The sequence below is a fragment of the Capra hircus genome, chromosome 17 (assembly GCF_001704415.2).
Source record: "Capra hircus breed San Clemente chromosome 17, ASM170441v1, whole genome shotgun sequence".
NCBI classification, from domain to species: Eukaryota; Metazoa; Chordata; class Mammalia; order Artiodactyla; family Bovidae; genus Capra; species Capra hircus.
The window spans coordinates 1,426,905-1,529,874 of record NC_030824.1 but is presented as its reverse complement, the minus strand read 5'-3'; the positions used below and the strand labels follow the sequence as shown (position 1 = coordinate 1,529,874).

General features: G+C 45.9%; 1 protein-coding gene and 2 long non-coding RNA genes across 18 annotated transcripts; 1 reads left to right on the top strand and 2 right to left on the bottom strand.

Moving 5' to 3' along the window:
* MORC2 (MORC family CW-type zinc finger 2) lies at positions 449-43,497 on the bottom strand. Of its 15 annotated transcripts, none has more exons than XR_001919349.1 (27): positions 42,753-43,497; positions 42,252-42,352; positions 35,503-35,556; positions 33,392-33,426; positions 25,014-25,082; positions 24,437-24,527; positions 20,840-20,948; positions 14,319-14,478; positions 14,095-14,206; positions 13,584-13,709; positions 13,070-13,149; positions 12,374-12,456; positions 11,800-11,885; positions 10,359-10,499; positions 10,112-10,266; positions 9,879-10,007; positions 9,289-9,394; positions 8,862-8,994; positions 7,740-7,814; positions 7,281-7,661; positions 6,652-6,786; positions 6,222-6,276; positions 5,674-5,815; positions 5,330-5,569; positions 5,146-5,239; positions 2,355-3,429; positions 449-2,280 (listed from the first exon to the last, which is right to left on the bottom strand). XR_001919349.1 is itself a non-coding variant. In XM_018060968.1 (27 exons), the coding sequence occupies exons 1-27, from the start codon at positions 42,317-42,319 to the stop codon at positions 2,048-2,050; spliced, it is 3,171 nt and encodes a 1,056-aa protein (XP_017916457.1). In that variant the 5' UTR covers positions 42,320-43,496; the 3' UTR covers positions 449-2,047. The 15 variants fall into 15 exon arrangements, 10 of the variants coding, with proteins under 10 accessions (XP_017916457.1, XP_017916458.1, XP_017916453.1 ...); XR_001919350.1 differs by having other exon boundaries at positions 42,252-42,906; positions 43,314-43,497; XR_001919353.1 differs by having other exon boundaries at positions 2,355-3,147; positions 3,241-3,429; positions 42,252-43,496.
* On the top strand, positions 43,708-56,298 carry LOC102169320. Of its 2 annotated transcripts, none has more exons than XR_310645.3 (3): positions 43,708-46,139; positions 47,246-47,962; positions 49,585-53,237. It is a non-coding gene; the product is annotated as an uncharacterized LOC102169320 (long non-coding RNA). The 2 variants fall into 2 exon arrangements; XR_001919354.1 differs by adding an exon at positions 56,221-56,298 and having other exon boundaries at positions 43,710-46,139; positions 47,246-55,484.
* Positions 52,095-73,156, bottom strand: LOC106503045. The gene is made up of 2 exons (XR_001296723.2): positions 72,682-73,156; positions 52,095-57,050 (listed from the first exon to the last, which is right to left on the bottom strand). It is a non-coding gene; the product is annotated as an uncharacterized LOC106503045 (long non-coding RNA).

The following is a 102,970-nucleotide window of genomic DNA, read 5'->3' as shown; positions in this document are numbered from 1 at the left end:
TGTGTCACCTGAAAAAGGACAAAAAACCAAAACTAGTCCTCCTCCTCCAGAAACACAGGCTTCTGCATGCATTCACCTTCTTGCAACAGACCTTCCAGACCATCCTCTTCTTCCCAAGTTGTTAGACAATTCCAGGCAGCTCAGTCACCCAGTTTAGAAGGGGAGTTCCTTCATCTTACCTTCCTGCCCAGCATGGCAACAGCTCTGCCTGGAAGCAGGCTGTATTCAGCACCGCTGCTGTTGGATTTCAACAGCAAAGAAGGAACACCTGGAAGTTGAGGCTAAAATATTTACGAAATTCAGTATGTCAGTTTCTGTGGGTGTCAAAGACAGTGAAGACGGAAGACAGTGAAGGTGGAGATGAGGAAGAGCCTGAAGACAGCTTAAAGCCACAGTGGTGGGAAGAATGAGGGAGGTGCTGGGTTTTACTAGAAGAAAACAGACTGAGTTCAGGAGTCTCGCCAGTAAAAGTTTATAGTATTGCATTTTGATTACAGGTGTGTAAATAAAAAACCTTGAGTATTACCCTCTGGTAAAAATGCAGAATCAGCTTCTATCTAAATGAAAACAGGAAGTTTGGGGACAAAAAATGGATCATACGCTGCCTGTGATGAGAACGAGCCGGACAGGATAGGAACTACCAGCTCAAGAAACCCCAAGACTCTGGGAGAATCTTCCGAGGAAGAGGTCAGGGCCTCCCTGGTATTTCTCTGGAACAGCCCTTGCCCAGGGGTGTGGTTTTGAGAAGTCCCAAGCCCACACATCATAGGCACTTCCGGCACGTGCACAAGTGGGCAGAGACCTTAACTCCCCTGTGGCCTGCCTCCCTCGCCATCGCTTCCCCGTCTCCTGCAGTCTTCACAGGGCGGCACATGGCCCCTGCTGAGCAGAGGTGGGCGGACGCTGGAAACACACTGAGAGGTCAGAATTGCGGGCCAGTGGGGCAAGATCATGGTTCTTGTGCCTTCAGAAAACCCAAAGTCCCCAAATAAAAGGGGATAAGGAGTGAGTTGGGGGAAATCGAACCAGAACTTTTCCAACGGCCATTACAGAAAACTCAGCGACTCTGGCCTTGGTCTTTGACCCTGAGTTGTTTGAGGACCACAGCAGTATGAGGCTGTGACCAGGCAGAGGAAGGCATGGCATGCCCAGGGGCTCGGTGACCCCCTCCTCCCATCTGCCCCAAACCGGAGACCCTGACAGGGCGTGGTAGGGCGAACAGAGGGGAAGCAGGAAGAGCAGCAGTCCTCCCCAGGACCCTGCCACAGTGGCGGCCGAGGCCACCACCAGACCAGCACGGCGCTCCTCACGCACAGGACTCCTAAGGGGACTCCTCTGGAACGCAAACGATGTGCTACCCAGGTCAGCAGGCTGCCCAGTCAGATCTGTCCACGCCTTAACCTGGACTCGAGTTTTTGTGGCAGGAAACCTCACCGTCTACTGCTAGCTAAGGAAACATCCAGCAGGGAGAATTTAGGTGGTGGATGGGGACGCTGAACAGGAGGATCTTTCTCCCCCGAGCTGACTGACAGTGCCACAGCCAAGAAGACTGGCCGCTCAGACCACCACTCACCTCCCTGACCTGAGGCAGGGAGCTCCTCAGCGCCAAGCCGCCTGCTGATGGCAGCCCCATGGAGATGCCCTGGATTGGAGTTCCTGGGGGAGCACCAGCCTGGGAAGGGTCCTGTCTGCCCCCCAGCCCTGCCCCTGGAGCCCCTCCAACTTCCACACGGTGCTGGAATTCACCACATCTTGAGAAGCCAGGAACCGAGAGAAGCAACTCAAGACTTGGCATCCTGGTTCTGTCCTTTGCCCAAGAGTCACCAAAAAAAAGTATGGTCTCACAGCAGGCACAGCATGTTGTTTCTTTCAAAAAATAAATATTTATCAACTTAGGGTGGAAGAGTCAAAGAATCAGTCTCTCTCCCACCAAAAGCACAGATATCCCGTGAATCAAACCAAGGTAAGTCCATCAACCCATAAATGAAACGCCACCCTCAGGAGCTCTGCCTTGAGGGGCAGAGGAGCTGATCTCTGGCTCCGGGCCCTAGTCCCCCTTGGTGATCAGGTCCTCGATGTAGGCATCCAGCTCGTCGTCTGTGTTAATGTCTAAGTCCTGGAACAGAGCAGGGCAGGGTCAGCCAGGGCTCACAGGGTGGTGGGAGGCCCGCCTCCCCAGCCTTCTTGCAGCCCAGGCCATGCCCTCTACTCTTCCCCCCTCCACCCTGTTGGGCCACCCTTAATCATCCATCCCCTCTCCGTCCTCCCACTCCTGCCCACCTCCCCCCACCCAGGCCGCCTGCCCCAGCCTCACTCTCAGACTCAGTACATCCACGGCTCGTCCCACCACCCACCCCGGGTTGTTCCCGTCTCAGTACAGGTGCCCTCTTCCCTCTACTCAGGGACTCAGACTCGAACAGTTGCCCTTGTTCCCTGTCCTCCCCCAGACGCTTCTCTCCCTCCTCACTGGCACCATCCAAGGCTCAGGCCTCCAGAATCTCTCACCCAGATAACTGGGAACCTCCTCAGTGGAGTCCTGGACTCTAACCTCGGCCTCTCCTACAACCAACCAAAGTAAGTGTCTTAGGCTGCACACGTCTCAGCACCACAAGGTCCAGGGACCTCCCACCTGGCCCAGGGCCCTGCCGTGGGCCCTGCTCTTCTCTGCCTACAGCTCACACCCCCCCAGCACGTCTGGCTCTGCCTTGGGCCCAACCTCCTCCTCAGAGGCTCTCCTGACACTCTAGTACAGCGGCTTCCTGTCGCGCTCTCCTGTTTTTTTTTCATGGCACTTCCCACCATCAACAGTTCTGTCTCCTCCCCTGCTGTGGTCCGAGAGCAGGGCCCCTGTTGGTCACCAGGGGTCACAGGACAGGGATCCCCAGATTCCTGCCCAGAAGAAGGGCTGAGACCACAGGACATTCCCGGCTTGTGGGCTACCCACTCCCACCCAGGCGTCATCTGGAAAACCAAGAATGTCTTTGTTTCATGACTCCAAGGTGTCTCAAACCAGGTTGCAGGTCACCGTGTCTACACAAGGGCAAAAGTCTGATACCGTGGGTGTGGCTGGGACGGGGCCCAGCAGCCGCACCACCTCCAGCCCGCCTGGTCAGGATGCTGTGCCGCCAGGGTTGGAACCACACATTCCTGTGAGTGGGGAGAAGGGAGCACGAGGTACCCAGGCCCCCCGCCCCCGAGACACCAGGTGGGCCGCTGCAACGAGAGGGTGGCCTGGCTCACCTCCTGCACCTTTTGCAGGAGTGCCACGATGTTGGTCCTCAGCTTCTGCAGCTTCTCCTCGGTCTCACGCAGCTTTCTCTCGGAGGTGCGCAGGCTCTCCTCAGAAGCCTTGGCCCGCGAGTCGGCACGGCTCTGGTAGGAATGGCACAGGTTCTGGAGCCCAACTTCATACTGCTTGAAGTACTCTTTCTGTTGGAAGAGAAGCCAGCGGTAAGTGCATGGGCCCACAAGGGTCCCCAGGGCCCTTCCAGACAGGCACTGGTGTCCCCAGCTGGCTCGGCACCAGGAAGCTCGGTCTGAATGGATATCAAACCCAGGAGCCAGTGGCCCTGCAGCTCCAGAGAGGAAAGACCTTGAGGCCAACCTCACAGGGCTGCCTCGAGGGTGGAGACGGGCTCACACACGGAAAGCAGTTGGCAAAGAGCTCTGCAAACTGCAAGCTGTGAGTAAACATGAGGCATGATCCTCAACCATTCTCCTTTTAACTCTACAACAGCACTAATGAGCGACCCACATCCAGGTCACAGCCAACAAGTATGTGTCGCGCTCCTACCAACAGCAGACAGCCTCATGTTTGTGTAGTGTATTTACACAGCATAGAACTTTTCACCATCTTCTCCAAGCACCTGAAACCCCAGCGGTGGGGTAGTAGTGTTAACCAGCAGCTTGCTTCTCTAGACAGGAGCTTTTTCAAAGTAGCAGAACACTTGTTTTGAGTGAAAGTTACATGGTATCTCAATATGAAAAACAATTTAGGTGTATCTCTTTATGTTTAGTTTATTTTCAAAGTTATTAGGATTTACTCATGAATCAGGAGTGAGAATGAAAGGGCCATTGTGATGAACACAAACTTAGAACCAGCAGTGGCTGACCACCACAGTCTCGCCAACTATAGCATTTACTTACTTCTGTGACGACCTATGAGCTACCCAGCACTGAGTGACTCCTCACTGCTGTTCTTAAAACGTGTGAGAATGATTTATTTACAATCTAGAATACTAGTAAACCAAGATGGCAACAGAAACCTCAAGTTCTGCACAGAAAATAATCACCACGTGGCAGCTCAAAATAAATGTTCAAGCAGGTGCCAAGAGCATTGAAATTTAACATGCAATGTCATGAGCCTAACTATGAGCCCGTATTAAAGTCATTACAGATTCACATGCAGTTATGGTACTTTTACAGTACATATTTGAATCTAGTATTTGCAGGGCACCTGAGGATTTCATGGAGCTCTTTCGCAGCATGATGAGAAGTAGGATGGTCATTTACAAACTGACACAGACACAATGAACATTAGAGTTCTGGTGTGTCCCGAACGTGAAAGAATTGAAAGTTTGAGTTATTTTAGGCATTTCTCTCAGGAGGCTATTAGGTTGGTGCATTAGTGGCACCTCCTTTCACAAGCGTGAGCCGAAGGACTATTTCAGGCTCAGACACTCCTGCTGACCATGCTTTGGCCTGGGTCATGCTCACTGTAGAAATCCCACTGCACCCAGGCTTTGCTCGTTTTGGCAACAGCCTGAAGCCAAAAGCAACAAAGCTGACAAGAGGAGGGCAGGCCAACCCAGCTGGCCTATCAGCAGTTTGTTCCGAGGAACTGCAGAGGACGCCTGCAGCCTAAACAAGGGCGAGCACTGAGGTGGAGCAGCTGCCTGGGAACCCTGGGAACTCGTCACCCTGGAGAGCAAGACCCTTGTCCTCTCAAAGTGTCCTGGGTTCAAATCTTGGCTCTATCACAGCAGGCTGTTAACCTCTCTGAGCCTGAGTATCTTCAACTCCTAGCCTCATTTCCTTGAAGTGGAATGGAGATAAAACTCCATGCTTTTCTCTCTGACAGACTTTATGGAGCACACAACAGGCCTGGCAGTCACAAGAAGCACCAAGGTGGGTGGGCAGACTCACCAGAGGAAACGATATCAGCTCATCTGAATTCATAGCACTCAGCTCCTTCTTAGAGATGGGGAAACTCGGAGGCAGGAAGTACCGTAAACAATTCCTGAACAAGAAGGAAGGTGGGACAGGAAATCAGAACGGCAAAGAGGTGGTCGGGAGCCACCACTGGTGCCGGAGCAGGACAATGACACACCGAAGAATCTGGACGAGGAGGTCAATGGTCTCGTGGTTGGTGCTGGGGGCGGTGGTGTCAGGCTCGATAGGGATGCAGTCAGAGGTGGAGGGCTCCGCCGAGGCTACAGCTTGCTGGGCCACCGAACCCCCCGCTGGGGCCGCCGCTGCCTCTTCTCTGCCCTCCTGGCGTGTGTCTGGGCTCTGATACTCTGGGGACGGGGGCTTCATCAACCGCACATCGTCGCTGCCTTTCTCCACCCTAGGGAGAACCCAGTGTTCGTCACACAAGTTCCAGGCTCCCAGGCGGGCTGCCTGCCCCTGCCCTGGCCAACTGTCAACCCATCTTCCTGGAAGGGGTGTTACCAGCGGTCTCTTGGTGTTGTGTCCGTGGGCACATAGTCAAATTTCACCTTCCACCGCACCGCATTCTTGCCCACCTCCACAGCTGTGACACGGCCTGTGTACCACTCCCTATTCACACGCACCTCCACGTGCAGCCCCTTATCTGAGAGTGGGAGCAGGGCTGGAGTCAGAAAAGTGGAAGCACTAGAGCCCCCCACCCAGCCAGGGCCACCCAGGCTCACAGGGACAAGAACCCCGAGAAGCTTGATCCCACTACGCCAGGGATGTGGAGCCCAGCCACCCTGGCCGCCTTCCCCCCTTCCCCCCAATGAGGGTGCCGCAGAGCAGCAGGATGAGTGACGGCCAGAGGCGAACACCAAGGAACTGACGCTAAAAATAAACATGAGGGTGTGCTCTCCTCAGGAGGCTTCTCCGAATTAATACTTGAAACCACTGTTGAATGAGCACCCAGAGCCAAGAAAGCCTCCAAGAGCCTTCGCAATGAGGTGCCGCTGACCAAGGGACCCTTTCCCACTGCCCCAGAGGCTCCAGGCACCTCCTAAACTTACCTCTCTGAGCGCTCTTGAGGTCAGCCGAGTCCTCTTCCCCAGAGCTGTCTGAGAGCTGCAAGGACAGTCTGTTAGAGACTCCGCCAGTGCCCCTGCAGAGCAGACCGTCTGCCCGGGGTCATCGCATGCCACCTCAGGCAGCCTTTTAAATGCCCGAGCTTCGTGGAGAGCCCCTCTCTCAACCACCATCTCAGTATCTACACACCTGCCTCCAAAAACCTCGATGAACCAGAGGAGGCAAGGGGCAGAGTGGCACAGATCTGCGTGGCCGTCAGCTCAGGCCTGCGAGCAGAGGCGGAGTCCATCTCAAGACCCTCCCTAGGCACTGGGCTTCTAGTCGGGAGTACGACTGCGAGTCCCTCAGAGAGGGCCTGGGCTTCTGGTCAGCTCGTGTCAGGCTGCAGAGATGGGTAGGAGGCTGAGGACCTACCTCACTCAAGTCCTTCTTTTCCTCCTTCACAGCCAGCTTGCCCCGCTTGGACCTCTCCTTCCTCTTCTCAGCCTCTTCCTCTGCGTCTTCCTCATCAGAGACCCCGAGGCTCCGCTTCCGACTGGGAGTGGCCTGCTGCAAAAGCAGCAGGAATGTGAGGGACTCTTTCAGCCCCTCAGGTGCTGGAAGAGCCCATGTGGCCTAAAGGAGCCATTCAGAGAGGGGCCTGTGGGTCTCCGTGCCCACCAGAGCTGGGCACCCAACACTACGAGGGACATGGCAACCCCCAGGCCCAACACCCACGAGGACCTCCGCTCAAAGCAGGGGCCTCTCGTCCACACCTCACGGAGCCACACCCACCACTGCTGTGCACCCTCTGCCCACAGCAGGAGAAGCCAGGGGAGGTGACTCGAGTCTGTGGGGTACCAAACCTCGGAGGGGTACCAGAGAACTTCCTGGACAGGGGACCAACAAGCTCTGTGCCCCCCACCCAGTGCCTTCACATCCCTCTCCTTTGCAGGGGCAACAGGGAAGCCGATTTCCACCAAGCACCACCCCCATGCAACCAACACTGCCCCTCCACCCCTGTACCACTGTGGACGGCGCTGGGGGGCGTCGCAGCAGCTCACCGGGGAGAGTTTAGTGGGCAGCTCTGGCTTCTTGACCACTGGAGTCTTCAGAGCTCGGGGGGAAGGGACCTCCCGAGGGCTCCTGGAGTTGGACTGGGGAGATGGTAACGGTGGCTGTACTGCTGGGGTGGGCCGGGACGCAGGCCTGACCAGAGCGTTGGCAGGCTTCCGGGGTGCCTCGGGAGGCTGGAGCAGCCGGGAAGTGCTGGCCTCCTCCCGGGCAGCCGGGGCAGCAGGCTTTGGGGCGTTACTGATGACAGGAGCCTTCCTGGGCTGGCTGGCTGGCCTGGGAGCTTGCAGGGAAGGGGGTCTGCTCGGGGCATTCTTGATCACAGCAGGTAAAGGAGGTGACCGAGGGCGCTGAGGTCTACGTGCAGGTTCCTGAAAGAGGCAGAGAGTGAGAATACCAATCCCAGCATGAGACACCCAAGAAGAGCCCCCACCACCCCAGGGATTCACCTCAGAGGAAGGTCTGGTGGTCACTTCCAAAGGCAGTTTCTTCAGGTCAGCCTGGGAGCGAATGGGTGTGGTTTTCTGCAGGGTAAACAGGATGAGGAGGTTGTCTGGTGCTTGGAAGTCAATTCTTTTTGGAGCCCTCTCTATCTGGGACAGTGGGCAAATAAAGACGGTCTGGACCACGGTCCTACTCTTACAAGCCTTCCATTCTCACTGAGAAGACAGAAACTCGCAGAGAGTAAACCACCAGCAAATTACAAGATTCTACATGATTATTCCAGCAATCGAGAGACTGGGGAAAAGTATCAATGGACTAAATTCCTACAAAACAAGTCAAAAAAGATGGGAGATCCCTGATGGACAAAGCCAGAAAGGACCCATGGGATTCGGCAGACGGAGGAACACACACAATACAATGAGAGCACCTGCCTGACCAGAAGCCAGAAAGGAAAATGCTTTTGTAATAAACATGATAAAAGGTTGAAGCCACGCAAGTATCTTAAAAACCCTGACTAATCAATTAAGGAAAAAACAATAAGCAGTTTTGAAAAGGAAAACATGAAAAAAGTGGTTCAGTTTTAGAAATATGAAATTCAAATTATAAGATGTTTATCTTTTTTCAAATTTTCAAAAACATTTAAAAAGTACTTGTAAAAAAGAAAACCTAAGATATAATACGTCTTCTGGAAGATACCTTGGAAATAAATCCACAGAATTTTTAAAATCCTTTTACTCTTTCAAATTCACTTCTGGAAAACTATCCTAAAAAAATAATTAGGCATTAAAAAAAAAAAGTATGGCTATGTGATTTGACACAAAAGTCATGATCTCCATATTTCTAATAAAAAATACATGTATTTATGCTAGTGGTCATAAAAAGCTGGATATGAAGTTAATGGTTACCTCTCAAATAGGATATTTCCTGAAGTTTCAAAACATCCCAAATGAATTGGACCTCTTTGTCCTATACAATTTTTTTTCAGAATAATCAAGGCATAGGAGAAGGGGGTCTTGGGAAGCTCGGGAAGTGCTTATGGGTTCAAAAGGAGAGTGAAACTAGCCTGGGGGACAGAGGAGCTACTGAGAGGCCCCACCCATCTGCCCACCTGCCCACTGCCCACTCACTTGCAGGGCCTCCAGCTTCTCCTGCTGCTGGCGAATTTTTTCTGTCAGTTGCTTCTGCTTCTCTTCCTGTGTCTTCAGGTCCTTTTTCAATGTCCCCAAGGGAAACTTCTGCTTCTGCTCTGAAGCCTCACACCTGTGGGGAGAGAGTGCTAGAGCAGGCATGGCAAGACGGTTCCAGGTAGGGCAGGGTCCTTCCTCCTCAGCCAGCCCGTGCTCTTTCTCATCAGAGCAACCTCAGACCTCCCAAAAGCACAGAATTAATACTCACTGCAGGACACGCTTCTGTTTCTATTTCCAGGCACTTAGTATGCACGGCAAGACAGAGATGTAAGGACAGAGCAGTGACCTCAAGAAGCACAGTGGAAGGGTGGAGGAAGCTCAGGGGGTGCGGGAGGATGCCCAGAAACTCGTTAGAAAAAGCACTCACCGGTCCTGCTCAGGATCAGGGTTCATGGAGCAAACCCAAGTGTCAGGGTAATCTCTCTCCACAGAATTCAGCTGAAAGGGGAGTGTCCGCCACTTCAGACACAGATCTGTGACACAAAAAACACCCCCAAGTGTCAGCCATGCCCACCGATAACAGTCAGGCTCCTCCCAGCCAGGCCCAAGGCAGAGATGCCCCTGACTGTCCATGCAAAGATCCTCAACCTGGCTCCACCACTGCCTTCCTAACAGAACAGTCACTCTTCCCAGGGACAGTGATTCCAGCAAGGATGGAAACTTTATTCATACACCCTCAGCGGCCCCAGCCCTCTCCCACTTCCAGCAGGATCGTGGCTCAGTCATCACTCACACTTCTACCCATGTGGTACCAAACTGGGTTAGATGACCGCCTGCCTCATTCAGAGGGACACATGGGCAAGGCACAGTCCCAAGACTGAGCTCCCAGGGCCATCACCAGACAGACTGATATACCCGGGGAGACAGAAGTCCCTGACTGTCAGCACAGTGCTGAGACCAGCACAGGGCCACGACGGAGAGGAGCTGGGGAGAGGGGCTGCGTGACACCCAGCTCACCACACTGGATGGTGGTCGGGATCTCCATGGATCGCCGCCGCTTGTAGCGCAGGTCACTGGATGGGGGCTGGTTCCAGTTGGCAGAGAGGTAGCCAAACTCATCCCAGAACTTGATGATTCCCCGCTGGGCTGGAAGGCAAACAGCCAGTTGTCGAGTGAGGAGTCAAGTGAGGCGTCAGGCCCCCGGATGGGGAGGGCCCCGGCTGGTGGGGGGCGGCGGGGCGCGGCGCTACCAATGGCGATGTCCTTCCAGTACTGCGCCAGGTGCTCCCCCATGGCCCGCAGGAGGTGCCGGTACTCCTTGGCGTCCGCAAAGTCCTGCTTGTTGTGTGTGGGCTCCAGGACCAGGTAGGGCACATCGACGACCCCGACAACTCCGCCGCACGCCCTGCAGGAGACGGAGGGAGGCACCGTGCTCAGCCGCTGGCCAAAGCCCACCCACCACCTGTCCACAGCGGAGCCCGCCCCGGCAGCACTCACATGCCACCTTCCAGCTGCGGGCCCACTTTCTCGTACATCTTGATCAGGCGGCTACAGTTGTAGATGAACATTCCATCCAGGCCCCGGTGCTCAATGTTCACCCCAAAAACAAAGTTCAGCTCCTTGGGTTCCTTAAGTGCTCTGAGAAGGCGAAAGATAGACTGAAGCAGATCAACCCCTTAACACACACCTCAGTGTTTACAATTAAGCTGAAACTCGAGACACTCCGAAGTTTTGCCTTTGCATTCAACGTGCAGCCTGTTAAGACTCAGTAAGGATACGCACTCTGCAAGTCACCCTTAGTTCCCCCTAATTAAAAGCAAATGACTTTGGCTTTTGGTATCAAACAGGAATGGATTTAAGAATGAAGTAGATTCTGTGAAGCTGCTGCAAATCTCTGCAAAGATAGCTGTACTTAGGAATAAACAAAGGTAATCTGCAGACAGAGAATCCGCCTGCAGTGTAGGAGACTCAAGTTCAATCCTCAATCTTCGGGGTTGGGAAGATCCCCTGGAGAAGGGAATGGCAACCCACTCCAGTATTCTTGCCTGGAGAATCCCATGGACAGAGAAGCCTGGTGAGCTACCGTTCATGGGATCACAGAGAGTCAGACACAACTGAGCGACTAACACTTTCACTACAGTCTGCGTAAACGCTCCACCAACGTGACAGTGATTAACTTTAGACAAAAATCCACAAGAACAGTGAACATGTGAGAGAACAAACATCTCTCGTGGGATGTTAACAAAATCATGGAAACTGAAAAGCAGATAGACAACCAGTGGACGGACTCACAAGACAGAAACTGGACACCTAGGCCTGTGGCGAGGAGGTCAAGAAGCAAGCAGGACTCACATCCAGAGCCTGCAGAGGCTCCAGACGCGCAGGCAGACACGGAAATCATGCGATGAGCACGACAAATGCCCAGTTTAGATGAAAAGGAACAAACTCAACCTACAGCATTATTCCATATCTGTAACCAGGGATAAAAATTAAGAGTCGGGATCACCAAGCGGGAGACGTATAAGGAACTTTACAACTCTTTCTTACACATTCTGTATTTTACAAGCTGTATATGATGAGCACTTTATCCATGCTTTCAATGAAAAGAAAAAGGAAAAAGGAAAAGAAGAGGGCAAGGACAGGGAAGGTGGGGAGAGAGCAGAGGTGAGAGAGGGAAGGGGAGGGACGGCGAGACAGTGCCTGTGAGGACAGGCTGGTGCTCCACTCACGGTGCTGGTTCTGCCCGCTGAGTCCTGGCTCAGGAGGGAGCTGAGCCAGGAACCCCTCCTTGGAATCACAGCATTAAAGGCTTTCTCAAGGGAACCATGTGTGACAGAAGGCAACCGAGCAGGGTGGGGAGGGAGTCCTCGAGCTCTTTGTCAATCATCCACACAAAAGTACATGGTTATACCAGACCCGCGGGCAGCCGGGCACTCACCGCTGCTTGGCTTCCTTGATCCGCTTCTTGACATCGGCTTCCCTGCGCAGGGTAATGGCTGTGTTCTGGACCTGTCGCAACATCACCTGGAGACACATGCCAGCACCAGATAAGGAGAGGAAGGCCTCTGGGCCACAGCTGGGAATGCCACAACAACAGGCCTGAACTGCTCACTTTGAATCATGTGGACGCCAAGACCAGACCTGGAAATTTAGCTTTCTGCAAAAAAGGGCCCTCACTAGGGACAAGTTCAAAAGCTTGGCTTCATGTGACTAGACTTGCTGACATTAAGGAAACAACCCCAACCAAAGCCACAGTCTACAGAGGCGCATATGGCAGAGGAGAGGCAGAGACTGCTTCGACCATTACTACTGTGTGTGACCTGGGCAACTGACCTTTTTCTGTTTCCTTCTATGAACTGAGGATACTATAACAGTGTCCTCCTCGTTTGGCGAGGTGCCATGAGTGTGCCAACAGTGACTATAGAAACATCAACATATCCCATTTTACAGCTTTAACGCAAGGGTTCGTGATTGACAGGACATGGAGCCAGGTCAGCAACGCTGAGTCTCACCCTGGAGTCCCGCGTGAGGTCTCCGCCCAGGCGCACTTCCAACGTCCGAGCTTTGCTCTCTGCCTCCCGTGCCTTCTCTTCAGCTGAAATCCAGAAGAAACCATGATAAGGACGCAAAAGGTCAAAACTCTCAGTCAATTCCCCCTTAGTGTGCAGTCCCCATGGGACAAGATGTTCAACACTGTCCAGGAACACGGGAGTGCTGGAGCGCAGACTTGCTTGGAAAGTCAAGGAGGCTGCGAGGAAAACAGACACGTTTTCCCAACTCTACAAATAAATCAGACAAATAAAAAACCGCCTGAGGCAGCAAAAATTAAACCCTCAGTAGGAGCTGCAAGTTTCCAAGGTCCTCAGCAAATCACTCTCTGCATGCGGCCAAGAAGCTCCGCCAGCATGAGAGACCTTGAGATTTTCGCTCTAGAGTCAAGAAAACCAATTTCATGAGTATCTGCGCCAGAGGCCAGCATGGGATTCTTCACTTTGGGCAGATAAGCTCAGGAGTTAATACTGCTTTAGGTAAGTGCAGGAGTGAAGGAGTAGCCTGGGGAGAAAAACTGCTGAGGCGACTGGAACGCGGAGGGAGGGTGCAAGAGGAGCCGGAGCAGAGGTTCAGGACAGCCCACCCCTGGATCCCGCTTTTGCCACAAGTAAGTCCCCAGACAATCCTGCCAACCCTCCTGCCCAGGGGTTCATTACCAATCCTCGCCACGTGCTCAGCTTTCTTCACCTCCTGCTCCGCGCGGGTCTTGAACCGGCTTGATGTGTACTTGTACATCCTGGGGGACAGGTGGGTAACCTCAGGGCCCAATTACCAGGGATCCAGGGCAGCAAGGGTCCTGGTTGCCCAACCCATGAGTCAAAGCCGGGTTTCTTTTAGCAAAAAGACTCAATTCCCTACTCCACTTGCCCTCTGCCTCCTGCTTCATCTCAGAAAAGCAGCCTCCCTGTACTGACTGAGACAGCCCCCTGTGCCCAGCTGAGCACCCTCCACCTCAGGAGGCACACTCAGCGAGCCCCCCCAGCCAGCTCCATCCCTCCCTCAGGACCCAACAAGTTTCTCCACAGTAAATCGCAAGCAGTTTAAAGGCCCAAATGCAGTCAACACCGGCAGCCGCTCATCCACCATGTCTCCAGTGGTGCCCCAGAAACACTTGGTCAGGCCCCATCCTAGGCCTGAGGGAGCATCAGGCCCAGGTGGGCAGGCCCCTACCTGGGCTTGTACAGGCAGCAGGAGAGCCGCTTGGTCTGCACCTTGTGCCCGTGGATGAAGATCCGCATCCGGGGATCAATGTAGAGCACGGCAGCGTAGGCACGGAAGGAGCGGCGCTCTGGCTTCCTGAGATTCGGGAAAGGAGTGTCTGTCCCCGCCCCACTCCCGGCCACTCCAGGGCTGGCTGCACAGCTTCCCCTGAGGCTCTCCACCTTGCCACTTCCCTCCTCAGCTTCTCCTTCCCTGTGTGGGCACGTGCTCACGACGTCCCCACTACAGACTCGGCAATTCCGTGCCCCTCTAAGGCCTCTGTCTCCTCCTCAGTTAAGGAGCTGGGGCAGGGATCTGGATGAGCTGAGGAGCCGTTGTCATCCTATTCATCCCTTCTGCCTTAAGGCAGGAAGACGAGGCATTCTCAGATTGACCAGCTCTAAAGCTGGGGAATTCAAGGCACATGCTCACCCCCTCCCCCACAGGTCACCTCCCCTTTCCTCCCTCCAGGCACACTCACGTGCCCTCCGGTGAAGTCTCTGCCATCTGGATATCCCTTGGATTTGAGATTATGTCCAGCTCTGGCTCTCCGTTATCCATAAGTTTGAGGTTGAAGATGATTACCAGAGTTCCTAGGAAACAGAAATCCTCCTAAGGTTCTGCCAGGCAACCCCAGCCAAGCCCACACCACTCGGGGGTCTGGCACACTCCGATGCTAGAGCTGCAGGTGCAAAGCTTCCTTACCGCTGTCCCCAAGAATCTTCATGAACTGAGTCATCACCTCCTCTTCATTGTGGAAGGGAGAATATTTGTAGATGAGTTCTGTCTCAATGGCAAACTTCTCCACATTGTCTGTGACAGGTTCCCGGGTCCGAGCGTTCCAAGTGGGCAACGGGACTATCACCTTTGGAGTAAGCACAGCAGATGCTTTGAAGGAAGCCCCAGAACAGCCTTCCCCTCAAATATACATCCATCTTGTCCTTCCCCACAGTGGCTCCACATTGGCCCAGAGTCCCCAGCCAGGTGACAGAGGCTCTAGCTTCTGCCCCTTCCGAAGGCTCAGCCTCAGTTACTAGGTCCTCTGGGTACACATGCTGGTTGATGGCCCGGGGGCCTCTCCATGAGCAGTTCCCTGCTTGGGATGTCCTTGGTCACTCCCCCAATTTGGTAATAATTCGACTTTTTCCCCTAAGCAAAATATATCTCCAACTATCTAGTGAAACTCCAATACTTTGGCCACTTCATGCGAAGAACTAGCTCATTTGAAAAGACCCTGATGCTGGGAAAGATTGAAGGCAGGAGGAGAAGGGGACGACAGAGGATGAGATGGTTGGAAGGCATCACCGCCTCAGTGGACATGAATTTGAGTGAACTCTAGGAGCTGGTGATGGACAGGGAGGCCTGGCGCGCTGCAGTCCATGGGGCCACAGAGAGTCGGACACAACTGAGCGACTGAACTGAAGTGAATCCAAAGGTACACACAGACACAACTTACAACTCAGCAATTTTACCCCAGCATCTACCCTAGGAGGAATTCCTGTATATGCTTACTGACATATGTGTAAGAAAAACAGAAAGAACCACGGAATGGATAAGCTAAACTATAGCACATTCATAGAACGGAATTCTGGGCAGTGATGAAAATGAACCACCTACAGCTACTAGCAGCAACAGGGATGGATCTCACAAACACAACAATACTTGAAAGCAGCAGAATACAGAATCACAAACAAACCCTAGGGAGGGAGGTCTGGGAGGGAGGGGACATGGGTGTACCTATGGCTGATTCTTATTGATGTATGACAGAAAACCACAAAATTCTGTAAAGCAATTATCCTTCTGTTAAATTAAAAAAAAAAACAATCCTACAGTATGGGTCCATTTATAGAAAATTCATAACTAGGAAACTAAACTACTATTCGAGAATGCATACACAGGTGACAAAATTATAAAACAAGGAAACGATCATCACCAAACCAGCTTCTTCGGAGGTGAAGTCAGGAATGTGGTGGGTGGGGGGCACACAGGGACCTCCAGCCTCAGTCTATGACGGTGGCTATGTGAGTACCTGCTTTATGATTTACAGTGTTAATTGCTGCTGTATAGCAAAGTGATTTGGAGAAGGCAGTGGCACCCCACTCCATCGCTCTTGCCTGGGAAATCCCATGGACGGAGGAGCCTGGTGGGCTGCAGACCATGGGGTCTCAAAGAATCGGACACGACTGAGCGACTTCACTTTCATTTTTCACTTTCATGTGTTGGAGAAGGAAATGGCAACCCACTCAAGTGTTCTTGCCTGGAGAATCCCAGGGACAGAGGAGCCTGGTGGGCTGCCGTCTATGGGGTCGCACAGGGTCGGACATGACTGACGCGACTTAGCAGCAGCAGCAAAGTGATTCAGTTACATATCAGTTCAGCTCAGTCGCTCAGTCGTGTCCGACTCTTTGCGACCCCAGGAATCGCAGCACGCCAGGCCTCCCTGTCCATCACCAACTTCCGGAGTTCACTCAGACTCACGTCCATTGAGTCCGTGATGCCATCCAGCCATCTCATCCTCGGTCGTCCCCTTCTCCTCCTGCCCCCAATCCCTCCCAGCATCAGTCTTTTCCAATGAGTCAACTCTTCGCATGAGGTGGCCAAAGTACTGGAGTTTCAGCTTTGTCATCATTCCTTCCAAAGAAATCCCAGGGCTGATCCCCTTCAGAATGGACTGGTTGGATCTCCTTGCAGTCCAAGGGACTCTCAAGAGGCTTCTCCAACACCACAGGTCAAACGCATCAATTCTTCGGCTCTCAGCCTTCTTCACAGTCCAACTCTCACATCCATACATGACCACAGGAAAAACCATAGCCTTGACTAGATGGACCTTTGTTGGCAAAGTAATGTCTCTGCTTTTGAATACACTATCTAGGTTGGTCATAACTTTTCTTCCAAGCAGTAAGCATCTTTTAATTTCATGGCTGCAGTCACCATCTGCAGTGATTTTGGAGCCCCAAAAAATAAAGTCTGACACTGTTTCCACTGTTTCCCCATCTATTTCCCATGAAGTGATGGGACCAGATGCCATGATCTTAGTTTTCTGAATGTTGAGCTTTAAGCCAACTTTTTCACTCTCCTCTTTCACTTTCATCAAGAGGCTTTTTAGTTCCTCTTCACTTTCTGCCATAAGGGTGGTGTCATCTGCATATCTGAGGTTATTGATACTTCTCCCAGCAATCTTGATTCCACTTCTGTTTCTTCCAAGCCAGCATTTCTCATGAGGTACTCTGCATATAAGTTAAATAAGCAGGGTGACAATATACAGCCTTGACGGAGCCCTTTTCCTATTGAGAACCAGTCTGTTGTTCCATGTCCAGTTCTAACTGTTGCTTCCTGACCTGCATACAGATTTCTCAAGAGGCAGGCCAGGTGGTCTGGTATTCCCATCTCTCTCAGAATTTTCCACAGTTTATTGTGATCCACACAGTCAAAGGCTTTGGCATAGTCAATAAAGCAGAAATAGACGTTTTTTCTGGAGCTCTCTTGCTTTTTCCATGATCCAGCGGATATTGGCAATTTGATCTCTGGTTCCTCTGCCTTTTCTAAAACCAGCTTGAATATCAGGAAGTTCTCATATTGCTGAAGCCTGGCTTGGAGAATTTTGAGCATTACTTTACTAGCATGTGAGATGAGTGCAATTGTGCAGTAGTTTGAGCATTCTTTGGCATTGCCGTTCTTTGGGATTGGAATGAAAACTGATCTTTTCCAGTCCTGTGGCCACCGCTGCGTCTTCCAAATTTGCTGGCATATTGAGTGCAGCACTTTCACAGCATCATCTTCCAGGATTTGAAATGGCTCAACTGGAATTCCATCACCTCCACTAGCTTTGTTCATAGTGATGCTTTCTAAGGCCCAGTTGACTTCACATTCCAGAATGTCTGGCTCTAGATGAGTGATCACACCATCGTGATTATCCGGGTCGTGAAGCTCTTTTTTGTACAGTTCTTCTGTGTATTCTTGCCACCTCTTCTTAATATCTTCTGCTTCTGTTAGGTCCATACCATTTCTGTCCTTTATTGAGCCCATCTTTTCATGAAATGTTCCCTTGGTATCTCTAATTTTCTTGAAGAGATCTCTAGTCGTTCCCATTCTGTTGTTTTCCTCTATTTCTTTGCACTGATCACTGAAGAAGGCTTTCTTATCTCTTCTTGCTATCCTTTGGAACTCTACATTCAGATTCTCATATCTTTCCTTTTCTCTTTTGCTTTTCACTTTTCTTTTCACAGCTATTTGTAAGGCCTCCCCAGAGAGCCATTTTGCTTTTTTGCATTTCTTTTCCATGGGAATGGTCTTGATCCCTGTCTCCTGTACAATGTCATGAACCTCATTTCATAGTTCATCAGGCACTTTTATCTAGGCTTAGAGCTGAAATAGATCTTAAATCTATTTCTCACTTCCACTGTATAATCATAAGGGATGTGATTTAGGTCATACCTAAATGGTCCAGCGGTTTTCCCTACTTTCTTCAATTTGAGTCTGAATTTGGTAATAAGGAGTTCATGATCTGAGCCACAGTCAGCTCCTGGTCTTGTTTTTGTTGACTGTATAGAGCTTCTCCATCTTTGGGTGCAAAGAATATAATCAATCTGATTTCAGTGTTGACCATCTGGTGATATCCATGTGTAGAGTCTTCTCTTGTGTTGTTGGAAGAGGGGGTTTGCTATGACCAGTGCATTTTCTTGGCAAAACTCCTTTAGTCTTTGCCCTTCTTCATTCTGCATTCCAAGGCCAAATTTGCCTGTTACTCCAGGTGTTTCTTGACTTCCTACTTTTGCATTCCAGTCCCCTATAATGAAAAGGACATCTTTTTTGGGTGTTAGTTCTAAAAGGTCTTATAGGTCTTCATAGAACCGTTCAACTTCAGCTTCTTCAGCATTACCGGTTGGGGTAACTTGGATTACCGTGATATTGAATGGTTTGCCTTGGAAATGAACAGAGATCATTCTGTCGTTTTTGAGATTGTATCCAAGTGCTGCATTTCGGACTCTTTTGTTGACCATGATGACATATCAGTTACATATACCCAGATTGTAATATGCCCTGTCATATGTGTAAGCTTTAATCTTACATCTAAGTCATCTAAAAGATCCTACTCTTGTCAATTACACCTCAATAAAGCTAGGGGGGAAAAGTCCTACTCGTTCTTCAGAAACCCTGCAGCAAATGCCACTTCTCCAGAGGCATCAGCTGAACCTCCCGCAGCTGCCGGGGAGCCCTGTGGCCTGGGATTCCCTCTCCAGAGGGAACAAGTTCAGGCACCCCAGCAGGGTCGAAACTGATGCCCACCCTGTGGAGAAGGGGACTCTGTGTCTTAACAAGCTCTGTGGTGATAAACTGTTAAAGAGTTCTGAGGCACTTCACTGGTTTCTAAGAACCAACCCTGGGGCTGGTTTGGACACATTTCCTACCCAGCTGAAAATGATCTTATTTTAAAATCTTGGCTGAGTTCACACTAGGGTACAATCCAAAACAGTGACCTTCTAGCACCAAGTAAGGAAAAAATTTCAACCTAGCTTTTTGGCCAGGGGAATTGAGCTCCATTTGTGTTCTGAATCTGTGCCTCTCGCCACACCTCCCATCCTTTTCGGCCTTCCCAGGTGACAACCGCGTCGCTTTAACCTGTGGGCACTTCACCACTTCTGGCATCGCCTGCGGTGGGAACACAAGCTCCTTTTCTTTCGGTGTTGCCACTCTCTTGGTTTCCCCTGCACACCAGGACCTCAGCCATACACGACCCCTCCTCCTTCCCCTTCCCCTCTCCAACCGACTGACCACCAAATATGAGGCCCCGAGAGATGACGACCAACTCCTATTGATCCAACCTCCTGCTGGAGTCCCGCCAGGCTACAGACAGCCACGGCCTCTCAACACCAGTACCCTGATCTTTCCAATCCAGCCACCAAATAGCCAAACTGATCTTTCCAAAGAGAATCTGACACTGTCACACCCTTGCTTAGATTCCCTTTAGTGGCTGCTTTTAATAGTCTCACACACTTCCCAAGGCCGGGGGGGTCAAGTCCAACTTGCCCTGTCTGTTCTCCAGAGGCTTCTACCATCTGCCAAGCCCCGAACCCACTCTCAGGACCAGGACCACTAACGTGCACCCCTCCTCCTGTCACCCACAGTCATTCACGAAAAGACCTGAAGAGCCCAGCAGGGGCTGCATCCTCCCGCCCCTCCTTCCCAAGAATGCTCTCCTGCTGCGGCACCTGATTCACTGAAAAGGCAAACACGCCCTCTGGCTCACCAAGAAAACACACACGAGCTCACACGAGCTCATCTACTGCAATTCAGCCTCACATCTAAACAAGGCCAGGGCCCGTCTAAGCACAGCCAGACAACATAGATGAGAGCCACTGAAACTCTGACCGAATCCACCTGCTTACATGACAGACATGTTCTCTGCAGACCCTCTCGGCCCCCGTTCTCAACCTCTCGCCTCCATTTCTCACAGCAAAGGAGGTGAGAGTCCAGCCTGAGGCTGGGCAGGCCATGGCTTTCCGTGATCCTTCAGTGAGCGGGTGTGGACCTCACCAGACAGCTCTGCAGATATCTGAGCCACCAGGCCCAGAATCAGCTGGGTAACGTATGTTTTTAATTACCAAAAGGTTTCAAAATCAGAATACTCTAGAGTTATTAGGCCTTCCTTTTAGCATAACAATAATCAGCTGGGGCTGAGTGTCAGCTGCCACTTACCAAAGAACTTATACTGAATTCCATGTGTTCACCTGCTTCACCCAGGCCCCTGCGGGTAATCAGACTGTCTCTCTGATACCGACGGTGAGCAGAAAATGCACTCAGGGCACATGCCACAAAATCACCATCACACCGGAAAGACAGCGCTCCTCCTATTATTATCACCAGCTGTGGTCTCCACACGTAGTGGGGGAGGCCCCAAACACTCCCCTTGATGAAACAGCTCACTGGAGGGACACCCCCGCCCCACACCCCAGGACCAAACTCAAGCTGCAGATCTAGGAGAGAGAGAAATGCACTTCTTGGCTCCTGCCACGTGCAGCCTCATTCTTAGAACAACTGTTCTCTGAAGCTGTGAGATGACACCTGCCTTAACCCCTTAACCAATTCATCCAACTAATCCCCTAACTGGGGGTGTGGCTGCAATCCTGAAACCCCAACAAGCCCAGCATACAAGTGACCTGCGAGAACAGCCTGGACAGAACCGGGAGACATGGAATGGTGCCTGGGAATGTGAGGAGGGGACCCACCTCATCAATGCCTTCCTCCTCATGAAAGGTGCGTGACAGGAAGAGGCAGGTCATGGTGTCTTCCTTCTTGGTGAAGAGGATGAAATCCTTCCCGATGCGCATCGAGCCCCTGAAAGGGAAGCAGACAAGGATTACTTTCCCAGGGAATCAAAAGCTCAACTGAAAAAAGAGCAAATCCCTGCTCTGGATGTGATGAACTGCCTTTGGAGGATTCCCCCGAAGGCATCCCTGGGGCCCAGAGCCCCCCGCTGAGCACCACAGCCTCAAGCCCCTTCCTCCCCTGTGACACCCCTCCTCCTGCCCTTCACGGGCCCAGCTCACCTTACCACCTTCTCCACAAGGCCCCACCCCACTAGGCTCTCTCCTCTCTCACCACCGAGCACCAGCGCCAGCCTGTCGCTTCTGTGCTCTGGGCACCTCCCAGCCACACAGGCTTCACTCCAGTAACACCTTCAACACGTCAACTTCCATGCTGAGCATATCCAGCTCTCACCCTGTCCTTGCTCCGCTGACACTAACTCCCCCATCCACTCGTCTAAGGACAGCACTGTCAGGAGAAAGGAACGGCCCACAATGCCTGTGCTCACAAGTCCTCCAAAAACCAGGGTGACCTCGAGGCTCAGCCGAATACAGGGCTAACCAGGCAAAGCATCATTGCTAAAGAGTTTCAAGGCGGCCTACCACTGGCTCATGGCCTATAACCACAGCCAACCTGGGTCTTGAATTGTTATGTCTACTTATTAAGCCACAGGTCCCTGCTGTAGGACCCAAGTGGTTTCTGAGAAATATGCCTCGAGGCTGCCTTCCAAAAGGCAGAAGTCTGAACGGAATCAACTGCTCCTTCCTCAACTTGGCCAAGTTAATCCTTCTGAAGAGGAGGCAAGGACACACCTTTCCCAACAATATGGAACAGGGTAAAAGCGTGAAACACTGGCGGAGGGGTGCCCACCGAACAATGGCCATGCAGTTCCTATCTCCTGAGCAGCTTCCCCATTAGTCCTCTAAGACCCCAGGGCGGTGATGGTGGTGGGAAGCCTTATTACTCTCTTCTGTGTACAAACACAAGCTGGGCTGGCATGCCAAGCACACGAGTGAATGCCACGACCCATTTCCCCAAACATTCGGGAAAACTCCAGGACACTACCCAGAGACACCCTGGGGGCCGCCAAGTTCTGTCTCTCCTCGGTTTTCCGAGGCGCTGGCAATGCTCCCTCCCCCAGACAATCCCTCGGTCCTCCTCCTGCCTCCCTGCTGCTGCTGCTAAGTCACTCCAGTCGTGTCTGACTCTGTGCGACCTCACAGACGCCCTCCTACCAGGTTCCTCTGTCCTTGGGATTCTCCAGGCAAGAACACTGGAGTGGGTTGCCATTTCCCTCTCCAATGCATGAAAGTGGAAAGTGAAAGTGAAGTTGCTCAGTCGTGTCCGACTCTTAGCGACCCCACGGACTGCAGCCTACCAGGCTCCTCTGTCCATGGGATTTTCCAGGCAAGAGTCCTGGAGTGGGGTGCCTTTGCCTTCTCCTCCCTGAAGCCTACTGGAGGCAAAATGCAGCCCGCTCCAGTGTTCTTGCCTGGAGAGTCCCAGGGACGGAGGAGCCCGGTGGGCAGCCATCTATGGTCACACAGAGTCGGACACGACTGAAGTGACTTAGCAGCAGCAGCAGCAGCAGCTTGCCTTCTGTCAAAGCCTGCCCATGCCCTAATTTGGCAAAACCTCACTTTTGTACCTCTTCCCTCTATCTTTGATCCTGACCTTGGAGGGGAAATAAATAGCAACCACTCAAAAATGCCACTTCTCTGCCGACTTCTCTGCTTCTTAGCCCTCTTCTCACCACAAATCACTTCCTCCTGAAACTCTCAATTTCTAAATTCATCTCAAAATGAATTCAGTCTGAACACTAGATGGCCCCATCTCAATGACTCCTCCCCAAAACACATTCTACTAAAATATGCTGATGACAACACTCCCAACTTCTGTGTGTTTTCCTTCCTGGTCTTCTAAGTACTTTCAGACTCACATTTCATCTGCTCCTGAAACTTGCTCAGCAAGGAAGAATGTCAGAGATTAGAAACCCATACTCTACAGCAGGAAACAGACATTCAGAGAGGTGAAAGGGCTTGTCTGCAGCCCCAGAGCTGAAGGAACCACATAGGGGGAGGCTGCCTACCATCAGAAGGGAAATCAGGGCTTCTTACATCTGACATATCAGTGGTTGGAAGCTTAGATGACCACACCAGAATCACCTAGGGAACACATCGGGGGAAAAAAAAGTTTCCCAGACCCTACCCCAGGTCCACCAAATCAGGCCAAAAATTTAGCATGGAAAGATTAAAGGAGGAGAGAGAAAATCAGAAGTGAGAAACCAGGCTAGGGCACCCACAGCCCTGAGCGACAGCACGTAGTTCTTAACCCACTCACATGTGTTACACCCCAAGTTACAAAGGAAGACACTGAGCCTCAGAAGGGTAAGTGACTGATGCCACATCTGAACCCCGGCTCGTCTGACTGAAGCGAGGCAGACAGCAGCTCCGGCCTTGCCATCAGAAAGACGTGGTGCACGCCTCAGCTCTACACCTGGGCATTTTCACACCTTTGGGCAAGTCACTTCATCCAGATAAACCTTGCTTCTCACATTTGAAGCTGAAAATCATGGTACTTACACCTCACAGGGCGTGGGTAAGGACTGAACTAAATCACCCAGGTGAAGTTTTCAGCAGTGTCCAGCACGTGCTAAGTGCCTGACACTGAGAGACGAGTGGGAAGTCCAGGTATTAGGTCTGTGTTGTCGGGGGAGGCATCGTCTCTCTTCCGCACAAGCCCGAGCCTGCTGCACAGATGCACAACCGATGTGCTGCCCGGCCGAACACAACACGTTTCCACAGCAAGACCAGAACCATGACTCAGAATTCCCTCTGCACAAACTCTAATCCCAATAAATCTTATTCCATCCAAAGGTATGTACAGCTGGAAGTGAGCATTTCAGAAATAGAAACCTTTCTCTTGGGGCTTCGCTCAAAACCAGAACAACACATTCCACACGCCAAACAAGTGGGAACCAAGGGGCTGAGAAAGAAGTCTCAAGGGATCTGAAGACATTAGGTAAGTTCCTGCTACAGGGCCTGGCAGGACATGTGAGCAGCAACCAGGCCCTCCATGTGGGGGAGGCTTTGGGTCTCTCTCTCACCCTGGATCCCCAGTGCCTGGCACAAAGCATGACAGGTGCTCTGGAAACAACGCTGCACCGGGGGACCCTCTCCATCTCAGATGCATCCCCAGCACACAAAACCATGAGCATCCTCAATCACAGGTACAAACGAGAATTTCCAACCAGAGGGGAGGCACCGTTCCAGAACACAGTGCTAAAAGAAGCCTACAGATTCTCCTTCCTCGACAGTTCTGGAAATTCACACTCTTTCATCTGTGGCGTAAAGCAGACTGAAAGTTGGCTTAATTCACGTTTCTGGCCATCAGTTGCTAAGTCCCTAACCATCACCCCTTCCTGACTGTTCTCCTGTTCCAGAATTAAGGTGATGGAGTGACAAGGAGAGCAACACTTGATTTTGTTGAGTCCTGTGACGGGCTTCTGGTATACTTACGACTTTAACCCATTCCCGTACTGCCCGATCTGGGTGGACTCAGGCGTTCGCTTGGCCGACTTCCCGAACTGGATCACGCTGGCAGCATCACCTGAAGTGGCAGGCGAGAGAGAAAGGGCAAAGTGTGTTCTCTTTCCCAGGCTCTCAAAAATCAATCCAAGCGGGGCTGTCTGTCTACTGAAAACCTCTGCCAGGAAGTTCACAACTGGGAGGCAAATGGAGGAAACCTCGCCTGGCCTGTCAGTACCCCCATCACGAGGTCCTAGTTCTATTACCACGACGCGGTAACTCGGCCGGGGCAGGCCACCACAGTTCCAGCTCCAGGATGTTATGCAAGCCAATGTCAACAGACAGGTAGACTGACGGACTTAAGGCTGCCATTCAGATCCCATCTCCCACATTAGGACAAGACCTGGCAAATCCGTGAGTGGAATTAAGCCTGAGATGTTGCAAGAGACTGCCCTCGCCCTTCTAGTCACAAGAGTGAGGCAACAGAAAAACAAATTAACACAATAAGCATTTTATAAAAACGCTTAGTTACATCCTCCCCAAAAGAAGCAATCAGCCCATCACTTACTTGGATCCATTCCCGCTCCATCATCCAAAAAACAAAGCATAAACCCTCCTCGAAGGTCCTCTCGCCTTTCTGTAAAAGAAGGAGCTGCCATTACTAGGCGGTTACCCACCAGAGGGGAGCAACCTGGGTATGACTGGAAGGTGGGATCACTGTGGAGCTAGGTTCAAAAAGGTCTTCTCCTTCTAGCAATGCCAGCAGGGGAAAGGGAAACGGGAAAGTTTGCTTTTCTTTCCCAGGCTCTCAAACATCAAAGGTCTGAGCCTCATTCAACCCAAGATCCCCCACCCCAGGAGCAAGACCACACGGCATGCAGTGAGAGCCACCTGGTGTCCCCCTGCACCTGCTCAAAGGGCCTGGGAGGAGGGGCAGTCACTGGACAGTGAGATACGGCACAGCTGCGGCCAGGTGTCCTGGCTGACGGGAAGGAAACCCCACAGACTAAGGTCACCAATCCAAGGGAAAAAAGAACCCCCCCGCAGCGGCCGTAGCTACAGCAGCAAGTGGTCCCTCAGAGTGGTCCGGGTCCAAGTACACCACGAATGCCATAGAAGAGTCTCCTAAATAGGGAAAGGGCTGCTAAACCAGAGTTTCCAAGGTGCCCTTCGCCTCCAGTGATGAGGCTGACATGGGCAAAAGAGGAACAGTGCAGGTCTTGGAATCAGGAGACCATGTGCACTGAAAGGAGGAAGGCCAGTTTATGGTGCTACAGGGATAAGTCCAAAGTGGCTTTGGAGTCTAGTTCCTAACTGAGGACATTTCTGTCTCCACCAAGCTACAGTTTACCAACTTTATACAACTACCTAAGCAAGGGAATCTCAGTCTAAAATGCTCTCTGTCCTCCCCTCAGGCTAAAGATTCAAGTAAATTATAATTGCCTCTTAAATGGGTTAATGTAATTTGAAATGCTATTTCAAAAGTACAACAAGCCACAGAGATTTTCAAGTATCACTTGCTGTTCAGCAAGCTGAACTTCCAGTTCAGTTCAGTCACTTAGTCGTGTCCAACTCTTTGTAACCCCATGGACTGCAGCATGCCAGGCTTCCCTGTCCATCACCGACTCCAGGAGCTTACTCAAACTCATGTCCATCAAGTCAGTGATGCCATCCAACTATCTCATCCTCTGTCATCCCCTTCTCCTCCCGCCTTCAATCTTTCCCAGCATCAGGGTCTTTTCAAATGAGTCAGTTCTTCACTTCATGTGGCCAAAGTATTGGAGCTTCAGCTTCAGCATCAGTCCTTCCAATGAATATTTAGGACTGATTTCCTTTAGGATTGACTGGTTTGATCTCCTTGCAGTACAAGGGAGTCTCAAGAGTCTTCTCCAACACCACAGCTCAAAAGCATCAATTCTTCGGCACTCAGCTTTCTTTATAGTCCAGCTCTCACATCTATACATGACTACTGGAGAAAGCATAGCTCTGGCTAGACTAGCTTTGAATTTGTTGGCAAAGTAATGTCTCTGCTTTTTAACATGCTGTCTAGGTTGGTCACAACTTTTCTTCCAAGGAGCAAGCATCTTTTAATTTCATGGCTGAACTTTGCTAAAACATTAACAAATGCTTCTTGATAGTTCAAGCATAAGGACCTTCCTGGAAGCCTGATTGGTAGATAAGAAAATTCCTCCTTGTGGCAGAGCCTTTTATCAGTCTGGAGAATCCAAATGAGATCTAGTAAGCAGAAGCAAGTGCAGAAAAGGGACAAAAGTCTCCAAAGTTTTCTTCTGGAGGAAGCAAAGTGTCAGATGGAGACTCAGCTGGGTCAGGGACAGAGCATGGTAGAGCAAGTGTTCTAAATGTAGCCAAGAGCCATTTGCTGGATGATTTAGCCTAAGATGCACATGAAGACTCTGCTTTGGGAGCTAGAAAGTGGTTCAAGCCAAGTGCATCGGAAAAATCTCCAAGGATTACTGGTATTTCTTGAACACACCTAGGAAGTTGCTTCCAGGCTCTTGCGTTTGGTAGAATAGGACTCACAAGCTGTTTTAACACACAGTCATCTCTTAACACTGGGTCTGAGATCCCTTTCTTGCTCAAAGACTTCATTTTAAATCTTTCTCATACCGTTTAAGACAACACCTATGGAGGGTCCTCCTGGCCGTATGAACGACCCACAGCCTGTAAGCGTCTAGCAGTGTTCAGGTCCACGGTCATATGCAGCCAAGACAGACTAGCTGGCACAGCAGTAACTCCTCCAGCTTCGTAAAAACAAAAGGGCAGGCAGCATGGCATCTTCACGGCGCTTCACAATCACTCACCTATTTGCTGTGCTTGGCCCTGTAATAGAGGTTATAGCCAAGAACAATGCCACTATGACCACTGCCTTCAGGGAGCCTCCAGTCCAGTGGACACTATCCCTTGCAGCACATGGCTAAGGAGAAGAGTTTAAGCAGAAGACGACAGAGAAGAGGGCCAGCTCGAGCAAAAGCAGCGTGCATTTAAGAATCACCTGAAGAGCTTGTTACAACAAATTCTGGGCTCCACCCTGGAGGGCCTGAGGTCTCCATTTGCATTTCTAAACTGCTCCCAGGCGATGCCAACACTGTCCACAACTGGGCCACTCTTGGTGAAGCAGAGCTAGAGTTAGCAAGAACTAGAGGCGCCCCTGCCTGCAGCAAAGCCCCCAGACATTCCAGCAGTTAGGACGTGCATTCCTCACACCATCTACTCACTTTAATCAATCAACTGAATGACATCCGAAGCCTCAAGGAAAGGATTTTATGAAGCTGGTGGGAGTTCTGGACAGAGGAGGGGGTCTGGGCAGCCGGGGACTGTCTGCTCCCCCCTCTCAGCATACATCCTGGAGGATGACAGAGCCAAACTGCCTTCTGTGCAGTTGTGCCTCAGGCCCTGGGGGCAGCTTAGGACGATCACAGAACCGTGTGGGAGGCTGCTCATCTAAGCTTCCCCTATATGACCAAGTCTGGCTCCTCCCAATTACCTCAACATTCCTCCCTCCAGCTCCCACTGGGGAGAACAGGAAGAAGCTGGAGGAGATATAAAATGGAGCTTTCAGTCAACCGTCAGAGGTGACAAGATAACGCTGTCCTCAGCAGAGGCTATAACAGAATGACGGTCAAGTTCTTCATCATACTCTGCAATCTGTTTGAACAGTATTCACTTCAGCTGCATTTGCTCTTAAGTTTTCATTTACTAACCACTGACCTGGCATCACAAAAGGAATCTTTCTTTGAGGCACAGCAGTCCCTTTCGAAGGAAGTCCAGAAAGTCAATAAAAACAGTCTGACAGGCGTGTTCTAGTCTGGCCCCATCTAACAGGAATGCGTTGGGTACCAGAGTCTGGTTTCTTTCTCATCCTTCTTTAAGCTATAATGTGAATTTGTGGCAAATTCAAACTACATTTGATGTTTGGGAAGATTTCTAAGTTCAGGATCAAGCTACTTTCAGAAAGGGAGAGAGGAAAATACTTTCCCTGATATTTTAACAACAAAAACTTCATAGTATATTGTAATTCTATTATCCTCTATACAGTTTCTGTCCTTTATGGACTAAACTAAAGAGCCTCTTGATGAACGTGAAAGAGCAGAGTGAAAAAGCTGGCTTAAAACTCAGCATTAAAAAAAAAAAAAAAAAAAACGAAGATCATGGCATGCGGTCCTATCACTTCATGGCAAATAGACGGAGAAACAATGGAAACAGGGACAGACTTTATTTTCTTGGGCTCCAAAATCACTGCAGATGGTGACTACAGCCATCAAATTAAAAGACACTTGCTCTTTGTAAAACTAGAAAGCATATTAAAAAGCAGAGACATCACTTTAGTGACATAGGTCCGTAGAGTGAAAGCTATGGTTTTTCCAGAAGTCAATGTGAGAGTTGGACCATAAAGAAGGCTGAGCGCCAACAACTGATGTTTTTGAACTGTCGTGTTGGAGAAGACTCTTGAGAGTCCCCTGGACTGCAAGATCAAACCAGTCAATCCTACAGGAAATCAGTCCTGAATATTCATTGGAAGGACTGGATGCTGAAACTGAAGCTCCAATACTTTGGTCACTTGATGCGAAGAACTGACTCCTTAGAAAAGACCCTGATGCTAGGAAAGACTGAAGGCAAGAGGAGAAGGGGATGACTGAGGATGAGATGATGGGATGGCATCAGCAACTTGATGCACATGAGTTTGAGCAAGCTCCGGGAGTTGGTGATGGACAGGGAGGCCTGGCCTGCTGCAGTCCAGGGGGTCACAAAGAGTCAGACACAACTGAGCAACTGAACAACAACAAATTCTATTATCCTACTTGTAAAGTGAGGTTGCTTTTATTTCTATTGAATGTGTGAATATAACACTGAGGTGTAAGAGTGTGAAGTTGGGGCACCTCAGTCAAGATTCCCAATCTTAAGGTACTTTGAGTAAATTAAGTCTTTTCCTAAAATGCTACAGTGCTTAGTGCTTATCATACCATTTAATCCTTAACTACCTTGACAGTTCCCTCAAGATCAACTGATTGTTCCCTAATCATTTGTGGAGTGCTAACTGTCTCCCATTAACGACTGAATTCTCCAATGGCAATTTAGCAAAGGCCCCACCTCATCCTCTCTGGACTCCTCCCAAAGTCCTCCCAAAGCACAACAGTTAACACTGAGCACACAATAAAAGTACACTGGGCCATTTTCATTTAAATTGAAATCCAACTGCCCTGTTGCATTCCAAGTGAAAGTACTGCATTTCTTTGCTGAAATCCACCCACCAAAGGTGGTAAACGACTTAAAAGACTGAACTGAAAGGTGAAAGGCGGTAAACAGGAGCAGAGATATCTCTTTTAAAAAGCTTTTTCCATGAATTCCCTGGCTATGCAGTGGCTAGGATTCCTCGCTCTCACGCTGTGACCCTAGGTTCAATCCCTGGTCAGGGATTCTTCCAAAATAGGATGATATTTTCCCTTCCACATCACTTGCAGTGGAGGCCTATTCTCTGCTTTGCCATCTGTGTGATGATTTAAACAGCTTTGACTTCTTCCAGAGGTGGTAGTTCCTGCTCCTCACTGAAGCACTCTGGGGTGGAAGACCTGCTGTGGTGCAGGAATGATACCTCCATCTGGCCTAAGGGTTATTAAAAACCATCTTCTAACTTTCTTATGCCATGACCCATTCTCCTGTTATTCTCTTCTAAAAAGAAAAGAAGTCTTATCTTCACCACTTGGCAGAGACTTTTGAATAGAGGTTTTTAGACCTTAAGCAGGATAGCTGATTTTTAACTGTTCTGAGTATTTTCTTTGCTCCAAAGTGTATCAGGCAGAAGGAAATAGTATCTGGGAATATTCTTTACAATTATATGACCCTGGAAGTTCTAAGAATTTCTTTCTATTGAGGGCTAATTCCCATTGATCAAAATGGGTCAGTAAAGTGAAAGAGGGATTATATGATAACCATATATTCCCATAAAAACTCAAGTTTTTCAAAAGTGAGGCAATGCCAGCCAAATTGGATTTAAAAGCCATCTTTCTCTGTTCCACTTCCAAGTTTCTAGCACTCAAATGAGAAAACATGTGCTGGTACGAACACTGAGCAGACAGAAAGCAAGCTGTTCATTAAAGGGGGGGGGGGGGGGTAGGGCAATGACATGACTGAGATTCCTATCACTGCTGTACACACTCCGTAACAAGGAGAGGACCGTGCTGCCAAAGAGCAGAGCCAATCAGGCGAAACCAATAGACGTCGTCAGTATTTCTAAATTCTAAGCAAAGCAGCCCTATTTCCTACTTGACTCCTCTGCTGAGAACATCTCTGCAAATCTCAGTGCCAATCCAGTTACACAACTGTTTTGTACGACTGACACCAGCAGCTCTTCAAGTTGGGATTTGTCCTCACCAAGATTGCAGAGGGCTAAGATGGCCTTCAACAAGATCTTTCTTTGGCTGCAGAAACCACCAACTCCACAACCCCTGGCCACCTGCTAACTCCAATCAAGAAAATCAGTGGTACTTGCTCATCTCACTCCGCATCAACCCAAGTAATCTCCTACTGGCTTTCTTTAAATAGATACATAGATCTGGAAAAGCTCTATACAGTCAGCAAAAACAAGATGAGGAGCTGACTATGGTTCAGGTCATGAACTCCTTATTGCCAAATTCAGACTTAAATTGAAGAAAGTAGGGAAAACCACTAGGCCATTCATGTATGACCTAAATCAAATCCCTTATGATTATACAGTGAGAAATAGACTCAAGGGATTAGATCTGATAGACAGAGTGCCTCAAGAACTATGGGTGGAGGTTCGTGACATTGTACACAAGGCAGGGATCAAGACCATCCTCAAGAAACAGAAATGCAAAAAGGCAAAATGGTTGTCTGAGGAGGCCTTATAAATAGCTATGAAAAGAAGAGAAGCAAAAAGCAAAGTAGAAAAGGAAAGATCTACCCATTTGAATGCAGAGTTCCAAAGAATAGCAAAGAGAGATAAGAAAGCCTTCCTCAGTGATCAATGCAAAGAAATAGAAAACAGTAGAATGGGAAAGACTAGAGATCTCTTCAAGAAAATTAGAGATACCAAGGGAACATTTCATGCAAAGATGGGCACAATAAAGGACAGAAATGGTATGGACCTAACAGAAGCAGAAGATATTAAGAAGAGGTGGCAAGAATACACAGAAAAACTATGCAAAAAAGATCTTCAAGACCCAGATAACCACAATGGTGTGATCACTCACCTAGAGCCAGACATCCTAGAATGGGAAGCCAAGAGGGCCTTAGGAAGCATCACTACAAACAAAGCTAGTGGAGGTGATGGAATTCTGAAATCCTGAAAGATGATGCTATGAAAGTACTGCACTCAATATGACAGCAAATCTGGAAAACTCAGCAGTGGCCACAGGACTAGAAAAGGTCAGTTTTCATTCCAATCCCAAAGAACGGCAATGCCAAAGAATGCTCAAACTACTGCACAACAGTACTCATCTCACACGCTAGCAAAGTAAAGCTTAAAACTCTCCAAGCCAGGCTTCAACAGTGCATGAACCATGAACTTCCAGATGTTCAAGCTGGATTTAGAAAAGGCACAGGAACCAGAGATCAAATTGCCAATATCTGGATCATAGAAAGAGCAAGAGAGTTCCAGAAAAACATCTGCTTTATTGACTATGCCAAAGTCTTTGACTGTGTGGATCACAACAAACTGTGGAAAATTCTACAAGAGATGGGAATACCAGACCACCTGACCTGCCTCTTGAGAAATCTGTATGCAGGTCAAGAAATAACAGTTAGAATTGGACATGGAACAACAGACTGGTTCCAACTCAGAAAAGGAGTATAGGTCAAGGCTATATACTGTCACCCTGCTTATTTAACTTATATGCAGAGTATATCATGAGAAACGCTGGACTCAGTGAAGCACAAGCTGGAATCAAGATTGCTGGGAGAAATATCAATAACCTCAGATATGCAAATGACACCACACTTATGGCAGAAAGTGAAGAACTAAAGAGCCTCTTGATAAAAGTGAAAGAGTAGAGTGAAAAAGTTGGCTTAAAACTCAACATTCAGAAAACTAAGATCATGGATGGCATCCAGTCCCATCACTTCATGGGAAATAGATGGGGAAACAGTGGAAACAGTGAGAGACTTTATTTTGGGGGGCTCCAAAATCACTGCAGATGGGTGACTGCAGCCATGAAATTAAAAGACGCTTGCTCCTTATAGAAGAAAAGTTATGACCAACCTAGACAGCATAAAGCAGAGACATTACTTTACCAACAAAGGTCCATCTAGTCAAAACTATGGTTTTTCCAGTAGCCATGTATGGATGTGAGAGCTGGACTATAAAGGAAGCTGAGCGTCGAAGAACTGATGCTTTTGAACTGTGGTGTTGGAGAAGACTCTTGAGAGTCCCTTCGACTGCAAAGAGATCTAACCAGTCCATCCTAAAGGAAATCAGTCCTGAATATTCATTGGAAGGACTGATGACAAAGCTGAAACTCCAATACTTTGGCCACCTGATGTGAAGAGCTGATTCATTTGAAAAGACCCTGATGCTGGGAAAGACTGAAGGTGGGAGGAGAAGGGGGCGACAAAGCATAAGATGGCTGGATGTCATCACCAACTCAATGGACATGAGTTTGAGTAAACTCCAGGAGTTGGTGATGGAAAGGGAGGCCTGGTGTGCAGGTTGCAAAGAGTCAGACATGACTGAGCAACTGAACTGAACTGACTGATAGATCTGGGCACCTCGTAGTAGTTCCCTTAGTCCCGATATTCTTGATTTCTATTTCATACCTCATCAGGGCTACCCTGTTCTGCCTAATACCTGGAGTAATCAGGTTGTCTACCCAGACTCCAGAAACCAGTTATCTCCCACTCATTTATTTTTAGGCACAACAGTAAATTCTTCTGGGAACTGGGCATGAGAAGGAAGACTGGTATCTGTCTTACCTGCATAAATATCAATTCTTGTGGCATCAGCATCTCTGCAAAGTTGGGGAAAAAATCAATATTCAAATGAGAATATGAAGTATAACCATCAAGATGCACAGTATTGAGTGGGATACATACTATTTTGAATCTATTTTCAGGAAATCATAAAAGAAATTCTATATACATTAAAGATATACTTTTACATTTGGTAACACACTTTTCCTTATATGTCTGTGAAACACCTCTGGAGCTTCGAATTATTTAAAACCACCACAAGATACACAGGGTCTGCATACACTTTTTTAAATAAAAATTTCACAGTGAAAACAGCTAGAGGATAAATAAGAACATTCCTTTACACACTAATTGACTCCAATCACTCGTTTGACTGCAATCATAAACAATGTTCCAATATCTCATCCACTGTTCTTCCTTACCAAGATTTGAGAAAAAAAGGAAAATAATACTCTGCCACAAAGCCTAAGAAAATCAGGTCTTATAGTATACACACTACAGTCAGTACACTGACTCATGAGCCCGTAATTTTATCCTCCCTAAACCTGAAAGAAGTTTGGGGCACCCCATTAGGCTTCAGTTATCAGCTGAAATGAAGGCTCAGTCATCAGTGAAGTCTTCCATAAAGGCTTGAAAGTCATCTAGCCCAATTCTGCCAACTGCAGGCAAAGAAAATGAGGCGCTGAGTTTCACTGCTTTTAAACGCAAAATCCACTCAAATCCATACAACTCTACAGGTACTTATTCCCCAAAACATAAAAAAACATTTCAAAAATAGAAGAGATTGGCAAAGTATGTGTCTGAGCAGGAACATACACTCCCAGGCAATCTCCAGTTCACCATATAATATATAAAAAAGCAGCCTGCCAAAACCCACTGCAGTAATCACTAAACAAGTGGCAAATTCAAACACAGTTCCATCAAGCTACAACATTTTTAAATATAAAAATTATGAGTCAACCAGGATTGAAACAATTGAAAAACACTGAAAATGGGACTTTTCAGGTTAAACAAGTTGTTAACTAGTAAATAATAACAATAAAAGTATAACGGTATAGATCTACAGTATAGACATAGGTAGACACAATTACCATTACGTCATTAACTGGAGATCTGTTTAGAAAGTACTTTTGTCAACTCTTATCTTCTTCTTCATTAGTCATATCAGTCAATAAACACCATGTCTGAATTTTACATTTGCATTCAGAAATCTGTGATATAATTACAGGCAGGTTTTTGATTAGGGACTTCACTATCCCTGAACCAACCCAAACTTCTTCTCAGTCTTGCACAGTAACATTTAGAGGCTTGTATCACTAAGAACTCATTATAACACTGTGCTGAAGAAGGATTTCTTCCAAGCACAGTTGTTAACAATGGAAGATGCTCTGATCAACTAGTCTCATCTGACAACAAAATACCCTCACTCCTTAGTATCCGCAGGGGACTGGTTTTAAGACCACCAAGGACCACAGTATCTGCAGATGCTCAACTGCCTTCTATAAAATTGTGTAGTACTTGCATATAATCTATGCACATCCTCCTGTTTACTCCAAATCATCTCTATGTTACTTATGATAACTAACACTATGTAAATGCTATGTAAATAGTTGCAAGCAAACAGCAAACTCAAGTTTTGCCTTTGGAACCTTCTGGAACTTTCCCAATACTTTCAATCTGTGGTTCCTTGAATCCACAGATGCAGAACCTGCAGATACAGAGGGCTGACTGGACATTTTGGGAAGACACAGAACTCTGAAATAATTTTAAAGACATTAGATGGTTTACTGTCCTGGTAGCACAAACTAAAACACAGTTTGTCCTAGTAATTAGATCCCTAAGTTTTTATCTTAATTCCCTGTGTTTCACAACAATCATCTTGTTCTAATACACAGGGAAGGTAGCTTCGGAGGTTGTAAGTTCACTATTTTTAGTCTGCAACATAGAAATGAATGGATTATCAACCAATGTGCTATTTAAAGTGCTTTTTTGGGTAAGATGCCTCCTAGGAGTGAGTCACATATGCAAAAGAACTGCCTTCCTCCCAAGTCTTCAGAGATCACAAAAACCCAAACAGTTTTCAAGAACAGACTGCACACCTGAAGACTACATACCTTGCATTATCAACTAGTTCAGCAAGAGCACCAAACAAGAACTCATGAGTGGTTCTGAAATGATAAATATTAAGAATCAGCAAAAGAAATTATGAAGTAAGCTATAGTTCCTAATAAAATGTTAAGGTTATAAAATATTTAAACGGTTTTTTGGAGAAAAAACTAAAATTGCTACTTGCATCAATTTACACTATTCAAGTTTTAAACTTCTCCACAATTCAAGTCTTTCTAGAGCTCAGATGTACTGGTGCTAAAGCAATGTTTTTCACTATTCATATTCTACCTGGAAAAATATCTATATTTTATTTATCATTGCCTTTACCGGCTGTCAGTTTCTGCATATCTCCAAGAACACTCAATGGAGAACTCATTACCATTTAGCTTTACCAATACCTTTTGTGATGATTTACTGGTGAAAAACCATTCAGTCTTGTGCAATTTATATGCAAAAATGCTCCACTTGAAGGTGGGGAGAAAGGAGAAAATAATCCAGTTTTTGATGCTCCCTGATTTTGGCCAAAACCAAAACTTTCTCCACATAAAGGAATCCATAATACTCTTGAACAACCCCTTCCTAAGAAGAAAAAGGTTTGGTGTAGTCTCCTAGGATCCTTGCTCAAGTCAGTCCCTTCCAGAAGGATAGCCAATGGTCATCTTCTCCTCTAGGAGGCTGCTCAAAATTTAGGTAGGATAAATTCCCAATTACCATATTCACAGCACAATAAAGATGGTATTTATGCATGTTTTCCTCTATTTACACCTTTAATTTGTGCTATTTCCCATAATAGTCCTCATTAGATATAAAACTAGATGCATTAACCTAGAACCACCTAGAAATTTTTTTTTTTCTGGCCCTGTGGTGCAAACATGGATCTTAGTTCCCTGACAAGGATCAGACCCGTGCCCTCTCCAATGGAAGAGCAGTCTTAACCACTGGACTGCCAGGGAAATAATGAAACTCTTATTTTGTAAGCATTAATCCACATAATATATTACTATCATAATGTAAAAAAGAACATATTATTCCAGTTAATTTTTTTGTATACAAAGTTTCAGTCAATAAAGTGAAAATTTCTATATATATTTAGAATATACCAATATTAAATAGCCAGCATCTAGGATTTGTGAGTACTTACTGTATTGTTCAAAACAAATTGTAAAACACTTGTTTATAAAATAAATACCCAAAACTCAACTGTCCAGGAACAGTTTTTTCCTCAAATAAATCTTCAAATTTTTATAAATGCAATTTTTTAAATCAAAACTACTAGTCCTTGGAATTTTAGGAAGAACTTTTTCCCATGAGAACAGTGAATATATCTGTTGCTGATCCAAATGAAGAACCATGCTTTAACAAAAAGTAGAAATTTAATCTCCAATTTCCCTGAAAAGACCTCAAATTCCTCTAATTCTTAATTATTTTACATGAAATAAAAAAATTTTAGCAAGGAAAAAAACCTGCATAAAAATCCATATCTTTAATTATTCAAAAAATTGTCTCCAAAATTATCACCCTAAATTCTTCAAATTATCTACTGAAGAAACAAAAAATTTTCTGCATATTACTCCATGTATTAAATTGGGAGAAATGAGCTGGAAGATTAAATAAACTGATTTGCTGAAAGTAATACAAGTTAATAATAAAAACTAGTATTTGCTCTAAAGCTTTCAACTAATCATTTTCCTGTCTTTGTAGTGACTAAGTAACTTATGAAGTGAATTAGTTTTCTGTACATTTAAAAAATTTCTGAAGGTTAAAATGTAAAATAACAAATTCCACTGCAATACTTCTCATTTCCTTGAATTCAAGCAATCTCAGAAATAAGCTCCTAGGGTAGGGGTGGAGGACACGAGAATACAATCTGAAACTACAATTTGTGTGTAGAAATAAAGGAAGAATGAAGTATCTGGCCTATGGTAGTGACACTGGTGAATATGAATAATCTGGAAAACTAATTCTGATACTTCTGCCATCCAGGCAAAGAAAAAAAAAAAAAAAAACAGATATAGCAATGGCTTCTCACAAAACCTATTTTTTGGCACTTCGCATGAAAATTAAAGGCATTCAGAATCCAGTAAGATCTCAAAAAGGGAAGGACAAAGCACTTCTGGCTAAGTTTTCACTGTTTTCTACACAATTAGAAAACTGCTTTGTATATTTAGAATCTAAAAACATTCCAAATGTCTTTGTTGTTCCACACAGTATCAATGCTGTTCCACAAAACGGATTTCAATGTATCTTTAAACGTAGCTAAGTGAAATGAAGTGAAGTCACTCAGTCGCGACGACTCTTTGCGACCCCATGGACAGGAGCCTGCACCAAGCTCCTCCATCCATGGGGTTTTCAAGGCAAGAGGACTGGAGTGGGTTGCCATTTCCTTCTCCAGGGAATCTTCCCAACCCAGGGATCGAACCCAGGTCTCTCACATTGTAGACAGACGCTTTACCGTCTGAACCACCAGGGAAGAGTCTTAAGTGTAGCTAAGCGGTGCTTTTATGATGGGCACTGACACATCATAAAAGGGGCCTTTTGCAACAACTGTTGCTGAGGTCAGAGACACTCAGAATCTTCTCCAAACGATCCTACTAATAAGTGCTAAAGTTCAAAATATCTCTCAAATCAAATCATAACAAAAAAAAATAACAACTATAAAAGACCTTCCCTTTTTTTCAAGTAATATTCAAAGAGATGCACTCATTGCTAGCGAGCAGTTTAGAGTTATTTATATAAGGATCAAAAGAGATCCTTTTCTTCACAGACCTAAAGATTCTTTACATGTAATCCAAGAAAGATCAACCATCTGGAAAAAGACAAAGATTTTTAACGAACTCTCACTCTCAACTGATTGTGGCTTTTATACCAACTGTGCCACAATCAAAATAGCTTTGCCTCTCAGCATTTCCAATGACAAATTCAAGTGTAAATCTACTCATTATGTAAGGAAAACGGTCTGTTTATATTCAGTCTGAATTTAAAGCAAGAGAATATTTATAACCCCATCACACAGTGATAGATTCTACTGAGTTCTTAGATATGCAGTCCAGAGTTAATTGCCTTAACTGCTAGAAAATAAAGCTGAAAAATTCCAGGGCAACCATTTTACATTCAAAGGCTTTAATATATTTAGTGTGAACCCATAGTTCAACAGGATTATAAATCACAAGAAATGTAAAGTTGAAAGCTTCCTCTACCTTCACTTCCGATATCAATAAAACAACTCTAATATATCAAATGGCCGAGACAATAAGCTTTTAAATATGCCGACAGTAGACATACACAGCAGGCATCTTACACATAAGCATCCTGCTCAATCCAACCACTTAGCAATACTGCAAACAGAATGACTTAAGATATGTACCTTCTGCCAAAGGAAGAAGGTACCACTATTACTCCATCTTGAATCTGGCACCTAGACTGCTCATGGACTTTTCAGCAGCAGTCACAAAACCTACCACACCAAACAGCAGTAAAAGCATAAGCTATTTTTATTCAAATATCCTAATTTCAATCATCTCGTATCACCAATTTGCAGTTAAAAGAAATTCACCTAAGACTTCCATGTTAGAATTTCCCAGACCTGCCTCAAATCCTAATGCTGATATAATAATCAAGCTAATGTAGAACAATACCAAAACAATTCCAATCAGGTGTTTATTATCTTCAACAGATGCTCCAGAATTTATTAAAAATTAATCTGCCTAGCAAACATCAAGCTGCTATCACACTGACCAACTTTCGGTTTATGTAACCTAGTATTATAACTAGAACAAATAACTGTCACTATCTATTTGATATTTACTATGAACTATGTGCAATCTAATTATCTTATAAACTTATTGCATACAATCCTCATAAACATTGTCAGATTAGTCCTGTTTTGTAAATGATGAAACTGAGGCTCAGATAAGTAGACCTACCCACGAGCACAGCCAGGAAGCAGACAGAAGCCTGGCTGGCTCCCAAGCCCATGCTGTTTTTACTGCATCACGCTGACTTCCACCCTTCTATCCTGGATTCTGCTAAATGGGTGCTAAGGAGTCATTTCTTTCACAATATACACCATGGCAATTTATAGATATCAGACACCCTAAAATGGTCTTGTGTTTTTTTAATTATAAAAAGGGAGAAGGAAAACCCTCCCTTCTCTGAAGGTTAACACCATACCACTTAACCCAGTGGACACATCTACCATCACTACCATTAACAAGTCATATTTTCTGAAAATTTTAAATTTTGTTTCCTCTAGAAATGAACTTCCAGTCAGGTCACAATAAAGGTCTTGAAACTGGTTACAGACCAAAAACTTATCTAGGTGTTCTGGGCTTCATATTTTCTTCTGGTAGAACTGGATACATTCAAAACAAACAATTTCTAAGGTCTGATCCAGATAATAAATTCCAGCGCTTCCAAAATGATACATCCAACTCTCAAAAACATTTATGCAAGCAAGTGGTTCCAGTTCAACACAGTAAGTCAAATTCCCAGAAAATTCTCCAATTTCAAACAAGAGACTTAACTGAGGTTCAATTCTTTCCCTTTGCTCTGTTCTATTTTCAATAAGCCATAAAATAGCAACAGAAATGAAATACCCCAGAATTCTCAATTTAAGAGGTTCACTGAGATAAACTAAAATTTATCTCCGAGCCAGAATACTGGAGTGGGTAGGGAGGGGGTAGACTTTCTCTTCTCCAGGGGATCTTCACAACCCAGGGAGTGGGTAGGGAGGGGGTAGACTTTCTCTTCTCCAGGGGATCTTCACAACCCAGGGATCAAACCCAGGTCTCCCCAAATTGAAGGCGGATTCATTACCACAAGGGAAACCCAATCCAAGATTGAAGACTTTCAAAATGGAAAGTAAACCTTCTGGCATATATACAAGGAAACAACTCTTTAAAGGTAAAACTGACTACAGCTGGTGTTGCCTAATTGTTAAAAGCACTAATTATGTGGCCAGATAAATCTTACCGCTTTGAAGCGGTGCCTTGGTGCCTTGAAGCTGTGTAACCTCTGGCATGTAATAATCTTTGAACTTCAGTCCTCTCAAATGCAAAACAGGAATAATCCTTACTCTAGTAGGATTGCTAAAAAGATGATTTTTGACCATGTTTAAATGTGACTGGCAGAAGCCACAGTCCCTGGTAGCTCAGATGGTATGGCTCAGAAATGGTGAAGAATCTGCCTACAATGCAGGAGACCCAGGTTCCATCCCTGGGTTAGGAACATCCCCAGAAAAGGGAATGGCTACTACCCACTCCAGTATTCTTGCCTGGAGAATTCCAACGACAGAAGAGCCTGGTAGGCTACAAACCATTAACACTTTCACTTTTCACTATCATTTTATTATCAAGTACAATCTTTGGGTAAGCTAAAACAAGAACCCAGAATCAAAAGTCTCCTTCAATGGTCTTCCAAGATCATCACATAGTCTGTCACTCCCAATTTGCCCCTCACTCCAAAACTCAGAACTCAATTTATCAAACACAACCTGTGAACATCTAAGTGGCCTTCAACTGCTTGTTCTTAATGTGGCAGCTCAAATACAAACAAGGATACTAAAGGTTCTGCTCATGGCTATGCTACAAGCAAGATGGGTATAACTTTTGATCGGAGGCCTTATCTAGTAGGATTTCAGATTCATCAGGCTGCAACATGAAACTACACCTAGGTGACCTCTACAATCCCTACTCTAATACTCTAGTTCAGTAAGAACCTTCCTAAACAAAACCAGGCTCTCATTTGGCAATTCACTACTCAGCAAAATTTTATTTCCTTCATAGTTAAAACAGCAAAACAAAAAATTACAGACATTATCACAAGTACGTGGTTCTCTTTTGTAAATGGTTGTTGTATTATTGTACTATTACTTGACAACTAAAGTTACTGTACCATTACTTGAAAACTAGAGTCTATACTCTCAATCCTGAAGGTGGTTCTTCTGATCTCTGGACCATTCATTAAGCTGCTCACCACTTCTCCAGTACTATAATGAGAAACTTACCTTCATCTCAAAAATGCCAAATCAATGTACTAAAAGACTAAACAAGGATGCCCTCATTGCATCAACTCCAAGAAAGTGGGAGTAAGGATTAACCTTGAAATAGTCCAGATCAGTGGAGTGATGGCAATCTCTTCACAAACTCAAAGAACTATGGACACAGCATTTATTTAATGATTTGTGAAACTTTGGGGGAAAGGCTATTTAAATCATGGATTTAATCAAGTTATCACTTCCTGCTTAATATTAAAAACTATATTGGATGAGGACAAATTTCCCAGAAAAATAAAGCAAACTGTTTTCTAGGGGGAAAACTAACTTCTTCTTACAAGTTGTTATTTAAATGTCTTCATTCTTTTTTCCTTCTTAGAAAAAAAAAGACTTGTTATTACCCAACTGTATTGGCTGTTGACACCAAAGACAAGAAGTTGAATAGAATAGTCCAATTTTTGGCGATCCAAGAAGAGTACTTGTTGGATTCCTATCAAACACTTGAATGAAACTCAATACACAGACTCCAAGGAATTAGTTTGCCTTCTATCAAATAAATTTTGATCCAGTAAAGGAAGATCATATTCTTCTGGATTAGCAACAAACATTTCACTGATCTCAGTTCTTCCATACAGAGCTCAAGACTCCTCCAGTGACACATCCCAAAAAGTAAAAATGCGAGACTTCCTGGGAAAAAGACTTCCATATGAATATCGAGCAATGAGTTATCAGTGACCTCAGAGGCACCTACAGAATACTTACGAATTCGTGTGTAGATATTCAAAGGTTAGCTGAGCTCGATTCAGACTGCTGTAATTCGTGAAAGCCATGAGTGCGGCGATGTCTCTCCAGTTCTTTAACCACTAATTGGGAAATACAAGCTTACAATGGAATAGATTTTTCAGGACTCCTTCCAGTAAAGAGTTGGTGAATCTGTGCTCCTCAGTTAACAAAATTACCTAGTTATCCACCTAAAATATATTCGAAAAGACGTCTAAAACAAAAACTGATTTCTTCCTTAAATTTTTTTATCCTCTCAATGACTACGATGTAATACTTTGGAATAAACTGTCATAAATCTGTAGTCTTAAGGAACATTAGCATGAATTTGCGATAATTCACTGAGTGGAACGTGGTTCGTCCTAGAGTAGCTGATACTGGAGTTGGCGATTTAATTACTGCTCCATCTTCACGTTCTTCCGAGTTGTTTGTTGTTGTTTCTCTAAATTTCCTATGAGGAGATTCACCAATCCGGAAACTTACCAATCCGGAAGTCTAGCAACTTCAGTCATAAAGCTGGATAGCCACGCATGTCTTCGCCATCAATGATCCCAGGATCCTTAAATAAGCCCCAGAGTGGCGATCACGATGTTGCTCAAGTGCATATGGCGTTAGTTCCGGCTTCACCACCTACCAACTGAAAGATTTCCTAAGCGCTGAAGACCGATTTCCGTTTTCAAAGCCCAGATCAAACCTAGCTTGCTGTGCGCCCCAATTTCCTCAGGGTAGTGAGTCAAATTACCTCACAGTGGCCCACTACGTCGCCACAGAATTGACCCACCCAATCAACTCAGGCGGGCCGCGCCCCTCCCCCTTTCCCTCAGACAGCGGCCTCAGCCTCTCAGGCCCTCCCTGGGCCTCGGTCCCGTGGTCTCCTCCTCACGGAGACAAGTTAGTCCCAGTTTTCAAGGCCCGGATCGAGGGCAGTGGCGAGAGCACCACCCGACCGGGCGTTGCCCGGCGCTCACAGCTGCCTTTGTCCCTCCCCACGGAATTGGAACCCAATAACCGCAGGGCGCTCTTGGAACCATGTGCTGCCGCCACCTCCGCGTCCGCCGCCGCCGCCGCGAGACCAGCCGCCCTCGCGCCGCGCTAGATGAGATGGTGACAGGACTCAGCACTACAAAATTCGGCGTCTAACGCTGCTCCGCCACTGCCGCCACCGCCACCTCTTTGTCTCCGCCAGTGCACACAACCCGGGCCGCCTCGCGCACTCCCCGACGCCCCAAGTCCCCGAGGCCTCCGCGGCGCATTCCGCCAATCACAGAGCCGCAGCTCCTCCCGCCCCCGCCCTGATGCGACGCCTCCTGATTGGTGGGTAGCGTGTCTCCACGTGACCGGATTTTGTTGCCGGGCCCGCCCCTGTCACGTGAGTGCGCGGGCCTCTCTTCCTGCTTTCTTGACCCTCTCCGCCATTTAAAGAAACAGTACCGGGGGCGGGCCGAGCGACGCAGCCGGGACGGCAGCTGCAGCGCGGACCGGAGGAGCCATCTTGTCTCGTCGCCGGGGAGTCAGGCCCCTAACTCAAAGAAGCCCTGGCGCGCCCTCCCCCCCTTCCCGGTCTGGTAGGGCGAAGGAGCGGGCGCGCGGTCGATCGAGCGATCGGTTGGCGGCTCTTTCTCCTGCTCTGGCATCCAGCTCTTGGGGCGCAGGCCCGGCCGCCGCGGCGCGCGCCCGGTGGCCGTTGGCGCTCGCGCCGCGTCTTTCTTCTCGTACGCAGAACTCGGGCGGCGGCCTATGCGTTTGCGATTCGACGAGGAGTCGTCCGGGTGGTTGGCGGCGGCGGGCAGCTGCTCCGCCCCGCTCCCGGGGAGGCGGCGGCGGCGGGATTTGGCGCGGCCGGGGAAGCTGGGGTGGCCGGGGCCGGCCTGGAGGCCTGGCGCCACCCTTCGGGGCCTGCAAGGACCCAGTTGGGGGGGCAGGAGGGAGCCGGGGGATGGTTGGTGGTGGGCTTTCTACTTTGCCTTTTCCTCCTTATGCCGCCTTAGTGAGGGGCGGGAGCTCTGGCGGCAGCTCCGGGGTGGAGAAGCGAGCTCCGGAGTCGGAAGAGCTGTGTTTGCTTCCGGGCCTCGCCACCAGCTGGCCGAGTGACCTTAGGCAAGTCACTCAGTAATTTGTCTGCGCCTCAGTTTCCTCCTCTATCAACGTTTGTGGGATTGAAAGCGCTTTGTAAACCATAAAGCGTCGGTGGATGAAAGGAATGATTATTGTTCGTTATGGTTGGCTTTTTTTTTTTTTTTTTGGAGTTGTAAGAAAACTTAGAAATCCCCAGTCCTTGGATATTGAACCTGGAAACATTGGATTGGAGATGGAGATCCCCAAACTCCCTGAAATTGTGTGCAGAAGTTAGTGGGAATATGCAATTTAGGGAAATGAGAATCCATCGCCAGCAAGTTTTCAGAGGGGGCTGTGACCCGGAAGAGTTAAGAACCACAGTTCCTTTGCCACAAGGAGGAAACTGAGGCTTAGATGTCATTTGGGACCCGTCACAACCAAGCTGAAGCCCCTGTTGAATCCCTGGGATATGTGAGCTGTTCTATGCATAGTGGATATTCGGGGTAACAACACTCCACTGCTTGGCTTCTGTTCTGAGTCCTTTCACTGTGGGTTGCCTGAAGGGCGGCTGATGCTTATGGTACAGTAACACCCAGTATAAAGCAGCTGAAACTAGGAGTGGATGTGTTCTCTAATGTCAAGAAGCCTATTCAATCTTTGGCCCAACAACTTTTTTATTTTCTGGTGCCTGACTACCTTTCTGACTCTTTCACTGATTATTTTCCATGACCATGGTTGCCATCCGTTACTTGCTCTTGTTTTATATTCTTAGCTCCGTGTGGTTGGTAGTGAGCAGGCTTATTTTTAAATGGTGCTGCCAAGTCCAGCTAATTAATGGTGCAGGTGGGTTTTTAGCAAGCTGTCTCACATGGAATTCCTGAAGATGTTTGGTTTTATTAATTGAAATTGACATTCTCTGAAAAGTTTGGTTAGAACTTTTTCTGAACCTCAAAGTCAGTAGTTTGGGAGTGTTTCAAACCTTAACTTTCCTCCCCGCCTGCTTTGTATTCTCTTTGCTTGCAAGTGTGTTAGTAAGATGGCCAAAATGCCAGTTTTTGCTTCTTTGTTAATCGTCAGCTGCTTTTTATCAGATTCCAGGCCATTGTCCAGCAAACACTATAGAAATGTTTGAACACTTGGATTTCAAACATTTTCGTTTTGTGGAGTGGTGCTTACCGTGGTACAGCTCTAAGTAAGCCAATGCAAACACACCTAAGTGTTTGTCTGTTAGGTGTTAGCCGGTTCTGCTATTTCTTATAAATGTCTGGAAAAAATCAATTGACTGTTCCGTTTACCTGGAGGGCAGAGACAAATGATCTCAATTCCAGAGAAATGACTGTTTTGGAGACAAATGTGTTGGTCTTTTAGCTCTTTTGTAATTAAATCTGGATGTACCTCAAAAGAATCTTGAGACTGTGGTGATAAGATGCTTTCCTCAGGAGAAAGGAGGAGAAAACCAACTGGAACTCAAAGCTTGAAATTCTGTGACAAAACATGAACTGTCCAGAATAGGAGGTTGAAAGGGTTTCACTACAGCGTTCTGCACTCGCTGGAACCGATGTCTTTCAGTGTAATCACCGCACGGGCTCCAGATTTCCAGAATTTCAAGAACTGGATCTGGGACCTGGAAGAAACTACCAGGGTGTGACAGGAACTCGGAAGCTGGACGTTTTTGTTTTCAAATTTGAGGAGTGTTGTCCTTGTTTTGAAAGAGACAATGACTGAGCAAGCACTGCCACCAGCGCTGTTACTGGAAATTCGGAGACCTGAGTTTTCACCAAACCCTCAGTGCAAACTCTGGCGAAGTGAACTACGGTACTTGCCATTTTCCAAAACGCCTGTTTCTTTACCATCTCTGCACTTTGGCTCATGCTCTCTTCTCTATCCTGGAGTACCTTCCTCTGCTTCTTCATCTGTCAAAACTGCCATTTCCTCAATATCCAACTCAGATGCTGTCTTCTCCATGAATCTCTTAACCTTAGGCAGAAATTAACCTTTTTTAAGTTTTTTTTACTTTTTTGTGTGCATCTTTTATGTATCTTTATATACAGTAGCTTATAAAGTACTTTTTTGTGTGCATTGCATTAGTCCTCTTTACAGGTAACAGCTCCTTGAAAGCAAGGGAACTCTTGCCCAGACATGTTAACTACATAGGTAAAGCTTTAGTAGAAAGGAGAAATTTAAATGAGACCAGGCTGTTGCCAAATAAGCAGTCAATAAATATTTGCTTAGTTGCTGTGTGATAACCTAATTATTATTGAAAAAGTCACTAATTATGGGCCATGTCTGTTCCTTTACTTCATGTTTTATTATTTTTTGATTCTAACTTTAAAAAGATTTTAGGAACCCCTCAAATGTGAAGAGAAACAGCCATATTGCATAGGGTATAATAGAGGGGGGCAAGGGTTTTATTCCCTGTATACCTTACTGTCTCCTGCTCAAGATGGAAGCATTAAAGTTAAGGATAAGTTCTGCAAGTATTGATATGAGGTTATAAGACAGTTTGTGAAAGGCATTGGAAAAGGAAGAACAGCAGTGTCTCCTTTGCTTTGGTGTTTGTATATCAACTTAAATCCAGTTCTCAGACCACCTGGGAGATACTTTGTTCTCCCCCACCAACCACTGCCCAGGAATCTGAATACAGATAAATTGCTCCCCCAGAGTATGAGAATTGGAGCCATTCCTATTTGCTGCTTCCCTGAAACAGTTTGTCCTCAAGAGTCCAAAAACAGTCTTTGCCTGAGAACTCTCTGTTCTTATCATCACTGATTATTAATCATAAGCTCCCCCGCCCCGCCCCAGCATTTGTCAAGAACAGTATCCATTAGGCAGTGGTTGTGCTGACAGCAGCCCCAGCCCAGGGTCCTGTGTTTCTAATTCCAAGCATTTGTTATCTCATGTTTTGTCACTCTTCTCTCCAGTCCTGTGCCTCCTGGTTGCCGAGTGTTCACCTGGATCTTCTGATCACCTTTGTGCTATTCCATCAGCCTGCAGATCTGGTACCTGGATTTTTGCCCATGGTGATGGATTCTGCCACCTCAGTACTGAAGAAGACATCATTCCAGTGGACCACTGTGATCTAGGAGGCGTATCCAGCGAATCATCATGATGTGGCCTTCACCTCCACTCCTGTCCTGTTCTACCCAGATTCAACACAGCCTTTTGAAGTTCAACTTCTCAAGCCAAATAGCTGAAGCCATTTTATCACAACAAAGGTTCAGCTTGTTCCATAAGTGTGCATTTCGTTTCTCCAGTTAAAGCTTTCAGAGACACATAATAAATTTGGACCAGGGGATTTTTAGTTATCAGCACTGTCTGAAGAATGGCAGCATCTTTTTGAGAACCATATCGGACCACGCCCCACTGTCTCAAATGATTGAAATTCAGGAATTGTCTGATCTGGACCCCATTCTTTTTCCATTTCAAATCTGTAGTAGCCTACTGAATGAGCAAGCAGATATTCTGACCCGTTGGGATTAAAACAAAGGCACAGTGAACTCACAGCATCTTCTTTGGGATTACTCAGGAACCAGAACTTTTCACACAAATGTAAGAAATTCTACCAAGGAATCCCTTTACCTAACAGCATCTCACAAAGCTCCAATCAGATTCCAGAAAAGGCCTCTTGATACATCCAGGTAGAACCTATATGGTAATCCCTTATATTTATATAGCACTTTACAGTTTCAAAGCACTTTCACTGGCATTAATCTTAGTTACCAAATAACACAAATTGTAATCCCTTTTTTCAGATAAGGAAATGGAAATTTAAAAGTTATCCAAGGTTACACAGCTGCAAAATGGTAGAAGCCAGGCCTTCTGACTCCCAGTCCAGTTCTCTCTTTGGAATTAACTTAGCCTCTATTTTATGTGCTGTGTTAAAATAACTGGAGATTGGGAACCCCAGAAAAGTTTCCAACTTCCCGGTCTCAGTCAGTGCCCTCAGTCAGTTAGGATGTCAGAGATGTGATCTTGCGATAGTTGTACCTGGACCTGAAGTCATCTCTGGGGTTTGGCAGTAGTAGACTGTCTACCCATTAGAAAACACAAAGCTACTTTTAGATCTTTCATCCATCTTTGTGGTCTTCCCAAAGATGGCCTAGTTGATTGGGGATCCCTGTTGATTCCATGTCTTCCTTTTTCTTATTTTTTTAATTCTAATTAATATTCCCAGACACAACTCTGTGGTCCTCTATCCCCAAATTAATATTTACATAGAATGAGCCATCATTTTTTTTAGAATAGTACTGTTCATATGTATGTGTGTGTATGTATATATTTGATATACACATGTAATATGTATCATATATAAAGAGCTTCTGTAGTCCAATAATGTGATAAAATACTGTAAAATGTGTCCCCTTCCCTGATTGTTAATGCAGTGTAGTGTATTAAAGGATCTCAAAAGGCTTACAGTAAAGAGCCTCATTTAGTTGTTTGGCCCAGTGTGTCCTAATTTAATCAAATACATAATGTTATTTTTGTAGCATTTCTTTTAATGGAATGGGAAAACTTCTTTAAAGCAATACAGCCAGTGTTTCCTGATTGCCAACATAATTGCCCTGGAGACCTAGGAATAAACAGTATCTTTGAAATTCTTCCCCCCTCCCCCCTTTTTTTCTTACCTTGGCAATAACTTCTTGAATTAGTATGTCTTCATCATCTGAGAACCCTACATCTTGACAGTTAGCTTTATTTTTTGTCAAAGAAACCTCTAGAAGATTTGTGGGGATACATGGGAGAGGAGTGTGGAGAAGTTAATTCTGCCAGAAAGATAGATTAATTTTATGATGTTTAGCAATATACTTCTCTCATAGAATTGTGCTGTAAGTCTAGTTTAAGGGAACTACATCTCAGGTGAGTGAGGAGGGAAAAGGAGAAAAATAGAGTAAAAGGGAATGGGTGAGAAGGAGATACTTTCTTAGGATTTAAGTTGTGGCCCATTGAAATCTTACAATACTTGAAGTCATCCAGGCAAGGGCTTCTTGAAATAATATTTACAAAGAAACTAATGCATTTTGCAGCCATTTGCTGACTGCAGAAAAACCCAGCGCTATTGTCACTTAAAACCAATAGCCTTGCCCTGATAGTCACTTAAAGCCCAATCAGGCAGTCTTGAGTTTGTAGCAGACTGGAATGTTAACTTTTTCATTTTGTAATGTGGCCCACATTAGAGAAAGAATAAATAGAAGAACGCTTTGGCTTACCACAGGCTTTGCTCACAGTTTCTGGTTTCTGTGACCTATTTTTTTTATTTCAGCATTTTGTGAACAACTTACTCTTAGATCATTGGTTTTCCAAAGGCTTTGTGGCCGTGAAGCCCTTTGAATGAAAACTTTATGGAAGCCCAGAGTAAGAGTGAAGCTGCTCTGGAGGAAGCAGAAGTGGGGGGCCTGAAACCTGCCACAAGCATCTTACTTTATCATCATGGTGACACCTAAGGAGACTTCTTTACAACAACTAGAATTCTTCAGAACACAGGTTGGAAACCACTGCCCTAGACAACAGTATATTCGACCTGAATCGCATTCTGTTCTGTACGTCTACTCAACATGTCGGTGTTCAGTTGATAATGAGCATTCTTAGGAATACTCAGAGAAGTGCAAGAAGATGGACATACCTTTGCCCCCAAGATTAGTCGTGTCGGCTGAAAGTGACATCAAATGGACCTAGAATAATAGCCCTCTAACCACAAATAGACTTCCAGTGATTCCTGAATGATACAGCCAGAGAACAGTTTGTGCATTACACTGACAAACCCCCTTATTCAACTTCTTCCACCAACACCGGATGCTCTAGTGGTACTTAAAATGCATGACCTTGAAGTCTTGATCCTCCTTGAATACAGTAAACACCAAGTATTGAAGCTGATGTTAAAGTTGATGCCTCATTGAGACAGTATTAGACCAGCTATTCATTGGACCTCCCATCCTCAGCCATGGTACTCTACTTCGTGTGCAAGAGATAACCATAAACTATGAAAGCAGAATTCAGAGACTGGCAACATTACCTGAAAGGGCACCGGATGATTATTCATCTTCTCAAACTACATCACTATCACTCAGCCATTGGCAGTTACACTACTACTTGGTTTTTATTCAGTTTAACTGCTGTTTCCAGAATAAAGAAGCAAATAACCTTTGAAAAACTGCTAAAACAATTCCTTCATCACTGGCATATCTGCCTGTTCTGCTCAAAAATTAGGAGTACTCAGCTCTACATGTAATACCTGATCCACAAGAGACAGTCTCTGAACACCCTTTTCTTGTGTGTGTAATTTAAAATGTGGCCATTGTAAAAATTTTCTTCCAGCCAATGAGAGAGTTTAAGATGAATCTTTTGATGTCTGATACCATCAGTTGTTGATGTTAAATGATATTTAGAGGTAGGCCTTTGGATCAGGCCTCGATAGCTTACTTGGTGGGCATCTCAAATTGCATATCTATCTTTCTCCTGGAAATGTAGACTAACGTGGAGGGAAATCTACAAAGCCTGCAGCTAAAGAGTTTTATCAGTAGACAAGCTTCTTGAGTCTTCCTAATGTCACAAGACCACAGTCCCTTATCCTTGTGGATGTTTCCATGGAATTTCATCTGTTGTTTTAGCTGAATCACAGTGGCTGACTTCATTCCTTGTCATGAAATACTCTCAGGCATTAAGACAAATTGTCTGTTCAGGAGGGATTTGATACATGAACTCCCAGACCAGATTACGGAGATCAAGTAGACTTTAATCCATGCCCTGAGAAAAAACCTTATTCAGAATCGACTTTAGGGCCAGCTGTCCTCAACTACTTTAATGAATGCACTGCTTAAAAGTTGGGAATGTTTCTTTATATCTTTGTCTCTTATCCTCTACACTAATTGTGATTATGTGACTCAGTATACAAATCATCAAACAAAGCCTAAGTCTGGTTATTCTATACTGCTCATCTTCAACAAAATCTGATGACTAGCCTGCTTGTGTATATACAACTATTATTTGTAAAGAAGAAATTGTCTACAAACTCGGTTTTTTCACTACCTTCATAATGTCAACTCGATTTTCTTTTTCTCCTGGACTTGACCGGAAGATACGTTGATCTATCACTGCCAGTCATTCCCTTTAACCCTGTTAAAATGAGAGACTTAAAAGGTAAAGATGATTATCTGTTCAAGAGTCTAATGTATGCTGTGTATAAGAATTGATGATGGAAAAAGCCTAAAACTCAAACCTAGTAACTTACTATCTCCATGCCTCAGATCTCATCTTGCAGCAGTACCATTCAACCAGTCTGAGGCCTTGACTTGTTAATAAGATGATTCTCAGATGAGCTGAATTACAGAAGATGGAGACTTGATTACCAAAGAAAATAGGGCCAACCTTGATGAACCTGGCTCTCCCAACCCTGTCACTCCCAGATGTAGCATAGACTCCTAGACAGAACCTCAAGTCTGGATTTAAGAGATACCCTTCTCCTGAGCTGAAAGTTCTTGGGCAGATCAGCAGGAAAGTGAAAGTTGCTATACCTGACTGGCCCTTTAAGATCATAAAATTGTATCTAGAGTAAATGGTATGGATTAACCCTGGAATACTCAGGGTTAAAGCTAATTTACAGAACTTCAACATTAAACTGCCTGTTTTTCCAGATCTTAGCCTGGCTACTGACTGGCCCTGCTGAAGGTACCTTACTTCCTGTCTATTGACCTGACTCAGCCATTGCCTGCCTTTCTGACATGTTGCTGCAATCAGACATTGTCCTTCAGAAGACTACAGCTGATCTCGGCTATCTTATATGCAGTTCCACCAAGAAGTTTTGAACAGAAGCAACCTGTACTTCTGTACTCTACAGGACTTAATGTTCACAACAGGAAGGAGCATGCTACATACTCCTTGACCAGCAGCTTTTTTTTTTTTTTAACTGCAGAGTAAGCCTCTATGCCTGTATATATTAGATCATCATTTTCAGCACTTGGGACCCTTTCTGCCAGATCTGAAGGAGCAGAGCAGATTGAAAGCACTGTCCATTCCTCCATTCTGTGGTCATACAGAGATGAATCTGATTTACCAGTATTCACAGAAATGTACCAGTTCAACTTGGCAAAAGACTTAAAGGAACATAAAACTTTCCCACTGAACTTAAAATCCACCACTGACTTGAGGAAGTCTCACAGAACTATTTGCCAGCGGGAGGCTGGTTGTCCTGTTTCATGTCAGCAAGACAGTTGGGCTCTCAGACTCGTGACGACTGAGTTTACTTACATTGAAACCCTTGTATCATCCAGATATGCTGTTGGACAGGATTATTCCATTCAGATGGATTACAAGCCTCCTGAGTAGAGGACAAACTTAACTACTCATGATTTGTTTTGAGAATACTTTTATCATCAAGGAAGGAACAATGCCAGTGATTACCATTCAACTTTATGAGCAGAGATTAAACTTCTTCAGTATCTGGTCTTACCACTGACATGGGTTGGTTTTGATTGACCAGCCTCCATTCCATTCCTTTGTAATGACTCCCTGATGTTTCTTTGAACTTCCTCTCCCTTTCTTCAGTCCACATGGTTCAATCTGACCTGATCAATCAACACAGTCCATCTCCTTGACCATAGTGATGGGTTCAGGATTGGTCGTGTGATTCAAGTTGGTCCAGTGATTCTCAACCCTAAGAGTTTTAGTGAACTACGAAAGAGAAGCTCTTTACTGAGATTGCTTAGCTCTGTAGGATGAAAAGCTCAAACCAACAGGGCCCAACATTTCAAATGAGCCAGTCGGAGAATGAAGCCAGTACAGAGGAAAATGGAGCCAAATGATGGAGAGACTTGAGTCCTGATGACAATGTTTGTGCCCCTGGATCAAACCGTGCCTGAAGCTAGTATATCCCCTGGACTTTTCAGTTATGTGAATCAATAAATACCCTTCTTTGCTTAAGTTACTTTGAGTTGGGTTTCAGTTACTTGAAATTGAGTCCTAAGATACCTGTCTACCAATATCAGAATCTTTAAGTATTAAACTAGAGGTCAAAGCTACACTGATATTATTTTCCAGTCCAGAAGATAGAATGGAACAAGAGCTGACATATTTAAGTTACTACAGAAGCATAAAAATTAATTACATGGTAGAAGAATATAGTAAAAAATCTAAATGTTTATCAGCAAAGAATTCGTTATAACCACTATAAAACACCTGGTTCAACCATATAAGAACATTTACATGTCTGTCGTAAAGAACAAAATACATTTATTACATACTGGCATGGAAAAATGGCCATAATTTATTAAGTGAAACAAACCATTGCTAGAAATATGTGTAGTATGAACTCATCTAAAAATTTGTTTATGTTCATAATGCATAGAAAAGTCTTAAACAGTGTAGATTACATGACTTTCAACTTTACATTTCTGTATTTTAATATTTTACACTGCTCACATTTAAACTCATTTTAAAATAAAGAACTTTTAAAATACACTGCTTACTGTTCGACCTTGACAAGTTACTTAACACTGAGCCTGTTTTGTCAAATAATTTAAAAGACCTGCCTTTATATTAGTGAATATTTAGATAAATATATTCATCCATTACTCAATCTGATTACTCTTGAACCTTTCTGAGCTCAGTAACTTCCTTAATTTTTAATGTCTGAGTGTATTTGGCTTATAAACTTTATAATTTCGGTGTTCATCAAAGATTATTCCAGTTCTCAACCAACATTAATCTATTTAAGACCTCTTGCAGTGTTCACACTAGGCAGAGAGAAGGATAAAGTCACATTTTCCTTGAAGTCTTTGAGTATTCTGATCTTCCTGCAAAGTCAAAGTCAATAATGGCCTTCTACTGCCAAATCCATTACATAAACATCTGAATGTTCAGCAGCACAAACACCTCCCACCAGCATCCTGACTCTTGAAGTGTCATTTTCTTCCTTCCCTGCCGGCTGTTGCTCCTTTGTAGGTTCAGTTCTCAGTATTGGTATAGCAGATACCCATTGCTTTTTGTCTCCTACCCCCACCTTTTTCTTAGTGATAGATATCCATTTTTCCTTCGGAATACTACTCTTTGCCATTCTGTGGGGATGCTGTAAATGACAGTATTTTTGTGTCGTGCCCCCTGTCTGACAGGTTGGACTGTGTGATCCACGCTTGTACAATCTAAATTCCCCTCCCACCAAGACTTTGAGTCTTAAGAGAGGTGACACAAAATTACAGGAACTGAGTCCTGATTGTGGTGTCCCAAGGAAATCATAGGAGTTAGGTGAAGACATCCCCAAAGATGCCCTGGTTTCTGTTGTCAAACCTGATTATCCAGATTTTCCATTGTTTCTGAGACCACCATATATCTTCACTGTTTTTGTCAAACAAAGTGGGGGTTTTTTTGCTTGTAACCAAATGACTGGTTACAGAAATTGGTAACAGTTAAATAGTAGGCTTCAAACCCTCAGAAGCATGGGGGATCTGGAATTGATTATTGCACTGATTGAATTAAAGGCAGCAGGAACACTTGCTGTCTATGGACTGGGGTGGGGGTGGAGGGCAATGAGCCATTTACAATGGCGAAGAAGCTAGTAGAGATCCTCCCCGTGTCATTGGAATCTTGTACCTCTTGAGAAAACATCTGGATGACCAGGTAGCTATTGATAGTAGAACAATCTGAAGTGGATAAGGAAGGTTAAGACCACTTGAGTTAGGCATGCTTAATTATAAACTAAAACTTGGAGATTGATTCTACAAGTTGCAGAATTATGAGGGTAGTTTGCCATATTACTTAGATCTTTCGTGAGAAGACAGTTTGAATAGAGACTGACTTATGTAATATTGGTATCTGGGAAGATTCAAAAGACTTGGAAATTTTCAACCCACGTATATCTCAGGAATAAAAATGTAGGTCTTCCCATTAGTCAAAAACTCCTGACTGAAGGAAAAATACAGTGTATAGGCAAGGAAAAACAGAATGCGCAGTTGGCTGTCCACAACCACAAGTTCTGCACCTGGATTCAACCAACATGGATCAAACTTGACAGTTAAATATGGGGATGTGGTACCCATGGGTGCAGAGAGCCAGCTGTAGAATGCCATTTACCTAGGAGACTTGAGCATCCTGAGATGTCGGTGTCCACTGGGCTCCTGGAACCAGCCACCTGTGCATACCTTAGGAGAACTACCGGCTCTAGCTCTGTGACCTGTGGAAATAAGTCTGTATAATTTCTACCCATATTTCCTACCTTGTCTTTTTATCCCTCTCCTCCATTTCAGTACTTTGCCCCTCACATTTCCTGGCTGAAGTTTGAGCCTGACCCAAGTTACCCCAGTCAAACTTTCCTCCGTTGGAACTGAGCTATTCTGCTGGCAGTGTTCCCCCAAAGTACTACATATGGGTGTGCTGGTGATGATTATATACCAGTAACTCCATAGATTGTAGACTGTCAAGATGGGGTTAAGATCTAGGGGAGAATGACTGTCACGCAGAAATCTAGATTTGACACTGAATGTGATAACTAGAAATCATTTTAGATTAGTTCCCCTGGGAAGATGGAATTCATTTTCTCCAGTGTGTTGAATGGAGTCATTTATAAAACTGTCCTAAAGAATGCATGTACTGAAAAGCCAAGGGTAGACAGCTGCGTTTGCCTACTCTGTACTTTTCCCCCCCTTTTCTGAGAAGAGCACCTCACCTTTCCTTTGGGAAGCTAGCCAGCAGATGATATGTAAGAGGCGTTAAGTTCCTGTTACTGAGATTTCCTCAGTTCAGGTTCTTGATTTTCTTGAATGTTAAGCTGCTCTGATTCTTGAGAGCTGCCTCATATCCCTCCAATAAATTACACTGCCTGAGAAGACTGTTAACCTATCACTGTACAAGGTACCTCCTGTACAGCCATATGCAGAGGCTCAGTTGCCAGAGTTGAGTTCTGTCCTTACAGTCCAAGAGCGCAGCCAGAGCAGTGGCCTTCCTGTGCCTTAGGTCTTCTCGCCCTGTAGACGGTCTGAGAAAGCTCCTCCAGTTTCACGGCTCTGTGGTTTCTGACTGTATGTTGATAAATTCCAGGCACCTTCCCTGAGCTCCATGTCTGAATGACCACCTGTCATCTGGATATTCCCCCACTTGTTTAGCATCCAGATACCTTGCAGAGTAGGAAATGGCAACCCACTCCAGTATCCTTGCCCGGAAAATCTCATGGACCGAGGGGCCTGTCGGTCTACAGTCCATGGGGTCACAAAGACTCCACATTAAGCATGCGCACGGGCACACGGGGCAGCGCCAGCCCTGCTGTTTCCCTTCAACCTGCTGTTCTTGCGCTGTGTCCTTTTCTTGATAAATGGCACCCTCCTCCACTGCTTCTCAAACCACAACACAGACAGGATTCTTGACGCTTTCTTCTCTCTCACCCCAGATATCCTAGTCAGCCATTAAATCCCGTGATGTGTCGTTGCAGTACACCCTGCCACCGTCTCCATGCCATCGCGTGTGTCCACGGGAAGCGTCTGTTGCTGGGACTTGGTGTCTTTCTAGCGGTGTCACTCCCAAACACTTGTCTTCCTTCAGCCCGTTCTTGGAAGAGCTGATTGTGTCACTCCTCTGCCTAAAATCCTTTAGTCATTTCCCCCATTATTTCACAATAAAATCTAAACTTTTATTATAAAACTTTATCCTTGTTTACAAGGCTCTTGATTCTCTTACTCTTCCACTTTGTAACTTCATTATCTTTCACCATGTCGAACAGTAACAGCCAGTTTTGTATGTTGGAGTTTCCTATAATATTTCATGTGAAAAAAGAGAGAAGGGGAAGAGTCCATTAAGAGAAAAAATCAAATTCCATTAAAACTCAGAACTACCCAACTAATTACTTACTGCCGCAAATACTGTAATTTATTTTCTTCCAAATTTCTCTTTTCATGAAGTTTCTCAATTAAATGTGATATGTGGAACTACTATACAAACAGAACTCCAGTAAGGTGCCAAGAGAACAACCAGATCCATACATCATACACAAAATACTGAAGGACTACAGATTTAAATGCTGAAATGAAAATTATTGGAAGAATTTTTAGGAGACTATAATTTTATAATGGGAGATCATAAGCAAAACAACAAGCCTAGAAACCCTAAAGGAAATTACATATTTGACTGTATAAGCAGAAATTTGGGGAACCCTTCTGTAAAAGATGCATGATAGACTGGGGAAATGTTCCCCACATAAATGACAGATGAAGATTAATATAGCTAATATACAAAGAGTCACCACAAATTCATCCCTACAAAACAATCACACCAGTAGAGAACACCCAATAGGCAACCCAACAGTAATAGTCACCGACCATTTATTTAGTACTTGCTGTGGACTAGCTAGAGTTTTGGATACTTTACAAGTATATCTCTGAATTCTCATATAACTTACCCTAGGAAATAAATAATATCCCTGTTTTTCAGCTAAGGAAATAGGCTCAGAGAAATGAAGTAACTTGCCCAAGTCATACAGTGGGTAGTCACACATCTTAAACCAGGACACAGACTTGGGTGGAATGACTCCAGAATCCTTGAACCATTATGCTTGTCTGCATTTCAGTAAGCTTATGAAAGAGGATCAAGTGTACATGTAGTCAGTAAGATGTAAAGCAAAGCAACAAGGTACCATAAGTCACTGTCAGTCAGATGGCAACAATCTGTCAATCAGAAGAGCAGTGACCTCTGGTACTGGCAAGAATTAGGGTCAGTGAAAACTTCCATACATTATGGATTAAATCATATGATGATTTAATCAATCATCATATTGATTAAAAAATTTTAAATGCATCTTGTGGCTCAGCTGGTAAAGAATCCACCTGCAATGCAGGAGACCTGGGTTTGATCCCTGGGTTTGATGCCTGGGTTGGGAAGATCCCCTGGAGAAGGGAAAGGCCACCCACTCCAGTATTCTGGCCTGGAGAATTCCATGGACTGTATAGTCCATGGGGTCGTAAAGAGTCAGACACGACTGAGTGGCTTTTCTTTTTTCTTTAACCCAACAGTGCTACTTCAAAGACCCCATCTCAAAGAACTAAGAGCACTGAGATATAAATAAGGACATCCATACAACAGGTTTACTGCAACATGCCGATGGTAACAGAAGAATGGAAATAGCCCATCAAAAGGAATGCTTGAATCACTTACAGAAGAGCTATATTCTGGAGCATTATGCAACTGTTAAAATGAGTGAGATATCTAGCTCTTAACCTCTGGCATGTCGATGATGTATTTCTTAAGCAAAAAGAAATTTTCAGAGTTATGTATATCAGGAGAACCCATTTTTGTGAAAGTGAAACGTACAGATGTGTTTAAATGATCATGAAAGAAAGGGAAGGACATGCAGCAGGCTGAACAGTGAAAGTCACTCAGTAGTGTCCAACTCTTTGTGAACCCCTTGGACAATACAGTCCATGGAACTCTCCAGGCCACAAGACTGGAATGGGTAGCCTTTCCTTTCTCCAAGGGATCTTCCCAACCCAGGAATCAAACCCAGGTCTGCACTGCAGGAGGATGCTTTACCAGCTGAGCTACAAGGGAAGCCCAAGAATACTGGAGTGGTAGCCTATCCCGTCTCCAGGGGAACTTCCTGACCCAGGAATCGAACCAGAGTCTCTTGCACTGCAGGCGGATTCTTTACCAACTGAGCCATCAGGGAAGCCCTGCAGCAGGCTGCTATGGTTTAAAATAAAGGGTTTGGAGAAAGTTAGTACTTATACATATTGGCATTGTTTTAGTACTTATTGAAAACACATTTTTTTAAAATTTAGGAACATACTCATTTCTAAGAAAAACAATGTATAATTTTAAGAAGCAACTAGAACTTCCCTAGTGGTCCAGTGGTTAAGAATCTGCTGCCAATGCAGGAAACATGGGTTTGATCCTTGGTCTTGGAAGATTGCAGATGTTGCAAGGCAACTAAACCTGTGAGCTGCAACTCCTGAAGCCCATGCTCCCTAGAGCCTGTGCTATGCTAGTGAATCCACTGCGGTGAGAAGCCCACACTGACCACAGGTAGAGAAAGCCTGTGCGTAGCAACGAAGACCCAGTACAGCTAAAGATAACATTTTTTTTAGAAAAAGAAGAAGCAGTTGGATTGCAACTGGACTTTTTCATATTAGAATATGCTAATGGAGTGACGATCAAAAAAGAGAGCAGCAAAGAGTGCCGGTTGCTTGTGTCCTACATGTTGAGGGTTGCCCTTGGAAGGTGCTTGGCTTCCAGGTGACTAGTCTTCAGCCATTGGTTAGGCCACTGTCTGTAACAGAAAAGGGGCTATCCGATGCGGTGCCCTTCTGACAAAGACCTGTTGTCTCCCTGTATCTGCTCTTCCCAGAGTAAACACCACATTTCCCAGCCTTCCTTGAAGATAGAACCCATTGATTCAATTTTTGCTTGTGAGGTGTGAGCAACTTCTGGGATCGTCCTTGAAAGAGTATGTGCCCATCTCCTCCCTTCATTCTGCAGGGTAGAATGTGGGCTCGATGGCTGGAACTTGAACACATTACTTGATCCATGAAGGAGAAGGCGCTATGTGTGAGTGGTGATGGAGCCACAAGTGAGAAGGAGCCTGGGTGAATGATGAACATGGAGCCGCCATACCAGGCCTAACCTGTTTACCTCTGGACTTGCTTTAACTAGAAATAAACGTACATCCTCTTTAAATAATTGGTATTTCAGGTTTTCTTTTCCTCACAACTGAACCAACTTGCCCACAAATGCTTTGATGGACATATTTCTTGCTCCTCGGAAGTAAGGCTATGACAAACCTAGACAGCAGATTATAAAGCTGGGGCATCACTTTGCTGACAAAGGTCCATATAGTCAAAAGCTAGATTTTTCCAGTAGTCATGTACAGATCTGAGAGTTGGACATTAAGAAGGCTGAGCACTGAAGAATTGATGCTGTTGAACTGTGGTGCTAAAGACTCTTTCTTGAGAGTCCCTTGGATTGCAAGGAGATCAAACCAGTCAATCTTAAGGAAATGAACCCTGAATATTCACTGGGGGGACTGATGCTGAAGCTGAAGCTCCAATACTTTGGCCACCTGATGCGAAGAGTTGACTCATTGGAAAAGACCTTGATGCTGGGAAAGATCGAAGGCAAAGAGAGAAGAGGGCAGCAGAGGATGGGATTGTTAGAAAGCATCGCCAACTCAATGGACATGAATTTAAGCAAACTCTGGGAGATAGTGGAGGACAGAGAAGCCTGGTGTGCTGTAGTCCATGGGGTCACAATAAGTCGGACTTGACTTAGTGACTAAACAACAACAAATTTCTTAGAAACACAGAATTCCGTTTGTTGTGATTTTATACTACTAAAACAGCGTGCTCCTAGCTGGACTGATGGCGGGCAGTGCTCTAGGTGGATGTCTGGTTGGGTCATGAACCAGGCATATATCTCCCATCATAAATTAAGAATTTGGCCCCTTGCTTTGTTAGTTAGGTGCCCCTTCTTTATATTCTCAGAGCTCCCCACTGTTGCTTTTGCCTCCCCAATATCCATCCCCACTTCTTTTGATAACTGCACATCAATTGCCTGCTGGGTTTTCAGCCCTCCTCCACTTTTATCCCGCTGCTGACTACCCATGGCTCCAGGGTGAACACACGATGCAGATGAACCTACCAGAGCCCTGCAGCCCCTTGGCCAGGGTGGTCAGAAAAGAATGAGTATATGATCCAAGCCACAGCAGTCTTAACAAACCGAATTTTGGCGGGGTGGTGAGCGAATGTGTTTTAAACAACAGCAAAAGGCATTTCCTTTTGCTCTTAACTTGCTGAACTTAGAACTGTAAGGTTGCAAGCCTGGCACTGTTGGCAACCATCTTGCTACCACAAGATTGCCTCTCTGAGATGGAACCTACATGGCAACTAAGGAACAGAATCCCAAAGACATTTTTGTTTGCTGGATCCAGCCATGCCTGAAGCAAAACCAACCCTGGACATTTTTTGTAAGTCAACAAATCCACTTTCTGCCTATTCAGGTTGAGCTGTCATCTCTTCACGAAGTGGACAGAGTCCTGACTAAACCATTCCAATTCACCTTATTGCCAGCACCTGCCACACAGAACATATTTAGGAAATATGAGATCACCTTGTAAAAGGCAAGCTAGAACCTGTTAAGTCTAGCAGACTGAGCCGCGGAGTTTCTGCACTGGCAAAGCTGAGGATGCTGGCGAGCCACTTAACCTCTCTAAGCCTGCTTCTTTATAAAAAGAGGGATAGCAACAGTCCGTACCTCAAAGATGGAGTGTTAGGAGAGAATGATGTGCACACAGCACTGAACAGAGGGCGAGGTACCTGGTAAGTTCTCAGTAAATGCCAATAATGGTGTTACTAAGGCAACAATTCCCTGAAAGCCTCAACTCGGCTAGACAACCATTCTCTTGCTATCTTTTTAACCTCAATGTGCCAATGTTCACAGAATGCACTATTACTCCGACTCTTTTATAAGGAAAATCAATTCCTTATTTGCCCCACCACCATTGGAGTGCTGGTATCAGCAAAACATGTCACATTCCATTCCTCTCATGGGCTGAGGTCCGTGGACGACACCTGGGCCAGTTGGCCTGTTAGCAGATGTGGTAGGAAGCCTGGATGAAGGAGGTCCAATTCCTGGTCATAGAAATATGTCCTCCTTCATCTGTATCAGATCAGACAGACGGCTTGGGAGCCTGGGCACATTCCAGAGGGTTGGTCAGATCAAGAAGCAGCACTCCCACTGCTCCTTGTGTTTAAAATATGTATATTTAATATACAGAGTTAAGACCCTGATCCTTAACATAAATAAAAATACAAGACGTTTTCCTATTCAGGTCTAATTCTGAATCTCTCAGAAGCCCTTGCATCTCCTGCATTGGTAGGTGGATTCTTGGCCACTAGCAATGCCTGGGAAGCCCAGGAGATGCAACAGACCCGGGTTCAATCCTGAAGATCCCCTGGAGGAGGAAATGGCAGCCCACTCCAGTATTCTTGCCTGGAAAACCCCATGGAGAGAGCAGCCTGGCAGGCTATAGTCCATGAGGTCGCAAAGAGTCGAACTTGACTGAGCATACACCCTGAAGACCTTATGACTTTATCCCCTTGCCATGCTTAACTACCTTTAAGTCTTAGGGAAAGTAGGTGATATCAGACCTACTTGTTAGGCCTGGGAAATAGGCCGAAGCTGACTGCATCAATTGGCTAGCTCTGTGGGCCTTGGGGCACCCCAGGCTCATCCTCATCACTCGCTGAGGCAACCGCAGCAGAACAGAAACACCCCAGTCATTGACTCAGCGTCTGGCCTCGCCCCTCTGGACAGGAGCTCTGACTTCCCGGGTTTGGAAGGAGCCTGGGACTGTTTGGAGCCGGGAAGAAGACAGTTCACCCAGAGAAAGTATTCAAGTGCAGACACTGTTTTAGGTGGTCTAGGACTTCAGGCATACACAGATCAGGGTTTCAAAGCCTTCACAGGTTGGTAGGGAGGGAAGGTGGGACAGGGTGACCAAGGAGCCCAGACTTTGCTGACATGCTCAGAAGACAGCGGCAACAGTCCTCACCCAGGTGGCGCTGTGGTACAGAATCCGCCTGCCAATCCAGGAGATGCAAGGGATGCAGGTTCAATCCCTGAGTCGGGAAGATCCCCTGGAGAGGGAAATGGCAGCCCACTCCAGTATGCTTGCCTGGGAAACCCCACGGACAGAAGAGCCTGATGAGCTACAGTCCATGGGGTCACAGAGAGTCAGACACGACTGAGCACACAAAAAGAGCAACAACAGTCCTCGAAACATCCCTTCTTCAGAACACGTTGTTCATAGTGCACTATGAGTTGACTTTTTAAAATAAATACTCCATCTGCTTCTCCACAACCAGCACAATTATACCACAGTATATTCTGTGTATTTTACAGCATTTGTTTTCCAGTGTGATCATTTGTGTTATACCACAAGTTTTGAAGAGACTATGACAAAGCAAGCATGAAATCAGAGTCCAGGGACACACACACACACACACACACACCCCACCACTGCGCTGATAGCCCAGGGAGCCAGCCCCAGAGGCAGGGCCTCGCTGGGGTCTCCATGGCAATGGGAGGGGATGGCCCTCTTCAAGAGTCCTACAAAGGAAGTAGGTAGTTACATATCTTCTTCCCATCACTTCCTGACCCAGAACAAGCCCTTCAACCACTTTAGGCGGTTTCATTCTCTCTAACTATAGGAAAACCTGCAATAATCAAAAGTTGAAGAATTTCAAGAAACCTCAAGTCTTTAACAGGCATCCTTGGCTTGGGCTGAAAAGCAAATCGATACCAAATTGTTCTTAGCACTTTGCCAAATGGGATGCAGTTTCCTTGTGCCTGGGGCACCCAAAAAGCGAACGAGCGCTCAGGCTGTGTTTATGGCTCTCTGCCTGGATACCTCTCTGAGTTCCCTCTTTGAAGGCGAAGAGCTCTGCTCTAATAGCATTCTGTCCCCCAGAGCCTGGCCTCGCCTGCGTGAACCTGTTTCATGGTAACTGGATACTGTTGGCTTCACTTTCTGTACTTGGCCTTGGCCCTACCAGCCTAAGAAGGAGAAGCGGAACCTGCTTTTGCCCCTCCTCCCCTGCTGCTCTTATTCCGTGCTCTACCTTCCACTCAAAATTCGAGTCAAGCCTCCACGTGCCCCATACATGGGTCTTAACAGGAAACCACGTCCTTTCATGCATCTGCACGTGTCAGGACTACGCTGAGGGTATCTTGAACACTGTCTCCAGCCCCGGCTCCTTCCCCCTTCTCTAGTCCTCGAGTGTCCACCTTCTCCTAACCCCTGCCTTCTGAAACTTCATATTCAAGGAGGCACTGAAGATATATCAAGACTCATACAAGATAATGACTTCCCTGGCAGTCCAGTAGCTAAGACTCCTCACTCCCAGGGGGCCCAGGTTCGATCCCTGTTCAGGGAACTAGCTCCCACACAGCGCAATTAAGAATTCGCATGCCACAGTGAAAATCAAAGATCCTGCGTGCCACAACTAAGGCCTAAAATAGCCAATTTTTTAAAAAAAATTTTAAGTAAAAGACTGCTACAAGATAAAGGGATATAAGAAATTTGGAAACTTCACATGAAGATGGCTCCTAAGAACCTGAGTCAAGATGTAATATGACAGGACGAGTTACATAATTATGGTGCCCAGTGCAAAACAAAAATTAAGGGGCCTTTGTCAAACCTTAGGAGGAATTTCAAGATGGCGACACCAGAGCATTGAGCCAAACTTGAGGGCCTCCTGAGCGTGGGGCTCTTTGAAGTATGGGGCCCCGTGACTGCACAGGCCACATGCCCAGGAATCTGGACCTGGTGATATATTTCACCCAAATGCCCTTTGGTTCCCAGACTAAAACACATCCATGCCGCCCAGTCTGCCACCATTTGGGGTCCTTATTACAACACATGGTAATAACACTTACTAGAGCTGGGAATGGAGCTAAGCCCTCTGCCTTTAAAGCTCAGTTAATACTCAGAGTACTCCAGCCATCACAAAGGAGGAAAACCAGGGTCCCTCAGTTTGTAGAGACCAAACCTCATCCTTCAAACCCCAGATCTCTTAGCCTCAAAAGGAATGGGGCCCCTGACAGTAGACAGTATGAACAGAGGTGTGATAGGCACCCAAACGCTCCAGGAGATTCTGATATAATAGAAAAATAACTTCGTTTAGCAAACACGTAGTACACACCAGGCACTGGGCCCTGCGGTTTACAGGCACCTTCTCATTTGACAAGATTCTGGTGTGAATTATATTCTATAAACCTAGTACAAGAAGCTTCCCATACTTTATTTCTGTAGGTCACTTAATACTCTCTTGAGTCAACTAGCCCATACACAGCCCTACGCCCAGCCATGCTGTCCTTGTGATGCCAGAAAAAGGAGGCCCCTGCTTGGCAGGCACCACATGGAGGCCACTCCACCTGCTCATGGACAGCCTGGCCAGAGACCGCTTTTCCTCCTGGTGTCCAGGAGCACTGGTCCTCACCTCAGATCTATATCTGGACCTTCACCTTCTCCAGGGCCCCATGGTATAGTTCAGCATTCCCCAAAAGGAAACATGAGAACAAGCAAGACCTAAGTCCCCTCCATGTTTGAACAGCCCCCAAACCTTGTACCCCTTCTGATTTTGAACTTCTCCATGACCTAGACAGGTGGGCAGAGGGATATAAGGCATTCTAGCCTCCTTTTGCTGAGGCTGGACTGGGAAGAGGAGCTGCTAACACCAGGGGGTGGGTTGGTTTGTTTTTTGTTTCAGGGGTAGTTTTGGCCACTCTATGTGGCTTACAGGATCTTAGTTCCCCAACCAGGGATCAAACCTAAGCCCATGGCAGTGCAAGTGCTGAGTCCTAACCACCAGACCACCAGGGGAATTCCCCAGAGGGTGTTTTTTATTTTTTATTTTTTTGATAACTTGACAGGTTTCAGCAGATAAAGGAACATTAGCTGGAAGGAGGAGCCCCTGATCTACGGTCCCATAGCCAGCAAGTGGGCTGGAATTTGAAGCTGCTGGACTCGAACCATCAAACGTGGATGACATGCTTCAGCATTGGAATCACCTTGGAAGGGATCATGGAACGTTCTCAGGCCCCACACTGGATGATCTCTGAGAAGAATCTGTATTTTTACAAAAATATCCACGTTACTAGAAGCTTCTGGAATTTCTGCTTGGAATTCCAGCCATCCTCACAATGTTAAGTGTAGCTGATGGACTCTAAGCTGCCCTTACCGTGGTCAGTGGCCCCTGGCATTGGCACGAAGTCCAAGTCGGCTCAGGCAGCCATAACAATACCACAGACTGGACTCTAACACCGCAATGTATTCTCTCAAAGTGCTGGAGGCTGAACGTCCCGGATCAGGGCACCAGCCCGTGTGGCTTCTAGGGAGGCTCTCTTCCTGACTTACAGGTGGCTGCCTTCTCGCTCTGTCCTCTGTGTGTGTGAAAGGAGAGAAATCTCTGGAGCTTTTTCTTATAAGGACACTAATCCTATTAGATAAGGACCCCACCTTTATGACCCCATGTAACCTTAACTGCTTCCTTTGAGAATTCATCTCCAAACACAGCCACTCTGGAGGTTAGGTCTTCAACATGAATTGGGGGGGCGGGATACAGACATTCATCTCATAACACCACCTTCAGGTAATCCTTTTCCCTGAAGTCAGACATCCCCCTGAGGTGGGACTTGCAATTTACTTCTAACCATTGGCATCTGGCCAAGAGGATGGGACATCATTCTGTGACTGTATTACATTGTATAAGACACAGTCCCCCATCTTGGGGACTTGCCTGGTGGTCCAGCAGTTAGGACTCCACCCTCCCAATGCAGGGAACACAGGTTCTATCCCTAGTCAGGGAACTAAGATCCTACATTCAGTGCAGTGTGGCAAAAAAAAAAAATAATAATAACACCTTGCTTGCTTCCCTGGTGGCTCAGATGATAAAGAATCCGCCTGCAATGCAGCAGAGCCAGGTTTGATCCCTGGGTTGGGAACATCCCCTGGAGAAGGAAATGGTAACCCACTCCAGTATTCTTGCCTTGAGAATCCCATGGATAGAGCAGTCCATGGAGTTGCAAAGAGTCAGACATGACTGAGCAACTAACGCACACAACATCCTGCTAGCAAACTTGCTCTAGAGGCTCTTCTTGCTGGTTTGTTGAAGGAAGTGGCCATATTGGGAAAGCCCATGTGGCAAGAAACTACACTTGGCCTCTAGAAGCTGAGGGCAGTTTTGAACCAAAGAAAGAGCGAGAGACTGGGGCCCTCAGTCCTACAGACCTAGGAATTGAAATCTGCCAACTCCCTGAGTGACCTTGGAAACAGGTTCTTCCCCAGTCTAGCCTCCAGATGAGAAAGCAGCCTAGTCAACACCTTGATTGTAGCCTTGTGGGCCCAGAGAAGGGGAGTTATTTAAGCCATGCCTGGACTGCCAACCCACAGAAACTAAGATCATAAATATATGCTGCTCTAAGGCATCCAGTCCCATCACTTCATGGGAAATAGATGGGGAAACAGTGTCAGACTTTATTTTGGGGGGGCTCCAAAATCACTGCTGATGGTCACTGCACCCATGAAATTAAAAGACACTTACTCCTTGGAAGAAAAGTTATGATCGACCTAGATAGCATATTCTAAAGCAGAGACATTACTTTGCCGACTAAGGTCCGTCTAGTCAAGGCTATGGCTTTTCCAGTAGTCATGTATGGATGTGAGAGTTGGACTATGAAGAAAGCTGAGCACCAAAGAACTGATGCTTTTGAACTATGGTGTTGGAGAAGACTCTTGAGAGTCCCGTGGACTGCAAGGATATCCAACCAATCCATTCTGAAGGAGATCAGCCCTGGGATTTCTTTGGAGGGAATGATGCTAACGCTGAAACTCCAGTACTCTGGCCACCCCATATGAAGAGTTGACTCATTGGAAAAGACTTTGATGCTGGGAGGGATTGGGGGCAGGAGGCAAAGGCGATGGCAGAGGATGAGATGGCTGGATGGCATCACTGACTCGATGGACGTGAATCTGAGTGAACTCCGGGAGATGGTGATGGACAGGGAGGCCTGGCGTGCTGCGATTCATGAGGTCGCAAAGAGTCGGATGACTGAGCGACTGAACTGAACTGAAGCCACTCACTCAGTGGTCTTTTGTTACACAGCAATGGAAAACGAATGAATGCGTCAGACAGTCCCACAATCTCCCATAACAAGGCTGCTGGATTGTTCCTCTTCTTACTAATTCTGTCTAGAAGCAAGTCCTAAACTTACCAAGCAGGACAAAGGACATGTATCAAACCGCCTGGGTTTTTTTTTTTCATTTTTTAAAGATTTCTTGATTATGAAAAGTGATAGATGTTCACTGTAGAAGTTTTGGAGGCACACCAAAAAGAAAATAAAAATTACTGGGAATAATTTCCTCCCGCCCCCTGAGATAACCACAGATAACACACTGCCAAACAGCCTTCCTTCCCCAACTTGGTTCTATCCAGAGAAGCTGAATAAAGTTACAGAGAAAGCTCTGTACTCTCTGTACAGACTGTTTTGTAACTTGCCCTTTCCACAGCGTCAGCCCATGTTTTCTAAAGAATCTGAAGCATCAGAAGGGTGAATTTGTTCCTGGTATTTTGGGATGTTGCCAGATCCCAATTCTAATGACTTCAGGTTTTTCCCAGGCTGGGCTTTGGCAAAAGAGACTCATAAAGGAAACTGAGGCTACACAGCCTGTTGTCACCCAGAAATTTCTGCCCCTCCAACCTCCTCAGAACATTGAAGTTTTCCCTAAGCTGTTACCTTTGGAATTATTGCCAGAGTTCAGTTCACGTAAGCCACAGTCTCACTCATGATGAAAGGGGCCTAGAATAGGGGAAACACAGCACCCCTCTGCCTGAGACCTGGGCAGCCCACCACCATGGAGCCTGATTCTCCCTGGCTCCCACAGCAGCTGAAACTCGATTCCTGGAGCAACATTCTAGAACTTTAAGGGTTTGACTTCTTTTAAATGTGAATAGGAAGATAGCGAGATGGGAAAAGGAAGGCAGGAATCATTCATTCATTCAGTGAACTTTATCAAACCTCTGAAATCCAGGCCTGTGGAAATAAGTACAACGTGGTCCCAATCCTAAACCATACTTCTGTATTTGAGTGTGATACAATGAACAGGTGTTACTTCTGTAATGGAAAAATAATGTTTAATGAAGATTTTTTAAAAAGGATGTCTGAGTTAGTTAAACATTTATAAACTGTGTTATTGTTCCGCTGCTCAGAATGGCCATTATCAAAAAGGTCTACAAACAATAAATGCTGGAGAGAGTGTGGAGAAATGGGAACCTTCCTCCATTGTTGATGGGAATGTAAACTGGAGAACCTATGGAGAACAGGATGAAGGTCCTTTAGAAAACTAAAAATAGAGCTGCCATGTGATCCAGCAATCCCACTCCTGGGCATTTACCCAGAAAAAAACATGACCTGAAAGGATACGTATACCCGTGTTCACTGCAGCACTATTTACAATAGCCAAGACATGAGTTCAGTTCAGCTGCTCAGTCGTGTCCGACTCTTTGCGACCCCATGGACCGCAGCGCGCCAGGCCTCCCTGTCCATCACCAGCTCCTGGAGTTTACTCAAACTCATGTCCATTGAGTCGGTAATGCCATCCAACCATCTCATCTGTCGTCCCCTTCTCCTCCCACCTTCAATCTTTCCCAGTATCAGGGTCTTTTCCAAGGAGTCAGCTCTTTGTATCAGGTGGACAAAGTATAGGAGTTTCAGCTTTAGCATCAGTCCTTCCAATGAATATTCAGGGCTGATGTCCTTTAGGATGGACTGGTTGGATCTCCTTGCTGTCCAAGGGACTCTCAAGAGTCTTCTCCAACACCACAGTTCAAAAGCATCAATTCTTTGGCGCTCAGCTTTCTTTATAGTCCAGCTCTCACATCCATACATGACTACTGGAAAAACCATAGCTTTGACTAGACGGACCTTTGTTAGCAAAGTAATGTCTCTGCTTTTTAATATGCTGTCTAGGTTGGTCATAGCTTTTCTTCCAAGGAGCAAGTGTCTTTAAATTTCATGGCTGCAATCACCATCTGCAGTGATTCTGGAGCCCCCCCAAAATAAAATCTGCCACTGTTTCCATTGTTTCCCCACCTATTTCCCATAAAATGATGGGACCAGATGCCATGATCTTAGTTTTCTGAATGCTGAGATTGAAGCCAACTTTTTCACTCTCCTCTTTCACTTTCATCAAGAGGCTCTTTAGCTCTTCTTCACTTTCTGCCATAAGGGTGGTTGTCATCTGCATATCTTAGGTTATTGATATTTCTCCCAGAAATCTTCATTCCAGCTTGTGCTTCATCCAGCCCAGCGTTTCTTATGATGTACGCTGCATATAAATTAAATAAGCGGAGTGACAACATACAGCCGTGACGTATTCCTTTTCCTATTTGGAACAAGTCTGTTGTTCCATGTCCAGTTCTAACTGTTGCTTCCTGACCTGCATACAGATTTCTCAGGAGGCAGGTCAGGTGGTCTGGTATTCCCATGTCTTTAAGAATTTTCCACAGTTTGTTGTGATCCACATAGTCAAAGGCTTTGGCATAGTCGATAAAGCAAAAATAGATGTTTTTCTGGAACTCTCTTGCTTTTTTGATGATCCAGAGGATGTTGGCGATTTGCTCTCTGATCTCGCCTTTTCTAAATCCAGCTTGAACATCTGAAAGTTCACCATTTACGTATTGTTGAAGCCTGGCTTGGAGAATTTTGAGCATTACTTTACTAGTGTGTGAGATGAGTGCAACTGTGAAGTAGCTTGAGCATTCTTTGGCGTTGCCTTTCTTAGAGACCGGAATGAAAACTGACCTTTTCCACTCTTGTGGCCACTGCTGAGTTTTCCAAAATTCTGGTTAGAATGGCTATCATCAAAAAATCTACGAAAAATAAAAGCTGGAGGCAATGCGGAGAAAAGGGAACCTTCTTGCACTGCTGGTGGTAATGCAAATTAATACAGCCACTATGGAGAACAATATGGAGATTCTTTTAAAACTAGGAATAAAACTACCATATGACCCAGCAACCTCATTACTGGGCATATATCCTGAGAAAGCCATAAATGAAAAAGACATGTACCCCCAGTGTTCACTGCAGCACTATTTACAATAGCTAGGACACGGAAGCAACCTAGACGTCCACTGGAAGATGAATGGATAAATAAGATATGATACCTATATACAATGGAATATTACTCAGCCATAAAAAGGAATGTTTTTGAGTCAGTTCTAGTGAGGTGGATGAACCTAGAGTTTACACATGAACCTAGAGCTTCATGCTTGTACAGCACAAAGTAAGTCAGAAAGAGAAACACAAATTTCATATATTAATGCAAATATATGGAATCTAGAAAAATAGTACTGATGAACCTATTTGCAGGGCAGCAATGAGATGCAGACATAGAGAACGGACTTTGGACACAGAGGGGGAAGGGGAGGGTGGGACAAACTGAGAGAGTTGCATTGATATAATACACTATCATTTGTGAAACAGATAGCCAGTGAGAGGTGCTGTATGGGCACAGGGAACTCATCTTGGTGCTCAGTGACAACCGAGAGGGGTGAGACAGGCTGGGGAGTGGGGCAGATTTGGGAGGGAGGGGACATACGTGTACTTGTAGCTGATGCACACTGCTGTACGGCAGAAGCCAACACAATATTGTAAAGCAATTATCCTCTAACTAAAGATTTTTTAAAAGACACACGCACAAAATAATAGATAACAGGTGTGTTTTCCTCAGATGTCTTTTTTTCTTTTCCTACACGTAATTAGCACTTTGATTGAATATTAGAGACCAGGTTTTCTCAATTACTTTCTTCTAGAGGGTTTGGGTCTTTTTTTAAGTATTTATTTTTATTCACTTATTTGGCTGCACCAGGATTTAGTTGCAGCATGGGGGATCTAGTTCCCTGACCAGGGATTGAACCTGGGCCTTCTGCATTGGGAGCATGGAGTCTGAGCCACAAGACCACCAGGGAAGTGCTGAGGATTCAGGTTTTAAACTCTGTTCAGTAAATTTTTTAAATGTATATTGTGTGTTTACTGTCTATTTAGCCATCATACTTGTTTTCTGATTTTTATTCCACAAGTGACAAAATTTTATTACATGGAAATTTAAAGTTATACCAACTAAGAAAAAGTTCAACCAAATACAGAATGTTCCCATCTCTTACTATTTCACAATCACTTTATAAATATAGAGCAATTGGGAGAGTGTTGGAGGAAGATTTTGGTTTTACTTCCATTCTTTTTATTCTATTAAGTTCTAGGAAAAGAAATTAAAATATTTTGAGAAACTGAGATTCAGTATCTCATGTTGCTGACTTAAGGATGACTTTAAAATTTTCACCTTTAGGCATTACACTTTTTTATACATTTCTTTAAGAACTTAACCATGCATATGCATTATTTTTAAATCGGAAAAACATTTTATAAAAGAAAGCCAACTATATATGTAAAAGGATATTTATGATATTGTTCATATAATAAGAAACAACGACAGACGACTAAAATGTCTGTCAACAAGGGAATGGAATAAATTATGATACTCCTTTAAATGATGTAGCCATTTGAAAAAAATCAAGGTAGACGTGTGAAAGGACTTGGAAAAATATTAAAGAAAGCAAATGGCAGAAAAATAAGTTATCATTTTTGGGGGGGGGGGAAGAGTTTATTATTATTATTTTTTTTTTTGGAGTGTAATTGCTTTACAATGTTGTGTACCAGAAGTTCTAAGAGGAAGAAAGTGTCACCAGCAAAGCCCATTAATAAATGGAAATAAGACTAGAATCTGGGTAATAAAGCCGAACCTTTTCTTTTTCCTCTGTACTTGGTCTAGTTTTACCTGCTCACAGCAGGGCGGCCCGCAGCAGCCGGCTCCCACACAGCACTGCAGACGAGTCCCGATGCGAAATGGCTGCCTCACCCTCTCAGCGCAGCACTAGGGCCGCGCGCCCCCGCAGTGCAAGATGGCGGCGGCGCCCGCCTCTCTGCGCCCTGAGCCCCCGCTTCCCACAGACAAGAGCCCCAGGAAGCATCCCGCTCACAGCCTGAGAGGAGAGGGAGCTGCGTGCTCTTGAGTCCAAGCTCCTAGCTCTCAATTCTCTGACGGAATTATAAAGCTTTCCTTTGCTTCTGAAGGGAATTCGATCTCTTTTTGGCTCCGAAGACATCAGGCCTCCGAGGACAAGTACCCCTGTTGGGGATGACTCAGAAGAATCAGTGAGAAAAGCCCATCAGTTAACAGATGCTGGGGAACAGACTGTTACTTTTAATGCTTACCAACGTAATTCTGTGTTGCTTGAATTTGTTAAAAAAATTTTTTTGTGAGTTCTATGTATTTTTGAAATACACGAATGGTATCCACATGTGACTAATAATGGATAGACACACTTCTCATACGCAAAGAATTTTCTCATGTCATCATAAAACAATACAAGCGTTACATAATTTTACCAGTGATTTTATGGTGGTAGCTGTGTTTTCTTGATTTAATTTTACACTTAAATGCAGGGCAGTAGTGCATGAAACAGTAAAAGAAGATAAATCAAGCCAGAAACAAGTAAACAAGAAACTAAAAAAATTAATATATGGAACTCAACAATTAGAATATCTGCACGCACAAGCCATACAAAACATACAGCTATGAAACACTAACTTCAGATTGTTCATTTGAATTGACTTAAACTGAACTGAATACTAGCTTCAAATGACTGAAATGACCTAAAAGAAAATGGCACAACATCATACTGTGTGTTCAATTTCTTACAATGATTAAAAAATGGAGACATAAACTATAATTTTTAACAACCAACAAGGACCTACTATTCAGCACAAGAAACTATATTCAATATTATGCAATAACCTATAAAGGAAAAGAATATATTTTTATATGTATATATATGTATGAATTTGTCAAATTTATACATAATTTTTTAATTATAAAGTTGTCTTTATTACTTTTCTGTATATAGTCACAGAACACTTTTTTTGTCACCACGCCATGTGGCTCTCGGGATCATGCTTCCTGGACCAGGGGCAGAACCCCGGGCTTTGCAGTGAAAGCACTGGGTTCTAACGACTGGGCCACCAGAGAACTCCCACGTAACACTGTTTTTCCCTTTTTAAACTTTTATTTCTTTCCTGCTGTGCTGGGTCTTCGTTGCTTTGCGCGGGCTTTCTCTGGCTGCAGCGAGTGCGAGCTCCTCTTCCTTGTGGCCCATGGCTCTTCATCGCAGCGGCTTCTCTGGTTGCGGAGCACAGGCTTTAGATGCGCCGCTTTCGGCAGCTGCGGCTTGCATGCTCTGGAGCGCAGGCTCAGTAGTTGCGGCACACGAGCCTCATTGCTGCGTGGCATGTGGAATCTTCCCGGACCAGGGATTGAACACATGTCTCCTGCACTGGCAGACAGATTCTTATCCACTGCACCACCAGGGAAGTCCTAACACCATTTTTAATGGCTGCATAAAATAGGACAATTAAATCCTTCCTAATTTTTTATAATTATAAACCGTCTTAAACATTAACCCTTGTTCATTTTTCCATTTGATTCTTCTATGAATTCATCCTAAGTTGGGGGTGTGTGGGAGAAGTGGGGGCATATGCATTGTTTGGCAGTTTGCAGACGGCTCAGTGGTAAAGAATCCACCTGCCAATGCAGGAGATGCAGGGGACTCCAGTTTGAACCCTGGGTCGGGAAGATCCCCTGAAGAAGGAAATGGCAACCCACTCCAGTATTCTTGCCTGGAAAATTCCTAGGACAGAGGAGCCTGGCAGGCTACAGTCCAGGGGGTTGCAAAGAGTTGGATGTGACTGAGCGATTCAGCATGCACACACATGCACAGTTTGATAATATTTTTGTGAGAATAAAGTAAAATAATGTTAAAAAAAAAAGTTACTTCCATAATTCTTTTTTGCCACTGGGCTCAGACCAGATCTAAAGAACCCTGAGGGTTCAACCAATTAATTGCCAAGGCTTGGACTGACCCCTGAATGAGGCATGAACCCTGACCCTGACCTCAGGGAATTCACAGTCCTGAGGGGAAAATGGACACAAGTAATTACCAAAAATGCACCTCAGGTCACAATGGAAGGGCAGGGTCAGAAGTGGTATACAACGCTTCTCAAAGTCCAGCCTGCACACAGATCCCCTGTGCATCTTTTGAAAAGCAGATGTAGACTCAGTAGGTCTGGGATAGAAACTGAGAGTCTACAATCCTACCAGTCTGGGCTTCCCTTGAGGCTCAGCTGCTAAAGAATCCTCCCGCAATGCAGGAGATCTGGGTTCGATCTCTGGGTTGGGAAGATCCCCTGGAGAAGGGAAAGGCTGCCCTCTCCAATATTCTGGCCTGGAGAATTCCACAGACTGTAGAGTCTATGGAGTCGCAAAGAGTCGGACACGACTGAGGGACTTTCACTTTCACTCACTCACCAGTTCCCCAGTGATATTCCAAAGTGGTCATTTGCAGACCGCATTTTGAGTAGCAAGAATATAAACAGAAGATAAGCAAAGCTTTCCAGATGCCCGAGCAGAATTTTAAAAGATAATTATGAATTTTCCAGGCAGTTAATGAGGGGAAGGGTACAACCGGCAGAGAGAACCGTCAGTGCGAAGGTACAAAGGCATGAAAGAGCATGGTTTGTCTCAAGCACCAAGTCCAAAGTGTCAGGGACAGATTAGAAAGATCCTGCCCTTAGGAGCAGCCATGGTGATGGAGAGGAGGAGGAAGAGACATCAGGGTTAATTCACAGGCTGGATAACTGACCAGATATGGGGGGAAGCAGAGGCGGGCACGCATGATAGGGGAAAGGTTGCCCCCTCCGAAGGAGTAAGTAAAGAATTCAGTGGAGGTTTGAGGAAGAAAGTAATGAGTTCAATCTGAGGTTCAAGGAGTTGGAGGTGGAGGAGTAGGAAGCAGTGAGACGCTAGTGAAGCCCTCTGGGGAAAGACCAGAGCAGGAATGGCCAAGTGGTCAAAGCCCTGGTCTGGGAATGGAGGAGGATTTTCCAAGCCCAAAGAACAGTCCCTCTGAATCTCAGAACCATTTTGTTGCTGTTCAGTCACTAAGTCGTGTCCAGCTCCTTGCGACCCCATGGACTGTAGCAAGCCAGGCTCCTCTGTCCTCCACTGTCTCCCAAGTTTTGCTCAAATTCATGTCCTTGAGTCAGTGATGCTACTTAACCATCTTATCTTCTGCTGCCCCCTTCTCCTTTTGACCTCAATCTCTCCCAGCCTCATTTCACATCAGGTGGCCAAAGTATTGGAGCTTCAGCTTCAGCATCAGCCCTTCCAATGAATACTGGGGGTTGATTTCCTTTAGGATTGACTGGTTTGATCTCCTTGCTGTCCAAGGGACTCTCAAGAGTCTTCTCTAGCACCACAGCTCAAAAGCATCAATTTTTTGGTGTTCAGCCTTCTTCAAATGTATATATATATATATACACACACACACACACACACACACACACACATGTTATGTAATCCTGGAAAAGGAAATGGCAACCCACTCCAGTATTCTGGCCTGAAGAAGTCCACGGACAGAGGAGCCTGGCAGGTTACAGTCCATAGGGTCACAAAGAGTTGGACACAACTGAGCGATTATCATTCACTCATGTTATATGATGGGCTTCCCAGGAGGCGCTAGTGGTAAAGAATCTGCCTGCCAATGCAGGAGATGTAAGAGACATGGGTTCGATCCCTGGGTCAGGAAGATCCCCTGGAGGGGGGGTGCATAGCAACCCACTCCCATATTCTTGCCTGGAGAATCCCATGGCAAGCTACAGTCCATAGGGTTACACAGAGTCAGACACTACTGAAACAACTTATTTGATTGTTATTATATAACAATACTATTTGTTATGTAACAAATGTGTTTTATATGTGTATATGTTATATATATGGAAAACATTTTTCGCACTCTCAGCTGAGAGGGCCTAAAATAAATGACACTCCAGAAACCTTAAGAATCTGAACTAATGCTCAGATTTTGGATTCTAAGGCCATTCCCCAAGAAAAGGAACCAGGGCTCCTTAGAGAAATGGCTGATTTTAGGACTGGAGTAGGAAATAAACAAGATGAGTCTGAAGCGAGCATCTTGTACTGCTCGAAAGCAAGGAAGTGCTCCTATAATACTATCACAGGAACCAACTGAAAAAGCTTTTAATGACCAAAGCTGAAACAATTTGAGCAATATGGTAAAGTAGCATTGGATTGTGACTCAAAGTAAAAAAATAAATATCCATTAATTCATAATGGTATAAATGATTGACTAAATTAACGAGGGCCAGAGACGAGATATCCCACATTGGATGGAGTGGCCTGAAGGTGTGTCCCCAAAACTCAGGTCTCCTGGAAACTCAGAATGTGGTTTTATTCAAAAATAGGGTCTTTGCAAATGTAATTAGTTAAGGATCTCAAAATATACTGGATTCAGGGTGAGCCCCTAATCCAATGATTGCTGTTCTTTAGGAAAAAAAAATTTTGGCTTTAACGGGTCTTATTTGCAGCATGAGAACTCTTAGTTGTGGCATGTGGGATCTAGTTCCCTGACCAGGAATTGAACCAGGGCCCTCTGCATTGGGAGCAAGAAGTCTTAGCCACTGGACCGCCAGGGAAGTCCCAACTGGTGTCCTTATAATAAGGACATAGAGATACACAGGGCAGATGACCAGGTGGCGGTAGACTGGAGCCCTGTTGCCACAAACCAAGTGATGCCTGAGGCCACCAGAAAGCTGGAAAAGGCAAGGAACATTCCTTCCCCGGTCCCTTCAGAGGAATATGGCCCTGTAGACACCTCGACCTCAGACTTCTAGCCTCCAGAGCTCTGAGAGAGTACATATCTTATTTTAAGCCATCTAGTGTGTGGTAATTTGTTATGGCAGCTTGAGGAAACTAATACACAAAAGAATTCCAAATAATTCATGTAGCTACTCTACCCTCAAGGCAGGGGAGCATAACTCTCCCCTTATTAGGCCCAGCCTGTGCACTGGGACTTCTTTCCAAAACGTACAATATGGAGAGAGGAACAAAGAATAATTTGATGATGGAGAAACCTAAAAAACACTACGTCAGCCAGGTGATCGAGGCCAACATCAACAGTCATCAATCACGTTGATAGCCCGTGTGCTTGATATGATGTCATGGAAAATGGAGAGCTCTCTGGTTTCTCCCCACCCCTCCCACCCAAGCCCCCGCTGATAACCTGGTTTTATGAGAAAAACACTGGACAAATCCAGGATCCATTTTGGAGCAGACTCCAAAAGACTTGACCGGTTCTCTCGAAACTGCCAAAGTTGGGGCTTTCCGGGTGGTCCAGTGGTTAAGACTCTGTACTTTCAATGCAGGATGTACAGTTTCGATCCCTGGTCAGGAACTAAGGTTCCACACGCTGTATGGGAAGGCCAAAAACTTTTAAGAAAACTGTCTAGGTTGAAAATTCCTTGACAGTCCAGCAGTTAGGACTCCAAGCTCACTGCTGAGAGTACAGGTTCAGTCCCTGGTCAGGGAACTAAGATCCCATGAGCCATGCGACTCAGCCAAAAAAAAAAAAAAAAACTGTCAAAGTCATCAACAAGGAAAGTACAAGAAACTCACAGCCTAAAGGAGCCCGAGGAGAAATGACAATTGAATGGAAAGTAGTCTCCTGGATGGGATCCTGGAACAGAAGAAGGACTAAGAAAATCTAAATAAACTATGGGCTTTGAAAAGTGAAAGTGTTAGTCGCTCAGTCATGTCCAACTCTATGCGACCCCAATGACTGTAGCCCACCAGGCTCCACTGTCCAAGAGATTTTCCAGGCAAGAATACTGGAGTGGGTTGCCAGTTCCTTCTCCAGAGGGTCTTCCCAACTCAGGGATCTTCCCGACCTAGGGGTTGAACTCAGGTCTCCCGCATTGCAGGCAGACGCTTTACTATCTGAGCTACCAAGGAAGAGCTTTAGTTAATAGTAATGAATCAAAATGGCTCATTGATCCTAAAGGGTGTACAGTCAGGGGAATTCCCTGGATAGGATACAGCTGGATCCTAATTGTTTACACACTCTGCCAGTCTCTTTTATTTGGTATATCTACACCATTTACATTTAAAGTAACTGTTGATGGACTTCCCTAGTGGTCCAGTGGATAAGAATCCTCCTGCCGGTGCAGGGGACATGGGTTTGATCCCTGGTCCAGGAAGATTCCACGTGGCTGTGGAGCAGTTAAGCCCGTGAGCCACAGCTTCTGAAGCCCGTGTGCCCTACAGCCTGTGCCCTTCAAGCAGAGAAGCCACCACAGTGGGAAGCCCGGGCGCCGCGACGCTCGCCACAGCTCCTCCCGCAGCTCCAAAGACCCAGCGCAACCAAAATAAATACATAAAAGTTTAAAATTTTTTTAAAAATTTAAAGTAGCTATTGACGTGTGAAGGCCTAAATGTGCCATTTTATACATGTTTCGGTCTTTTCCTTCTGTTTCTCATCTGTTGCTTCCTCCTGCCTTCATGTGGATTACCTAAGCATTTAGGTATTCTTTTTAGAGTTCCAAATGTGACATATTTATAATATTTTCAGTATATTGCTTTTATAGTAAACGTATGTATAAATATGCATTTATATACACACCTGTGTATAAATGTATACATAGGCCTTTTTCCCCCTGATTCTTGTTCTAAGTATCACTGTGTAATTCATCACAGCACACTGGTGTCAATGCTTACCACACTGCGTGCAATGTAGAAACCATACTTTTTAAAAAATATTTTTTTATCCGGCTGCTCTGGGTCTTAGTTGAGCACTCAGGATCTTCAGTCCTCGCTGTGGCGTGTAGGATCTTTACCTGCAGCATGAGGGATCCCTCAGTTGTTGCATATGGGATCTGCTTCCCTAAGCAGGGATCAAACCCAGGCCCCCTGCCCTGGGAGCCCAGAGTCTTAGACACTGGACCACCAGAGAAGTCCCTGGAAACCATACTTTGATTTAGACAAGGATCACAGCCTTGGCTAACTCAATGAAACCAAGCCATGCCCTGTGGAGCCACCCAAGATGGGCGGGCATGGTGGAGAGGTCTGACACAATGTGGTTCACGGGAGAAGGGAATGGTAAACCACTTCAGTATTCTTGCCTTGAGAACCCCATGAACAGTATGAAAAGGCAAAATGATAGGATACTGAAAGAGGAACTCCCCAGGTCAGTAGGTGCCCAATATGCTACTGGAGATCAGTGGAGAGATAACTCCAGAAAGAATGAAGGGATGGAGCCAAAGCAAAAACAATACCCAGTTGTGGATGTGACTGGTGATAGAAGCAAGGTCCGATGCTGTAAAGAGCAATATTGCATAGGAACCTGGAATGCCAGGTCCATGAATCAAGGCAAATTGGAAGTGGTCGAACAGGAGATGGCAAGAATGAACATCGACATTCTAGAAATCAGAGAACTAAAATGGACTGGAATGGGTGAATTTAACTCAGATGACCATGATATCTACTACTGTGGGCAGGAATCCCTCAGAAGAAATGGAGTAGCCATCATGGTCAGCAAAAGAGTCTGAAATGCAGTACTTGGATGCAATCTCAAAAACGACAGAATGATCTCTGTTCGTCTCCAAGGCAAACCATTCAATATTACAGTAATCCAAGTCTATGCCCCAACCAGTAATGCTGAAGAAGCTGAAGTTGAACAGTTCTATGAAGACCTACAAGACCTTTTAGAACTAACACCCAAAAAAGATGTCCTTTTCATTATAGGGGACTGGAATGCAAAAGTAGGAAGTCAAGAAACACCTGGAGTAACAGGCAAATTTGGCCTTGGAATGCGGAATGAAGCAGGGCCAAGACTGATAGAGTTTTGCCAAGAAAATGCACTGGTCATAGCAAACACTCTCTTCCAACAACACAAGAGAAGACTCTACACATGGACATCGCCAGATGGTCAACACCGAAATCAGATGGATTATATTCTTTGCAGCCAAAGATGGAGAAGCTCTATACAGTCAACAAAAACAAGACCAGGAGCTGACTGTGGCTCAGATCATGAACTCCTTATTGCCAAATTCAGACTGAAATTGAAGAAAGTAGGGAAAACCACTAGACCATTCAGGTATGACTTCAATCAAATCCCTTATGATTATGCAGTGGAAGTGAGAAATAGATTTAAGGGCCTAGATCTGATAGATAGATTGCCTGATGAACTATGGACGGAGGTTCGTGACATTGTACAGGAGACAGGGATCAAGACCATTCCCATGGAAAAGAAATGCAAAAAAGCAAAATGACTGTCTGAGGAGGCCTTACAAATAGCTGTGAAAAGAAGAGAAGTGAAAAGCAAAGGAGAAAAGGAAAGATATAAGCATCTGAATACAGAGTTTCAAAGAAAGCAAAAAGAGATAAGAAAGCCTTCCTCAGGGATCAATGCAAAGAAATAGAGGAAAACAACAGAATGGGAAAGACTGGAGATCTCTTCAAGAAAATTAGAGATACCAAGGGAACATTTCATGCAAAGATGGGCTTGATAAAGGGCGGAAATGGTATGGACCTAACAGAAGCAGAAGATATTAAGAAGGGGTGGCAAGAATACACAGAAGAACTGTACAAAAAAGATCTTCAAGACCAAGATAATCACGATGGTGTGATCATTCACCTAGAGCCAGACATCCTATAATGTGAAGTCAAGTGGGCCTTAAAAAGCATCACTACGAACAAAGCTAGTGGAGGTGATGGAATTCCAGTTAAGCCATTTCCAATCCTGGAAGATGATGCTGTGAAAGTGCTGCACTCAATATGCCAGCAAATTTGGAAAACTCAGCAGTGGCCACAGGACTGGAAAAGATCAGTTTTCATTCCAATCCCAAAGAAAGGCAATGCCAAAGAATCCTCAAACTACTGCACAATTGCACTCATCTCACATGCTAGTAAAGTAATGCTCAAAATTCTCCAAGCCAGGCTTCAGCAATTTGTGAACCATGAACTTCCAGATGTTCAAGCTGGGTTTAGAAAAGGCAGAGGAACGAGAGATCAAATTGCCAACATCCACTGGACCATCGAAAAAGCAAGAGAGTTCCAGAAAAACATCTATTTCTGCTTTATTGACTATGCCAAAGCCTTTGACCGTGTGGATCACAATAAACTGTGGAAAATTCTGAGAGAGATGGGAATACCAGACCACCTGACCTGCCTCTTAAGAAACCTGTATACAGGTCAGGAAGCAACAGTTAGAACTGGACATAGAACAAGAGACTGATTTCAAATAGGAAAAGGAGTACGTCAAGGCTGTATATTGTCACCCTGCTTATTTAACTTATATGCAGAGTACCTCATGAGAAACACTGGGCTGGATGAAGCACAAGCTGGAATCAAGATTTCTGGGAGAAATATCAACAACCTCAGATATGCAGATGACACCACCCTTATGGCAGAAAGTCAAGAGGAACTAAAAAGCCTCTTGATGAAAGTGAAAGAGGAGAGTGAAAAAGTTGGCTTAAAGCTCAACATTCAGAAAACGAAGATAATGGCATCTGGTCCCATCAATTCATGAGAAATAGATGGGGAAACAGTGGTAGACTTTATTTTTCTGGGCTCCAAAATCACTGCTGATGGTGACTGCAGCCATGAAATTAAAAGACGCTTACTCCTTGGAAGAAAAGTTATGACCAACCTAGATAGCATATTCAAAAGCAGAGACATTACTTTGCCAGCAAAGGTCCGTCTAGTCAAGGCTATGGTTTTTCCAGTGGTCATGTATGGGTGTCAGAATTGGACTGTGAAGAAGGCTGAGCGCCAAAGAATTGATGCTTTTGAACTGTGGTGTTGGAGAAGACTCTTGAGAGTCCCTTGGACTGCAAGGAGATCCAACCAGTCCATTCTAAAGGAGATCAGCCCTGGGATTTCTTTGGAAGGAATGATGCTAAAGCTGAAGCTCCAGTACTTTGGCCACCTCATGCGAAGAGTTGACTCATTGGAAAAGACTTTAATGGTGGGAGGGATTGGGGGCAGGAGAAGGGGACGACCGAGGATGAGATGGCTGGATGGCATCACGGACTCAATGGACGTGAGTCTGAGTGAACTCCGAGAGTTGGTGATGGACAAGGAGGCCTGGCATGCTGCGATTCATGGGGTCACAAAGAGTCGGACACGACTGAGCACTGAACTGACTGACTGACCGACCCTCATTTTTTAAATGTAATTGTCTTAAGCATTTCTTCTACATAATTGTGGCAGCGCCACACTGACTCCCCTTTGTCAGTTCCATCTTAGACGCGCATTTGTCAGCTCACCCTTCCATGTGAATGAACTATAGCCTAACTCACCAAGGAATGTGCCCAAACCAGAGGAGTTCCCCATCAGCTTTTACCCTTGCTTTCATCTGACTTGAAACCTGGAAGAGTGCCTTTCACGAACACAAATGGTTAATGGTCATGAGCCTCCTAGTGGTAGGAAAAACCCCTTGGTTCCCACTGGTGTGACTCTGCTTCTCGCTAGTGGTCGTATTTCATTTTTACCTTTAGGCTCTTCAAATTTCCGGTACCCCTCAGTGGCATGAAATATAGCTGTGAATGCCTCTGGATCATCCATCCGCCCAATCCTTTCTACCTATATGCAATTTACTCACAATAAACTTCATAATTGCACTTTACGGAGTTGCCTACTTCATTTTTCAGTCTCAAAGTTCCTTCTCAGTGTGGAGGATATTCTTCAATGTCTCTGCCTCCCAATACCACCGCATCAGATGGCATTATAAATTTTGCTTCAACCACAAAATATGGCTTAAAATCGTGAGGTGAAGAATAGGCTTCTTCTATTTTTACCCACTCCATTGTTCTTTCGCTTCCAAAGGCTTCAGACTTCTGTGATGATTTCCTTTCTGATGAGAGAACATTCTTTAGCCATTCGTCCTTGGCAAGCCTGCTAGCAAGAAGTTCTCTTAGTTTCCATTCATATGAGAATGTCTTCATTTCCCCCTTCACTCCTGCAAGATAGTTTCACTGGATCCAGCTCATTTTCTTCAGCGCTGGAAAGATGTGCCTGCTTCCATGGCTTTGGGCGAGAAATCTGCTGTGATCCAAGGTGGTATTCCTGTACAAGTACGCGTCATTTCTCTCTGCTGCTTTTAACCTTTCTTCTTTGTCTTTGTTTTTTAAAATGTTTAAATATGAGGTATCTTGCTGTGGCTCCCTTTGACTTTATCCTATTTGGGATTCACTTGACTCCTTGTATCTATGTTTTTATGTCTTTCACCAAATTTGGAACATGACCGAATATTATTTCCTTGAACATTTTTTTTATCCTACACTTTCTCCTCTATTTCTTTTAAGAAATATTCTATTTATTTAGCTGTATCAGGTCTTAGTTGTGGCATCAGGTATCTTGTTCCCTGACCTGGGATCAAACCCCGGGCCCCCAGCACTGGGAGCGCAGAGCCTTAGACGCTGGACCACCAGGGAAGCTCCTTTCTCCTCTTCTGAAACTCCAATAATACAAAGGTGAAGTCCGTTGTTATTGTCCCACAGATCTGCAAGATTCTATTCAATTTTTTTTAATCCTTTTTTTTTTCTCTAAAGAACAGTTTTAGCTTCAAAGCAAAATCAAGATGAAGGAACAGGGATTTCCCACATACTCCATGCCCCTACACTTGCACAACCTCCCCTATTATCAACATTCCCCACAAAATGGTACATTTGTTACAACTGGTGAGTCCACACTGACACATCATAATCACCCGAATTATACAGTCACTTTTTTGTTTCATGCATTCTATGAGTTTGGACAAGTGTATGATGACATGCGTCCAAATTATAGCATTAGTTTCACTGCTCTAAAAATCTTTTGTGCTCTGGCTATTCATCCCCATGCCCCAGCTCCTCATGACCACTGATTTTTATTGTCTCCATACTTTTGCCTCTTCCAGAATGTCACGAGTGGGAATCATACAGTATATAGGCTTTTCAGACTAGCCTCTTTCGCTTAATATTATGCACTTAAGTTCCCTCTATATCTTTCCCGGCTTGATAGCTCATTTCTCTCTAACAGTGCATAATATTTCATTGTCTGGGTGTACCATATTTATTTATCCATTCTCTACACAAGGACACCTTGGTTGTTTCCAAGTTTGGGCAATTACGAGTAAATCTTCTAAGAAAACCTTTGTATAGGTTTTTGTGTGGACATAACTTTTCAGCTCCTTTGGGTGAATACCTAGGAGAGTGATTGCTGGATTGTATAGTAAGAACATGTTTAGTTTTGTAAGAAACTGTCATGCTGTCTTCCAAAGTCACTGTACCATCTTGCATCCCCACCAGCAATGAATGAGAGTTCCCGTGGCTTCACATCCAGCATTTGATGTTGTCCACATTCTGGATTTTGAACATTCTAAGTGTGTAGTGGTATCTAACTATTGCTTTAATATGCTTTATATGTGGACGTATGTTGCAGAGCATCTTTTTGTACGCTTGTTTGCCATCTTTATATCTTCTGTGGTGAGGTGTCTATTAAAATATTTGGCCTATTTTTTAATCAGATTGTGTTTGGTTGGTATTTTGTTTGTTTGTTTTTGGGTTTAGGGTTGTTTTTGGTTGCACAGCTTTTGGAATCTTAGTTCCCTGACCAGGAATTGAACCCTGGCCTTCTGCAGTGGAAGCGCAGGAGTCCTAACCACTAGACCACCAGGGAATTCCCAGTCAGGTTGGTTTCTTATTGTTGAGTTTCGAATGTTCTTTGTACATATCGGGTAAGAGTCATTTATCAGATCCATTTTTCCGTACATTTTCCGTCTTTATTCTCTCTGTTGTGCAGATTGAATTTCATTGACACATCTTCAAGTCACTAATTCTGTTCTTTGTCATCTCCACTGAGTCCATCGGGCAAGGTTTTTGTTTTAGTTACTGTATTTCTCAGTTCTAGAAATGCTATTTGGTTGTTTCTGTAATTTCTGTTTCCTTGTTGAGATTTTCTGGTTTTTGTGAGATTAGCATTTGACTTGTTTGTGTTTATTTTCAGCTGTGCTGGGTCTTTCTTGCTGCACAGGCTTCTTTCTAGTGGCGGCGCACAGGCTTCTCATTGTGATGGCTTCTCTCGTGGAGGAGCACAGGCTCGGTGGTGCTCGGGCTCAGCAGGTGCGGTCCCCAGGCTCTGGAGCACAGGGTCAGTAATAGCGGTGCGCAGGCTTAATTGCTCCAAGGTGTGTGAGATCTTCCTGGACCGGGGACCAAACCAGTGTCCCTCATTGGCAGGCAGATGCCTTACTACCGGACCAACAGGGAAACATGAAATTTTCAATTTTTAAATTTGTCCTCTGGGACGTCCCTGGTGGCTCAGTGGTGAGGAATCTGCCTGCCAATGCAGGAGACCTGGGTTTGATCCTGATCCGGGAAGATCCCACATGCCGTCTCCCCTAGCACCACAACTAGAGAAAGCCTGTGTAGCAACAAAGACCCAGCAGAGCCTAAATAAATAAATTTTTAAAAAATATTGTCTCCAGAGAATTTGTTATTATCGAAGCCTGTTTATGATGACTGCTTCAAAATCCTTATCAAATAGTTCCAACATCTACTCCATCTTGATATTAGCATCTGTTGATCTTTTCCAATTCAAACTGCAATTTTCCTAGTTCTTGGTATAAACTATGATTTTTTATTTCATCCTGGACATTTGGCTTATTTTGTTAGGAGATTCTTGAGCCTATTCAAATCTTGTATTTTAGAAATCACCCTTTTTCAGCATAGGTTCTGGCCTATTTCTGTGGTCTTCGGTTCCAATGACAGCTTAATTTTGCTGAGTCCTTGTAATGTCATTGTTGTCTGTTTCACTCTTCTCGTGATGCTGGGGCTTCTGCTCAGTTCCTTTTGGTGCCATAGGTAGGGGAAGACGTGCTATTCTGGGTCATCTGCTGTCATTGTGGCAGACATCAGGGTGGGCAGAAGCTGCTGAGCCCTGTAGGTGTTCGCATGCCACCTGCTGCTGAAGATCCCCTGGAGAAGGGAATGGCAACCCACTCCAGTATTCTTGCCCGGAGAATTCCATGGACGGAGGAGCCTGGCGGGCTGTGGTCTGTGGGGTCTCAAAGGGCCGGACACGCCTGAGCGACTTCCGCGTGCGCTGCTGCTGCCGCTGGGTTGGATGGGACCACCCGGCGGTGCCTGGCTGTGGAACGAGAGCTGTGGTGGCCTCTCGCTTTGCTGCTGCTGCTGCTGCTGGCAGGTCCAGTTCTGCATAGACCCCAGCTGTGGACTGAGTTCACCTCGCTTTTTCAAAACTCAAATATATCTATTAGCGATTTAAACTCACCCTGGGAATTCCCTAGCAGTCGAGGGGTGAGGACTTCCACTTTCACTGCCACGGGTTCAGGCCCTGGTTGGGGAACTATGATCCCTCAGTCTTTGTGGCCTTATGGACTGCAGCCCATCAGGCTCCTCTGTCCATGGACTCCTCCAGGCAAGAATACTGGAGTAGGTCGCCATTCCCTTCTCCAGGGGATCTTCCCAACCCAGGGATCGAACCCATGTCTCCTGCATTGCAGGCTGATTCTTTACCATCTGAGCCACTAGGGAAGCCCAAGATCCCATTAGCTGCATGGAAATGACCAAAAAAATAATAATAATAATAATGAACTCGGGACTTCCCTCATGGTCCAGTGGCTAAGACTCCAAGTTCCCAATGCAGGGACCTGGATTCCATTCCTGGTCAGGGAACTAGATCCCACCTGCCACAATTAAGAGTTTGCATGCTGCAACTCAAGATCCCACATGCCTCAACAAACAGCGAAGGTCCCATGTGCTGCAACTAAGACCCAGCATAGCCGAAATCAATACATAAATTTTTAAAATAAATATTAAAAAAAAAAATAATAAACATTTCCCAAAAACCAACAGCCATAATGAAATCACGAGTTTGGATGTCCAGTTTTAAATTTTTCCTCTAAAGCACATGAAATGATAGGGGAAACGTGCTTATCCTTGTTGCACCTGAAATCATTTCGTGGACATGGGAGGCCGCTTTGGGGCATCACCCCTCCAGCACACTGACTCACTGAGGCTTGGTGTGCCCTGCCGGAGGGTGGTGAGTAGGCTTAATCTCCCAAACAGCCTGAGGCTATTTTGTGCTCAGAATACTCCGGAGTGGGTCTTAGATGTTGTCACTTCACCTGATGACAGGCTGGAACCACAATCAGACTGAAGTTCTGAAAGCAACCTTGGCACACACCAGTGCCGTGTCTGGATGCTGTGTGTCTCTCGTTGAGCACACACAAATGCGCCCATGTTTGTGCACGTACCCACTTACACACTGATGCACAGTCACTTTTTTGTTCACTGACTCTCTACAGCTCCACACTTACTCCCTGACCTAGTTACTCAATTACACGGTTATAGTCTTACCAGCTTGTGTGTTTACCTCCTTATAGGCTACACGCGTACCTTCTTGCGCTCATGTCTTGTACGTGCTTACCCTCTCAGACACTAACACAGTCACATACTCACCTGCTCATCTGCTCACTCTCCCTCTTACCTGTGTAGCCACTTACACAATTACACACTCTGACCCAATTACACGTTATGACCCACTTACATATGTCCAGACCCAGACCCAGTGGAGCCCCAGCTGTAAAGACACCCCGTTAACAAGGAAAGAGAGTTGGATTGCAGGGAAGGAAGGCTCTTAGTCACCTTCCCAGCAGCCAGGCCCGCTCTCGTCCCTGGCTCCTGCCTCCTACCAGCCAGTTCTCGCAAGAGCCCCTGTCTACACGTCTGACAGCTGCCAACATATTTCCTCTGGTCTGAACATTTAAGTGCGTGTCGAGTTGGAAGGAAAGCAAGCCACACTCAGGGCACTTGCACGCCACACTCAGGGCACTTGCACGCCACACTCAGGGCACTTGCACGTTCCCGGCCTTGCACGTAGTGCCCTGTGTACATGCTCTCCTCGGCTCCTTTGTTCCTGGCCTGGGGGCTTAACCCAGGGCAGTCTGGGGTGAGTCAGGGCTGATTTGCAACCAGTGGACGCTGGCTTCACAGGTGGCTTGTAAGGGATCTCCAGGGAAGAGCGGCCTGTGTGTGGCTGGTGGAAGGGGAAGAGCGCTGGACCAGGGGTCCACAGGCCTGAATTCAGTGTCCACATGGGCCTCTTCTGAGCTGCTCAGTGGCCCTGCGCTCAGCCGCTCAATCATGTCCCACTCTTTGCAACCCCATGGACGATATAACCCACCAGGCTCCTGTGTCCATGGGATTCATCAGGCAAGAATACTGGAGTGGGTTGCCATGTCTTTCTTCAGGGGATCTTCCCAACCCAGGGACTGAACCTGACTCTCTCGCATCTCCAGAACTGGCAGGCAGATTCTTTACCACTAGTACCACCTGGGAACACGCACAAGGCCCTGGGGGTATACACTTACGCTCTCCAAGTTTCTTTCTTCCATATATATATATATATATATATACACACACACACACACTTTTTTTTTAACGTGGACCATTTTTTAAAGTCTTTATTGAATTTGTTATAGTCTTGCTTCCGTTTTATGTTTTGGTTTGTGGGCCATGAGGCATGTAGGATCTTAGCTCCTTTACCAGGGATTGAACCTGCAACCCCTGCATTGAAAGGCAAAGTCTTAACCACTGGACCACTGGGGAAGTCCCCTCCTCTCTACATCTCTGTTTCCTTATACAAGAGAAGTGAGTAACTGAGGGTTTTAGAAAGGCAGAAACTGGGTACTTCTCCTTTGTCTTCTATCCCTGATCCTGGTACAGGAAAGACCAGTGAATGTTTTCCACTTGGAAGAAGACGTCATTCACACTCCACTGAGCCCTAGATGAGTGGCACAAAAGCCACGGAGCACCGTTATCAAAGTGGGGTTCCCCCCCACCTGCATCAGAATCATTACAGTACTGGTTCAATACAGATTCCTGGGCCCTGGCACCTCTAGGGATAGGACCCAGGAGTTAGAATTTATTTAACAACTTGTGTAGAAAGAATCACTTGCATAAGGTGTACTAAACAACTTTCCTTTATCTACGTATAACAGGTTTTTACTCATCCTTCAAGTGAGCGCTGATGTCACCTCCACCATGAAGCCTTCCTAGACTCACGCCAGATAAAATTAATTGCCTCATCCTCTGTGGGCTCACAAAGAAACTATTTTATTCACCTTTGTGTCCCCCAGCACCAGCCCAGGAGCACATAGAGGATGCTTATATTTTAAATAAAATCAAACCTCCCTCCCTTGGCCTAAGTGAAAGTGAAGTCACTCAGTCGTGTCCGACTCTTTGTGACCTCGTGGACTGTAGCCTACCAAGCTCCTCTGTCCATGGGATTCTCCAGGCAAGAATACTGGAGTGGTTTGCCATTTTCTTCTCCAGGGGATCTGCCCCACCCAGGGATCGAACCCAGGTTTCCCGCATTGGAGGCAGACGCTTTAACCTCTGAGCCACCTAAGAGGCCCTCAGTGATCTGATCCTCCCCACCTCTACTTGCCTTGCACACCCAGCTCAGCTCACCTTTCCCTCCTCTGCCCCTTATCCTCAATGCTCCTGCCATATTTGTCTTTGTTCTGTTCTTTAAACAAGCCCAGTTCCATCCATCCTCTTATCCTTTGCTCTCACTCTTCCTGTGACCAAAACATTCTTCCTTCAGGTGTTTGCATGACTGGCTCCTTCCTGCTGAACATTCAGATCAAATACCACCTTCTCAGAGACATCTTCTCGGCCCACCCAACCCAACCTGAAGAAGTGCTTCAATAACACCTATCTTCTCATTTTAGTTTCATCATACATTGATCATTCTATGACAATTTCTTTTTTTTTTTTTTTCTCAACCGTGCCGCGTGGATGGTGGAATTTTTAGTTCTCCGACCAGGGATTGAACCTTGTGCTCTTGCAGTGGAAGCTCAGTCTTAATCACTAGACTGCCAGGGAATTCCCATTCATTTCTTTTTTCCCAAAAAATATGTTTGTTGTCTTTCTCTTTCCCAGGGAACAAACACAAGCTCATGAGATAAGAGGTCTTCGTTAGTTAAGCTCAGTACTTCATAACCAGCGGCGATTTTTATCCCCAGGGGATATTTGGCATCAGCTGAAGACGTCTTGTGCTGTCACGGCTGGGCAGGTGCTCCCGGCGCCTTGCGAGCCAGTGTTGAGAACGCTGCTGAGCGTTCAGCAACGCGCAGGACAGAACCAAGAACTATGCGGAGAAACCCTTTCTACCTCATCTCTGAAGCCTCAGCGCCTGGACCAGCACCTGGCAAATCTTATCCTGCTCAAACATTTTTGCAGTGTGAATGAATAAAATGTTTAAATTAAATGTTGGATTTAATTTTAAAGCCTAAGGTCCTTAGAGAGCAATTAAATCATGAGTTTTCATACCCAGCTTCTGGAAGCCTCAGGCTATGGGGCAGAGTTTCGAGAATTCTATATTCTCTAAAGAATTTTCAGCTCAACCCCGAAGACATAAATTTCCTGACTATGGTCTGTTTTATGTATTGGGGTCCCAATTGTCTGACAAGCTCTCCTGCTTAAAAAAAAGGGGGGAAAACCACTATTCCAGACCAGCCTCTTCATTTCACCGAGCTGCAAGCCAGGACTCAGAGAAGCTGGGGGCTGCTCAATATTATTCCACAGAGAGCCAAGCTTGAGTCTTCTGATGCCCAGCTGGCCTTGGGCACAGACTGGCCACAGCTCTGTCATGTGCCAAAGATATGATTCAGGAGCAAAGATGATATGATGTAACAATTAGGAACACTAGAGTCATATTGGGTGGGTTTTCATCTTGGCTCTGCTTCCAGTCAGCTGTGTGACCTTAGAAAAGCCACTTAACCTCTCTGAGCTTGAGTTTTCCCTGAGGATCTGTAAAAATGGAGATATTAATAGTATTTACTTTATAGGGTTGTAATGCAAACTAAAAGAGTTAAAATGTGAAAAATGTTTAGAACAGTGTCTGGCACATAGTAACTGCTATGTAGGGTTGGTGACCAACTCATCTTGGTTTACCTGGGATGTTCTTGGTTTTAGCCACTGAAAATCCTGTGTTTCAAGAAACCCCTCAGTCTGAGCAAAGTGGAATAGTTATTTATTTCAGTTGTATGTGTATGCTTGACTTTTTTCATTGTGTGCATTAATGTTTGTGCGTGCTAAGTCTCTTCAGCTATGTCTGACTCTTTGTGAGCCCATGGACTCTAGCCCACCAGGATCCTCTGTCCATGGGATTCTCCAGGTGAGAATACTGGAGTGGGCTGCCATGCCCGCCTCCAGGGCATCTTCCCAACCCAGGGATCGAACCTGCATCTCTCATGTCTCCTGCATGCGCAGGCAAGTTCTTTACCACTAGCATTAATGTTTAGTAACTGTCTATATTAACATTCACTTTGACTTTTCACTGCTAAATACTTTTCCTACTTAGTCCATTACATATACCGAGCATGAGGGAAGGGTTACTGACAAATTAATTACACAGATGGGCGAGCAGGGGACATCTTTAGCCTACTTTTTTTTTTTTTTTCTTAGAGTGTTCCGCATGTTGGGTAAGATAATACATTAGGGACTTTTTTTTTTTTTGATTGATTTATGGGAGTGATATTTCTTGAGTAGTATTTTTTTGCATTTTAATATTATTCCCATTTCCCCCTTAGTTTTATTGAGATATGCTGACATTCAGCACCATATAATTTTAAGGTACATAATGATTCAACTTTACTTTCTTTTTTTAAAAATGTAATAGCCTCTCTTTCAGATGGTCTTTTTAAATGTATCCATATATATTTATTTATTTATTTTACTTTTTGGCTCTGCTGGGTCTTAGTTGCAGTCTGAAGGATCTTCCATCCTTGTTGCTGCATGTGGGATTTTTTAGTTGAGGCCCTGGGGTCTAGTTCCCTGGCCAGGGATCGTGCATTTGGAGCACCAGGGAAGTCCTCCTACTTTCAAATAATGAAGTAAATGGTCATCTTTCTATCAGTTCTTGAAAGGAGGCCCACAGCACCTCTACTTGGAAAACACTTTTGTAGCAGTTGGTTTGTTACTCGAGGTCCTCAAACAAGAGAACTCTGTTTCTTTTTTCAAAAAGTCTATATTCCAGCAGTTCAGCACTTCAGACTAAATTTTCCCCAGTCACACAGGATTTGGGAACTGGAAAGATTAGGAAATATTTAGTACAACTGTGCCATTTCCCAGATGGGAAAACTGAGTCCAGGGAAGCCCACTCCCTCACACGAATCACATGTGAGGACCCCAGGGCTCGGGCCCAAGGTTCCCAAACTTCTGAGCCTCAGAGGTTCTCAAACTGGGTTCCACACGCAGAGGCAAGTTTAGAGAAATGTGGGTGTCTAGGGAGTTAGAAGGAAGCCATTCCGCTGTCACCCTGCTCCTCCCATCCCAGAAGCTCCACCTCTATTGTTTAGACATTGAACTTCAGCTTAAGCGGCCTCTGCAAAAGGGTTCGTGCTGAAAACATATTTTTTGAGAGCCACTCAATTATATCACAAGATTGACATATTTTCTTCCCTGGAAAATTTGCTCCCATGGAGAAAACTTAACTGTTTGTTTGACATTTTTTCCCCCTCTCTAATGGGTTTTCTGTGGTTGGAAAAACAGATGCAGGGGCCCTTTAAAAGCCAGCCGTTAGAATGAAAGGCTCATTCACTCACAGGAACGGGCTGGGTGAGTCAGGACACTGGGAACAACCGACCAAGATGTGTAATCTCATGCCCATCACTTAGAAAATGTCACTTAGGAAAATGCAGCCATTTGGGGCCACTTCATAGAAGCTTAGAAGCAGAGCTCCGTACAGCCCCGAGGTGGACAGTCGCCAGGAAGCAAGATGGATGAGGGTGGGGAAAATGGCTGTGAAACCATCTAGGTTAGCACCCAGGATCAGGTGTTGGACACGGGCAGGAACCGCTGGCAAGTTATGCCCTCCCTACCCCCTCCAACATGATTTTAAGCAGAAACAGACACGCCTGGCTTTGGAGCCAAGAGCGCACCCTGGGTTGACCCCCAAGTGGGAGAAAGACAAGAAGAATGGCAAAGCAAAATTCGAGCAGCCTTTGTCCATGACAGCGCTGGGCTCTTCCTCCAGGCAGGCAAGGCTCAGAGGAAGCGCAGGAAGACATGAGCTGGTTGCCCCGAGCAGAGAAGCTCAGGCCTCCACACTCAGCAGACCTGGGTCTGAATCCTGGCCCATCCACTCACCAGCTATGCCACGTCAGGGGAGTTTCTTCACCTCTCTGAGCATTTTCTCATTGGTAAAACGTAACGGTACCTACCTTACAAGGCCAGTGAAGGATTAGAAAAGAGGAGGGCCCTGCTCCTTACAAGGCTCCTGTGCCAGTGCCAAGAAAACAGTTGCAGCTGCTCTTTATTAAGCACCTACTAAGTGCCCATCTCGGGGTGCCAGAGTTCCAACTCCTAGCCACAGAGCCTATGGGGCCTCTGCCTACTGAGTATTCTCCTCAATACTGGAGAAGTTCAGAGGAGGGCTGTCTCCATCATAATTTGGAGCCAAAAGAGTTTGGGGTCAGAGAACATCCTGGGAGACTCAGAGCTCATCAGTCTTTGCCGTGAATGACTGTGTTTGGCCAGCCCTCCCCAGATAGTAAGGGGTCAAGTGATAGAAGAAATTAATGAAAGACCAGATGTTAATGAATGTCTCCTTCTGGATGGAGGGAGATTAAAAAAAAAAAAATCAGGAGTTCATAACATAATGTGGAATGAAATAAGCCAGACACAAGAGAATGTTCTGTGTGATGACATTTGTATACGGTTCTAGACCAGGCAAGATAAATCTATGGTGACAGGAGCTGGAATAATGGCTCCCTGGGTGCTGGAGGAAACAAAGCTGTTCCCTGTCTATCCTATACCTGTTCCCCTCTCCCTTACCACTGGTGTAGCTACTTGACAAACTTCTGGTCAATAAGATGTAAGTGGAACTGTATGGAGACAGTGGGGGAAGCCTTCAAGGACTGGTTCATATTCTTTGCCCTTTTGCCCCCTCTTCCTCCACGTCCCTTTTTGAATATAGATGTGGCAGCTGGGTCCCTGGCTGCTCTGTGGGACTGTGAGGATTAGAGCCATATACTAAGGTTGGAAGAGCTGGTAACCAGATCCCTAACTACTCCGCAGAGCTGTCACACCAGCCCTGGATTTCTTGCCTGCTTATCTCTAGAGATGACAGAAACAATTCTTGGGTAAGCCACTGTTATTTGGGGATTTTCTGCCACATGAAGTTTTCACCTATTCTCCCTGCCCAACAGCCCTGTGAGGTTGGTATTGTTACTGTTGTACAGATGAAGACATTGAGCTATAGATTTCATCCTTGCCCAAGGTCACATGGCTGGACTAGGGAGGACCTAGATGTAAATATGGACTTCCCTGGTGGCTCAGATGGTAAAGCGTCTGTCTACAATGCGGGAGACCTGGGTTCGACCCCTGGGTTCGACCCCTGGGTTGGGAAGATTCTCTCGAGAAGGAAATGGCAACCCACTCCAGTACTCTTGCCTAGAAAATCCCACAGATGGAGGAGCCTGGTGTCCATGGGGTCGCAAACAGTTGGACATGACTGAGCAAGTGAGGGCTGTTGAGGGCATTTCTTCCCTGGAGGCTACTGGGCACATGCCACTGTCCTCCAACGCCCAGTTCCTGAGGCAGATTAGCCCATGATCACAGGATCAAGACAGTCAAAACCTTAGGTCCCAAAATTAAGCCCCACCCACATGACATCACTGACATCTCCCCACTGACTATGGGAGATGGAATCATATCCCCATTTTACAGCTAAGAGAACTGAGGCTGGAGGCACTGAATTTAGGCTGGAGGCACTCAGCCTCACAGAGCTAGGAAACAGCAGAGCTGGGGTTTAAACCAAGGGTCCTTACTAGCAAAAATCCACCACATTCTTAGCCCCGCAGCCACATGGCTGTCTTAGAAGCCGTGCAGCCCAGTTCCTTATCAGTTTTTTTTTGGCTGCAATGGGTCTTCCTTGTGGCGTGTGGACTTTCTCTAATTGTGACGCTAGGGCTTCTCGTTGTGGTTAGCGAGCTTTCCTTGTGGAGCGCGAGCTCTGGAGAATGTGGTCTTAGTCGCCGTAGCTGGCTGGCTTATCTGGGTGAAGCGCACGGGCTTAGCTGTCCCACAGTATGTGGGGTCTTAGTTCCCCAACCAGGGACTGAACCATGTCCCCTGCATCGGAAAGTGGATTCTTACCCACTGAGCCACCCTCCCCCATCCCCATCAGAGTTTGAAATTTTCTTTACAGCCCCTGCCACATGGCTGGCCAGTTTCTGCATACCCTCGGCAACTGAGAGCTCTTTACCTACCTGCCCTGCAAAGGAGAAGCTTAGGGGGAAGTGTTCTAGTCCCTATACAAGGCTCCGCCTCCTCCTTCCTGGCCTCGGCCATCCTGGGACTGCCCTGTCCTGGGGACTTTTCCCCCAAAGCAGACTTTTTTCTCCTTGTCCTGTCCCTCAAGCTCAGTGGGTGGGGTGGGGAGGGTGATATCTTTACAGTAGATTCTCTCTCTCTTTCATCATTTCCTGTTTGTTTGAAAAGAAGGCAAGATAATCCCGGGCTTGGGGGGAGCAATTTGTAAAAATCTAAACTGTACATACCCTCTGACTCAGCTCTCTCCTCGCACACGTGCCCAAAGATGGGTGCAAAGAAGCAGCTCAGAGCAGCAAGGTTTGTGAGCCTGGAAACATCCTAAGTGTCCACAGATAGGGGACTGGTGATAACATCAGAATGTGTCCCACCAATGGAGGACAGCACAGCGCTTTAAAAGGCTGGGAATATCGTGTCCACCCAAGAGACATGAGAACACACGCCCACACAAAGACTTGGGGTGCAAACATTTATAGCAATGTTATTCCGAATAGCCCCAAATTGGAAACATTCCAACTGTCCATCAGCTGGTAAATGGATAAGCAAAATGTCTGTACAATGCAAAATATCTATACAATGTCTTTAGAAAGCAAAATATCTATACACTGGAAGAGTAGCCAAAAAAAAGACAATATACTCTCCAGGATGGGTGAACGTCCAAACAGTTATGCTAAGAAGAAGAAGTCAGATGCAAAAGACAATGTGTTATAGGGACTTCCCTGGTGGTCCAGCGGTTAGGACTCTGTGCTTCCAACGCAGGGTCTTGGGTTTGATCCCTGGTGGGAGAACTAAAGATCCCACGTGCGGCCCAAAAAAAAGAAAAAAGAAAAAAAAATCAAGCAGGAAAAAGAAAGCAAAGCAAAGGAGAGAGGCCAGAGGCTGCATGCGCTCCATCCTCCAACACCTCCTTTTACAATTATCGGGCCCAGGGATTCAGGAATTGGCATCTGTAAGCCGTAAGTTGGAAGTGTCTAGACTCAGGGTTTATGGAGTGGTCTAGGGCAGTTCCTTTGCTCTGTCGGTGGAGAAACTGAGGCCCAGGGAGGGTCTGGGTCCCTTCCAACATCAGAGCTCACTGGGCCCGGGCCCCGGGCTGAAGTCCAGGCTTCGAACGGAGCTCCCAGCTCTGCCCCCGCACTGCACTCTGCGTACAAATTGCTTCATGGCTCCGGGAAAGGGGAGTTTATAAATTTGGCCACATTTTGGAACAACAGAGCCATAAATGGACATGCCCGCGGGAAGCTGGGAGATACCTGACCTTTGAGGCTGGGAGCCGGGAGAGACAGGGAGCGCAGGGGCGGGTGGACCTAGCCATGGCCCAGATTCTTGCATTCAGGGGAAAATAAAACTGGAGAAAGGAGCTCATCCGGAGGAGGCTGCCGATACAAAGCGGAGGACCCGGTTCAAAATGCCCCTTTTGCCCCTGTCTGGCTGGGTGACCTTAGGCAAACGCCTTTACCTCTCTGAGCCTCACTAGTCACCACACCCCGTAAATGATGAGAACACAGAGAAAAAGTGAAAATCAGAGGGACCAGGCCCCAACTCTGACTTACAGAGAGTCAGACTCTTCCAGGATGGGGCCACTATATTTTTTAGAAGTATCCTGAGGTTGTCTGCATTGATAGAGACCTGCAGTGCAGGAGCTGATGACATCTAGGCTCTTAAAACAGACTTCCCAAAGTGATTATTTTTAGAGGTATTCCCTGGTGGTACAGTGGTTAGGACTCCACACTCTCATGGCTGAGGGTTCCAATTCAATCCCTGGTCAGGGAACTAAGATCCCAAGAGCCATGCACCAAGAAAAAAACAGATTATTTTTATTAGATTCTGTTGCCTATGGATGAAAAGTCAGACTACTTAGCACGGCATTCAAGGCCTCCACGGCCACAGAACAGCTTTGTCTCTCACCTCAGCCACGCACATCCATCTCACTGTTTAAACAAGGTGGAATGTCCTCCCCTGCTGCCAGGTCCCAGCCTTTCCTGGGTGTCCAAAGCGGGAATAAATTAAATTCCACACTTCACAATTCTCTTCCTTTTCCAAACACATTCACTATCGCTTCCAAACCTCTGCACTTGCTTCCAGGTAGACAACCTCCTCCACCCCACCTGGCTTTCCTTTTGATGGAAAGCCCACCTCACACGCCCTCTTCTGTGAAGTTTTCTGCACCCCTCGGCCAAGTCACTGTTCACTCAGGGCTCTCCCCTCCAAGTGGACAAACGCATTTGTTGTTATTGTTTAGCCCCTCAGTCACGTCCATCTCTTTGCGACCCCGTGGATTGTAGCCCACCAGCCTCCTCTGTCCGTGGGATTTCCCAGGCAAGAATACTGGAATAGGTACTTCCTTCTCCAGGGGATCTTCCCAACCTGGAGATGGAACAGATGCCTCCTGCTTAGCAGGCAGATTCTTTTACCGCTGAGCCACCAGGGAAGCTCCTGAACGAATGAATGAGCAGAATTCCTGATTGATATGCCTGGAACACAATTTGTAGTCAGTGGGATTGGGGGCAGGAGGAGAAGGGGACGACAGAGGATGAGATGGCTGGATGGCATCACTGACTCGATGGACGTGAGTCTGAGTGAACTCCGGGAGATGGTGATGGACAGGGAGGCCTGGCGTGCTGCGATTCATGGGGTCGCAAAGAGTCGGACACGACTGAGCGACTGAAATGAACTGAACTGAACTGAATGTTAGTTGAAATACAGTAAAATCTGGCTTCTCTCAGCCAACTCTGACGTGAATGCAACAACCACTGGAAAACATTCAGTCGATTAGCACACATTAATTGAGTGCCTACTGTGTGCCTGGCACGTGTAAACAAGCCGGAGCATTCTGAATGGGGTTCAGTGGGATGGGTGCTACGAGAGAGCACCGTTGAGAGATGCCGTTTCATAGACAGTGGCCAGGAAGCCCCTTGGAAGAGGTGGCCTTGCAGGTGATAAGTGGAGAGACAGGGCCAGCCTGCGGAGCCCAAGAGGCATTGACCTGATTTGGGTTTCAGAAGAACTCTCTGGATTCTAGGTGGTAGGTGGAGATGGGGTGGAGACAGTGGCCAGAGCCAAGTGACGAGATTAACAGCTGTGTGGAGAGGTGGGGCCCAGCCACATGAAGACAGATGCCACCGGGGGCCTCCTGCTTGGGTGGGACAGCTGACCTTCCAAACCTTAGATTCTCTGATTATGTCTTGTTTATGTTTTAAAAGCACACGCCCATACACACACCAATAAAGAAAACAAAACCCCTCAGCACCTCTGAAGTTGGCTAAAGCCCATAGGAGGGTCTGTTAATTCTCTTAAAAATGTTTCTTTTTTTTTTTTCCCCACTGAATCTTCAGGGCTGTGTTTCCAGCAGCTGGCACACACCCAAAGGGACAAGCTGGCTGGGACAAACAGGCTTCTGTCCCCCTGTCATTGTCCTCTGGATCACAGCTCGTGGCTGCTAAGAGGGTCATTTCCTGCAGCCTCAGCAGGGCCAGGCCTTCCCACGGATGCAGCCCGGTCAGCTGCGTTTCCCGAGAGGACACTGCTCTGGGGGAGAGGGAGCGGCAGGCAAAAGCCAGCTCTGGAGGTCAAGCAAGTTGCACTGGCCCAACAGTTCATTATTACGTCCGTCCTTACTCGAGGTTTAGCCAAACAATGTGGTGCGGTTCCCAGGCCAGCCCATAAGAAAAGCCTAAATCGTCGATATTGGAGTCCTCTCTCTAGATACGATGAGAGAGACCCGGCTCACCGGAGGGCCTGGGCCAGCTGATCTCAAGACTCACCAAATTCAGGCCCTGTGACCCACAGACAATCTTCTGAGGTGACAGGAAAGCCCCTCCCCACCGCAGACCAAGCAGGGGGCGCTGGCTCTGGGACAGGGGACTCCAGACACGGGGCTCTGTGAACCCCATGACCACCCAAACCACACATGCACCTAGATTCTGAGTTTCTAGGTTCGACCCCGCTTGGATAATCTGGTGTCCTTTTTAAAAAACATCTTTTTAATTCTTTTGTTTATTCGGCCACACTGGGTCTTAGTCGCCACATCCGAGATCTTCAGTCCTCATTGAGAATGCGGCGTGTGGGATCTTTAGCTGTGATAAGCAGACTCTTACTTGTGGTTTGTGGGCTCTGGTTCCCTGAGGAGGGATGGAATCCCAGCACTCTGAGTTGGGAGCACAGAGTCTCAGCCACTGGACCACCAGGGAAGTGTCTGACAACCTGGTTTCTTAAACTGGTGCTCTGAGCCCAGGGAGAGTGAGGAGGCTGCCAAGGAGGTGTCTGGGCCATGCCCATAAAACTGTTCCCAAAACCCATGAATCTTGTGTAAGGATCATGACACCAGCCACTCTTGTATCTTAAACCACCTTCCTCTTAAGCCACTCTCCCTTGCTCATTACCTCTAGTCACACAGGCTCGCTTTGGCTTCCTTCCTCCTGCTTCACGGCCTTTGCCCATGCAGTGTCCTCAACCTGCATCACCAGAGTGCCCAAGGCACCTAACCTCTCTCCTTCTTAGAGCTAACTAGCAATAGTGATTTGTGCAGTGATTTGTGTGATGCCGTCTTCCTCCCAGGACCACGGAAGACAGCCCACCACCCACGTCACATGGCCTTCCAGGTCGCCTTGAGAGGGAAGGAGAAACAGAAGGGTACCTAGAAGGTTTCAGTGGCCTAAGTCTGTAAGAGATGCGTGTCCCTTCTGCTCACATTTCATTGGCTGTGATTAGTCACATGACCCCTCCTAACCGCAAGGGAGGCTGGGAGATGTGGTCTCAGTGAGTGTGGGAGAGGAAGACGCAGATGTTCAGGCAGACAGGTGCCTGTGTGGCAGTGGGCAATGTGGTTCCCCAGCATGAGAAGTAAGTGGTGACGGGGGCCTGGACAGGTAAAAGCCCCCACTACTGCAATGTACACAGCCTCCACATCCTCACACAGGGAGGGGGAGGCAGGTCTCCTGGGCCTGTGTCTGTCTTTTCCTGTGAGTGTAAAATCAATTACTGTTCAGACCCCGGAGCAGACACCACCCATATGCCCCCCTGACAGTTGCAGGATTCAACAAAGGCTGCTTTTGGGGAAGGGCATTGTTCTGGACCCAGGAGCGTTTTGGAGGTCTGCACGCAGGCAAGCCGGAAGTGCCCTAAAGGTGGCTCCTACCCCTCTCACTCACCCCACCCTCCACCCCCACGCCTCAGAACTCAGTCAGCAAAGGGTGGGTATCCCAGCTCCCTCGCCCCTGCGTTGGGCTAAGTAAGGCTCCTCTATCCTGTCTCTGAGAGTTCCTGAGCTCTGGTTTCCCATCACAGCAACTGCCGGGATAATGTTCCCTCTACTGGCTACCCTCCCTTCCTTCCCCTATAAGGATGCCCTGGAATTAACTCCAAGATAGGTTACTTGCTCTTAAATGCTTGTCTTAGAGTCCATTTCAGGGAGAACGCACACCAAGGCTGTTCTCAAGGACAGGGACAATGACCCATTTTCTTCTCCCTACCAGGTCCAGCCTTCTGCTTCGTGGGTGTAGGTCATCCTTTTTTATTATTATTATTATTATTATCATTACTTTTAGAAACACACAAAACACACCCACTTTGGCCAGGGCTGCTGCAGATTCACCAAGGAGAAGTCTTCACACACTTGCAAATAAGCCTCAGAGGATTTATCTGCTCATCCTGTTTCTTTCCCACACACAGGAAATCCTGGGGAGGCCAAGCTTCCTGACCCCGGGGGAGCTCACAGCACTGGGTCAAGGCTCTGCTCCTCCTGCGAGGAAATGTTTGAATGGTTTGAGGGACTCAGCGTCGCCTTCCTCACTGCCTGGAGAAAGGGAAAGCACACAGTCCTGGGCTCTGGTCCTCACTTTGCTCCTCCTTTACAGAGCTGTTCCTTTTCCTCCCCTGGGGCCTTAGATTCTATGTGGTCTAGAGGCAGAATAATCGTGCTTTGGCATAGCTTAGAACTGCTGCATTTCCTCAGAACTCAGCCCTGGCACATTATTTCATTTCTAAAAACTTTTACGAGGTTCAGAAAGTCAAAACAGACAAGTATTTTGGAAACCAATATTAGCAACACATAAGAAATGTTAGAGTGATTTGCCCTGTAGATGGAATTTTCCATGGGAAATAATTTTGAATATATGCGTCCTTAATAAATTGACACTCCACTAGAAAATGTTCTCTTCTCTTTTTTCCAGGCTTGCTGCAATCTCAACATTGCAGCTCAAGTTTGAACCATGTTGCTTTCCAGCTTGAAACTCATCTGTGCGTACATGGTGGCTCCTGCAGTGCTTTGCATGTAGCAGATGATTAATTATGGGATTGATTGATTTCCTAGCTATGGCCTGGGAAGATGCCCTGGAAAGTCTTGTAAGGGGGATTTCCCTGGTGGTCCGATGGTTGAGAGTCTATCCTTCCACCACAGGGGCCACGGGTTTGGTTTCTGGTCGGGGAACTAAGAAAAGATCCCGTATGCATGCGATGCAGCCAAAAAATAAGGGGAAAAAAGCTTGTTATTACTGTATGAGAAGTAAAAGTAGAAAGGCTACGAGTGAAGGCTCAGAAAGCTTACCCAAGAGTAAGGTGGACACTGTGATGCTGGCGTTGGTGCTCAGATGTCCTTTTCTCTCCATTTCAGAGTCTAGATAATGAAGTCATTGAACAAAGTTACTCCCATTAAGTGAGATGCTATTGGGCGTGCGCATTCTATCAGCTACAGAGGCATTAAGCTGCAAGTGGTAGGACACAGTGGCGCAAACTACAAAAGTATTTATTGTCTGCGTTCAGTCACTAAACCCTATCCAACTCTTTGGGACTCCAAGGACTGTAGCCCACCAGGCTCC

Excerpts from the sequence above, each read along its gene's own strand:
- MORC2 (XM_018060964.1), bottom strand. The coding sequence starts at position 42,319 with ATGGCTTTCACGAATTACAGCAGTCTGAATCGAGCTCAGCTAACCTTT. Across the intron at positions 11,886-12,373 it reads ACCTCACGCGGGACTCCAGG|GTGATGTTGCGACAGGTCCA; the intron begins GTGAGACTCAGC and ends ATGTGTCTCCAG. Across the intron at positions 3,430-5,145 it reads AGCTGATATCGTTTCCTCTG|AAAGAGTACTTCAAGCAGTA; the intron begins GTGAGTCTGCCC and ends CTCTTCCAACAG.